The sequence below is a fragment of the Oncorhynchus mykiss genome, chromosome 13 (assembly GCF_057628025.1).
Source record: "Oncorhynchus mykiss isolate SJ-2025 chromosome 13, ASM5762802v1, whole genome shotgun sequence".
Lineage (NCBI taxonomy): Eukaryota > Metazoa > Chordata > Actinopteri > Salmoniformes > Salmonidae > Oncorhynchus > Oncorhynchus mykiss.
In genome coordinates this window covers 49272663-49380630 of record NC_143034.1, presented here as the reverse complement: position 1 = coordinate 49380630, position 107968 = coordinate 49272663, and the positions used below count along the sequence as shown (strand labels likewise).

General features: G+C 41.9%; 3 protein-coding genes and 1 long non-coding RNA gene across 8 annotated transcripts; 2 read left to right on the top strand and 2 right to left on the bottom strand.

Moving 5' to 3' along the window:
• Window positions 1–15231: 15231 nt before the first annotated feature.
• On the bottom strand, window positions 15232–71340 carry LOC110486337 (uncharacterized). Of its 2 annotated transcripts, XR_002468060.3 has the most exons (5): window positions 71126–71340; window positions 48062–48110; window positions 46366–46499; window positions 16989–17139; window positions 15232–15534 (listed from the first exon to the last, which is right to left on the bottom strand). It is a non-coding gene; the product is annotated as an uncharacterized LOC110486337 (long non-coding RNA). The 2 variants fall into 2 exon arrangements; XR_002468059.3 differs by lacking the exons at window positions 46366–46499; window positions 48062–48110.
• A 1821-nt stretch (window positions 71341–73161) lies between these two features.
• Window positions 73162–76138, top strand: igfals (insulin like growth factor binding protein, acid labile subunit). The gene is made up of 2 exons (XM_021557854.3): window positions 73162–73639; window positions 73989–76138. The coding sequence occupies exon 2, from the start codon at window positions 73994–73996 to the stop codon at window positions 75791–75793; it is 1800 nt and encodes a 599-aa protein (XP_021413529.2). The 5' UTR covers window positions 73162–73639; window positions 73989–73993; the 3' UTR covers window positions 75794–76138.
• Window positions 76139–76290: 152 nt separating this feature from the next.
• Window positions 76291–89434, top strand: LOC110486334 (dynein axonemal assembly factor 8). Its single transcript, XM_021557846.3, has 30 exons — window positions 76291–76869; window positions 77048–77152; window positions 77233–77679; window positions 77806–77908; window positions 79580–79739; window positions 79823–80065; window positions 80214–80495; window positions 80761–80902; window positions 81049–81243; window positions 81362–81514; window positions 81673–81867; window positions 81967–82080; window positions 82203–82347; window positions 82464–82758; window positions 83128–83207; window positions 83353–83507; window positions 83641–83767; window positions 85890–86021; window positions 86111–86275; window positions 86454–86756; window positions 86856–86912; window positions 86993–87031; window positions 87215–87384; window positions 87495–87690; window positions 87861–87955; window positions 88078–88192; window positions 88408–88619; window positions 88719–88804; window positions 88920–88989; window positions 89173–89434. Exons 1-30 carry the CDS (start codon window positions 76753–76755, stop codon window positions 89251–89253), a joined length of 4779 nt encoding a protein of 1592 aa, XP_021413521.2. The 5' UTR covers window positions 76291–76752; the 3' UTR covers window positions 89254–89434.
• A 113-nt stretch (window positions 89435–89547) lies between these two features.
• LOC110486335 (putative E3 ubiquitin-protein ligase UNKL) lies at window positions 89548–106828 on the bottom strand. Of its 4 annotated transcripts, XM_090196418.1 has the most exons (17): window positions 106695–106828; window positions 105601–105662; window positions 103337–103546; window positions 100379–100555; window positions 99303–99436; window positions 98495–98630; window positions 98280–98397; window positions 98068–98152; window positions 97812–97972; window positions 97199–97387; window positions 96582–96635; window positions 95737–95914; window positions 95539–95628; window positions 95217–95438; window positions 94859–95052; window positions 94483–94740; window positions 89548–94310 (listed from the first exon to the last, which is right to left on the bottom strand). In XM_090196418.1, the coding sequence occupies exons 5-17, from the start codon at window positions 99340–99342 to the stop codon at window positions 94155–94157; spliced, it is 1881 nt and encodes a 626-aa protein (XP_090052544.1). In that variant the 5' UTR covers window positions 99343–99436; window positions 100379–100555; window positions 103337–103546; window positions 105601–105662; window positions 106695–106828; the 3' UTR covers window positions 89548–94154. The 4 variants fall into 4 exon arrangements, with proteins under 4 accessions (XP_090052544.1, XP_090052545.1, XP_021413526.1 ...); XM_090196419.1 differs by lacking the exon at window positions 97199–97387 and having other exon boundaries at window positions 106695–106759; XM_021557851.3 differs by lacking the exons at window positions 105601–105662; window positions 106695–106828 and adding an exon at window positions 104373–104917.
• Window positions 106829–107968: the final 1140 nt, after the last annotated feature.

The following is a 107968-nucleotide window of genomic DNA, read 5'->3' as shown; positions in this document are numbered from 1 at the left end:
TAGAGGAATGCATGTCCAGATATGTAAACAGTATTGACAAGGGCTGGTCACTTCAGCATCTCATTCATCAGATGTAATATACATCTTCCACTCTATCAAAGACAGGCAACGAGTGCTGCAACATTATTTAGGAAAATCACAGGTTTTACTAACATCCAGAAAGAAGAAATAGTTAAAGTTCCCCCCAAAAAGTGGTAAAACGACATAATTCGAGATCCATTCCATTTTTTTGCTCAGTTAAAGATTGGACAATAGCAATGATGCCGGCAAGGTAGGCAGTACAAATAGAATGACTCGCTCTATCTTCCATTGAACATATACATATGGTAATGTGCTTTTGGGGGAACGGGATAAAGCCATCACTGACAGTAGGAGACCGTATCAGGATGTTGAATACGAAGAACATAATAGGCTTTCTGCCTGAAATAAGCACTTTCTGTCTAGGTACAGAACAAAGTGAGGCTCAGAAATTACTGTTGCAGAAAAAGGAAGAGAAACAGCTATTTCGCTGGTCAAGGCTCCTAAATTAACTTTCACAAAAGCCTTTCAATCTGTAATGCTCTTTGCTGTAGCCTAACATGCTGTACAAGTAACCAACATGTCCTTGGCTATTTTATCAGTAGTCTCTGCAGTAGTCAGATGTTCTTGGGGAATATCATTCAGCAATTAGCACAGCATTTTCAATATATATGGATGTATTACACATCTTTCCCTTCAAGTGAATGGGAAATTCAGCTATACAGCTTGTACCATTATAGCTAAGTTTTTCGCTTTGCACAGTACCAGTCAAAAGTTTGGACACACCTACTCATTCCAGGATTTTTCTTTATTTGGACTATTTTCTACATTGTAGAATAATAGTGACGACATCAAAACTAGGAAACAACACATCTGGAATCACATAGTAACCAAAAAAGTGTTACACAAATCAGAGTATGTTCTACATTTGAGATTCTTCAAAGTAGCCACCCTTCGCCATGATGACAGCTTTGCACACTCTTGGAATTCTCTTAACCAGCTTCACCTGGAATGCTTTTCTTGAAGGAGTCCCAACATATGCTGAGCAATTGTTGGCTACTTTTCCTTCACGCTGTGGTAGCCATGCTGGTTAAGTGTGCCTTCAATTCTAAATAAATCACAGACTGTCACCAGTAAAGCAGCCCCACACCATCACACCTTCTCCTCCATGCTTCACGGTGGGAACCACCACACATGAGGAGATTATCCATTCACCTACTTTATGTCTCACAAAGGCATGGCGGTTTGGAACCAAAAATCTCAAATTTGGACTCATCAGACCAAAGGACAGATTTCCACCAGTCTAATGTCCATTGCTTGTGTTTCTTGGCCATGCAAGTCTCTTCTTCTTATTGGTGTCCTTTAGTTGTGGTTTCTTTGCATAAATTTGACTGATTCAGGCCTGATTCAAGCAGTCTCCTCTGAGCAGTTGATGTTGAGATGTGTCTGTTACTTGAACTCTGTGAAGCATTTATTTGGGCTGCAATCTGAGGTGCAGTTTAGTCTAATGAACTTATCCTCTATAGCAGAGGTAACTCTGAGTCTTCCTTTCCTGTGGCTGTCCTCATGAGAGCCCGTTTCATCATAGCACTTCATGGTTTTTGTGACTGCACTTTAAGAAAATGTCAAAGGAGAGTGATGGAGTGCTGCATCAGATGACCTGGCCTCCACAATCACCCGACTTCAATCCAATTGAGATGGTTTGGGATTAGTTGGGACCGCAAAGTGAAAGAAAAGCAGTAAACAAGTGCTCAGCACATGTGGGGACTCCTTGAAGACTGTTAGAAAAGCATTCCAGGTGAAGCTGGTTGAGAGAATGCAAAGAGTGTGCAAAGCTGTCATCAAGGCAAATGGTGGCCTTAAAAATAAAGAAAAACCCTTGAATGAGAAGGTGTGTCCAAACCTTTGACTGGTACTGTATGTTGGTCTTCAAAACATTAATTTGGTCAAATCCACCTTCCTGCCCTCTGTGCCCTACTACAGCAACAGAAGGCAATTGAAAAATGGAGGTGTACAAGACAAGACAGGAGCTATGAAAGCACAAGTCCCCCTCACATTTCCCACGTCCCAACCATGTAAAACATACACCATTTGGTTTTACTCTCGCTTAAAGAAACACATACACACACGTTTACATATGCGAGCACGCACGCACGCACGCACACACAAACACACTAACATTTCACACTAACACACTAAAGCATGAACTCTGTGCTGGCATACAGCTGGGACCTCCAGACCATAAGCTCTGTGATGGAGCCAGGCAGATGTGTCAGCAAAATACATTAGCTCTCAACTCAAAATCCAAACCATATTTTTTTAAGCAGTTTCCCCTTGCCTGATTAAAATGGCCCCCCATTTCAAGATGACCCAAAAACTACAAAAATATACACATAAAATTGATGTTCAAATATATTTTGCCATCGGCCTAGCTACTTGGTATTCCACTCATGGTTGTATGCAGAGATGACTAATTATCTTCAGCATAAGGTATTTTTAAGGATTACTTGTCATCTTTCTGATTTTCCCCTTGTCAGAGCATCCTCACTGTGTTGCAGGGGTTTGAATGGCACATCAGTAGCGCCGCTGACAGCCGGGAAATAATGTACTTTGTTTACCATCCTGTTCTGCATTAACTACAGACGTTTATTTTGTAATTTTTTTAAACTGGGTTAAATATTTTCATTTAACCTTTATTTAACTAGGCAAGTCGGTTAAAGAACAAATTCTTATTTCCAATGACGGCCTACTTTAGCACTTGATGGTTCAATAGTTCATTATCATAATTTCCCTTATATTCTGTGTTCGGTTGATGTCAAAGCAAAATGGTGCTTATTCTGATTATTGTAATATCCTCGTTTGTCTGTTTCATTGCAATTATGAACTGATCATATTAGTGTGATTTATCATAAAGTACTGTATGTACAGGTTAACCTAGGGTGGTCTTTACCAAATAGACAGCAGCTGTACATAAACACAACACTGGAGAAACTAATGAGCATATAACAACTAACTTTCTGGAATTTCCACAGAGTTTACTCATGATTATGGACATACTTTGTGCCTTCATTTAAACCTCTAGCTTTAAAAAGCTATTGCAGTTATTGTAATGTCCCTGAAAAGGACAGGAGAGATTATTGTTAATTGGCAAATCATGTTTTTTTCCCCCACTGGGGTGGTTCCCTCTGGAAATTAAATCAGCTCAATAACCTAATTCTGTCATACTTTAGTAAATGACCATGCCCTCACTGTGTATGATAAATCATATCGCTGACAGAATGGCATATTCAGAATAAGCATCATTAATGCATTTTTGAATAAATCACACATATTATGGTATTTGCAGTCAAGTCCTGTAGGTTGCTAAGCGCCAGATTTCTCAAGTGTACTGTCTCTGGATGATTTTTCTGCTTGGCATTTGATTGATGAACGACCAAAAAAACGAGTGCATCTGGGCTGATATCGCTGCTGTCGTAGAATTACATTTGTAGACTCCAGGCTGGAGAGTAGCGATGAACATTTTTCCACTGTCTCACAGGCCTGTCTTGAGAATCCACAGGAGACTGTAGGCTGCATCAGATGAGACCACTTCGTGTCAAGTTCATGTCACTTCCCACTGGGCGTCTTCATGACACCCTTTTGTTTTTACTGTGGTCCACAGATAGCATCGCTAGCTCCTATCTCTCTAGCCTGGGTAGTTATAGAGGAGTACCTGGCCTCAGCCTGCACCAGAGACCCATTATCCCTGTGTCACATGAAGAGGTGGAATTGATCAAGCTCTAGTGAGAATAAAATGTAAATGAGACAACGGATTGAGAGGAGTCTGTGTTTCTCTAGTGGAGGACTCTGGGTTTCTCTAGTGGAGGAGTCTGGGTTTCTCTGCTGGAGGAGTCTGGGTTTCTCTGCTGGAGGAGTCTGGGTTTCTCTAGTGGAGGAGTCTGGGCTACTCTGCTAGAGGAGTCTGGGCTACTCTGCTGGAGGAGTCTGGGCTACTCTGCTGGAGGAGTCTGGGTTACTTTGCTGGAGGAGTCTGGGTTACTTTGCTGGAGGAGTCTGGGTTACTCTGCTGGAGGAGTCTGGGCTACTCTGCTGGGGGACTCTGGGCTACTCTACTGGTTTCTTTTTATAGAATATTTTACTATGAAACTATTGCATTCCTGACCTTATCTGGCACAGACATATTATGGGGGGTTGAAGATTAATACATCCTCATATTTTAGTTTAATGTGGGATACAAGTTGTTCAGTGATGCCAGTGTTTGGCTGATGCAGTAGTGCTGGAACTTCGCAATGAGTTTCACACCCTAAACCCATTGCTTTATCCATGTCCCTCAGAGATGGGTATGGTAGGCCTACATACTTATACAGTGCCTTGCGAAAGTATTCGGCCCCCTTGAACTTTGCGACCTTTTGCCACATTTCAGGCTTCAAACATAAAGATATAAAACTGTATTTTTTTGTGAAGAATCAACAACAAGTGGGACACAATCATGAAGTGGAACGACATTTATTGGATATTTCAAACTTTTTTAACAAATCAAAAACTGAAAAATTGTCCGTGCAAAATTATTCAGCCCCTTTACTTTCAGTGCAGCAAACTCTCTCCAGAAGTTCAGTGAGGATCTCTGAATGATCCAATGTTGACCTAAATGACTAATGATGATAAATACAATCCACCTGTGTGTAATCAAGTCTCCGTATAAATGCACCTGCACTGTGATAGTCTCAGAGGTCCATTAAAAGTGCAGAGAGCATCATGAAGAACAAGGAACACACCAGGCAGGTCCGAGATACTGTTGTGAAGAGGTTTAAAGCCGGATTTGGATACAAAAAGATTTCCCAAGCTTTAAACATCCCAAGGAGCACTGTGCAAGCGATAATATTGAAATGGAAGGAGTATCAGACCACTGCAAATCTACCAAGACCTGGCCGTCCCTCTAAACTTTCAGCTCATACAAGGAGAAGACTGATCAGAGATGCAGCCAAGAGGCCCATGATCACTCTGGATGAACTGCAGAGATCTACAGCTGAGGTGGGAGACTCTGTCCATAGGACAACAATCAGTCGTATATTGCACAAATCTGGCCTTTATGGAAGAGTGGCAAGAAGAAAGCCATTTCTTAAAGATATCCATAAAAAGTGTTGTTTAAGGTTTGCCACAAGCCACCTGGGAGACACACCAAACATGTGGAAGAAGGTGCTCTGGTCAGATGAAACCAAAATTGAACTTTTTGTCAACAATACAAAACATTATGTTTGGCGTAAAAGCACCACAGCTGAACACACCATCCCCATTGTCAAACATGGTGGTGGCAGCATCATGGTTTGGGCCTGCTTTTCTTCAGCAGGGACAGGGAAGATGGTTAAAATTGATGGGAAGATGGATGGAGCCAAATACAGGACCATTCTGGAAGAAAACCTGATGGAGTCTGCAAAAGACCTGAGACTGGGACGGAGATTTGTCTTCCAACAAGACAATGATCCAAAACATAAAGCAAAATCTACAATGGAATGGTTCAAAAATAAACATATCCAGGTGTTAGAATGGCCAAGTTAAAGTCCAGACCTGAATCCAATCGAGAATCTGTGGAAAGAACTGAAAACTGCTGTTCACAAATGCTCTCCATCCAACCTCACTGAGCTCGAGCTGTTTTGCAAGGAGGAATGGGAAAAAAATTCAGTCTCTCGATATGCAGAACTGATAGAGACATACCCCAAGCGACTTACAGCTGTAATCGCAGCAAAAGGTGGCGCTACAAAGTATTAACTTAAGGGGGCTGAATAATTTTGCACGCCCAATTTTTCAGTTTTTGATATGTTAAAAAAGTTTGAAATATCCAATAAATATCGTTCCACTTCATGATTGTGTCCCACTTTTTGTTGATTCTTCACAAAAAAATACAGTTTTATATCTTTATGTTTGAAGCCTGAAATGTGGCAAAAGGTCGCAAAGTTCAAGGGGGCCGAATACTTTCGCAAGGCTCTGTATGAGTGACACAGAGGGACACTGAGAGACAGAGATGAGCTATGGGATGGGTGGGTCTTTGGCTGGGTCCCAAGTGGCCACTCATCGGCTCTGCCATGGTGCACTCAGGGGATGGACGTTCTGCTCCATTTAGCACATATGCTGAGGATCCACTCTCCTGTAATTGGCATCCCTGACTGACATCTATCATCCCATCTAAAGCTCCCACACTTTCTGCTGCCTACAGCCCTCAAGGACCTTAAGCCCAAAGATGTACTCAAACAGGAACAACGGTTGCCAATGCAACTGTTAAGTTGCATTGGCAACTTAAAATCTCACTATGTAAGATTTGGTTTGTGGAACCAATGCAAAGATTTGTAAATACACAACTGTAGACTGAGTCACATGGGCATGCATATGGATGAATTACCAACGTGTTTTCTGTATGTTAAAACGTGGTGTAAAGTGGCGATGACAGGTGAAATGGTTTAGGCCAGTGGTTCCCAAACTTTTTTTAGTCCTGTACCCCTTCAAACATTCAACCTCCCGCTGTGTATCCCCTCTAGCACCAGGGTCAGCACACTCTCAAATTTTGATTTTTTTTTGCCATCATTGTAAGCCTGCATAAGAACATAAGAATGAGTATGAGTTTTTGTCACAAACCAGCTCGTGGGAAGTGACAAAGCGCTCTTATAGGACCAGGGCACAAATAATAATATAATAATAATCAATAAGCTCTTTAGCTCTTTATTTAGCCATCTTACATATAAAACCTTATTTGTTCATCAAAGATGGTGAATAACTCACCACAGGTTAATGAGAAGGGTGTGCTTGAAAGGATGCACCAACAATGTTGGGTTGTATTGGAGAGTCTCAGTCTTAAACCATTTTCCACACAGTCTGTGCCTGTATTTAGTTTTCATGCTAGTGAGGGCCGAGAATCCACTCTCACATAGGTACGTGGTTGCAAAGGGCATCAGTGTCTTAACAGCAAGAAACTCCCCTCTCTCCACTGGGATTCTCTGCCTCTAACCCTATTAGAGGGGCTGAGTCACTGGCTTACTGGTGCTCTTCCATACAGTCCCTAGTAGGGGTGCGTCACTTGAGTGGGTTGAGTCACTGACGTGATCTTCCTGTCTGGGTTGGCGCCCCCCCTTGGGTTGTGCCGTGGCGGAGATCTTTGTGGGCTATACTCGGCCTCGTCTCAGGATGGTAAGTTGGTGGTTGAAGATATCCCTCTAGTGGTGTGGGGGCTGTGCTTTGGCAAAGTGGGTGGAGTTATATCCTGCCTGTTTGGCCCTGTCCGAGGGTATCATCGGATGGTGCCACAGTGTCTCCTGACCCCTCCTGTCTCAGCCTCCAGTATTTATGCTGCAGTAGTTTATTTGTCGGGGAGCTAGGGTCAGTCTGTTATATCTGGAGTACTTCTCCTGTCTTATCCGGTGTCCTGTGTGAATTTAAGTATGCCCTCTCTAATTCTCTCTTTCTTTCTCTCTCTCGGAGGACCTGAGCCCTAAGACCAAGCCTCAGGACTACCTGGCATGATGACTCCTTGCTGTCCCCAGTCCACCTGGCTGTGCTGCTGCTCCAGTTTCAACTGTTCTGCCTGCGGCTATGGAACCCTGACCTGTTCACCGGACGTGCTACCTGTCCCAGACCTGCTGTTTTCAACTCTCTAGAGACAGCAGGAGCGGTAGAGATACTCTTAATGATCGGCTATGAAAAACCAACTGACATTTACTCCTGAGGTGCTGACTTGCTGCACCCTCGACAACCACTGTGATTGTTATTATTTGACCATGCTGGTCATTTATGTACATTTGAACATCTTGGCCATGTTCTGTTATAATCTCCACCCGGCACAGCCAGAAGAGGACTGGCCACCCCTCATAGCCTGGTTCCTCTCTAGGTTTCTTCCTAGGTTTTGGCCTTTCTAGGGAGTTTTTCCTAGCCACCGTGCTTCTACACCTGCATTGCTTGCTGTTTGGGGTTTTAGGCTGTGTTTCTGTACAGCACTTTGAGATATCAGCTGATGTAAGAAGGGCTATATAAATACATTTGATTTGAGAGTCCCTGTAATTTTAGATTCAGATCATTCAGGCGAGAAAAAACATCACCCAGATAGGCCAGTCGTGTGAGAAACTCATCATCAGGCAAGCGGTCAGACAAGTGAAAATGATGGTCAGTAAAGAAAACATCTCTCAATTTGAAAAAAGTGTCAATACATTGCCCCTTGATAACCAGCGCACTTCTGTATGCTGTAAAAGTGTTACATGGTCGCTGCCCATATCATTGCATAATGCAGAATATACACAAGAGTTCAGGGGCCTTGTTTTAACAAAGTTAACCATGTTCAATGTAGTGTCCAAAATGTCTTTCAAGCTGTCAGGCGTTCCCTTGGCAGCGAGATCCTCTCGGTGGATGCTGCAGTGTACCCAAGTGGTGTCGGGAGCAACTGCTTGCACGCGCGTAACCGCTCCACTATGTCATCCTGTCATGGCTTTTGAGCCATCAGTACAGATACCAACACATCTTGACCACCAAAGTCCATTTGATGTCACAAAGCTGTCCAATACTTTAAAAATATCCTCTCATGTTATCCTGGTTTCATGTTGTCCTGGTTAGGCAAGTCAGTTAAGAACAAATTCTTATTTACAATGACGGCCTACCAGAAGGCAAAAGGCCTCCTGCGGGGACAGGGGGCTGGGATAAAAATGTTTACATAAAATACAAATATAGGACAAAACACACATGACAAGACACCTAAGACAACAACATAGCATGGCAGCAACACATGAAAACACAGCATGGTAGAAACACATGACAACAACATGGTAGCAGCACAACATAGCAGCAGCACAACATGGTACAAACATTATTGGGCACAGACAACAGCACAAAGAGAAAGAAGGTAGAGGCAACAATACATCAGGTGAAGCAGCCACAACTGTCAGTAAGAGTGTCCATGATTGAGTCTTTGAATGAAGAGATGGAGATAAAACGGTCCGGTTTGAGTGTTTGTTGCAGCTCGTTCCAGTCGCTAGCTGCAGCGAACTGAAAAGAGGAGCAACCCAGGGAAGTGTGTACTTTTGGGACCTTTAACAGAATGTGACTGGCAAAACGGGTGTTGTATGTGGAGGATGAGGGCTGCAGTAGGTATCTCAGATAGGGGGGAGTGAGGCCTAAGAGGGTTTTATGAATAAGCATCATCAACCAGTGGGTCTTGCGACAGGTATACAAAGATGACTAGTTTCCTTTAAAAGAAGCATTGGTGGCAAATCTGATGGCCGAATGGTAAAGATCTAAAATTATATAGAAATCTATAGATGGGTAGCATGGGTAGGATGGTAATCTGAATCAGGTTTAGTTTGGCAGCTGTGGTGAAAGAAGAGTGAATACGATAGAGGAAACCAAGTCTAGATTTAACCTTAGCCTGCAGCTCTGATAAGTGCTGAGAGAAGGACAGTGTACCGTCTAGCCTTACTCCCAAGTAATTGTATGAGGTACTCCTCAAGTTCTAAACCCTCAGAGGTACAGTAGTAATCACATCGGTGGGGTGAGGGGCATTCTTCTTACCAAACCACATAACCTTTATTTTGGATGTGTTCAGAACAAGGTTAAGGGCAGAGAAAGTTTGTTGGGCACTAAGAAAGCTTTATTGTAGAGCGTTTAACACAAAATCCGGGGAAGGGCCAGTTGAGTATAAGACTGTATCATCTGCATGTAAATGGATGAGAGAGCTTCCTACTGCTTGAGCTATGGGGTTGATGTAAATTGAGAAGAGCGTGGGGCCTAGGATCGAGCCTTAGGGTACTCCCTTGGTGACAGGCAGTGGCTGAGACAGCAGATGCTCTGACTTTATACACTGCACTCTTTGAGAGAGGTAGTTAGCAAAACAGGCCAAAGACCCCTCAGAGACACCAATACTCCTTTGCTGGCCCACAAGAATGTAATGGTCTACCGTATCAAAAGCTTTGACCAAGTCAATAACAATAGCAGCACAACATTGCTTAGAATCAAGGGTAATGGGAACATAATTTAGAATCTTTAAGGTTGCAGTGACACATCCATAACCTGAGGAAACCAGATTGCATACCCGAGAGAATACTATAGACATCAAGAAATCCAGTCAGTTGATTATTGACAAGTTTTTCCAACACTTTTGATGAACAGGGCAAAATAGAAATTGGCCTACAACAGTTAGGATCAGCTTGATCTCCCCTTTAAATAAAGGACGCACCGTGGCTGCCTTCCAAGCAATGGGAACCTCCCCAGAGAGGAGAGACAGGTTAAAAAGGTCAGATATAGGCTTGGCGATGATAGGGGCAGAAACCTTTAAGAAGAAAGGGTTTAAACCATCTGGTGGTCAAGTTCAAGGAGCTCCATTAGCACCTCGGACTCAGAAACTTTGTAGTGTGGAAGGGGGAAAAAAGGGAGGAGCATCAGGGATAGTCACATTAGAAGGGGTGGGATATAAGGAAATGTTGGACAGCAAAGAGGCATGGCAGAGTCAAATAGGAATCTGACTTAATGAAGTGGTGATTGAAGAGCTCAGCCATGTGCTCCTTGTCAGTAACAACCACATCATCAACATTAAAGGACATGGGGAGTTGTTTTTTATATTTTTTATTTAATTTCCTCTTTATTTAACCAGGTAGGCCAGTTGAGAACAAGTTCTCATTTACAACTGCGACCTGGCCAAGATAAAGCAAAGCAGTGCGACAAACAACAACACAGAGTTTCACATGGAATATACAAATGTACAGTCTATAACACAATAGAAAAAATCTACATATAGTGTGTGCAAATGAGATACGATTAGGGAGGTGAAGGCAATAAATAGTCTGTAGTGGCGAAGTAATTACAATTTAGCAATTAACACTGGAGTGAAAGATGTGCAGAAGATGAATGTACAAGTAGAGATACTGGGGTGCAAAGGAGCAAAAACAATATATAACAATATGGGGATGAGGTAGTTGGATGGGCTATTTACAGATGGGTTATGTACAGGTGCAATGATCTGTGAGCTGCTCTGACAGCAGATGCTTAAAGTTAGTGAGGGAGATATGAGTCTCTAGCTTCAGTGATTTTTGCAATTCGTTCCAGTCATCGGCAGCAGAAAACTGGAAGGAATGGCAGCCAAAGGAGGAATTGGCTTTGGGGGTGACCAGTGAGATATACCTGCTGGAGCGCATACTACGGGTGGGTGCTGCTATGGTGACCAGTGAGCTGAGATAAGGCGGAGCTTTACCTAGCAAAGACTTATAGATGACCTGGAGCCAGTGGGTTTGGCGATGAATATGTAGTGAGGGCCAGCCAATGAGAGCATACAGGTTGCCGTGGTGGGTAGTATATGGGGCTTTGGTGACAGAACAGATGGCACTGTGATAGACTGCATCCAATTTGCTGGGTAGAGTGTTGGAGACTATTTTGTAAATGACATCGCCAAAGTCGTGGATCGGTAGGATAGTCAGTTTTACGAGGGTATGTTTGGCAGCATGAGTGAAGGAGGCTTTGTTGCGAAATAGGAAGCCGATTCTAGATTTAATTTTGGATTGGAGATGCTTCGTTTGAATCTGGAAGGAGAGTTTACAGTCTTATCAGACACCTAGGTATTTGTTGATGTCCACATATTCTAAGTCAGAACCGTGATGCTGGACATGCGGGCAGCGATCGGTTGAAGAGCATGCATTTAGTTTTACTTGCATTTAAGAGCAGTTGGAGGCCATGGAAGGAGAGTTGTATGGCATTGAAGCTCGTCTGGAGGTTAGTTAACACAGTGTCTACAGAAAGGCCAGAAGTATACAGAATGCTGTCGTCTGCGTAGAGGTGGATCAGAAAATCACCAGCAGCAAGAGCGACATCATTGATGTATACAGAGAAAAGAGTCGGCACGAGAATTGAACCCTGTGGCACCACCATAGAGACTGCCAGAGGTCCGGACAACAGGCCCTCCGATTTGACACACTGAACTCTGTCTGAGAAGTAGTTGGTGAACCAGGCGAGGCAGTCATTTGAGAAACCAAGGCTATTGAGTCTGCCGAAAATAATGTGGTGATTGACAGAGTCGAAAGCCTTGGCCAGGTCGATGAATACGGCTGCACAGTACTGTCTTTTATCAATGGCGGTTATGATATCGTTTAGGAAATGGGCAGCTGTGAAGAGGAGGGTTTATTCTCCAGGTCTTTAACCATTTTCCAGAACTTCTTGGGGATAGACTCACAGAGAGAGAACTGCTCCTTAAAGTAACTAACTTTGGCCTTATGGATAGCATGAGTGCACTTATTTCTAATTTGCCTGAACGAGAGCCAGTCAGACTGAGTATGCGTGTGCAGAGCAAATTGCCAAATGGAATTCTTGAGGTGGAGTAACTCTGCCAGATCACGGTCGAACCAGGGGCTGAACCTGTTTTTAATTCTCATTTTCTTTATGGGGCGTTAACAATACCACTGAAAATAAGGTAATTACAGAAAATACCAGACTGATAGATATCAGGATTATTTGTGAGGATAACATCAAGGAGAGTAGCCTTTTCTGGGTGTTTGGAGTCATGCCTTGTGGGATTGGTAATAATCTGAGAAAGATTTAGGGAGTCCCATTGCTTTAGGACTTGGTCAGGTGGTTTAAGCATGTCCCAGTTTAGGTCACCTAGCAGGACAAATTCAGACTTAGTGTCAGGGGCCAGGAGAGAGCTTACGGCAGGTAGGGTACAGGCTGGTGTTGATGGTGGGCGATAACACCCAGCAACAGTCAACAAAGAGTTATTTGAAATGTAATGCGTAAAACCAGCAAAACAAATTGTTTGGGGTCAGACTTGGTGGAGACAACCGAGCACTGAAGGTGTTCCTTGGTAAAGATTTCCACTCCACCCCCTTTGGAAGATACTATACGTCTTACTGAAAAAGGTTATAACCAGAAAGGTTAACATCAGTGTTCAAAACACTCTTTCTTAACAACGTCTCTTAACAATTAATGACCAACATCTGGATTGGAGCAGTGAACCCACACTTTAAATTGATCAATTGTAGGTAATATGTTTTTAGTGTTAACTTGCAGAAAACCCAGGCTTTTACGAGAGCAGAAATCATTGAAGCACATATCAGAGCACAAATCAGAATTGGGGCTAGCAACAGTAGATGGGCCACGGTGTACATACACATTAATATGTATTAATTGAACTGCACACATACATTTGGAATTTACTTATAGGCCAAGATCTTCGATGTGTCAATCAGTTGATTAATAGATATAGGGCTAATTAATAGGCAAAACAACACCTGCTAAATGAGAGAACTGCTTATTCAAATTTTAAAAAGTGCTAAAAGCCTTTTGTGTTTGAAATGATTAGGAGCGTCAGTCATTGATACTGTGTCAGGAAGTGGTCTGGTTCTCTGTCACCGGATGCGCGTATCACTCTCCAGAACTTGTCACACTAATTACAGCTGTGAAGAAGGGAGAACCTTTTAATGACGTTGATTTCCCAAGAGGGGGCTCATGAGGAAATCACTTGCACTGTAATGCAAAACTCTTACTGGATACATGACCTAGGTCTGAGAACTGTTATAGAGGCACACTTTGACAAGATGGCGTATAGGGAGTGATACAGCATCTGGGTTATGATTCCTCCTAGATCAGAAATGAATCTGTATACATTGCACACTTCTCTGCCAGGAAATCTACATAAGAAAACTGTCCTATGTGTTGCATTTGTCACAAAAATTTCAACTGAACCAGCTTATAAATTATCTAAGGACATTTGCGCTCCTTTTGACACTTCTGAGGTCCACATCTCACATCCCATCTCTACCGCGCGAGCGTAGATGAGGACCACTTTATGTCCAGCTTGGCATATTGAGTGAGTCGTGACCTTCTGTCAGGTGAAACCCTTTCTTTATCCCCACTCCCAGTCCACAAACCATCATCCATCCACAATGTCTTCTCTTAGAGGATTTCACAGGTACAGACTAGTGTAGCTACTCTTATGTTTGGCTGGCCCAATATCTGTGGGGGAGGCCAAAATAAAGTAGAAATCAGATGGAGACTGAAGAGTTAGAGGGGGTTATAATCCCACAGAGGAGGTGGACATGGCAGACTGATTCTAGATACAGGTCCCATCCCATCGCCAAAACCCAGCTCCTTGGAAGGATTAGTCTGTTAAGGCTCCCAGAATGTTCCTTTAATGGAACTAGAGAGGTTAGATTACACTGATATCAATCTCCACAGCCTGCCAAGTCCCTGGTACCTCTGCCTCTGGTCTACAGTGGGGGGGGGGGGGGGGGGTTCTTCCTATCTATACGTATCAGAACACTTTAAAGTGGTGGTATGGTGTTGAGCTGAGTCCCACGTTCTTGATTGAGTTCTGCACTGTGTGTCTAATCATCAATCACTCTGGCCAATGCAGTCAGATCACGTAGCACAGTGAAGTGCACAGGTTATTTGTTTGTAGTATTCCCCAATACAGATCCGGGAGGGGGATGAAACTGTCAAGTTTTTCCACACTTTTTAAGTCTGAACATCTTAAGAATCGAACTACAGACAGCTTCACACTCTGTAGGGCCCTGCAAGACTAGCAGTGAAGTGCGATGCCAGGTATAGTTTCAAGGTGGCTGCTGTCCAGGGTCCTGAAATCGTGCAGAGCGGTTGACCAAGGGATTTCCATGGGGTGTTTGTTCAGTAGTGGTAATTTTGAGGCTTAGGAATTTTCAGTTTTATGTCCGTACTGCATTAAACATTAATGTAAGAGGAATGCATGGTCAATTTTCTCTTGCATCTCAGTCTGATATAACAATTTATTCAAACTGATCAACTGTTTGTTATTTCTATTCTACATTCACATGCTGTATTCATATAACTTCATAAAAGCATTGTTGGTAAGATTCAGAGAAATAAATAAAACGTGTTTTTCACAGTAGAAACTTTCCAACGACAGGTTGTCTTTGATTAGATTTAAGTCCTTCTGACAGGAAGAATATGCATTTGTGAAAGCAGTGGTTACGAAAGAGGCAAACACCCCGTCACGTGCTGCTGCCTATTAAAGAAACAGCAGAAATGTTGCATCGTGAATGCCTTGGAGAGGAGGGGAGAAGGGAAAATGGCACCACTCTGCCAGGAGAAAACTGTGCAGGGGAGTTTATGGATTTAGGGTTGCCGTGGTAACACCAGCATCAGCACTGAATGCAGTTAAGATGTTCTTAAAGATAGATTTTTAAAGAAGTGCATATTAAAAGAGGAAGCGCACGAGAGGTTAGATTTAATTCACTATGTTTATTTGATCATAAAAAAAAAAACGATTGATTTAAGTACTTGGGGCAAATATGTCGTTTTTGGTAGAATATTCATTCTAGGTTATCACAATATACCATAGCCTACCCATTGTATATCCCCAACAATGTCTATGCTTATACAACAAACTAATACAAAATTCATGCATACAAAATAGCAAATGCAAGACAAGTCCTTGACTCCTCAGTATTCTTCACAAACATGTTAAATGTGGTTGGCTGTCACCCCTACATAAACAAAGGGCTTGGCGTTTCAGTCGGGAAGCCGAGCCTGCAGGAAAAAAAATCACACAGTTACGCTGTAGCCAGTCAAGTGGATGGCTGTCAAATGTATGCAATGGAAGAGGGAGCAATTGACATTCGGTTAGCAAGACACAGACAGGGCCAAATCGGTGGCTGCAAAGCAGGCTCTGAATGCACCAAATACCCATGCCAGTGGACAAGAGACACAGCCCAGCACAGTGTGTCCAGCCCAGCACAACAGCAAGCCATAGCAAGACACAGCAGCCTGGACCAAAATCTGTGGAGGTCTGAACACATACAGGCACATAGGGATTACTGCTGATGCAGAGCTCTTTAGAGAGAGAGAGAGAGAGAGAGAGAGAGAGAGAGAGAGAACCCTCCTATCGTCTCACACAGACAAAGGCTGGGGAAATCAAAGAGGCTTGAGGCAGAGAAAAGAGGGTCTCGCTCTGGCTTTTGGATATGTAGATGGTTTGAGTGGTTTACGATCTGTGCGACTGCGATGATCTTCACAGCGGTATAATCAATGTAAAGTCGCTTTCTCAAAGGGGTCAAATCCCCACAGGTGTAGTCAGACAATCACCAGACTAGTTCTGCTTCTGCTCTGTGAGAGTGGTTAGCACAAGTCCTTGTTATGGAATAAACAGTACTGATAAACCCTGAATATTATATTTACAAACATGCCTTGGTTTTGGTATCAATACCATTAAACTATATAGTGTGGGATGCACAGACAGCTGCTGTGTAAGCTTGTTAGCTACTCTGTGAGCTCAACCATATCTATTTGGTCTGGTATCAATGATATTTGGACTATTTCAGCGGGATTTGTTTCTTTGTGTCATGAAAGACCTTCACAGTCATGGAACACAGAAAGGTCATTGTTCTGCAGAGTGACTGAAGACGGTAGCTCTGTCTGTGCCATTTTCTCTTTACCCATGTGGCTTCTTGAAAATGCCCTTCACTGTCCAGTACAGTTCATTTCTCCCCCTCTGTAGCTCTCCCATTATGGGAACAGTGGCTTCACAATACGTCAAGGCATTTCATTTCCCGACCAATCTACCAGCCACACATTATGTTCCCATCTCCCCATGCAGATTTTTATTCTGTCCAGATTTCTCCATTTGTAATATGTTTTGACTTCATGTTTCATTCTAGCCCACGTTTTCTGAGTATGGAGAAACCAAATGACACATTTCTGGAAGAGAGGGAAATAAATGTTAAGAGTTCCACAGGGACTCCCCTCCCCTAACTTGAAGGTTCTCTGGTTGCCGGAAAAGTTACATCAAGGAATATTTTTTTGTATGCCTCTTTCTCAATCCGAGGGTATAAGTGAAAAAAAGAATGACAGGGAGGGAAAGATTGAGAAAGAGAGAAGGAGGGAGGGAGAGATAGAGTGAGGAGGAGGGGGGGGGGGTGTAATGGATTCAATGTCACTGTCTAAAAGTTTCCTGCTGTTCAGCATGCTGTATGAGGTGGTCTTACTCTTTAGGTCATATCTCCTCACAGCGTGACGGCGGATGGCTCCCTCTCAGCGGCTGCTGGCACAGGCAGCCTGGTTTGTAGCGCACGTAGCACTCACAGAACAGTGGCAAAGAAAGCCAACCTGGACCAGTCCCGCCAATCTTCATATGCCCTTGAAAGAATGAGACTCATTTGAAATACCTCTCTTGGTTTATGAGCTTTCTTTCCTTCTGTGACTTAATTTAAATAAAATGTAGTGTCGTTGGGATACGAAGGCTGATTATTTAATTTGCCTGTTGTTAGTTTGAATATTATTTATGTGGTATCTGATGAGTGACCTATAATTGTGAATCAAAAATCTGGCATCGAATGAAGCCTTATGGTAAACATCACAAAGCACTAGTTTGAATGCATCTGGTATGTACGTATCTAGGCCAGCAGCCTAGCCTACTGTACCAATGATATTTCCTGACTTTCTCCTCCTATGGGACTTTAGTTCCCACCACCAGCAGCCATCAGCAGACGTGATTAAGTTTCCAATTAGGTTGTATGCCTGACTGTCTGACTTCAGCACAGCTACAATGGAACAGGTCCCTCAGTCCATCAGAGGCTGCAGGCTGAGGACATACAGACGCCATGCTGGGAACCTGAACAGTGAGGAATCTTGACAAAGAGGAAGGATCAGTATGACTGTTAAGTTACCTGATTGGACCATTTCCACAGAGGAGTCGCTCTCTAGGGCTGTTCAACTGGTAAGACATCCATTCTGACCAGCTGCAGTTAGGCTGTGCTAAACTGTGATATGTGTGTGTGTGTACATTCAAGTGTGCATATGCTGATGGAGATATGATCGAATATTTCTGGTTTCATTACATAATGGTGATGGTGGGAAAATAATATGTATTTTATTACATTTTTATATGAAAATATGAATAATAATCTTGCCCCTCTGCAGCAGACATGGCAATATGTATGGAACATCGAATCGCAATAGAAATCACAGCATTGAATCCCAATACACATCAATAAAATCGCAGTATCGAATCACAATACATATAGAATATAGAGAATCATAATACACATCGTATCGGCACCGAGGCTAAGTATCGTGACGAAATCGTATCGTGAGATCACTGGCAATTCCCAGCCCTATTACATAACATAGACTAGAATATATTCACAAAAGTGAATATTAATAATACATAATACAGTACAAAGGCTCAAGCTATTACAGTAATGTGCGGATATTGAAATACTGTAATTGTCAAAGTTACAGAGGTAATTTCAATCAAAGATGGCTGTGAGATAGAAAAAGCAATTTTCTCCACCAAGCCTCTTTCATGATGGCACGGAATACTTTGTGCAATGATCAGGGTAAGATTGAGAAATGTGAAACAGGTGTTTGAAGCAGACTCTGTGAACTGTGTTAGGCATATGGTGTCCACACGCTAATCAAGGAACGTGACAGTACAAGGGGAGGTGGCCAGCTGGTGAAATACGACATGAACTCGGGGTTAATGAGTCTCTAACTTATATCAAAGTAGACTGGAAAGTCACCTTCCATGGCAACAACAGGAACCTGCTGGAATGACAACCAGGCTGACATAAAACATCATCATTCTAATTAATGTGGCTTAGAGAGCAGCTGAGACCCTTCACTGACATGAGGATTTTCTCAGAATGCGACAAAGAGATCCAGAATGCTAATATCAACAATGGCAAACAGGAGCTAGGCCTATTTTACAGATAAGGAAGCAATGCTGTGTTAATGCCCTTTCAAAGGCAGTTGACATGATAAATACGAGTAAATTGTGAGACCTTTTCATCGTGTTTTAGGCCATTTCAAAGGGATGGAGAGGACAAATAAAGTGGATTTACAATATGCCTAATAGAATTGCAGGATTTCTATAAGATGGTAAAGCGATTGCATCTGACATTGACAAAAACAGGCCTCCTTTGTCCAGTGCCAAAGTAATCAGTGCAAAAGTAATCCCCCTCTCCCCCAAGTCAACAGCAACATGTAAATAACCAGTGAAGATTAGATTGTGAGGCGTGGAATAACATGATGCATCTTTTAATTATGACTGATTCCTACTTCTAAGCACTACAGCCGTCTGTAGATTAGAACCACCACCAGACAGCATCACCCTGTCTATGTTCCAACGCCTCTCAATTCATTTTTTGTATACAGTAATTGGCTTTTGTTTCTGTTCTATTGAGTCCGTTAGAAAAGCATGATCAGCATTGCCAACAGATTTATTTATCTTGTCTTAAAAATTTGGGAAATATGAATTTCTAATCCTGGTTGTTTAAACCACAGCCCGTCCCAGAGGGCAAAACATCTCTCCTTCCAAATTAAACCAATATAAATATAATGAGACTTCTCAGCAAATATATTGCTGGCTTAAGAGCTGTACAACATCTATTTATCCTGCTTTATTACGGTCATTTCCATGTTCATGTCTAGGGGGGTGCCTGCAGAATGACTGGACATAATGATTCAAGAGGGAGACAGACCGGTCTTTCTCTCTGTGCCCAAGCCTTCACACATGGTGTGGAAATCCTTCTTTCACAGTTTATTTCACTCCCTCTCCACCAGTGGCCCCTCACCTTTGCCAGACTCTTAGAGAGGACCAGCATGTGAATGGGGCTTCTCAACAATCAGCCCTCTTCCTGGATCAGGGACACACACACACTTGCACACACACACACACACACACACACACACACTCCACACCAAAGTCTCATCACTAGACGCTGACCTATATTAGACAAGTAAATATAGGTTTTTTTAGAACAGAGCTCCACAGGCTCACCTCTGGCCCAGTAAAACACTACCAAACTATAGCATTCAGAAGGACATCAATATGGGAAGACATTAGTCTGACATCTACAGAAACATAATATCAGCTGGGTAACCGTGTGATTCATTAAAGGGGAACTCCACTGAGACATGGTGCTTTCCCACTGCCATCACAACCAATGTATTCCCTCCTATAGAAAGTGAAATGACTCGAGGACTGTGAGTAGGAAGTAGGACTAATTGGATGATTTGTAAGCCTAATTACTGTCAGTACAGTGTGTTTGCACTGTGAAGTTGCCCATACATTATGTGTGGTGAAGACTCAAGAGGTGTCATTATATTTAACATGGCCAGAGGCTGGAGGGAGAGAGAGAGAGAAGGGGGGAGGGCATAACGAGTGCTCTTACAATCCTTCAGTGCCAGTAAAGTGATCTCTCTCATGACACTAGTTGTTTCCAGCTGTATAATGTGAATAGGTTAATGTACCTAATGATCATAGACATTCTAAGAGCATCAAAATACATCTTCAAATGTATCATGTAAAATCCCAGAGAAGCCAAAGAGAAAGCCAGTAGTTTCCAGCTGCTGTTTATCAGTGGTTCCGTAAATGGGCTGTGAGAGGAGGTTACCAGGCAGGCCTGCTGCACAATGAGTCCCTGTCAGCAGCAACCCAAGTCTCACCACAGTGAGCTACAGTAAACCACCCTCATTAGAGTTCCAATGAGAGACAGAGCACAGGGTCGACCCAAAGCTGCGGGCGAATTCTGCCCAGAGAAATCAGATGTAATGAAAGGGGCCTGCAACTCTCCAGGGGACACGCAGAGCTGTTGCCCACTGTTTGAAATGCAGAGAGAGAGAGCGGGAGGGAGACAGAGAGAGACAACTACTGTAGGGCCCATGCAGCCTGATCTAACGTGATGATGAGGAGGACAATGAGTATTGTGGCAGCAGAAGTACTGTGGGCCCATTTCATAATTCATACCTCCATTTCTACTGAGTGTGTGTGAGTGGTGTGTGAGTGAGCCAGCGAAAAAAATCACTAAGCAAGTCCTCCAAACTTCTACTGCCTGCATCTACACTAGTAATGATTTCTCCTGGATTTTCTCAGAGTCTGACTAGGGCAGACCTAAATCTGGGATCTAGTAATGAGGCGAGGTTCTCTATAAACGACTACTGTGCACTTCATTTGTCCATCTCACAATGCAAACATTGTTTGTTTTGGCTTTAACAAGTCTTTCCTCTGTCGTGTGCTGCAACAAACGGGCCCAGCCAGAGGGAACAGAAACAGCGTGTGTTTGCCATGTGGGTTGAAGGAACTGATGCGTGCAACTGTTCACTAAGGGACCTCCTCAAACGTCTCCTTTGGTTGGAGAGCTGGAGAACACATTTAATCATATCCCCTTGAAGTGTCACAGATCTAAAATTAGAGTTTGTAAGGACAGGCTGGATCCAATGTTCCATTTCATCCCAGCAAGGGTCCACTTTGTGAGGCTTCACTTCCTCCTTCCTGCTGCATCCTGGTACTTCAGATGAAGGAAGAGGCACCTGCCTGAGCTCACTTACCTCCATATGGGCCTGAATCTATTTTCCCTGTTACTCACTTATGTAATGGAAATGTGTTTCTTGCATATCCCAACTCCCCCTGAGACACCTGCAGGGAGTGGGGTCACAGCCAGGGTCACCATTCTAGACCTTACAGTGAAATGCTTACTTACAAGCCCTTAACCAACAATGCAGTTTAAGAAAAATACCCCCCAAAAATAAGAAAAAGTAACAAATAATGAAACAGCAGCAGTAAAATAACGATAGCGAGACTATATACAGGGGGGAACCGGTACAGAGTCAATGTGCGGGGGCACCGGTTAGGTGAGGTAATTGAGGTAATATGTACATGTGGGTAGAGTTATTAATGTGACTTATGCATAGATAAAAACAGAGAGTAGCAGCAGTGTAATAGAGGGGGCGGGGGGCAATGCAAATAATCTGGGTAGCCCTTTGATTATATGCTCAGAAGTCTTATGGCTTGGGCGTAGAAGCTGTTGTGAAGGTTCTTGGACCTACAGTGCCTTGCGAAAGTATTCGGCCCCCTTGAACTTTGCGACCTTTTGCCACATTTCAGGCTTCAAACATAAAGATATAAAACTGTATTTTTTTGTGAAGAATCAACAACAGGTGGGACACAATCATGAAGTGGAACGACATTTATTGGATATTTCAAACTTTTTTAACAAATCAAAAACTGAAAAATTGGGCGTGCAAAATTATTCAGCCCCTTTACTTTCAGTGCAGCAAACTCTCTCCAGAAGTTCAGTGAGGATCTCTGAATGATCCAATGTTGACCTAAATGACTAATGATGATAAATACAATCCACCTGTGTGTAATCAAGTCTCCGTATAAATGCACCTGCACTGTGATAGTCTCAGAGGTCCGTTAAAAGCGCAGAGAGCATCATGAAGAACAAGGAACACACCAGGCAGGTCCGAGATACTGTTGTGAAGAAGTTTAAAGCCGGATTTGGATACAAAAAGATTTCCCAAGCTTTAAACATCCCAAGGAGCACTGTGCAAGCGATAATATTGAAATGGAAGGAGTATCAGACCACTGCAAATCTACCAAGACCTGGCCGTCCCTCAAAACTTTCAGCTCATACAAGGAGAAGACTGATCAGAGATGCAGCCAAGAGGCCCATGATCACTCTGGATGAACTGCAGAGATCTACAGCTGAGGTGGGAGACTCTGTCCATAGGACAACAATCAGTCGTATATTGCACAAATCTGGCCTTTATGGAAGAGTGGCAAGAAGAAAGCCATTTCTTAAAGATATCCATAAAAAAGTGTCGTTTAAAGTTTGCCACAAGCCACCTGGGAGACACACCAAACATGTGGAAGAAGGTGCTCTGGTCAGATGAAACCAAAATTGAACTTTTTGGCAACAATGCAAAACGTTATGTTTGGCGTAAAAGCAATACAGCTGAACACACCATCCCCATTGTCAAACATGGTGGTGGCAGCATCATGGTTTGGGGCTGCTTTTCTTCAGCAGGGACAGGGAAGATGGTTAAAATTGATGGGAAGATGGATGGAGCCAAATACAGGACCATTCTGGAAGAAGACCTGATGGAGTCTGCAAAAGTCCTGAGACTGGGACGGAGATTTGTCTTCCAACAAGACAATGATCCAAAACATAAAGCAAAATCTACAATGGAATGGTTCAAAAATAAACATATCCAGGTGTTAGAATGGCCAAGTCAAAGTCCAGACCTAAATCGAATCGAGAATCTGTGGAAAGAACTGAAAACTGCTGTTCACAAATGCTCTCCATCCAACCTCACTGAGCTCGAGCTGTTTTGCAAGGAGGAATGGGAAAAGATTTCAGTCTCTCGATGTGCAAAACTGATAGATACCCCAAGCGACTTACAGCTGTAATCGCAGCAAAAGGTGGCGCTACAAAGTATTAACTTAAGGGGGCTGAATAATTTTGCACGTCCAATTTTTCAGTTTTTGATTTGTTAAAAAAGTTTGAAATATCCAATAAATGTCATTCCACTTCATGATTGTGTCCCACTTGTTGTTGATTCTTCACAAAAAAATACAGTTTTATATCTTTATGTTTGAAGCCTGAAATGTGGCAAAAGGTCGCAAAGTTCAAGGGGGCCGAATACTTTCGCAAGGCACTGTAGATATCCCAATCAGTGTCACAGTTAACCTACACGTTGGTGGTGGTATTGGCAAACTATATGTTGAATTACTAATAAACAAAGAAGATTGCTTAAAACATTGTATTTCATGCTATACCATGACTCAAACTGGAAAAATAAAAAAAAAGGTTGACAGTTACCATGTGCAGTTTCTCCAATCTGTCTTTACAGTGCATTGCGAAAGTATTCGGCCACCTTGAACTTTGCGACCTTTTGCCACATTTCAGGCTTCAAACATAAAGATATAAAACTGTATTTTTTTGTGAAGAATCAACAACAAGTGGGACACAATCATGAAGTGGAATGACATTTATTGGATATTTCAAACTTTTTTAACAAATCAAAAACTGAAAAATTGGGCGTGCAAAATTATTCAGCCCCTTTACTTTCAGTGCAGCAAACTCTCTCCAGTTCAAATTGATGGGAAGATGGATGGAGCCAAATACAGGACCATTCTGGAAGAAAACCTGATGGAGTCTGCAAAAGACCCGAGACTGGGACGGAGATTTGTCTTCCAACAAGACAATGATCCAAAACATAAAGCAACATCTACAATGGAATGGTTCAAAAATAAACATATCCAGGTGTTAGAATGGCCAAGTCAAAGTCCAGACCTGAATCGAATCGAGAATCTGTGGAAAGAACTGAAAACTGCTGTTCTCAAATGCTCTCCATCCAACCTCACTGAGCTCGAGCTGTTTTGCAAGGAGGAATGGGAAAAAATTTCAGTCTCTCGATGTGCAAAACTGATAGAGACATACCCCAAGCGACTTACAGCTGTAATCGCATCATAAGGTGGCGCTACAAAGTATTAACTTAAGGGGGCTGAATAATTTTGCACGCCCAATTTTTCAGTTTTTGATTTGTTAAAAAAGTTTGAAATATCCAATAAATGTCATTCCACTTCATGATTGTGTCCCACTTGTTGTTGATTCTTCACAAAAAAATACAGTTTTATATCTTTATGTTTGAAGCCTGAAATGTGGCAAAAGGTCGCAAAGTTCAAGGGGGCCGAATACTTTCGCAATGCACTGTACCTGTACATTGATATGCTGGTCAAAATTATCTTTCCTCCAAGAGCTAGAGTGGGTGTTCTTGGGAGTACCTCCGAATTGTTGATCTGTTCCAAGCATTGCACTTATTCTCCCTCCCAGACTTACCATGTGATGAAGGACTTGTTTCTCAGCTCATTGTCTGCTGGCAGCTCACAAGGAGAGCAGTGGTAAAGAGCAAACAGATTAGAAATACAGAAAAGGTAAGAAAGTTTTCTGAAGAGTTGAGAGAAAAAAGGGGTATTGTAAAGGGAAGAGCACAAGTATCCAGGGATTTGCTAAGGATTACCACAATATATTTGTGAAAGACGTGCATTTTTTTGGGCTCAGCACAAAATGAAAAGGAATGCAGTCTCTGGATTAAGGATAATCTTCATGTTTTCTATTCTAATCCCTATTATCTGTCTGTTAGAGCACACATACTGCACCAGCATGTAGCCTACTGTTCTAACATCCGATTGTCCTCAAAGAAAGAATCATTACACATGGCTTAATATATTCATCTCAGAGAGAGAGAGATCCTCCTCCCAATTGTGCTTTGGTCTTTCTCACCAATATTTGCCCTTACTTTTTTAATCCATAGGCTAGGCAGAGAAGCGAGCGGAACAAAATGATTGTTTCATTTGAAGAGATAAGTGTCTCCTCCTTCTTCATCTCTCTCCCTCTTCCCTCTCTCTCTCGCTCCTATCATCACCGCTCCACTACTGCTGGAGAAATATCGTAGCAGAGGAAACTGAAATAATTGGATCAGAACTCCGGATGGAACACAAGGTATACGTGCAGTATCACTTCACGTACCATAGACACTGTTTAGAAGCAGTGTTGTAGTTGTGCATTCATCCCTCATTATAACTCCAGCTCTGCATATACAGTATATTGACTGTTAAGAAATCCTTTTGTCATGGCCTCAAAGCAGATTTACACAGTTGCCACAGCCATTAAATTTGTCATGGCACATGCAGATCTCCCATGAAAAACTGGTCTGACAAGCCACTTGAGACGTTTCTACGCAGTATATTACACTGGTTATTGAGATACATTTTGAGAACTAATGATAGACCTATTCTAATTCCAATGCTATTCCTCAAACATACAGTTATACATATTGTGTAGAAATGACAATGGCAATTGTCTATTGGAAATGGCACCTGACTGCATTCTTCACCAAGGTGGCTGATGCAGCTCACATGGAGAGTGACAGAGGGTGACACTCAGTTACTCCACTTGAGTCGATCAGACGTGACTCTGAGGGCTTTGATCTCCAATCCACCAGAGAGGCACAAGGATTCACAGCCCTCTCCCCATGACACCTCCATAATCTCCAGGCCTACAGCCAGACCCGCCAAGCTGTCTCAATCACCAGCCGTGTCCCCTATGCCTGCCCACTGAACACTGCACTCCACCCTACTGCTAAGTGAAATAACAAGAAAAATGAAGTTGTCCAATACTGGATATCTTATTATAGTATTATAATGGTGTGTGTTCTCGTTATTTTAATCCATTTAGAGTGTTCTTACATGTTGAGAAAAACATTTGATTAAAAGAAAGCACATTGGTAAAAACCAAAAGGACAAAAAAAACTAAGTGAGAGAGAGAGAGAGAGAAACTAGAGTGAGTGGCAGGCTATCCAGGCATTTCCTCTGAAACCTACAATTATGAGCATGGCTCAATAGTAGTCAGAAACAAATATCCAACTGTGCCTGGCATTCTAGAAATGGAACACCTAGAAAACCATGTATAATTCAGAGGGTACCGTGGTTAAATATTCACCAGAGGTAGAACTGGGTCAAAGACATAGAAACCCCCCAAAATATATACTCTTGTATGAATCAAAATGAGTCTGATGTGACTGCGAGACGTCCCATAAAAATTCTCTCCTCTTCTTTCAACTTTGCATAGAGCCTGGTGTTCTGATATAGAGCCATTATTGTATTACAAGAATATTACTTTAAGTCCTGTCTTTGGTCATGTAGTAAGTCCATGCATTTGTTCCTCTGCATATGCTTCATGGCACACAGTCAAAAATACCCCCAAAAAGATGAGTTGAAGCGGAGCTAGAATGTGGTCTCCCTCCAGCGATATCTCATCTGGTATGGAGCGAGCATAGGTAGTAGTCATTTCCACAGTGCCAGCAGCTAGGTCTGGTGTAATAGGGTTGCCTTTAAACTCTGTGTGAGATTGAATTACCTTCCTTTACCTTCCTCATTGCTAGTAACAAGTCTATTTCACAGGCTGCAGCCCAGGCTCTGCTACTGCCAAGCTTATTAACCTCTCTGGTATAGCGGAGCAATCTAATCCCCACTATAACCAGACTGCACACATGCAGGAGCATATAGCCAGACACCATACACACACACCCACACAACAAGTGATACCGTATACTGTACTGTTAAGTAGAATAAAATATTACAAGCCAATAGCATTATGTGATGGCCCATGTGTCTCTTTGTGGCCCACAACACAAGAGGATTGGGAAAAGCATTTACTTATCAACAGTTATGTCATCTGTTTGGTGCCCATATGTTGGATATAGAACACATTGTGTATGCAATGTACTGTGCGGCACAACATGCAGGAAAAGCTGCATTATTCATTGTGTGCATAATGTTCCAAAGGTGTGGATTGGGACGGCAGAGCTGGGATGAAAGACCCAGGGGAAGCCGCCATGTTTAATGTCTGTGGCTAAAGCACAGAAGACTGCTCACTCACAGTGGAATATATCTGCTTGTACATTACAGCCTAAAACCTCTCATTTCTGCTCTTCTGTTGTAGGCAAACATTAGAAGATGACTGGTAAATGTCAGGATTTATCTTTTTCACAGGGCCACTGCTTTGTACTCTGAAAAAGAAAGCATGTTTTGGAATGGCACAGGCCCAGGCGGGAGCCCGGCAGAGCGGTCCGTTTTCAGCTCCCAGTTCCAAGTACAAGATGAGAGGGTAAATCGATTAAACGCCTTTAACAGGATAACTTTGGATTAGCATGTAAAAGAGTTGCGATTAATGCATAGTGAAGTTATAGGATGAATAGAGGTAAAACTCAAGAGTAGAGTCCTATCTGTCCATACAGATAGCCCTGAGAGGAGAGAAATAAGCCTGGGACACCAAACAAGAGCACTGGGTAAGGGTACACTGTTAGCACCTTTTTTTCTATCCAGAAACTAAAAAGTGTCTTTGGCTGTGTCCATAGGAGTTCCATTTGAAGTACCCTTTTTGGTTCCATGTAAAGCCCTTTTCTGATTGATGCTCTAACTTTGTCAAAGCCCAGTTTGTGCATGTGCCAATAACTTTGTACAGGAAAATAAAACTATGAACAAAGTTGTCTGTTCATCCCTGAGGCAGAACATAATTTTTTTAGGCTTCTACTCACATTTATTCTATGTCTCATACTCCCCTGGAGTACATTACAGCCTAAACCCCTGGAGTACATTACCCCTGGAGTACATTACAGCCTAAACCCATGGAGTACATTACCCCTGGAGTACATTACAGCCTAAACCCATGGAGTACATTACCCCTGGAGTACATTACAGCCTAAACCCCTGGAGTACATTACAGCCTAAACCCCTGGAGTACATTACCTCTGGAGTACATTACCCCTGGAGTACATTACAGCCTAAACCCCTGGAGTACATTACCCCTGGAGTACATTACAGCCTAAACCCATGGAGTACATTACCCCTGGCGTACAATACCTCTGGAATACATTACCCCTGGAGTACATTACCCCTGGAGTAGATTACATCCTAAACCCCTGGAGTAAATTATCCCTGGCGTACATTATCCCTGGAGTACATTACATCCTAAACCCCTGGAGTAAATTATCCCTGGCGTACATTAACCCTGGCGTACATTACCCTTGGAGTACATTACCCCTGGAGTACATTACCCCTGGAGTATGAGAAGTCTTGAGCAGAACAAGCTCTGGGCAATAGAGTAATAACAAACCCACTTCCATCACCTCGCTTACGACACACGTTTAGATTTTTTTCACTGCTAAAATGCACTTAAAATCAAATTAGTTATTTTCTCATGAATGTATGGTTGGGGGAGGGAGGGGTGAGAGAAAGAGAAGCATTTCTCGCTTTTCAACTTTTGTAGGTCAGCAATATGAATCATGAAAAGTTATTACAAATAATTTGTGTGGAACAAAGGAAATGTGAATCATTTTCAATTCACTCGTAGCCTCGGTAATATACTTTGCTCTATCTGAAATTCCATTTCTGTTGGAGAATTTAGCCCTCAAAATTGAAGAGGAAAAATGTAACTATTGTGTACGTTGGTTGTTCTTCACTCTGCTGGAAATCCTTGTAGACTGAATTATGAATACATGCATTATAATGACAACAGTTGAGATATCTACAAGGAGGAATAAGAGAAACAAATAATCTAAGCCCGCTGAAGATGATAGCTCTGCTGAGGACCGAAAATAATATCTACTGTAAATGAAATGCTGGATCAATGCTGCATTGCAAAACTAAACCCCCCTGCAGCTACTGAACTAGATAGGCCTGTCATTTTTCATCAGACAGATAGAGAGCTCACTGTGCCCTCTGGATGAAATGGACAGGGGATAGGACTGTCTTTTTTCATCAGACAGATAGAGAGCTCACTGTGCCCTCTGGATGAAATAGACAGGGGATAGGACTGTCTTTTTTCATCAGACAGATAGAGAGCTCACGGGGGCCTCTGGATGAAATAGACAGGGGATAGGACTGTCTTTTTTCATCAGACAGATAGAGAGCTCACGGGGGCCTCTGGATGAAATAGACAGGGGATATGACTGTCTTTTTTCATCAGACAGATAGAGAGCTCACGGGGGCCTCTGGATGAAATAGACAGGGGATAGGACTGTCTTTTTTCATCAGACAGATAGAGAGCTCACGGTGCCCTCTGGATGAAATAGACAGGGGATAGGACTGTCTTTTTTCATCAGACAGATAGAGAGCTCACGGTGCCCTCTGGATGAAATGGATAGGGGATAGGACTGACCTGGATAAAGTTGAGCAGGAAACTGACAGACTTCAAATTTGTCCTGGATTCCAGGAGAATCCAGCCGTGGGTGACTGTGCTAATTAGACTGCAATGTGAAAAGTACTACAGTAATGTAGTGATCAGTATCAATCACATAATGAATTCTATAAGCAACAGTATTATTCACTTTGGTGGGAGAAGGAGGACTAATTTCCATACATGAGTGCTACTTTCAATTACTGACTGGTACTTTCAATTACTTGGTTCAAAATAACATTTTGAACCAAGCCCTCTAACTCAATACTAGTCTCTAGTGACTGACGAAAACATTTGGTTCAGGTTGCCGAGATTAACCAAATAATAACCTAATTGTTATGATTTGACTGTCACTGCATTAACACAGTTCTTTCATCAGATTTTAAAAGACAAATTCCTGTCATCATACTGTGAAGACAGACACCATGCTGTCATCGACCAGTAATGTCATCCTGTTGGTGCTCTCCCAGGCCCACAATGACTGGTATCAGGGCAGGGCAGAGTGATCAACTGCTGCCATAGTAAAGATACCTTAATAGAATACTACTCAAGTTAAAGACACCCAGTAAAATACTACTTGAGTAAAAGTCTGAAAGTATAATGGTTTTAAATATACTTAAGTATCAAAAGTAAAAGTATGAATCATTTCAAATTCTGTGTATAAAGCAAACCAGACGGCATCATTTTCTTGTTTTACATTTTTTTAACTTAAGGATAGCCAGGGGCATGCTCCATGTGTTTAGTGAGTCTGCCAGTAGGGATGACCAGGGATGATCTCTTGATAAGTGTGTGAATTAGGCAATTTTCCTGTCCTGCTAATCATTCAAAATGTGACGAGCACTTTTGGGTGTCAGGGAAAATGTATGGAATAAAATGTACATAATTTTCTTTAGGAATGTAGTGAAGTAAAAAGTAAAACTTGTCAAACATATTAATAGTAAAGTACAGATACCCCAAATAACTACTTAACTAGTACTTTACACCACTGTACTGCAGTCTCACACACCAGAACCCCCCCCCCAATTATCCTCAATACAGACAGTCTTATCCTAGATTATTTTTACAGAAACCCTGGCATTTAATCAAGGATCTGTGTTCACAATGGTTTAACCCCCATTACTGTAATTTCACACAAAGAATATTTAAAACGGCCAAACATGACTATGCAATCTAATTATCCAGCAGTGGAGTTCGTTAGTCTTGGTACGTTTGGTTTTATCTCATTTTGCAAATCTGTTTAGAGAGGTCCCTGAACACCTGTTTCAAGCCGTAAATAGAGTATCCCATGCATTTTTTAAAAGACAAGGTCTAACATAAGGTGTGAGTGATGAGGACAGTTTGGATCCTCTCAGTAGACTTGTTTTTTTTCTTTCATGTCATGTTCCCAACGCCTGCTTCTGTCCAAACCAGAGAAACTGGCCCAGAACTCACATCACAGGTGGACTGACCAGGGAGGGAAGTGTAGAGAGAACTTTATAGGGCTCCATAACTAATCTGCTGTCTGGAGGATGACATTTCAGGACATTTTGTGCACAGAGGCCCTCAGACCTGTGGTGGAGAAAAGTTAAAAGCCCAAAGTGCCACATATTCAACCTCCTGCCTGCAAAGACCTGTACTACAGTAGAGAGATGTAAAGCTCAGTGCTACGATAAATATTTGATTCACAATCAGGATCTGTCAAGCCCAACTTTTTAAACAATCATGAATCGGGTCCTTGGTGTGCAATTACGGCAGCTGTGGAATGTCAATGAGGTGAAGGAGGGCAGGAATCAATGTGTTCCTGCCTAGGACACAGACAAACAGAGACAGACAAGCAGACAGACAGACATTTCAGCTAGCCATGGAACCGCTGGGACACTATGTGATTGATATGAGTGGTGATATGATAAACCACACCCCCTTGTTGAAAAGCAAATGGCATGAAAAGGTTTTAACCACAAAATAAAAACCCAATGACAGTGAGATCACCGGGCTACGCACAGGACAGAGACAAATAATGGATCTAAAATTAAGGATGTAACAAGATAAACATCTAGCCTAATTAATGTTTTAAGGTTGCCAATCTGTTGTACTTTATCTAAATCAAAAAAAAAATGTAAACCATTATTTCAACAAGGAACACAGACTGAGACAAAGGTCTCTTTTACAGCTGGGCCCTACGTATACATGTTTACACATACAGTTTAGGTACAATGATTAAAAAAAACTACACAAGACAAACAAAATGATCAGAGATAACACAAAAAAATACAGCAACAGATTCCATTTACACATAGGTTATTCCCCTATTCGTATCTTACTAAAATACCAACTACTGGCCATCAAGTTTGGTATTTACAACAATAACATTTATTTACAATAACAACAAAAATGGTAACACACTCAAGGCAGTGGCATATTATGGATATTCGGCTTGAGGGTGTTTAGTATTTTTACAGAAACCCATGGATTAGCCATGACAATTTTTATAATATAGCATGGCATTTTTTTCCCTAATGACTTATTAATCGTGCCAATTTATTCAATTTCTATATGGCATTTTTGAAGAGGCGACTCCAGAATGCTGGCCTTCTAGGCAGAGTTCCTCTATTAAGTGTCTGTGTTATTTTACCCATCTTAATCTTTTATTTTTATTGGTCAGTCTGAGATATGGCTTTTTCTTTGCAACTCTGCCTAGAAGGCCAGTATCCTGGAATCGACTCTTCACTGTTGACGTTGAGACAATTTTTTTGCGGGTACTATTTAATGAAGCTGCCAATTGAGGATTTGTGAGGCGTCTGTTTCTCAAACTAGACACTAATGTACTTGTCCTCTTGCTCAGTAATGCACCGGGGCCTCCCACTCCTCTTTCTATTCTGGTTAGGTCTAGTTTGTGCTGCTCTGTGAAGGGAGTAGTACACAGCGTTGTACGAGATCTTCAGTTTCTTGGCAATTTCTCGCATGGAATAGCCTTCATTTCTCAGAACAAGAATAGACTGACGAGTTTCAGAAGAAAGTTTCTGGCCATTTTGAGCCTGTAATCAAACCCACAAATGCTGATGCAACTAGTCTAAAGAAGGCCAGTTTTATTGCTCCTTTAATTAGAACAACAGTTTTCAGCTGTGCTAACATAATTGCAAAAGGGTTTTCTAATGATCAATTAGCCTTTTTAAAATGATAAACTTGGATTAGCTAACACAACGTGCCATTGGAACACAGGAGTGATGGTTGCTGATAATAGGCCTCTGTACGCCTATGTAGATATTCCATTTTTTTTTTTATCAGACGTTTCCAGCTACAATAGTCATTTACAACATTAACAATGTCTACACTGTATTTCTGATCAATTTGATGTTATTTTAAATGGTCAAAAAATACTTTTCTTTCAAAAACCACGACATTTCTAAGTGACCCCAAACTTTTAAACGGTAGTGTAAGTATTTACATCCCTTTGCTATGACACTCCAAATTGAGCTCAGGTGCATTCAATTTTCTTTGATCATCCTTGAGATGTCACTACAACTTGATTGGAGTCCGTCTGTGGCCAATAAAATTTGGACATGATTTAGAAAAAAACACACCTGTCTATATAAGGGTCCACAGTTGACAGTACACGTCAGAGCAGAAACTATACCATGAAGTACAAGGAACTGTCCGTAGAGTATTGAAAGTTTCTAAAAGCACAGTGTTCTCATCATTGGGAAATTGAAAAAATATGGAACTCCCTAGGCTCTCTGCCTAGAGCTGACCATCTGACCAAACTGAGCAACCTGGCAAGAAGGACCTTGTTCAGAGAGGTGACCAAAAACCCAATGACTACTCTGACAGAATTACAGAGTTCCTTGGCTGAGATGGAAGAACCTGCCAGAAGGCACATGAAAGACAACAAATGTACTCGTTGGTCTGAATGCAAAGTGCTACAGTATGTCTTGAGAAAACCACGAATTAAACCAAATGCAGGCAAATCCTTCATGAGAATCTGTTTCAAGTGCAAATGACCTTAGACTGGGGCGAAGATTTACGTTCCAACAGGACAATGACCCCAAGCATACAGCCAAAGCAACGCTGGAATTGCTTCAGACAAATAATGTGAAAGTCCTTGAGTGGCCCCAGCTAAAGCCCAGACTTGAATCCCATTGAAAATCTGTGGAAAGACTTGAAGATTGCTGTTGACCGCCGCTTCCGATCTAACTTAAGAGCTTGAGAGAATCTGCAAATAAGAATGGAGAAAATCCAGATGAGCAAAGCTGATGCAGACATACCCAAGGCGCCTCAAATCTGTAATCGCCGCCAAAGGTGCTTCTACATAGTATTCACACCTGTCAATACTTTCAATACATTTTCAAAGAAATCAAAACATGTTTCCTCTTTGTCATTATGGGGTATTGTGTGTAGATAGATGAGAAAAAACACCTATTTAACCCATGTTGAATTCAGGCGGTAACACAACAAAATGTGGAATTAGTCAAGGGTTATGAATACTTTCTGAAGGCGCTGTATATGAAGAGACTCTAGTATTATGTAACCCTGGAGAGGAGTAGAGAAGACAGAACAAACACAGGAAACAGCATTACACTTCACCTGAGAGAGACAGAGAGAAAGTCAGATACATCTCCATAACATGGCAATCACAACCCTCAGAAAAAAAATCAAAAAATGGATACGACCAGAATTAAAGGCGACATGACAGTTAGTCTCAAAGGACTGAGCGATTAGCAACAAAAGCCCCGTTGTTGACAGCCAGACTCACACAGACAGAGCGAGTCCTCCTCGTTTAAGCTCACAGACACTTTCCTCTCTGCTCAGTGCTCGTGTCTCCATCTCCCTCAGGGCTTTTGTGTTTGAAGCCATTTTGCATTGTCAAAGTCATTACCTTCTGCAACTTCTGCGCCCTGTACTTTATGACTAGGCTCCAGGCTCATCTAGGTGGTTCTAAAATAACCCCAAATCAAACTAATCCCAATTGATGGGTAAAACAAGTCCTTTTACAAATGTAACCTTGTTTCTTTGAAGGAATGGAAGAGACTGGTAATAGCCTACCTTTATGCCAAAACAATGAAAGTACACTTATGCCATGTAATCCACAGCTTGTTCAACAGGAAGGCCCTCTAGTCATTCAATATAATGTAGTGGGGATCTACTGTTCACAAACAAAGACACATTTGGAATGAAAGACGAAAGTGTTGGACTGTGTTGCACAGCTACATCATGTGGGAATCAGAGAGCTGAGTCATGAGCTAGTTTGCAACATAACACCCTGCCCGAATCTGTGAAGCCCAGTGCTTTATATAGGACACAGCTCGCACACAACGCCCACCGCAATCCTACATGCTCCATGGTTTCTCCTGAGCTCAGCCCGCCAGGTGACATCTTAGTTTTTCTGTTAACATAGAGGGATTTCCTACTGAATCAAATTTACCAGCTAATTTGTCTTACAATAACATGGAACCTGAAAAAAAACAAAAAAACATCTATACAACAGTTTAGCCTAATGCAGCCCTAGAGTATGCATGGACATTTTATGGTAAATAGGTTTGCTTAATTTAGCTCTCCAGGTTTCTATGGAAATAGCAACTAGGTTAATAAGTGTACCCTATTTTGTAGGGTCAAGGTGAAGCGTCATTCAGGTTTACCGTCAGAGGAACAGAGCAGGCCTTTTAGAATAGGCTGACATTCCATAACCAACCTGCTCAGGATAACCCTCTGTTGAAGCTGTGCAGCGGGTAAATTCCACATGAAAGAGTGCAGGGGGTAATTTTCACATGAAAGAGAATGAAAAAGTGGACGGGTTACAACATCAAATCAAAGGTCAATCAAAAGGATGCCTGCCAGCGGCTGAATAGCTCTTGACAGGCCCAACTGACAGCAGCTTGGAATCATGGGATACCATAACAACTGGTCAGCATACAAAGAGAGAACACATTGGAACTACTGTCCTGTTTTTGAGAATTCAGAACTCAGAATTGTGGCAGTCAGGACTGAAGTCAGGTGGTAGCTACCACTCATGGGCTATTTAGGACATGCATAAACATGGTAACTCGTACACACAGACACCATATCACTTTCATGCTCGAAAAAACTGTCTTTGAAGGTTGAGGCGTTATACAGCTTTCTCCTCCTGCATTTCAATATCACTGATAGTCGAAAGAGCCCGGGGCAAATTACATTAGTCTTGAAAGGAGAAAGGATGAAGTGTGGGGAAGTCATTAAATATTCAGGCCAGGCCAATAGGCAGGAGAAGATCAGAACCTGCTGCACACCTCTGTACCCAGTCTTTTCTTGGTATTGGTACGACCGTGAAAATATGACCCTGTTGTTTCTTAACCACATGAGACCCCTGATGTGAAACCAGTTGAACTGAGCACGGAGAAGAGCATGAAAGGAGAGAATCAATCTAGCTATTCAAAAGGAGACACCAGGGCATTCATATTGTTCAGGTCCACATTGTGAAGTTGAAGCTTTTTAAAAAAAACTGTTTTTTTTTCACTACTCCCTAGCTCAGACAAAAAGGACGCAGGTGCTCAGGTGCGAAAAGAAGCCTCCTCCCAGCTACCTGAAACGCTGCTCCAAAAATACAGCCACTTCCTTCGGGGAGTCATTTTATTTTAAACTCAGTTTTTTACTGCCCGTCTTCTCCTGACAAGTTAAAAAAAGACAGGCGCACCGGGAAAAAGCCACAGTGAAGAACTGTTGCTTGTTAATAAAACGAGACGCAAGTGTGTCAAAGGCACGAAAGAAAATGACATAGTTCATAGCACAGCTATTTCTGGAGCAACATAAACGTGGTGCAGAAATGCTGCTGACAGCCATTGTAACATAAAAACAGAGGAGCCATATGTGCCCAGCTATAACAGGTATTTTTCTAGACCCCAGTGTCATCCTTAATTGTTGTGAACTGTGTGAATGTATAGCTATCTACACAATAAGAAACATCATACTGCTGTTGGAATACTGGTCGGGCCATGAACTGTATCAATAAGAAAACATCATACTGCGTCATACTGCTATTGGAATACTGGTCGGGCCATGAACTGTATCAATAAGAAAACATCATACTGCGTCATACTGCTATTGGAATACTGGTCGGGCCATGTACTGTATCAATAAGAAACATCCTACTGCTATTGGAATATTGGTCGGGTCGTGTACTGTATGCCTATGCTATTTCAACACCTTACTTTGAGCTCTCAAAGCTCATAGGCCTAATGCTAATTTTGACATCCATGAAAATCCATCTTTGCAACCAAAGATGTACACATGAGTAGTCATCATAAACATAAGAGTTACTCTGATGAATTTAATGTGTTTTGATGATTTGCAAAAAAAATTCCAAAGGAGTGTCATGTAAACATGACAAAACTGAACAACTTAATCAGATACGTTGATGTAAAAATACAAAAATGCAATATTATCCAGGAATTAGAAGGACCTGCCAATAGTTGACTTGTGAAGCTCAAGCAGCAGATAAAACACACACCACAGTTGTTTTTCAGATGTCATGTGAAGCAAATGTGCAAGAGAAGGCCCCCTGCTACACTCTTAGATCCCTGTGCTGTCCCATCTCCCACTGTGTGTCAAATAGCACTGTGTGAGTCTCTGTGACACCAGGCCTGACACTAGGCCTGACACCAGGCCTCCCGGGGTGCTTTTGGGCAGGAATCAGAGGGCATGGAGCCTTTGAGGGGCTCCGGCTGGCTGGGCCGGCCGTTGTGCAGCCCATCGGCAGTCGTGCAGAGCTGGGCCCCTTTATCTTTTTATTTGAGCTCCTGCTGTGCACCTGAAGGGAGGTCAGATCAAAAACCCAAAAGTGTGGAGCCAAGCTTCTTTGCTGCACAGCTATACACTGCTTTAATACCCTCAGCCAATGGCAGCATAGACATTCACACATCATACAGGCTTGGACTTAAATAAAACCCTGGGAAACATTGAACAAATTATAATACGAAGAGCTGTGAGCAGGTAGCAATTCAATCATGGAAGGAGCACAGAAGTATTCTTCCATTGTAATCCCATTGCTGAGACACATTTGTTGCTCAGGGGTCTCTAAGGTGTATGGACTAACAGACATGATCAGAATAAAATAATGTAGCTGCTACAAATGCATAATCCAGAAAATGCATTTATTAAGAATCGTTGCAATAAAGAGGGTATGCAAGAGAGATTAGATTATATGATCATGTGCAATGTTCTATTCTCTCAAAAACAACAAAAATATACACCCAGTATGACACTGGTGACAGTGTCAGTCTCAGTCTCGCGTCTCAGGTTGCTTGGCAAATGCTGTAGCCTGTAATGTAAGGTGTCTTTCACACATCCTACATGTTGTGAGGCAGTGTGGAGAGACAGACTGTAAGAAACCCCTGAACTAGCACTCAGTGCTTCTACACCTGCATTGCTTGCTGTTTGGGGTTTTAGGCTGGGTTTCTGTACAGCACTTTGAGATATCAGCTGATGTACGAAGGGATATATAAATACATTTGATTTGATGTGTTAGTGAATCAGTTTCCATTTGATCTCCAGGTTACACCTTCAGAGCGCTCCTCCTCTTGCCTGGCAACTTAAACTCCTTTCTCCGGCCAAATACTATGCCATTCCCAAGGACTTTAGTTTCTGCTCCGCAATGGGTCTGAGTCTGGATCCGAGTCCCTCCCTGACGATTTCTAGAACGCAAACACATTCTAACCATTCTGATTGGTCCCAGAAACCAAAGGGTTAGGTCAGACATCAACACAAACGACTTCAGCAATGGTAGTGTCAGACTGAAGTATGTAGCGAACATAGAGCTGCGGAAGAATTCAGTTTGAGTCGTCAGGCAACTACTCCACATCAGACAACGCAATCATCTTTCTTATTTCCTGTCCCTGAGCCCAAACACAAGTCCAAAACAACCAAAAGCCACTCTTTGAGGAGTCACATTAGTGCTTCTGAAAGTCCAGGAAATCTTCATTTAATGCTCTTACACGTTGCTCTAGGCACGCTCAAAAACATAGAAAGTACTCACTAACTCCTTTGCAAAAAGCCCTATGGCTGAAATGCCTACTGGTACATTTAAGAATGCACTTTTAAGTGAAGGGGGGGGGGGGGGGACTCAAACTGCATGCGTGTTTTGAACAGCCTAAGGTGAACAAAATACTGTATCACAATGTCTCGTAATTATTCCAGTTTTCAAAGTGAGAAACAAATAGGTTTCCGTCAGCAGAACAGCAGCAGTGAAGCCTTGGACTAGTTAGCCTGGCTGGGTCTTGATCAAAGAGCCAGATGAAAAGGGTAGAGGGGGTGAACGCGGGTTCCCCAGAGTTCTGTAACCATCTGAAAGCACATTAAAGTCCTATTCATTGATAATGAGCAGACAGAACCCAGAGAATCCCTCTGTGGAAACGTGATACCAGCCTGACCTGTGATCTTTCTCGCTCTCGCAGATAATGCACCTATTCTGTTGAGATGCACAACTAAAGGTTACAGCACACAGTTGAACCCACCCACCCACACAAGCAGACACACGCACAATTAAAAGTACCCTGTAAAAAGTAGTTTTGACAGTTGCTTGTCTTGGATGATGGGGTAATGGCTTTATGCCTAAACAGAGAGAAGTTTACCACGTGTCCATAAGAAGATTAGGTTATTTCTGGGGGACAGACGGCTGATTCCAAGACTGAATCCCACAGCATCTGTTCTGTTTCCGCTCAGAATCACTGCAGTACAACTTATTTAGTTACAATGCCAGTGCATTCGTCATCATTTAGGTTTTTAGGCACTCTTACCATTTTGAGTTTAATGATCTCTTAAAACGTAGACCTACCCTGCTAGGAAAAAGTAACATTTCTTTAGTCTCTCCAACAAAGATGAACGGAGAGCTGTAAAATCTCAAAGGACAGGTAGGTAGGTGTGTTGAGTCATTAGGCATTAGGCAGCCTAATTTAGGCTTAATATTTTGTACATCCTATAACAGAGCGAGACAGCCAGGTGCCTCTTAGGACGCTCTGTTGACAGTCTTTCTTATTTTCCATTTTGCTTGTCAAGTTGGGCAGAGTCTAAACTCATGCTGTTTATAACAAATTCGACCCTCTTAAGAACTTCACTTAGTCAATGCGTTCACAGCTCAATGCGTTCACAGCTCTGAAGTTCTTACCTCGACCACTTTCACACACCTACCTTGAGCAAAAATCCTTACATGCATTTTCCCACACTCAACTGGGCAGGGAAAGTTCTGAGATTGGTATTTGTTTACATCTAGGGACAAAATCAAAGAAAACACTAATATAGAACTTTATGATTAAAGTAGAAACAATCGTCTCTTTTTGGTAACAACAAACACAGAAGCAGAGCACACACGGTCTTCCAGGTCATCCACTGGCAACGTACACCAACCATCTTTGTTTTCCTAATTGAAATCATACAATCAATCCATGCCATCTGAATGTACTGTGCAGACTCTACATGGCAAGCTTCTAGCTCTATCATGGATCTCATGGCCCACGTTGCGTTCTGTGTTTATTTTAACCCCGTTCCTCGCAGTTTATCCCTCAGCAGATGGGCGCTAGGCTGAGGAGGAGATTTGCGCCCACACTGACTCATCACACCTGTCGCCCGGCGAGGCGCCTGCCTGATACACACAGATGACACCATACGTTGTACCATGGGCGTCTCCCCTCAGAGCTGGGAGAAGGACTCTCCTGGCTCCACGCCCATAATAACATACAGAACTAGGCCTATTCATAGGTTGCACCGCCATCACTCGGAGGCGTCATGCCATTGTTATTAACGTTCTCAAGATGCCCTAAAGTCATGATAAGACCAGTCATTCTGGACGGAAGCTAAATACTGTTTAGTCTAAATTACACTATAGTTCTGGGAAATACGATGACATTGATAAAGTAGCTAACCCTAACCCTATAAATGTTTAGTTGGAAACAACTTTGCCAACATTATCATGTCGTCAAATTTACTTTAGACAGATGGTAATGTTGTCATTAGCTAGCAAAGCTAACGGTAGCTAGCTAAAATCCAGTGTCCTCCCCTGAAACTTAGCTAATTAGCTAACATTATACTGCATCTAAAGTCAATCTGGCGACATAAGAATGATGACAAAAGGTTTTCCTTCTAATTATTTGCCTCCTTTTGAAGGGCATTGTATTTCCAAGCCACTGTAATGCACTTTTGATAAAATCTTCATCAGCGCTCATTGACGATGCATTGAGCAGAATGCTCAGTTGGGCATCAGTCCAAAATGAACGTTCAAAACAAAATAGTGACGAAGCATGCAACCCATGAATAGTATCTATGTGACCAGACCTCCCTCTTGTCCCAGAACTTTCTGGAACTCCGACCTCAAAAGACACAACCCAGGATCAAGGGCTCACACACCACTATCGTTTGCTGGCCGAGAGTAGTTAACACATCTGAACGTAATTTGCGAACCAAGTGTGCACGGATTTTATATGTAGAATCGCATCAGAAATGTCGGCAGTCAGACATCTACAGTGGGTGGTCCTTAAGACTTATTATGGGCAGGTAGCCAACATCCGGTGAAATTGCAGAGCGCAAAATTCAAACTACATTATTATAAATATTTAACTTTCATAATACATCAAAATAAAGCTTAACTTCTTGTTAATCCAGCCGCTGTGTCAGATTTCAAAAAGGCTTTATGGCGAAAGCACACCATGCAATTATCTGAGGACAGTGCCCCGCATACAAACACATGAAAAACATATTTCAACCAGGCAGGTGCAACATGAAAGTCAGAAATAGCGATATAAAAAATGCCTTACCTTTGATGATCTTCTTCTGTTGGCACTCCAAAAAGGTCCCAGTTACATCAAATGGTCCTTTTGTTCGATAATGTCCTTCTTTATATCCATAAAAACTCAGTTTAGCTGATGCGCTTCAATCAATAATCCACCCAGTTTCCCCTCTATCAAAATACATACAAAATGAATCCCAAACGTTACTAATAAACTTTTCCAAACACGTCAAACAACGTTTATAATCAAACATTAGGTACCCTAGTATGTAAATAAACAATCAAATTTAAAACGGAGAATCGTTATTGTCTTTACCGGAGAAAAATACCAAAGAACGTGCTCAGAACGTGCTCTCTTCCATGCGCTTGGAAACACTACAGCCAAAATGGGAGCCACCTAGAAAAACGACAATTTCTGGCTCATTTTTCCAAAAACCAGCCTGAAACTCTAAAGACCGTTGACATCTAGTGGAAGCCCTAGGAACTGCAATCTGGCAGGACTTGGCATTATAATAAAAGTGATAGCCATTGAAAATAGTGGTAGGCTGAATTTATTTGGGGGGGGATGGTTTGTCCTCGGGGTTTTGCCTGCCATATCAGTTCTGTTATACTCACAGACATACTTGTAACTGTTTTAGAAACTTTAGAGTGTTTTCTATCCAAATCGGCCAATTATATGCATATCCTAGCTTCTGGGCCTGAGTAACAGGCAGTTTACTTTGGGCATGCTTTTCATCCAGACGTCAAAATACTGCCCCCTACCCAAGAGAGGTTAAAGCATGGGGGGCTGAACGATCGGCAGAAGAACACTAGATCCACATTCGGTGCGATGTGTGCAAGCCTTAAGATAATTGTGAGATTCTGGGATCCAAACTGACATATTTAATGTTGTCTAAAATACTAGATATCATCAAAGACCACTCTTCTCAGTGTCCATGTCATATATAACCCTTTGATCTTACAGTTGTAGGATCTTAATTTGAGCCAGTTTGCTACAGCAGGAAAATAATCCTGCAGCATCAGGAAATGTGGACATTTGTTTAGGGTTTGATACACTTTTGTAAGGGAAACTAAGTCTGAAATGTCAAAGGGGATATTACAAACTTCAGACGCCTTTTTAAACTTCAAATACACTACTGCATTGCAGCAAAGTTATCCTGCAACAGGCTGATCAAATTGAAATCCTACATCTGTATAAAGTTCAAAGCCAGCCGGCAAATATGTTCCTAGAAATGCTCTCTACACCATTTGAAAGCCCCGAGCCTGCAATGTTGATCAAGGTAGTGAGAGTTGGGGACCGTATGAAACTGTCTGACTGAATCTGTTCCCCACAGCATACGAACCAGTCATAACCACTGACTCTTGTGTAACATCACAATATCTACCCATCAGGGATATCCACCAGTAGGTAATGGAAAGATGGTGACCCTGACAAGTGGTCTCCTTAGGTGTGTGATTGGCTAATATCCCCTGATAAGCACTTGTAGCCACTGGGGGCTCAGTGGGTGCAAGTGGCTAAAGTGCTGCCGCCTGGCTGCCGATCCCCAGGTAAACTCTCTCTCTGCTCATTAAATGGAACAAATAATGAGACTCACAGCTAGACAGTGACAGAGTAGCAGCTATTGCCTGCCATTCTCAATTTCTCTCTATTTCTTGCCTCCTAGTGCCACAGAATGAGCCTGATGAACAATCCTTGCCTTCAGCCTGGCAAGTAGTCTAAACAAGGCCCCCAACCTGCATTTGACACTGACTGCAAATTGTGTATGTGTTTTTGTGTGTGTGTCTCAGCAGAGAGAGATACACAACACAGAGAGAAAATATTTCTTCACTCTACAATTATACAGTATCGATGTTGAATCATTTCCCCACCTGTTCCTCTCAATCACTTATTTGATGATTGTTGGATTAAGTTCAATCGTGAGTCACAGTGATTACGTACTTCAATTCACAAGTGTTTTCATACACTGGCGCTGTGGTTGACTACAATAAGACAAATGTCACGAGCAACCTTTTGAGTCAAGGGATGTATTCATGACCTATAATCTCCCCCAAAGTAGGAGAACACAGCTTCCTGACAATGCCATCATGGTAACCAACATGTGTTATCATCTAGCTCGACTGATGGGGCTTTCTGATTATCAGTAGCAAACTCACAGTGAGTGGACATCTGCTGTTGCCGGCTGCTCAGTGGGTGACATATCACGTCTCCTGCTCCTCCTACACACGCCCTCCTTAATGGCACTACGACAACATCTGCTTACCTCACACTCACACACTGACGCATACACTGAGACAACATTGAGACAACACTGCCATCCTGCCCCCAGGTAAACCACAGGCACTATATCCCCATAAGAGGGACCATGTTGGGGAGGAGAGATCCAACTTCTAGCTAGCCTACTAGTTCAACAAAATGGGTTGTTTATAACCACAGCGCTGGACCCAATTGTCAGGGCACCAGATTTGCTAACTTAGGCAAAGAGATGGAATCCATTTGGAGAGTTGTACTAATGATTAAAATGAAAAGCTTTAAGGAATGGTGGAAATCTGCTATTAGCTGGACTGTATGGAGTCACTCCTCTGATACTGTGACGCTGGTGGTAAGGGATGAGAAGAGTTGGATGGATGAAACGAGAACATTTGGGCCTAGATATGTTTTTTATTTTTCTGTGTGCTTTCCTGATTTACAACATCAGCAGTGGAAACAGCATTGTCAAATATATCTACGGTTTAAATGAGCATTTTAGACAAATTTACAAAATAAAATGCAGGCAGCTGTTTCCTCTAATGAATAATTAGAATAATTTATTTGATCGTGTTAAAGTCAAAGACTGCTTTCATGTTTAGGGCTCATATTGTTCTCTCCTCTAATGTTCCAGACAATAACCAGATTCCCTGAGATGCTCCAAAGTACCTACTGACTGTCTGGATAGAAATAGATCAGGTTACAACATCTGAAAATCAAGAGTTAAACTCTAGGTTAAGTGCCAACGCAGTCGAGTAATACTGTAATAATAACCTGTTAATAGATTTAACATTCACAAAATAATAACTAAAACAATACATGTACAGTACCAGTCAAAAGTTTGGACAAACCTACTCATTCAAGGGGTTTTTATTTTTACTGTTACATTGTAGAATAATAGTGAAGACATCAAAACTATGAAATAACACATATGGAATCATGTAGTAACCAAAAAAAGTGTTAAACAGATTATTCAAAGTAGCCACCCTTTGCCTTGATAACAGCTTTGCACACTTTTGGCATTCTCTCAACTAGCTTCATGAGGTAGTTCATTTGTGGAATTTATTTCCTTCTTAATGCATTTGAGATCTTACAAAAGATAGCCCTATTTGGTAAAATATCAAGTCCATATTATGGCAAGAACAGCTCTAATGAATGTCCATCATTACTTTAAGACATGAAAGTCAGTCAATGTGGAACATTTCAAGAACTTCAAAAGTTTCTTCAAGTGCGGTTGCAAAAACCATCAAGCGCTATGATAAAACTGGCTCTCATGAGGACCTCCACATGAAAGGAAGACCTAGAGTTACCTCTGCTGCAGAGGATAAGTTCATTAGACCTCAGAAATTGCAGCCCAAATCAATGCTTCACAGAGTTAAAGTAACAGACACATCAACTGTTCAGAGGAGACTGTGTGAATCAGGCCTTAAATGGTAGAATTAGTGCAAAGAAATCCCTACTAAAGACACCAATAAGAAGAAGAGACTTGCTTGGGCCAAGAAACACGAGCAATGGACATTAGACTGGTGGAAATCTGTCCTTTGGTCTGATGAGTCCAGATGTGAGATTTTTGGTTCCAACCGCTATGTCTTTGTGAGACGCAGAGTAGGTGAACGGATGATATCCACATGTGTGGTTCCCACCGTGAAGCATTAAGGAGGTGTGATGGTGTGGGGGTGCTTTGCTGGTGAAACTGTCTGTGATTTATTTAGAATTCAAGGCACACTTAACCAGCATGGCTACCACAGCATTCTGCAGCAATACGCCATCTCATCTGGTTTGTGCTTAGTGGGACTAACATTTGTTTTTCAACAGGACAATGACCCATCACACCTCCAGGCTGTGTAAGGAATATTTTACTAAGAAGGAGAGTGATGGAGTGCTGCATCAGATTTTTAAAATGTATTTGACCTTTACCTTTATTTGACCTGGCCTCCACAATCACCCGACCTCAACCCAATTGAAATGGTTTGGGATGAGTTGGACCGCAGAGTGAAGGAAAAGCAGCCTTTGAAGAATCTAAAATATATTTTGATCTGTTTAACACTTTTTTGGTTACTACATGATTCCATATGTGTTATTTCATAGTTTTGATGTCTTCACTAGTATTCTACAATATAGAAAATAGTAAAAATAAAGAAAAACCCTTGAATGAGTAGGTGTCCAAACTTTTGACTGGTACTGTATATGTACTGTTGTCCCATTATACCAGGCCATTACAGTTGTAATATGGAACATAACATTAACGCCCTGCAGGGTGAATAACATCTTGGGGAAAAGGGATCTCTTAGAGGTCAAATCACAGGTGTCAACACCTCAGGCAACATGTCACCAGGGACGGCTAGATAAGATGTTGGTTGAGGGCAAGGTGAATATATAAATGGTTAATTTGAAATTCTAACAGGATACAAATGTAACTAAAATCAACCTGCAAGGAATTACTTACAGCCCACTGCAATCTCACCTCACCACCACTCTCATTCAGCAGACATTAAATTGCAGGCACACTCACTCCATTTGTGCCACCACCAGCAAGTTGCCAAATATAACGAGCACCATCTCAACCCTGATTACTGCAACACTCTCAACCCCCGCTGAGTCCTGCTAACTGTATCTCCAGGAACGTCTGCTTCTATTACATATTCAGACGGTGACCTCTACACACATGCACGCTTTCTGACTTGACAGGCGAAGGATGCCGTCTGAAGATAAGTGTACGCAACAATCACCTTGATGATTCTTCACGGGACTAGACGATGAAGAAAACCCCGAGAGAGGAAGGAGAAGGGGAGGAAACAAACCCAGAAATAAAAGAAACATCATTAGCCCTGGAAATGATAAGGTGGGAAGAAGTGTTTACAGGGATTTACCTGGGCGGGAGGCACTTGGCTCAGCTTCCTTCACAAATCATCTGGAATAGATCAGCTTGGGGGAATTATCAATATGGTACAAGATACAGGGATTTCCAATCTGTATGAAGGTTTTGAGGTGTTTGGCTCTTTCCCTAAACACATGTGGGAGGAAACAGGAAATGAGAACAAACTCTCTGTATTTACCCTTTCATCAAACACATGCACATTGTAATAACCAAGAAAATGGAGAAAATCACTTGATTTGTGATTTGTACAGACCGAGGAAGGGGAGAAAAGCACATCATAGTCTACATTGGAAATATACCCATCATACATACATACACTGGTGCTCTCTTCTAACTTAAGAGTCCCTGATGAATATTCTGAAGCCACTACCTGCTAGTTCCGATTGTGATCTGATTGGCCATTGATGTATGCCGACCATGAATATTTATAGAATAGACACAATAAAGGATGAAGTATTCAGCCAAGCTCCTTTGTACTAAGAGACAGGAAATAATTGCAAAGAAAGTAAGATCAATCAGACTTCATATTGTCTATAGACGTAAAACACAGACAAAAGTACAAAAGGCAAGAATTGTCTAAGAGTGACTTGATGCAGAACCAGTGGATAAAGATGCAGCAGACATGGAAGTGAGAGTTAAGCTTTGATGTGAATCTTTTACTCTTTAGTGAAGTTCTGAAAGCGCACCAATTTAAACATCTACAAATATGTGCAATTCCAACTTGGCACATTTCCCCCAAACATATTTCCCAGCAATTCGTCTTCAACAAACTCTTAAAACCCCAAAAATACACTTTTTCTATCAGCCTCGTCTCCTCACTCAAGAATTCATGAATATGTGATTCACCTCTGACAAGCTGCAACCACCGAGGTCAGATACCATGCAACAGCAGCGCAGCACTGAAGAATACACAAGACAGGTGCACGCCACCATTCAATATTCAGACTGGACTGTACTATAGTATGGCTCTTGTACCAGAGTCTACTACGAGGACCATCCCCAGCACATCTCATATCTGACACATTGAGAGTACATGAAAATACAGTTTTCAACACAGTCACCCATTGAGTCTATTTATGATGTGACTTTGAAACAAGACTATAGAAAAATGGAGAATTAATTATACGCATGAAGGGAGCTAATTAAATGGGGGACGAGAGAGCTAATCAATTTGTTACTCCTGCTCCCATCTGATTTATTGGCACGCTTTGTATCTACAGGAAGTGTTTAGGTCACAAGACACTGCTACTCTCTGTCTCTGAATGGAAAAGGCAGTGTTCATTCGCTCTCCATTCTATTCCGTCATAGTGCCTTATCTACTCGATTTATTTTCAACAAATTAGCCTTGCTGCAACGTGTACAACCACAAAGCGCAACAACATTGGTGATTTCCCTTGAAATGCAGTCTATTGTTTCCTTATGAAAGGATGTGATGTTAGGTATTGTGTAGCACGGGAGTAAGGAATCATGCTTACAATACTATTAATTAAAAATGAACTATTCTGTCATAAATGTTACTTTTGTGACCTTCTTTTACACACAACCCAAACTGTACAGTAATTTCAAAAAGTATACTGTCTAACTACTGACAGTCAGTAATGTTAAAAGGGTTGAAAGAGAAATATAGGTTACTTAACCGTCTATATCGTCAGTAGCTACTGTTCCTCACGCAGAGAAAAGGCACTTACATTTAGTTACAGGGGGTGGTGATGTTCCTCTTGTGCAGACACAGCTGAGCTAAATTTGGAAATAAAGAAAGCTGTAATTATTGTCAGTCTCTAATGTAGCTCCCCCTTAGCTAAACCTCCCGACCCACACAGCAGTAGGGAACACTCGTAAAAAGAAATATATTTAAAAAATAACAGTAGCTTTCCACTGGCTATGTTTCTTGCATTATACCTTACACTTCACACCCTGGCCTACATTAACAGATAAATTCACTTGAATATTTCATCATTATATACCACAATGCACAACACCAAAAACAAACCTGCCTACAAATGCAACTTAATGGCACGTACTGTAGATCTGATTTACCCTTTGAGAAAAAGTCTCTTCCTGGACGATGTACTTTTTCAGTTTAAAAACGAATCCAAGTTAACTACTCAACGAGACTAGAAAGAGGAGCCATTTTGCTCTCGGTGTTACTTTCGTTATTGTCAGGAATCTGTACACATACATGAATACACTTAGTGGCCAGTTTATTAGGAACAATGTGGCTTGCTATATAAAGCAGGCAGACAAAACTAGTGACCTAAGCGACTTTGAGCGTGGTATGGTCATCAGTGCCAGGCGCGCCGGTTCCAGTATTTCAGAAAAAGCCGGCCTCCTGGACTTTTCACGCACGACAGTGTCTAGGGTTTACCGAGACTGGTGCAACACACAAAAAACATCCAGTTAGCAGCAGTCCTGTGGGCGAAAACAGCTCGTTGATGAGAGAGGTCGAAGGAGAATATCAAGAACTGTGCAAACTAACAGACAGGCTGGCCACAAACAGGCAAATAACGTTGCAGTACAACAGGCATCTCGGGAAGGCACAACTTGTCAGTCCTTGTCACAGATGGGCTATTGCAGCAGACGACCACACCAGGTTCCACTCCGATCAGCTAAAAACAAGAAGAAGCAGCTCTAGTGGGCATGCAGTCACAAACACTGGACAATTGAGGAGTAGAAAAACCTTGCATGGTCCTTCGAATCCTGGTTCCCATTGTGACATGCTGATGGCAGAGTCAGGATTTGGCGTAAGCAGCATGAGTCTATGGCCCCATCCTGCCTGGTGTCAACGGTCCAGGCTGGTGGCGGTGGTGTAATGGTTTGGGGAATGTTTTCCTGGCACACGTTAGGTCCCTTAATACCAATTGAGCAATGTTTCCATGCCCCAAATAATTCAGGTTGTTCTGGAGGCAAATGAACTGAGAATATAGGGTAACCATTTTGCATAATTGACACCATATACCCATATCCAACACATTGACTAACAAAAGTTGGATTGCATCAACAGCTCATTTGCTGTAGTTTTAGTTTCTTGTCCCCTGCTACTTGTACTGTCAGACTCCCTCTTTGATCCGTCTCAGTGAAACTCTCTTTCCTTCCTGACTTTTGCTGAGGTGGGCTTCCTGGGAATGAAAACAGTCTTCTATGCAGAAACGGCTGCATGCAGGGTGACTGGCGTTATGATCGACATCATTAGGAGCACGGGGAGAGGGCTGTAGTGAAATTAGTGAGGACGGACGGGGTGGGTGATCCTGTAGGATGGTTTTAAACGGGCAAGCTGCATTCTAGAGTGTCACACTATTGTTGTGAGGGCCTTGAAGGGAGAAAACAACAATAGTACCACAGAGGGAGGGTTGTTTCTCTATTAATTGGCCGTGTGATGGGGCTGACATGTGACCATCATCACCGTGATAAGCTCATTATTACCTCATGCTTTAGTTTTGGGCACGCCAGCCAAATGACTGACACTGTAATCACATTAACATAATGACGACTAAAGGAGCTACTGTATAATGGTGAGGTAGGAGGAAAGGGACGAGGAGGATATGGTTGATTTTTGGATAAACATATCTGAGTGGATAGTGTGAATGAGTGACAAAGTGACACACTATTTACTTCTAAATAAATATTATCCATTACACAAGCCCTGTGACTTCTAGCATGATTAGGTCTTCTTTATAGGTTAAAGCTGCAATATGCAACTTTTTGGGCAACCCGACCAAAATCACATAGAAATGTGAGCTATAGAGCTGTCATTCTCATTGAAAACAAGTCTAAGAAACTGTAGATCTGTTCTATGTGTGCTATTTCTATGCTTCCATGCTTAAGTTCCATTTTTGTGTCTTTTACTTTTGGTTTTGTACACCAGCTTCAAACAGCTGAAAATACAAAATGTTTGGTTATGGAAAACATATTTCACAACGGTTTAGATGGTACAATCATTTTCTACACTATACTTTCTTGTTTTGTCACATAAACTGAAATTAGTCAAACTATTAGAATTTTTGCAACCAGGAAATGGAGCAGGTAGAAGATTGCGTCTTTCTATGTTTATAAGCTTTGGACTCAATATAAATGGTTTACGGAATCATAACAACGGTTTGTGTTTTATGTCATCCAGGAGGGGGTCGGCTCAGTAAAAACATAATGTAATATTATTCATCACCCTGGGCAACGAGCTGAAGGGGGGAGGGGGATAAACAGGAAAAGAAAGTAAATCATTTCCCAGCTCGCTATGGCATTAATTATCACCCTTCCAACTCATTCAAGTGCATCCCTCTCCATACACAGCAGTGGCCCTGAATATTCATACTGTTCAGAAAACAGCCTGGCTGATCGTTGTGTTGGGCTGCCAAAGACAACACGCCACATCAGGTCTGATGGTAGGATATTAGGATATAGTCCAGCCAGGGCAGGCACTGGGCCCTGCCACTTTCTGGGGGCCTACAGGCCTTTACGAATCCCACTACTGCCATCTCTTAACTTACACCCCAACTTGACTATGTTTCATCTGAGGGTCTGCCAATATGACATTACAAACAATATCCTTCCAGATAGATATAATGATGAAGGTTTCCATGATCACTGTACCTTCTTCCACTACACATTAATATGCCTGTCTGCCTGAAGCAACCCAATAGGGCTGCCAGGACAAGAGGAGCAATACAGTGAGTATGTAGGGAGAGCATATGTTCAGACAAGCCGAGCCACGGTACCACACGGCCCTGCCGTAGCCACAAGGGATGCAGGGATATTCATTATCATGGTTGGAGGTTTCGGAGTCGCTTGCTGGGATGCTAATAAGCCAAGAGATCAAAGAGAGGATGCTCAGTGAGAGCGGCTCCCGCAGAACTCTGTGGCCCATATAGCTGCTCTGTTCTGGGCTCCCACCTGCTGCTCTCCCCCTCTCCCTCCACCTGGTCCCCCCAGCCCAGCACACACACACACAGGCTACCAGCCAGGATAGAGACAGCCATGCCAGGGGCACCCATCAACAACCAATCCCTAATTCCCTGTGCTAACAGGGTAACCAGAGCTGGGAACACAACCCATTTCCAAATGAATAATAGCGCATTTGAGGTGGTTTCAGCTCTCATTTGAGGGATGAATATTGACCCATAAAGTACTCTGTTTAATACCCTGTAATGTGCTTTGTGTACCGTACCTTTATAATCTCATTGAGTCCATTTGTGAAGTTAGAACCACTTCAGTTTTTTTTTTTACACTTGTGTTCTGAAGAGCTGCAGTACTTGCCTAATGACAGGAAGAGGTCTACACATTCCCAGATAGCCTACAAACATAGTCTTATCCACCAAAGCTTTCATCAAGCACTTGCACCCTCTGGTGAGGGGATTAGACTTTTTCTGACAACAAAACAACATTTATATAAATAGAGGAGAAAGTGAACACAGACGCCTGGAAAGTGCCAGAATTCAACTGGAAATAAACTTTAATAATACATTGTAAGATGAAATTTGTTCAAAGTTTAATCTGGATCAAAACCACTGAGTTACTGCACTTAAGCGAGACAGAACCAATTTTCTGGGATGTGGGCCTTGGATAAGTCTTTGTCAGATCAATGCGCTGTTAAACAAATCAATGCTCTGCTGACTTGGACATGAAAGGTGTAAAATAAAAGCCTGTGTGTGTGTGTGTGTGTGTGTGTGTGTGTGTGCGTGTAAGTGTGTGTGTGTGTGTGTGTGCATATTGATGGGTCTTAAAGATAGAAAGGTGGTTCAGCTGGTTGCATTTCAATTGAACTTTGTTATCAGCAACATCAATGGCAACTTTCCCTTTCCCATGGTCATCCATCTGTCTCTTTGGAAATGATTTTGCATTTTCAAAACAGACTGTTAGCGAGACAAAAGACCGGCTCTAAAGAGAACTGACGTCAGCACTGAACATGATGAAAACAAATATTAGGCTAACTAGTGAGGGAGCGAGGAATGCAGAAAAATCTGTAGCAAGATTTAACTGATACAGCCCAAAAACTTGGCTGGAAACAGCACACCCCTTTGGAGGGCAGGGCTGATTGTGTATAGTCTAGTAGACATAAGTAAAGTCGGTCGAAGCAACGTTTCATTACTGAAGAATTGAGACTCAAAATGTCATACGCCAATTGTTTATTTTCTTTCTCTCTAGCAGGTCTGTCATCATAATGAGGGTCCGGGACAAGGGATGACCCTGGCTTTCCCCTAACATCCTCATTCAACTGCTGTACAGCACAGATTCTGTGCTGCCTGGTTCCACAGAACAGGCATTTGCATTAGGCCAATATCTGATTTATTCCTTGTCTGTGATTTGACCTATTCAGACATGACTCCCTAGTGTCCCTAGATCACTAACACATTAGTGAGTGTGTCTCTCTGTGACTCCTCAGAGGTCCCCTTCTCACTGACAGGACAAGCGTGTTAAGTGATTCGACAGCTCGGTGCATATGCATATCAGATGAACTTCAGTTCGCGGGGCTAAAAGGGGATAAAATGGTCTTACTGGTGAGCTGAACGAGTTTCCATTTCTCTGTGTAAGTCAGTCAATCTTTCATCGTTAGTGAATAATTGTTAGCGTTATTTGTTTGTTGTAATTCCTCATGTCCTGACTGAACTGGAAATGGTTTAGAGCAGTCCGACCCTTACTGGCCACAGGAACATGACACGTTTACTTGGTTGGCTGCCTCTCTTGGCTGGGTGCCAATCCTAGAGGACAGGACGCCACATGTAAAGTAAGTGTTTGTGACATGAATCAGATAACCCTGTCTCACAGACAACCTCGTCATTTTACAACTCAAGTCAGCCAGGGTTGCAAGCCAGAGGGATACTCACTCCAGGAATATATCTCCAACTGTCAGAACCTATTATCGGCATGTAAGAACAAGATCGATTCTGACGTAAGGCATGACACTGGCTTCAGCTGAAGGACAGGAGACAAGTGAATGCAAGGACTGGTATGAAATTACTGTGCGACGTGTGTCACACCAGATAGAGGGAAATTCACATTCACCCTATCTTTTTGAATGCATCCTGAATGGTAAGCATTCTTCCCCCACAGAGAATATTCCAAATGTCAACCATTTAAGCACGCACACTCATTTACCCATTAATTTAATAAACAACTGGCTTAATAATGGCCATACGTCTGGGTACACCCATCAGACACGCTTCACTTGGTAGATAAAGAAGGATGAGCGATTTCTGAAATTGCCCTACACACCTTGGGATGCTTCAAATAGGCCTACCCATAATGCAAATGTCCTTCCAGAACTCCTGGGAGACAACTCATCTGAATAAATGTATGACTGAACTGGAATTGATTCCTGTCCTATTTTATTCTGTTCTATTTCAATCTAAAAATAGGGTACTGCCATGTTTTATGAATCAGGTCCTCTCTCAGGTCTGATTTGAATAAGAATAGTCTTGCCTGTGTGGGTTGATTGGAAATCCAAGACGTGCAGGTCACTCGTAGTGATAACAGACTCAGAGAGCTGAAACGTGGAATTATTGAGCAAGACTGGTAAATATGAGAGGGCAACTTCAACCATAGGTATCTGAAAACTGCCTGTGACCAAATTCAATTTCATGAAGCACTTTTTCTAAATTGCCCTGCCCACCCGACATTTAAAATATATTTGAAGGGAAATTGTTCCCTGAACCCAGTGTAATTTCAAAGTCTAAAGTAATTTCCAAACCTTCTTATCTTTACCGGTAATTAATTTCCCTCTTTGAAGTGAAAAAAAAATAAATCAAATTTTCAGTGACTCACTTCTATAACAAAAATGTGTGAAGAGATTTACAAACTGAGACAAGCATCTAAAGTGCACAAAGAACATAGACACACATTGAACTTTCAAACGATAGCCTAGTACCATAACTATTATCAGAATAGCCTTTCGATTTTGGGGGGGAAAACATGTTCCATATATTTGATGACAGGAGAACAAATATCAGACACTAAAATAAACACTATATAGACGTAGGATCTTAGTTTGATCCAGTTCGCTACAGCAAAAAAATTAAAAATAGAAGTAAAATAATCCTCCTGGGGGAGCTGAGGAGTATTTTGTCTTCTCTGCTGACCAGTATTTTTCTCCGCTCATGAGTAATAAAGGCCTAGATCACACATTTTGTGGAAATGTTTCCACACATTGAAACCCCAGTAATCTCAGCTAAACATCGTCATAAGGTCCATGCTTGAGTGTTCATAAACAGATAGCAAATGGTAAAGCATCAAAAATCTATGCAAAGCCTTAGTCAGCTGTAATCATAAATCAGTATCGAGTTGACTTACAAATGTAGGGTATAGGCTAATCATTACTGACGTAAACCTTATATCACTTGTGGCCATAACAACATCTGCATAATGGATTATTATCTGCTAACAGCTGCCCACTGCACTGAAATAGTCCTTTACTGTAAAGTTGAATGAAACTACTGGCCCTGTTAGGTACCGAAGCCCCATCCTGCAAAGCAGATACTCCATTGGGGATAGAGCACAGCACAGTACATCACAGCCCTACCCAGACCAGCCTGAGGGTGGAACAGGGGGAAGAGAGCTACTCTCTCTATGTATTAGTCTCATCTCAAGAGTGTTGCACCAGAAAGTAGCACCACAGGAAACAGTGAACCAGTGTCTGTCAAGTCAGATGTGGAGAGCGTAACAAAAGTTCCACCACTGAAAGGACCATGATGAGGCTTGGAGCCTCTGGGCAGGCATAACTTTTTATCTTCCTGCTGTGTAAGCAAGCGCTGAAATAGTCTGATCAGAGTCTGTGCCTTCTTTGACAGATTTCTTTAAGGATGTACAGGTATTGACATAATTCCAAGGTACTTCCAGATCAGTAAGGGGGCTGCAAATAAGATAGGTGGTGCCCAAACTGCTTATTATTGATATTAACACATATTTTACTTTTTCTCCTGGTCAATTGCATTATATATATATATATATATATTTTGAAACATAACACAGAAGTAAGAATGATTTAATCAGGCGTTTCTACTTTCCAATGCTGCAAATGAAATCCATGTACTGCCCATCTCCTGGGGTCTGAGAGCAGGAAGAGATGTCAGGGATGCATCCTCTCCCACACAGCTAATTGGCCGATTCAAGGGCCCTAATTGGGTCATCAGCTGCGTTGATTTGCTGTGGTTACAACGATCCGAACGGCTGAGTTCCGGTGCCTTCCAGATGTCAAGACAAAGCCAACGCACATCTCTCATTTCCTGGAGCTCTCCTCACCAGGGCTGGAAGGGGGCTGAGAAGGGGTATTTATAGCTGGGTAACAGTGCTGCAGGGGCGACGGGAGGGAAGCGAGGGTGGTCTTTAACTGTCAACAGGACTGAGGTGGTACTGTATGCCAGGGTTTAGACCAGCTCTCCTTAACACGATATTGGAGTGAGAGTCACTTAGTTGGTATTCTAATCTAAAATACCTCCCAACAGTGGATGGCACTGTTAACCTGGTGGTGGTGTTGCATAAAAAAGAGAAAGAAATGGGTAAATGGGTTATGGGAGCATTCAAAGTCAACACAGACAGAAGGGAGAGGGCTCTCAGAGCAGGAGAAGTTTCCCCCCATGGTTTTACATTGGTTTTGCTGTCGGTATAAGACCCCTTGTGTCTCAGAGTCCTGTGTAGGCTGTAACTGTTTTCCATTTTATATTACTCCTTCTTTGAAGTTAATTACAGCAAAATTAACATAGGGGAGATTGGGGTAAATTTAGCCATTTTTTTTTTACATTTAGCATTTTCAGTCAAGGGAAATATAGTATTCTTTTTAACAAAGATACAGTGGGGCAAAAAAAGTATTTAGTCAGCCACCAATTGTGCAAGTTCTCCCACTTAAAAAGATGAGAGGCCTGTCATTTTCATCATAGGTCCACTTCAACTATGACAGACAAAATGAGAAAAAAAATCCAGAAAATCACATTGTAGGATTTTTAATTAATTTATTTGTCAATTATTGTGTAAATAAGTATTTGGTCACCTACAAACAAGCAAGATTTCTGGCTCTCACAGACCTGTAACTTCTTTAAGAGGCTCCTCTGTCGTCCACTCATTACCTGTATTAATGGCACCTGTTTGAACTTGTTATCAGTATAAAAAACACCTACCTGTCCACAACCTCAAACAGTCATACTCCAAATTCCACTATGGTCAAGACCAAAGAGCTGTCAAAGGACACCAGAAACAAAATTGTAGACCTGCACCAGGTTGGGAAGACTGAATCTGCAATAGGTAAGCAGCTTGGTTTGAAGAAATCAACTGTGGGAGCAATTATTAGGAAATGGAAGACATACAAGACCACTGATAATCTCCCTCGAGCTGGGGCTCCACGCAAGATCTCACCCCGTGGGGTCAAAATGATCACAAGAACGGTGAGCAAAAATCCCAGAACCACACGGGGGGACCTAGTGAATGACCTGCAGAGAGCTGGGACCAAAGTAACAAAGCCTACCAGTAACACACTACGCCGCCAGGGACTCAAATCCTGCAGTGCCAGACGTGTACCCCTGCTTAAGCCAGTACATGTCCAGGCCCGTCTGAAGTTTGCTAGAGAGCATTTGGATTATCCAGAAGAAGATTGGGAGAATGTCATATGGTCAGATGAAACCAAAATTGAACTTTTTGGTAAAAACTCAACTAGTTGTGTTTGGAGGATGAAGAATGATGAGTTGCATCCAAAGAACACCATACCTACTGTGAAGCATGGGGGTGGAATCATCATTCTTTGGGCTGTTTTTCTGCAAAGGGACTGATCCGTGTAAAGGAAAGAATGAATGGGGCCATGTATCGTGAGATTTTGAGTGAAAACCTCCTTCCATCAGCAAGGGCATTGAAGATGAAACGTGGCTGGGTCTTTCAGCATGACAATGATCCCAAACACACCGCCCGGGCAACGAAGGAGTGGCTTCGTAAGAAGCATTTCAAGGTCCTGGAGTGGCCTAGCCAGTCTCCAGATCTCAACCCCATAGAAAATCTTTGGAGGGAGTTGAAAGTCCGTGTTGCCCAGCAACAGCCACAAAACATCACTGCTCTAGAGGAGATCTGCATGGAGGAATGGGCCAAAATACCAGCAACAGTGTGTGAAAACCTTGTGAAGACTTACAGAAAACGTTCGACCTCTGTCATTGCCAACAAAGGGTATATAACAAAGTATTGAGATAAACTTTTGTTATTGACCAAATACTTATTTTCCACCATAATTTGCAAATAACTTCATTAAAAATCCTACAATGTGATTTTCTGGATTTTTTTTTCTCATTTTGTCTGTCATAGTTGAAGTGTACCTACGATGAAAATTACAGGCCTCTCATCTTTTTAAGTGGGAGAACTTGCACAATTGGTGGCTGACTAAATACTTTTTTGCCCCACTGTATCTACACGTTTCAGGATATTGTGTATCCCAGGAAATGATCAGAATTCATGTAAACATTACAGTTTAAAAACATAGCTTGTCCAAATAGTGGTCTCTTGGCAAAACTTACCCCACCTTGCATTATGTCTGAGAAGAAAACGTTTCAATTTAATCAACTTCCCATTGGCTCAACATCTTAAAATGATCTACTTTGGTTTGATACAAGCATCATGAAACCTCTAACACAATAAATTAATTTGGCTCGGGGGAAATCTAGCTTACCACTTTTTCCATATGGTTTCTTCCTTCACAGACTCTGAAATGAAATGATGACCTCATCCCAAATATTTGGTTAAATTATTCATTTTGTGTATGGTTTCTTAGACACAATGGTTGGTGGCTGCTCAACAAAGCAGCCGCAACAGACAAGCACTAAACTCAAGAGTGCAAAAGAAAGAACAAATAAAACATTTATCATATATAGGCCTCTTCCTTGTTGAATGCCATGACATGACTCTTCCAATTCTTCTGTGTCTTCCACAAAGGCTTCATTCTACTGGTGAAACTGCAATGTTTTCTTCACACTTTTATGACAGAGCAACGACAGAAGAAAACAATTCAACTAAATCCAACCACGGCAATAACAGTGGCAAGGAAAAAAAACAGGTAAGCTTTGTATCTTTGGGGGAGGGAATAAAATGGCGCTGGAAGAAATGGCAGCAGTTTTACGGGCGCCCAACCAATTGCGCTATTATGTGGGGGTTTTACGGCAAAAAAGAGCTTCTGGATATCAGGACAGCGACCATTCACCTCGGATTAAACAAAGAGCTTCTGGATATCAGGACAGTGATCACTCACCTCAGATAAGACAAAGAGCTTCTGGATATCAGGACAGCGACCACTCACCTCGGATTAGACAAAGACTTTTTCTTCAACAAGCAGGACGCACAGGACATTCTCCGAACACCCGACAAGGCCAACATCCCAGTTATTTGCAAGAGGAAGAGACGCAGGTACAGAGGACACAGAACAGAGCGGGGTGCCTCGTTAGGATCCGCAGAAGGCGAATGGGAAAGTTGCCGTTAGCGTCAATATTACTCGTCAACGTGCAATCATTGGACAATAAATTAGACGAAATACGATCACGAATATCCTACCAACGGGACATCAAAAACTGTAATATCTTATGTTTCACGGAATCGTGGCTGAATGATGACATGGAGATTCAGCTAGCGGGATATACGCTGCACCAGCAAGATAAAACAGCACACTCCGTTAAGACGAGGGGGGGCTGTCTGTGCATATTTGTAAACAACAGCTGGTGCACAAAATCTAAGGAAGTCTCTAGATTTTGCTCGCCTGAAGTAGAGTATAGTGTGATAAATTGCAGACCACACTACTTGCCTAGAGAGTTTTCAGCTATACTTTTTGTGGCTGTTTATTTACCACCAAAGACGGCACTCAGTCAGCTGTATAAGTAAATAAGGAAATAAGCAAACAGGAAACCGCTCACCCAGGGGCTGCGCTCCTAGTGGCAAAAATTAAAGCAGGAAGCACCAGTGACTCGGTCTATAAAAAAGTGGTCAGATGAAGCAGATGCTAAACTACATAACTGTTTTGCTATCACAGACTGGAATATGTTCCGGGATTCTTCCGATGGCATTGAGGAGTACACTACATCAGTCACTAGCTTTATCAAAAAGTGCATCAAGGACGTTGTCCCCACAGTGACTGTACATACATACCCCAAACAGAAGCCATGGATTACAGGCAACATTTGCACTGAGCTAAAGGGTAGAGCTTTCCACTTTCAAGGTGCGGGACTCTAATCCGGAAGCTTATAAGAAATCCTGCTATGCCCTCCGACGAACCATCAAACAGGCAAAGCGTCAATACAGGGCTAAGATTGAATCGTACTATACCAGCTCCGACGCTCGTCCTATGTGGAAGGGCTTGCAAACTATTACAGACTATAAAGGGAAGCACAGCCGCGAGCTGCCCAGTGACACGAGCCTACCAGACGAGCTAAATCACTTCTATGCTCGCTTCGAGGCAAGCAACACTGAGGCATGCATGAGAGAATCAGCTGTTCAGGGCAACTGTGTGATCACACTCTCCATAGCCAACGTTGAGTAAGACCTTTAAACAGGGCGTGTGCTCCGGGCATGTGCTGACCAACTGGCAGGTGTCTTCACTGACATTTTCAACATGTCCCTGATTGAGTTTGTAATACTAACATGTTTCAAGCAGACGACCATAGTCCCTGTGCCCAAGAACACGAAGGCAACCTGCCTAAATAACTACAGACCCGTAGCACTCACGTTCGTAGCCATGAAGTGTTTTGAAAGGCTGGTAAGGGCTCACATCAACACCATTATCTCAGAAACCCTAGCCCACTCCAATTTGCATAATGCACAAACAAATCCACAGATGATGCCATCTCTATTGCACTCCACATTGCCCTTTCCCACCTGGACAAAAGGAACAGCTATGTGAGAATGATATTCATTAATTAACTACAGCTCAGTATTTAACACCATAGGACCCTCAAAGCTCGTCACTAAGCTAAGGATCCTGGGACTAAACATCTCTGCCACTGATCCTCAACACTGGAGCCCCCTAGGGGTGCGTGCTCAGTTCCCTCCTGTACTCCCTATTCACTCACGACTGCATGGTCAGACACGACTCCAACACCATCATTAAGTTTGCAGACGACACAACAGTGGTAGGCCTGATCACCGACAATGACGAGACAGCATACAGGGAGGAGGTCAGAGACCTGGCCGGGTGGTGCCAGAATAACAACCCATCCCTCAACGTAACCAAGACTAAGGAGATGATTGTGGACTACAGGAAAAGGAGGGCCGAGCACGCCCCCATTCTCATCGACGGGGCTGTAGTGGAGCAGGTTGAGAGCTTCAAGTTCAAGTCCACATCACCAACAAACTAGAATGGTCCAAACACACCAAGACAGTCGTGAAGAAGGCACGACAAAGCGTATTCCCCCTCAGGAAACTAAAAACATTTGGCATGGGTCCTCAGATCCTGAAAAGGTTCTACAGCTGCAACATCGAGAGCATGGTTGCATCACTGCCTGGTACTGCAATTGCTCGGCCTCCGACCGTAAGGCACTACAGAGGGTAGTGCGTACGGCCCAGTACATCACTGGGGCTAAGCTGCCTGCCATCCAGGACCTCTACACTAGGAGGTGTCAGAGGAAGGCCCTAAATACCCCAGCCATAGACTGTTCTCTCTACTATCGCATGGCAAGTGGTACCAGAGTGCCAAGTCTAGGACAAAAAGGCTTCTCAACAGTTTTTACTCCCAATGCCATAAGTTTCTTGAACAGGAAATCAAATGGCTACCCGGACTATTTACATTGTGTGGCCCCCCCCAACACCTCCTTTACGCTGCTGCTACTCTCTGTTTATTATATATGCATAGTCACTTTAACTATACATTCATGTACATACTACCTCAATTGGCCCGACCAACCAGTGCCCCCGCACATTGGCTAACTGGGCTATTTGCATTGTGTCCCGCCCCCCGCCAAACCCTATTTTACGCTACTACTACTCTCTGTTTATCATATATGCATAGTCACTTTAACCATATCTACATGTACATACCACCTCAATCAGCCTGACTAACCGGTGCCTGTATGTAGCCTCGCTACTGTTATTTTTCACTGTCTTTTTACTGTTGTTTTATTTCTTTACTTACCTATCGTTCACCTAATACCTTTTTTGTACTGTTGGTTAGAGCTAAGTAAGCATTTCACTGTAAGATGTTGTATTCGCCGCATGTGACAAATAAACCTTGATTTGATTTGATTTCTATGTGGTGGGCATCCTTTAAGTCGCTGATGTGGAAGAGAGAGAAAGTATCCCTAGGGCTCTCTCCTAGCTGTGACTGTCCCCAGGGCTGGGCACAACTGCTGTGCTGTGTCCCCCATGCTCATAGCACATCATGCAACAAATGAGTCCAACAGGATGGTCTGACAGCATTTATGCCCCAAAGGGCCACTGCACCAAATAGAGGAGATGGGAAGCTATATAGTCTGTAGTGTTATTGCTCTGTCAGGCTGTTATCAGCCTATAAAACACTTAATTCCAAGGTTCTGTTAAACACATGCAGCTGTTAGGTTTTATGTGGATGCTTAGTGTTCACAAGGGACAGTGGTACAGCTCTGGAATCTGGTAATGGGGAAGGGTTGACTAGGGTTATCAAACTGAGTAAAAGCTGTAGACAACATGCTCTTATGGATCCCCCAAGCACTAGCTGCTTATCACATGGTGATTTAATGGCTGACAATAGGGGAAGTGGCTGTCATGGGTCCCACAGAAGAATCGTAGCTCATTACGAATGGTAATACACACAATCCAGGGTTTTATTAGACCTGGCAACAGCAACAGTGTCCATGGGGCTCTGTCTGCTCCATCGGTCTCTTAGAAACTCTGAGCTTTAAGGGGCCGCTGGTAGTTTGGAAATGTGAATGCCCCCTCCTTTTCAATATAGGCAGTATGTAAATTCATACTTATGTGTACTCATATGGCCTCATGAAAAACATACTGGGGAATCAATATTGCTGTGACAAATTAATCTCATCAAGAAGCAAAATACTGTAATAAAAAAGGATCTGAAAACAGAGACTGAAAGGGAAATGTAACACTCCATGTTGCAGTTCAATCTGTAACACCAGGGGCTTGTGTTTAGAACACTGAAGTCATATGTTGTAAGCAGAGGGTGGATGCCAATTAACCAAATGGTGGCTGGTTGTATCAATGAGGGTGCACCTCAAGCATGTCTACTTAATAAAGTGTGAATGAGTCTAAAATGGTAAAATGTCTGTCTATATGAAGTTTGGCAAATTCACTCTTCAGCATATTACATTTTCCTAATAATTATCTCCCATTGTCCCGTACAGCACACTAACCAGGTAAATAAGTGGGATGTATCAGGTCCACTGTAGCTCAGTTGGTAGAGCATGGCGAAGCATAGGGAAGTCAAGAACCAATATAGTCAGTCTTCAAAGGGGGAGACACTCTAGACCCAAACTGTTACAGACATATATCCATCCTGCCCTTCTAAAATCTTTGAAAACCAAGTAAATAAACACCTCACCGACCATTTCGAATCCCACCGTACCTTCTCCACTATGTAATCTGGTTTCCGAGCTGGTCATGGGTGCACCTCAGCCACGTTCAAGGACCTAAACGATATCATAACTGGCATCGACAAGAGACAGTACTGTGCAGCAGTCTTCATCAACCTGGCCAAGGCTTTCGACTCTGTCAATCACCACATTCTTATCGGCAGACTCAATGGCCTTGGCTTCTCAAATGACTGCCTCCCCTGGTTCACCAACTACTTCTCAGATAGAGTTCAGTGTGTTAAATTGGAGGGCATGTTGTCCGGACATCTGGCAGTCTCTATGGGGATGCCACATGGTTCAATTCTCGTGCCGACTCTTTTCTCTGTATACATCAATGATGTCGCTCTTGCTGCTGGTGATTCTCTGATCCACCTCTACGCAGACGACACCATTCTGCATACATCTGGCCCTTCTTTGGACACTGTGGTAACAAACCTCCAAACGAGCTTCAACGCCATACAACACTCCTTCCGTGACCTCTAACTGCTTTTAAATGCAAGTAAAACTAAGTGCATGCTCTTCAACCGATTGCTGCCCGCACCCTCCCGCCCGACTAGCATCACTACTCTGGATGGTTCTGACCTAGAATATGTGGACAACTACAAATACCTAGCTGTCTGGTAAGACTGTAAACTCTCCTTCCAGAGTCACATTAAGCATCTCCAATCCCAAATTAAATCTAGAATCAGCTTCCTATTCGCAACAAAGCCTCCTTCACTTATTCCGCCAAACATACCCTCGTAAAACTGACTATTCTACCGATCCTTGACTTCGGCGATGTCATTTACAAAATAGCCTCCAACACTGTACTCAGCAAACTGGATGTAGTCTATTACAATGCCATCCGTTTTATCACGAAAGCCCCGTATACTACCCACCACTGCGACCTGTATGCTCTCGTTGGCTGGCCCTCACTACATATTTGTCACCAAACCCAGTGGCTCCAGGTCATCTATAAGTTTTTGCTAGGTAAAGCCCCGCCTTAGCTCACTGGTCACCATAGCAACACCCACCCGTAGCACGCTCTCCAGCAGGTATATTGCACTGGTCATCCCCAAGGCCAACACTTCCTTTGGCCACCTTTCCTTCCAGTTCCCTGCTGCCAATGACTGGAACGAATTGCAAAAATCTCTGAAGCTGGAGTCTTATATCTCCCTCTCCAACTTTAAGCATCAGCTGTCTGAGCAGCTTACCGATCACTGTACCTGTAAATAGTACACCCAACTACCTAATGCCCCATATTATTACTTACCCTCTTGCTCTTTTGCACCCCAGTATCTCTACTTGCACATTATCATCTGCACATCTATCACTCCAGTATTAACGCTAAATTGTAATTATATTCACCTCTAGGGCCTTACCTCTACATCTGCACACACTGTACATAGATTTTTCTATTTTTCTTTTATTTTGTGTTATTGACTATGTTTGTTTATGTGTAACTCTGTGTTATTGTTTTTGTCGCACTGTTTGCTTTATCTTGGCCAGGTCGCAGCTGTAAATGAGAACTTGTTCTCAATTGGCCTACCTGGTTAAATAAAAGATTAAATCAAAATAATAAAAAATTGCAACGTCAGAATTTTGGGTTCGATTCCCGGGACCACCCATATGTCAAATGTATGCACACATGCTCACTTTGGATAAAAGTGCCTGCTAAATGACATATAATTGTATTATACAGTATATTACAAAAGTGAGTACACCCCTCACATTTTTGTAAATATTTGAGTATATATTTTCATGTGACAACACTGAAAAAATGACACTTTGCTACAATGTAAAGTAGTGAGTGTACAGCTTGTATAACAGTGTAAATTTGCTGTCCCCTCAAAATAACTCAACACACAGCCATTAATGTCTAAACTGCTGGCAACAAAAGTGAGTACACCCCTAAGTGAAAATGTCCAAATTGGGCCCAAAGTGTCAATATTTTGTGTGGCCACCATCATTTTCCAGCACTGCCTTAACCCTCTTGTGCATGGAGTTCACCAGAGCTTCACAGGTTGCCACTGGAGTCCTCTTCCACTCCTCCATGACGACATCACGGAGCTGGTGGATGTTAGAGACCTTGAACTCCTCCACCTTCCGTTTGAGGATGCCCCACAGATGCTCAATAGGGTTTAGGTCTGGAGACATGCTTGGCCAGTCCATCACCTTTACCCTCAGCTTCTTTAGCAAGGCAGTGGTCGTCTTGGAGGTGTGTTTGGGGTCGTTATGTTGGAATACTGCCCTGCGGCCCAGTCTCCGAAGGGAGGGGATCATGCTCTGCTTCAGTATGTCACAGTACATGTTGGCATTCATGGTTCCCTCAATGAACTGTAGCTCCCCAGTGCCGGCAGCACTCATGCAGCCCCAGACCATGATACCATGCTTGACTGCTTGACTGTAGGCAAGACACACTTGTCTTTGTACTCCTCACCTGGTTGCCCCCACACACGCTTGACACCATCTGAACCAAATAAGTTTATCTTGGTCTCATCAGACCACAGGACATGGTTCCAGTAATCCATGTCCTTAGTCTGCTTGTCTTCAGCACACTGTTTGCGGGCTTTCTTGTGCATCATCTTTAGAAGAGGCTTCCTTCTGGGACGACAGCCATGCAGACCAATTTGATGCAGTGTACAGCGTATGGTCTGAGCACTGACAGGCTGACCCCCACCCTTTCAACCTCTGCAGCAATGCTGGCAGCACTCATACGTCTATTTCGCAAAGACAACCTCTGGATATGATGCTGAGCACGTGCACTCAACTTCTTTGGTCGACCATGGTGAGGCCTGTTCTGAGTGGAACCTGTCCAGTTAAACCGCTGTGTGGTCTTGGCCACCGTGCTGCAGCTCAGTTTCAGGGTCTTGGCAATCTTCTTATAACCCAGGCCATCTTTATGTAGAGCAACAATTATTTTTTTCTGATACTCAGAGTTCTTTGCCATGAGGTGCCATGTTGAACTTCCAGTGACCAGTCAGTATGAGGGCGTGTGAGAGCGATGACACCAAATTTAACACACCTGCTCCCCATTCACACCTGAGACCTTGTAACGCTAACGGGTCACATGAAACCGGGGAGGAAAAATGGCTAATTGGGCCCCATTTGGACATTTTCACTTAGGGGTGTACTCACTTTTGTTGCCAGTGGTTTAGACATTAATGGCTGTGTGTTGAGTTATTTTGAGGGGACAGCAAATTTACACTGTTATACAAGCTGTACACTCACTACTTTACATTGTAGCAAAGTGTCATTTCTTCAGTGTTGTCACATGAAAAGATATACTCAAATATTTACAAAAATGTGAGGGGTGTACTCACTTTTGTGATATACTGTATATTAGTATACTATATAGTATTATTATATTAAATGGGAGATGGCTCTTGAGGACAATGCAACAAAAATGTGCTTTAATGTAAAAGGTTTTTCCATTAACTCTGCAGCACCATGACAGAGGTAAGATAAGAACACTGTTATTAGAGGCTAGATTCACACAAAACAAATCACTCTCTAATGGACTATTATCAAAGGCCAAATAGGGGTTACCTGTACGAGTGTGAAATGTGTTTTTTGCATATCCCAACTACCCCTGAGACAAATACCTTGCTTACCAACCCATGTACCATACCCAGCAGCGCAATAACATATGTCCATTTAACATAGAACACAGCTTGTCCACAATTACGTTATGGCCTATGAGCATAGGACACTATTGAATAAAATTACATAAATTGGTAAATAAATACATCTAATTGGTCTGCGTATCTAAGCATAACATTTTGTGTTTTATTCACCCAACAAGCAGAGAGCAACGAAGCCTCCTGTACTCAACAGACATTCTGGGTATTAAAGAGTGGAGGTACAGTGTGAGTAATCATGGGCATATCCTGACTAGTGGGTCTGGGGGTTTCCGATATGAGGCTTAAAGATCAACTCAGCTGCTAATGTGCTAATGAACATTTCAATCAGTATAGCCTACTTATAAAAACACATTTTAATACCAACCCTCAATGCTTTGTACAGCTACGTCTATCTCCCATCATGCATTGGTTGAGTTTGCATTGTGTGGACAGGTTTAGGGTGAATGAATGCCTAGGAAACCGATAGAGGGTTTGAAACGTTATATGAAAGGCAGATTTCTTTTTTTCTCTAAAAATCAGACAGACCACACACCAATCAGCATCAATGTAAAAAGATCACACCTCAGATTTGGGTTCTTTGTTGCTCTGACTCATGCCTCTATCAACGCTTGACTGATTGCCTAATGGTCAGAGGCATAGGTTACAGCATGTGACAAGGGCTAAAAATCATCCAGGGATATGAAAGGATATGTGAGAAATGTATTAGCTAAGGCTTACATGGATTCAAAGTGGGCTACATTTGACCAATTAAATTCCCAAATGAATTGGGTTCCTAATTGAATAGGGTTGTGTGGATCCCCTTTTTAATCTGACCAGCAATCAGCTTGGCGTGGTAACAACAAAAATAAATCATGAACGAGAGCATACATAGTCACAATCCTTCTCATCGCGCTATGATCAACCTCCCAAGCCGAGCATGAGGCTGAATGGCATGATTGCAGTCACGAATGTTTCAAATGGCTTTGGCTCACACAGCTGGACATTTCAGAGCTCTTGAATTGATAAGTCTGTCAGGCGTTTTCATACCGCAAACCGGGAATCAATTTGAATGTGTATCACGAAGGAAGGCCTCTGCTCTTATTAATTGTGAAATATTGCCTCCATCCAGTTAGATGGAATGAATTAGTGCAAATCAATGTTCCCTTTAAACTGCGCGTGTGCGAGACCGCGCACCTCCTCCAAGACTGCTGTGCAGAAGAAATGCCAGGCCGCACCCAGAGACGCAAGAGATTGAACTTCACTGAGTTCGCCCCATTAGATTAGACTATATAGATCAACGTTTTTTTCTGTGATCGAATCAACATTATATCAGCAAAACAAAACAAATCTAACTTTGCAATATTTAGTCTTTAGTCTTTGATTTTGTTGTAGGCAGAGCCAGAGCGCAAAGGAGTAGAATGCTATTGGCGGGGGTAGCCCACGAGCGGCCTTTCAATCACCCGCAATTGAATGCCCTTTTCAGATCAGAGCGAAGAGCCGCGCATGTGCACGTGTGTTGATATTCTTTGCTAGTTAGCGAGTTATTAGCCTAGTTATAGATAAGTATAGGTAAGCCTTGGGGAGTTACTGGTTCCTACAAGAGCACAAAATATGTTGGCTACATTTCAAGTAGTCTTTGAAAAGTCAGTCAGGCAAAAAGCTTACGTCTTAATTAAAGGGGCAGTGATGTATTTTGACGCAGGCTTGAATTTGCAAATAAGCCAATAGGCAAAGGTAGCCTACATTGTCTAATTCTCTGTATGGTAATAATAATTACTGTTATTTTGTAAAGTGGTTTCTTGCATCATACAATGCAATTTACAGTCACCTATTTGTCCCACGGTGTTACAGAACAGACCCTAGTAAAAAATCAATGTCAAGCCCTTCATAATGTAAACACGTTATTAATAGTGTCATAAAATGTAGGCCTGCATTGAACACCAAATATAGGCTAATGTAGGCTATATCATAGAAATCAAAAGCTATTTTCATGTAAAAATGTTATGTGATTTGCTCCATTAGTTTTGTTGGTAGGCCTACATTACGCTCAAATAGCCACAATAGCCTATTGGCTACTGTCTAAAACTGTAAGGGTACAGCCTCAGTGTTCACTGAACATCAGTGCCGGAATTTGCATAAAATTCTCACAAGGTTCAAGTTTCCGGCTCACAAGACTCAGTGCCCTAAAACATTAGAGGGAACATTGGTGCCAATAAGTCCATTTGTTTTAGATTGAGGCCTGCAGGCTTCCTCTAATGCCTATAGGCCTAGTGGGATGTACCCAACAGACGGCGTGTGATATGGACTCATCTCAACAGCAGACCAGTGGGTCAAAGTAATGTTTACTGATTCAAGCGTTTAAAATCATACAGGTTAGTTCATTCCTACAAAGTATTTTCTGTGCTACAGCTTCATTATGCTTTACCTTTGATTCAGATGGGGATCATGGCCCTTTCTGACAGTTTCTCTCCCTTTTGAGACGGGTTGGGGCATCATTTTCAATTTTACAGGAACATCCTTTTCAAGTGAATAATCCTACATCTTCAGGGAAGATTAGACTTATCTTGAGGGCAGAAGAATCTTGTCCTTGGAGAGTAATAAATAATCTCTCGAGGGGATTATTTCATGTTCTGAGTCGATTAAAATGCTTTTTTTGTAACACGATAATACAATTAATCCCTGAAATAATGAAAAAGTTCCATGGTTATTTCATATTACCTTGAGGTAAACTCATCTTAGCCTATGTCTCCCACGGCTCCACACAAAGCCGCTAGTTTAATTTTTATTCAGTACTGTTCTATCACTGTGAAATAGAAATAAGATTGTTCCACTTCACCTGTGTAGTTGTAGGCTACAATCTACTGCAAACCAACTTTTTACGACACATTCTTTGACTCTAGCCCCTCTACATACATAGCCTGTATAAAGAGAAAGGAAATTACTTTAAACTTCTATGCCCCCTCTCACTTGTCAGTGGATTGGGTTTGATGTCATCTCTTGCAATAATCATGCAAAAGTACCTGGCGGAATGGTAATGTTCTTTTATGAAATTATACCTATTATCTGCTCCCTACATCTGGAGAATCCAATATGCCAGCAGCATATGTTATCCCAGGGAAGTCAACATGCTAGATTTCATACAATATGTCTGTCGCATGTGATCTTAAGGGACTTGTGCCATTAGGTTCCCCTCGACAGCCCTGCGCTATACACAAACCTCACATATAATGCATTTAGTTAGCCTACAATCTGTATAATAAGCCAGCTGTAAAAAATACATCTGTGCAACTGGCAAAAATATTATTTTCTCTATTATCTTAAAATATAACATAGCTTTGCTCCATAACCAGCATTCAAAACAGTGTCAGCCTGCACGATTACACAACAGTTAGCCTAACGGAGGTAGGCAGTATTCTCTACTGTTGGGATAGAATTTGGAAGGCAGTAGAGTGCACTTGCCCTTCTAGGCATTCATTCTCTGACAGACAGTCATGAGCAGCAGAAGGAATAACAAAAATATAAGGAAGATGCGGTATTGTAGCTATCAGCACGGATCCTCCAACACACACTGACATGGTGCCCTTCAGGTCTGTTCACCACTGCTGAGGAAGTTCTCAACTTTTCCACTGCTAGTTATGTGACTGAGGAGTTTATCTATTCCTCCTGTATATAAACACTGACTCCCAGCAGAGCGCGAGACATTGCTCTACATTTACTGCCACTGCAGCTGGGGCTCTGTCACTCACCATGAAGCCTCCTGTTCTCCCGGTGCTGACAGACCTGGGAAGGGAACCTTTCTGCTGGTTGAGTGCAGGGGAGTGAGCCAATTAGAGGTGTTTGTCTGGGGAGCAGGAATTGTTAAAGACGCACTATGGGAGATTTCCCTCCGGTACAGGGATTTACACACCTTCATGAGACCCATTCCTTCATTTCTTAAAAATAGGAAAAGTAAATAAGATGGTATATCTTTTTGCGACGGCTCATTAATCATTCTAACAGCATAAAACTCAACAATGTTCTTCCATATTATTTTAATTTGACACCATGCTGTAGCAAACAAGGGCCTCCTCTGCTAGAGCAGAAATGGAAGTTATGAATCAAACTTGAATGAAACATTGCCATGACAGAGTGTACGTGGTAAGGTGGCTATCTTGTTGGACTGATTCAAAGTAAAACAATATCTCAAAACATGTAAACACCTGCAAACAGATTGGGATAACTTGATTGTATGCTGAATGGTCTTTTCTTTCAGAGAAAGTGAGCTTTCGGATTCCTTCGAAGTGTCTCATATGCCTAGGTAACAGAGCAGCAGTGTTCTCTAGTGGTGAAAGAAGTGAATAGCACCACCAATTATAAACATTAAACACACTGCTTAAATATTAGGGATGCTTTATCTTTCTAACAACCTTCAGGCAAGTCTCATGTTGTTCACTATCATGGAACAATCACATTGTGAAAGGAGAAACTTGTTGAGCTAAACAGAGAACTAAGCCTAAGGTGACAGTTCTGTGTCAAAATGATGACTTTTCGTCTTAAAACCCTGATATACCTACTTAAGGTTTAGGATATAATTTAGCGACAAAAATGTGTTCAGTGTGACAAAACAATGTAATTTAATGCCTGCCAGTATTAGAGTAGGCATTACACAACATACCCATGTATTTTCTTAACTGCCAGTCTGTCAAAGTCCAGGATTGTCCAGCCAATGGTCATGTTTTCTGTTAGATTTTATTGAATTTGGACGTCCTTAGGCACACGTCCGGTTCTGGGTAGTCCAGTAAGTTCACGAAACCAAGCTACAGAGAAAGAGAATAAAGTGAAAGTCAACCCACGTTTAACATCACAGTCTGTTTGCCGGTCAATGTGTGTGCTGTGAGATAAGAAACAGCTACATTTCCCTTTACCTGGGATAATGATTAGCTACAGTGCACTGATATCAAGACGAAATTCGGACAAAAAAAACATCTCACAACTCTTAATACTGAGCTTTTACGCACATTGCAAGTACAAACCTGAATCTCTTTTTGTAATACAGTTGAAGTCAGAAGTTTACATACACTTACACAGGTTGGAGTCATTAAAACTCGTTTGTCAACCACTCCACAAATTTCTTGTTAACAAACTGTAGTTTTGGCAAGTCGGTTAGGACATCTACTTTGTGCATGACACAAGTAATTTTTCCAACAATTGTTTCCAGACAGATTATTTCACTTATAGTTCACTGTATCACAATTCCAGTGGGTCAGAAGTTAAAATACACTAAGTTGACTGTGCCTTTAAACAGCTTGGAAAATTCCAGAAAATGATGTAATGGCTTTAGAAGCTTCTGATAGGCTAATTTACATAATTTGAGTCAATTGGAGGTGTACCTGTGGATGTATTTCAAGGCCTACCTTCAAACTCTTTGCTTGACATCATGGGAAAATCAAGAGAAGTTAGCCAAAAACTCAGAAAAAGAATTGCAGACCTCCACAAGTCTGGTTCATTCTTTGGAGCAATTTCCAAACGCCTGAAGGTACCACGCTCATCTGTACCAACAATAGTACGCAAGTATAAACATCATGGGACAACGCAGCCGTCATACTGTTCAGGAAGGAGACATATTCTGTCTCCTAGAGATGAGCGTACTTTGGTGCGAAAAGTGAAAATCATCCCAGAACAACAGCAAATGACCTTGTGAAGATGCTGGAGGAAACAGGTACAAAAATATCTATATTCACAGTAAAACTAGTTCTATATTGACATAACCTGAAATGCAGCTCAGCAAGGAAGAAGCCACTGCTCCAAAACTGCCATAAAAAAAATAGACTACGGTTTGAAACTGCACATAGGGACAAAGATCGTACTTTTTGTAGAAATGTCCTCTGGTCTGATGAAACAAAAATTAAAACTGTTTGGCCATAATGACCATCATTATGTTTGGAAGAAAAAGGGGGAGGCTTGCAAGCCGAAGAACTCCATCCCAACCGTGAAGCACGGGGGTGGCGGTATCATGTTGTGCTTTGCTGCAGGGGGACCTGGTGCACTTCGCAGAATAGATGGCATCATGAGGATGGAAAATTGGATGGATATACTGAAGCAACATCTCAAGACATCAGTTAAAGCTTGGTCGCAAATTGCTCTTCCAAATGAACAATGACCCCAAGCATACTTACAAAGTTGTGACGAAATGGTTTAAGGACAACAAAGTCAAGGTATTGGAGTGGCCATCACAAAGCCCTGACCTCAATCCTATAGAAAATGTGTGGGCAGAACTGAAAAAGCGTGTGAAAAAATGTTTGACCCAAGTTAAACAATTTAAAGGCAATGCTACCAAATACTAATTGAGTGTATGTAAACTTCTGATCCACTGGGAATGTGATGAAAGAAATAAAACCTGAAATAAATCATTCTCTCTACTATTATTCTGACATTTCACATTCTTAAAATAAAGTGGTGATCCTAACAGACCTAAGACAGGGAACTTTTACTATGATTAAATGTCAGGAATTGTGAAACTGAGTTTAAATGTATTTGGCTAAGGTGTATGTAAACTTCCGACTTCAACTGTACATTTCAAAATGCCATTGCTACTTTTCAGCCAGCACAGGTTTATTGCACCAGGTTTGTCTTGTCTCTCCGCCATGTTGTCTGTATCAGTCATAATCTACAGTAAATGTACTCAGAGACAGGACCCTGGCTTTAGTAAACAGCAAAAGGCTACTTGGAAGTCAGACCCCCAGACCATATGTACAGTAGACATTCATATAATATTAATTTTTGCAGTATTAATGATGTTATGTAGTATGACAAATCTGAGTTTAAAACTAAGAACCAATAGAGAGATAAGCGGTAACTGAGGTCATGGGGAAAAAAATGCATTTTGTTAATTAAATTCTTGAACATCAAATAGTTAAGAATGTTCACTGAAAATGTACTTATAAAGATACTGATATGTTTGTATATGTATAAAAAATATATTTGAGAGAGATAGGACCATAGTCTCATTGAAAGACTGATGCTGATGCTGGTCATAGGGTATGAACAGGTTAATTCTGAGAGTTCAGTGGGTCTGACTTTTTCTAGAAAGACTAGGCAGGTTTTCCATTCCAAACACAAATACACACGTCCTTCGTTTGGTGGGTGGCTGTCTGTCGGTCTACCTCAGTCAAAATCGCTGAAATATAAGGTAAGGTCAACTATTCTGATTCATTGAACTTTCATCTTTTAAAATTACACATAATAGAAATGAATGTACACTTATAGTAGCTTTGCATATTTTAGTCATGAATGTTTGCAGTAAAAAAACATTTTTTTTTACAAATTTGGAAATAGGCCTAGGCATTGCCTATACTATTGATCTTAAATTGGTTCATGTAAAATCTGAGTAATCTGAGTACATATGTTAATTTATTGGCTTTCAGGGAGGACTTCAAATGTGAGAAAATACATGTTTTTACAAAGAGAATAAGCATATTAAGTAGTTTTAGATAAGGAACACCAACATTGAGCTTACTTCCTTTGTTCTCTACCCCCAGCTGTTATGCACACCATTGTGCTACTGGTGTTGTGGGTACTGGGGACATCACTGGTGTTGCCAGACCCTGACACAGGGGGAGAGAAACCTACTGAGCCCATTCCTTGTTCCAAGGGCTGCACCTGTCTGCATGACGACTACAGTCTAGAGCTCAATGTCTACTGCAGCGCACGCAACTACACCCAGGCCCCCTCCGACGTGCCTGTCTCCACTCGCTCCCTCTGGCTGGATGGAAACCTGTTCACCACTCTGCCTGCCACCGCCTTCAAGGATCTCAGCAACTTGGATTTTCTGAATCTACAGAGCGGTCAGCTGGTGTCACTTGACTCCCAGGTGTTCAGAGGGCTTAAGTCGCTAGCTCACATCCACCTGGAGCGCAACCGAATCCGTTCATTGCCGGGCACTATCTTCCAGAACACGCCTAACCTCGCCTCGCTTAGTCTCCATAACAATCAACTGTCCCGCATTGAGGAGAAGTTGTTTGCTGGCCTCCCACATATGTGGCTTCTCAACTTGGGGTGGAACTCATTAGCAGTGTTGCCTGAGACTGGGTTCCATGACCTGCATGGCCTGAGGGAGCTGGTTCTTGCTGGGAATAGGCTGGCTTACTTACAGCCACAACTCTTCCAAGGTCTTACCGAGCTGAAGGAGTTGGACCTCACCGGAAATTACCTGAAGGTCATTAAGGCTAATGTGTTCATGAAGCTCCCCAAACTGCAAAAGCTTTACCTGGCTCAGAATCAGATAGTGACGGTGGTACCCAGAGCCTTTGTGGGTATGAAGTCCCTCAGATGGCTGGATCTCACAAACAATAAACTGTCAGCGCTCCACGATGAGACTTTCCTTGGTCTTCACAGCCTCCATGTGCTGCGGCTCTCCAACAACTCCATCAGTGGACTAAGGCCCAGGACTTTCCGTGACTTGCAGTACCTTGAAGAACTGCGTCTGAGCTACAACCGGATTCATGCCTTGGGGGACAGGATCTTTGAGGGGCTTGGGCACCTGGAGGTTCTAGAGCTGGAGCACAACCAGGTGCAGGAGGCCCGGATGGGCACCTTCATGGGCCTCTCTCACCTGGCTGTCATTAACCTGTCTGGCAGCTGTTTCCGCAGTCTTCCAGACCAAGTGTTCAAAGGTCTCGCTAAGCTCCACAGTCTTCACCTGGATAAGGGCTGTCTGACCAGGGTCACGACCCAAGCTTTCATTGGACTATCGGGTCTGCGACGACTCTTTCTTCAAAACAACAACATCTCTGTGGTGGAGCGCCAGAGCTTCGTGGAACTCTTGGGCCTACAACAACTAGACCTGAGATTCAACAAGCTCGAGGTCCTAACCTCCCACACCTTCTACGGCCTGAAGAACCTGGACTATCTGCTGCTGTCCAGCAACCTGTTCCGTCAACTTCCCTCTGAGGCCCTCATGCCCTTGAAGCATCTCTCGTGGTTGGACCTCTCAGCTAACAGGCTGGAGATCCTGCACAATGGTACCATGCAGCTGCTGCCCAGGCTACGCTATCTAAACCTGAAAGATAACGCTCTTAGCAGCATTCCACCAGATATCCCAGACACCCTACACCAACTGTGGCTGACAGGGAACCGTTGGAAGTGTGACTGCAGTGTCCTTCCCCTTAGAGACTACAGCTTGAGGAGACCACAGACGGTGCCCCGGCAAGTGGAAACCCTGGCTGAGGGAGAGGAACCCCACACTGTTGTCACCATCTACAACAATATAACATGCAACAGCCCTCCAAGCTTGGTTGGCCATGACCTGAGGGATATCAGCAACGAACATTTCAACAACTGCTGAAGGGGTCAAAGACGCCAGACATTTGGAAGACAATAATTTCAAAATAATTGTTATTAGCCTACAATTTTCCCTGTACATTCAATGATTTAGCCTATATTAATTATTTCTCAAAATATGTAATGTAACAAAATATTTTTGCTACTGTGGTAATTAGGCCCTACATGTTGCAAGTATGTAGCTTTTGCGTCATACACTTTTAGTTAGTTTCATATTTCATGAAATGTTCATTAACATTGCAAGTAAGCCTAATAGAATACACAGTGTACAGTACTTTTAGCTTTTAGGACATGTTTCAAAGCAGTCCACTTTTGAATGGGTGACTATTAAACTCCTCCTTTGAATAAACACAAGTCATGTTTGTTTTTGTCCTCTGAATAAATATTTAAGAGACAGATTTGCTCAACAAGGAATTGGTCACACAACCAAATATAGATATAGGCCCTAGGTAAACAATAGCAGCCTTTACCAATTAAAGGTGCAGAGGCCCAGCTATTGAGGGGCCAGATGGACCATGTGTGTACACAAGGCAAACACTTCCTTCTGTATCATAAGAAGGTACTACAGAACTCTAAGCAGAGGGAGAAGTAAACCTTCAGGGCCTACATATAACGACACTATAACGTTTTCATTTTGAAGAAGTGGGCAGGAGCAATTTTACAGCAGCACATTTCCAATACAGCTTTGACAGCAGGATTCATAGACCGCAGAACTTGAACTACATTACTTAACTCGCAGTCGCATCACAGATGTTGACATGTTCATGTTGACCATCTTTCCCCAGGCCACATCTCTTCTGCACTGCAACACGTGCTCCTCCATAATTGATATGCGCTCCTCACTCTCTTAGTTCAGTTGTTATGGTAACCAACAGTTTGCTAGTTGTTGTTAGCAGCTATTTAACTTGAGCTAACTTAGTGGAGCTGACTGCTACTGCTTTCACATAAGAGTGGTCTATCTTGATGATTATAGATACATTAGTTTATGTCAATATGGACACAGATCCTTCAACGCGTTGGAATGCTCTTTTTGACAGCTTCAAACCCCATATTCCGTCCATTGATTCGGATTCTTCATCGGTGAGTTTGATTACTGCACTTAGCTAACGTTAGCTAGCTAGCCCTATGAAAAACCCTTAATTTGTATGAGTTTTGCTACTTACTTGCTGTTCCACAAGAGTTTGAATTGTGTTTGCCACAGTAAATCTAGATAAATGTATCAAACGTTAGCTGACATTTGTCTAATCTTACTCTCCAGTCTGAAAATGAAGAAGACATTTCCATCTTTCGGCGACCAGTAGCCCTTCTTCCTAAACACACAGAGTGCCTAGAGTGTCTGTCATTGGAGGACTCTGAAATAGAGGTAACGTGAAATAGCTAGGAGCAAGTTTACGCCAATTGGTGACGAGTCCTTGACAAGGTTACTGTGTGTATCCCAAACAGGAGCTTCTAATATCTATGGCACAGCCACAACTGTGTTTGACAGAGGAGACCATTTGCCCTCATAGAGAGCCTACAACTGAACCCCATGGAGTTTATCAAGCTACTGATTTAGCCCAGCAGGGCACACACCAGGAGCTCAGTCCCATAGGTAATACGGTAAATGAGATATGCAGCCATGACTCTATTAGAAATGCAGCTTGGGCAGGAGGCCATCCACGCAGCAACGTTCCTGTGGAGATGAAAGGGGACACCTCAGCGCACCACAGCCATGGCACACTAAACAGACAAAAAACAACTGAGTCCACATCGCCACAGACTTCACACAACACAGCTTGTGAAGAAAACACATTGGAGTCACTCAATGCTTTGAGAAAGACACCGAGAACTGAACCAAATGGCTCTATGAAAAAGCCACTACAAAATAGTCAAACTGTTTTGTCTTTTGAGGTGAGTTTAAGTTTCCTGTTATAAATTGAGAAGGTACTACATAATAACTAATGTATTTGTTGACCATTAGATAAATACTGATGAAGTGTTATGTCCTACAAATCAGTACCTTTGTGTTTTTACCAGCCACTGGAGCACTGGGATCTGGACCAGATTCTTCTGACTCTTCAAACAGACAGACTCTTTTTAGGAGGCAGTGTGTCTGACGAACCTATGGAAATACAACCAGGTAGACAATAGGGTAACTCTAAGGTATCACTGACACAGTTGAAGTTGGAAGTTTACATGCACTTAGGTAGGAGTCATTAAAACTAATTTGTCAACCACTCCACACATTTCTTGTTAACAAACTATAGTTTTGGCAAGTCGGTTAGGACATCTATATTGTGCACGACACAAGTAATTTTTACAACAATTGTTTACAGACAGATTATTTCACTTATAATTCATTGTATCACAATTCCAGTGGGTCAGAAGTTAAAATACACTAAGTTGACTGTGCATTTAAACAGCTTGGAAAATTCCAGAAAATGATGTCATGGCTTTAGAAGCTTCTGATTGGCTAATTTACATCATTTGAGTCAATTGGAGGTGTACCTGTGGATGTATTTCAAGGCCAACCTTGAAAAGTCTGGTTCATCCTTTGGAGCAATTTCCAAATGCAAAGGTACCACGTTCATCTGTACCAACAATAGTACACAAGTATAAACACCATGGGACCACGCAGCCGTCATACCGCTCAGGAAGGAGACGCATTCTGTCTCCTAGAAATGAACATACTTTGGTGCGAAAAGTGCAAATCAATCCCAGGACAACAGCAAAGGACATTGTGAAGATGCTGGAGGAAACAGGTACAAAAGTATCTATATCCACAGTAAAACGAGTCCTATATCGACATAACCTGAAAGGCCGCTCAGCAAAGAAGAAGACACTGCTCCCAAACCGCCATAAAAAAAGGTTTGCAACTGAACATGGGGACAAAGATCGTACTTTTTGAGGAATGTCCGCTGGTCTGATGAAACAAAAATAGAACTGTTTGGCCATAATGACCATCGTTATGTTTGGAGGAAAAAGTGGGAGGCTTGCAAGCCAAAGAACACCATCCCAACCGTGAAGCACCATGTTGTGGGGGTGCTTTGCTACAGGAGGGCCTGTTGCACTTCACAAAATAGATGGCATCATGAGGATGGAAAATGATGTGGATATATTGAAGCAACATCTCAAGACAAGTTAAAGCTTGCTCGCAAATGGGTCTTCCAAATGGACAATGACGCCAAGCATACTTACAAAGTTGTGGCAAAATGGCTTAAGGACAACAAAGTCAAGGTATTGGAGTGGCCATCACAAAGCCCTAACCTCACTCCTATAGAACATTTGTGGGCAGAACTGAAAAAGTGTGTGTGAGCAAGGAGGCCTACAAACCTGACTCAGTTACACCAGCTCTGTCAGGAGGAAGGGGCCAAAATTCACCCAACTTATTGTGGGAAGCTTATGGAAGGCTACCCAAAACGTTTGATCCAAGTTAAACAATTTAAAGTGAATGCTACCAAGTACTAATTGAGTGTATGTTAACTTCTGACCCACTGGGTATGTGATGAAAGAAATAAAAGCTGAAATAAATCACTCTCTACTATTATTCTGACATTTCACATTTTTAAATAAAGTGGTGATCCTAACTGATCTAAGACAGGGAACTTTTACTAGGATTAAATGTCAGGAATTGGGAAAAACTGAATTTAAATGTATTTGGCTAAGGTGTATGTAAACGTCCGACTTCAACTGTATAGCTACTGCTGAACAACTAGTAGATGTAGAGTAACCAGTGTGCACCTAGCATGTCATTCACATTCAATGCTATTATCATAATGATGTAATCAATTCATTCTCAATTTGGTCACAGATGGAGACAATGTAAGGTCACAGGATACTATATTGGAGAGGCTGTCTGCTTTCTGTAGGACACAGTCATGTGGAGATGCTGAAGAGAAAAGAGAAACTGCGCCAGATAAAACCTCTGGTGTGCCTCAGAAAGCACCTGTCCAACATCCTACCAATTTCAGGTAAAATATATGATCATGTTGTGTGGGTTTCACATGATTATGAATAATGTAATTAATTAACATGAACATTTTGTTTACTGCAGACAAAATGGTGGATGGAGAAAGTCTTTCAAAAGGATGGCATTTGAGTTGCAGCCAAGCCGCCAGGAAGCGCCCACCGTTTATATTGATTTACGTAACCCTGAGCCTCCCACGAACACAACCAGACCATGTAACAGCGCTTCATCACAATCCATGAAGCTGACCAACCCCAACCTACATGACGAAAACCAATCTGATAAGAAAACAGACAATAATATACGGTCTGGTTTACTGAATGGAAAAGAGTAAATATTGCCTTGAATAACTGACCCATTGTAAAGCTCTAAACATTATTACATAGGTTTGTAAATATACAGTACTATAATGGCTCTGTATCTGTGAATTACAGTTTTACTCCTTCCTGAGTCAATGTTTATTTTTTTCTTCTCCCAGGGAAGTAACTGGAAAGAGCCTGTTACTCAGAATGTTACGCGAGGCGAACAGAAACAGGAGAGAGCCGGACAGGAAAGATCCAGTTCCAGCAGATTCTACATGCAGAACCCCCAGAAGAGTGTCCTTGAAGGACAAGCTGCCTGAGGCTAACAGTGAGATAACATCTCTGCTTCCAGAGGTGGACAACCAAATCACAATGAAGCGTGACCAAAACAGGCCGCCAGTTGAGAGAACACCTGCTTTTCAGCAGAGTGCTACTACCGGGCAGCCAAAGAAACAAAGGTAGATACGATATTCATTTTAGGAGACTTTGTCTCAGATACTGTATCTTGAATCTTAGTCACAGTGGCTCACACAGGAGGTTGGTGGCACCTTCATTTGGGAGGACGGGCTCATGCTAAACACTGGAGTGGAATAGTATCAAATAAGGTACATCAAACACATGGTTTGATGCCATTCCATTCGCTCCGTTCCAGCCATTATTATGAGCCGTCCTCCCCTCAGCAGCCTCCACTGGTGGCTGAACACCTGTTTTGTGACCTGTCAGTGACCGAGAGCAGAGAGAGCAACAGAAACAGAGAGCACAGCGCCAGCAACAGCTCGAGAAACAGCTGGAAAGCTTTAGACCAACAAGGTCTGCTGGAGACAGGGAGCCTGCCGCTGAGAAGACTGATGTTCTTTATGACACTGTAAGTTCATCTGGAACAGAGACTCAGTGCTCACTATTCAATAGCTCTCCACTCAGTCTTCTTTGTCATTGTCATTCCCTCAGTGCCATTTGATAAATTGAGCGTTACCCCTACATATATCATATTTTTCGTTCTTTTTTTCCCAGGAGGCCTCTCACCTACAATCAGTTAATACTCTGCCTGCTGATATGGAGGATAAGGAGTGCTTGCTGCTGACTGTATGCCTCTCCAGTCCCGGCCTGGTAGCCAGCAGCAGTCCTCATTGGAAAGCACCAACAGTGGAGTCAGCCACAACCAAATCCACTATATACAATGCTCTGGTTGCTTGGTTTCTGTCTTTGGTGAATATTTATTTGACTAGTCCTTGACAACGTCATTCAACTGAGATCATCTGATTATTTTTACTCTGTTTGAGATGGAGTCCATGTCTTACTGAGGCCTCTAACTTGTGTGTTGTAGGTTGGAGCACCAGACCCTCAAGGGGGTGATGACAGGGCTGCTGTACCTTTCTGGGTGGCCGGCCTACAGCAGCTGTGGACAGAGGATGGACTGGCTCTACACATCTGTGCTGTGTCCCACGGAGAGAGCCTACAACTTGTCCGAAAACCCCGGGTGAGAGGAATGAACATAGAGATCCTTTTAAATTACTTATTATTATTAGTAGTAGTAGTATTCTAATTCCCAATTCTATGTGAATGCACCCAAACATTTCCTCTGTTCCTACACCACCTTTTCTGCAGTTAAGTGATTTTCCTTTTTCTTCTTTATAGAAATGGGGTGTGGATAAGGGTCATAGTGTGTTCCAGCAGCGTGTCTGCAGGTTCCTCTCTCAGACCTCCCTCAGAGCCATCACCCATTGGCTGCCGCAGCTCAGGAGCCTATTAGACCAAGAGGCCTATCCCCCAACCGTCCACATACCTGCCTCCTGCCTGGACAGTTTTATCTCTGTCAACTCAGACAAAATGGTAGGTAGTAGGTACAGGTGAATGCTTAGAATCTGAGATTGACTTGATGATGTGGATGTGTTCCCTGTAATGTGCTGTATAATTTGCCCTGTGTCTCAGGCTGTGAAGAGGACCTTCGGTCTGAACCCAGGCTTCTACTGGCAGACTGTGGAGACTCAGGAGCTCAGCTGTCAGAGGCCTGAGACCATGTGCACTCAGCAGCTACACACAGAGGTAAGAACGTCTAGTCTCAGCTGTTCCAAAACTCCTTGGTATCGTCTAACCTCAGGGTTAATACCCCATGGTCATGGGATGAGGAAATCAACCATACAGTTTTTTTCTTCTTCTCCTCACAGATAGCTGTTGCTCTGGGATACACGTCTTTGTTCCTGCATCCCTTGGTGGTTCACCACACCCTCCAGCTTCTCCACAGCTCAGGCCTGGATGTGTGTGGCCTCCGCCTCCTTTACCCTCCTCCTGACCTTCTGACCAACAGCGCCGGTAAAACGTCTATCAACTAATATTCTATTCTGTTATATTCTTATCTAGTCTGCAGATCTTCAGTGGCCTAGACTGGAATGATTCAGTAAGTTATAGTAAGTATGTCTCCGATTCAGGCAGGGTATCCTACGGGCAGGGAGATGATGGGGCCGATGAGCCCGTCCTTGCCCTGGCTGTCCGAGGGCCTCACGCCCGCACCGTGTGGCAGGATGTAACAGGCCCTTCAGACCCCCTGTTGGCTAGGAAGACAGACCCGGCATCCATCAACGCCCTGCACTACAGCAGCAAGAACTTGCCCCTCCTCTACTCCCCTCGCCTGGCCAGCAGTGTGCACAGGGAACTGGTCACGTGGTTCGCAGGGAGAGTTCCAGGGAATAATTCCCAGAACCCTGACCAGGCTCCAACTGACAGGTGTGTTTGTAGTCCAGAGCCATCCTGATGTCTCACAACCATCACTCAAACATTACAAGTAGAAAAACAAACATATTACTACTACTAATAACAATTTATTGAACTTTTATAGTGCTATAACCTCACATAAAGAATCTCAAAGCGTTGTGAAGCAACAACAACAAAAAAACAAGCAATTTGAAAAACAACAACATCGTTAATCATCATGAGTAGATGGAAGGTCAAGAGGCTGAAGGTTTACTCAGTAAACATTGATTGATACATTCGTTTTCATCTTCTTGGGTAATATATATATATATATAACATACACAACACAAACAGTAGTCAAAGTATTTCACAAAAAACATGATTTTCTTCCAACACTCTCAGCTCTGCCCCTGGTGATGGAGAGGGAAGCAGCCCCTTGTATTTAACCAGGTCCTCTACCACCCTGTGTGCTACTGTTAAAGGTAACTCAGAAACAAGTACACACTTGAGGTCAACAATGTTAGAGTTATGGCTTAATGCTTTACTCTAGTCTCGATCCCAAGTACAGTAGTTGGAAGTTTCAAAATGTCTTACTGTGGATCTGACTCTTCCCTTCCCACCTCATAGTGGACGTGTTCTTGATAGTGTCCCCAGCGGTGGCGCCGTGCTGCTACAGCCGGGTTCTGTCTGTGTGTGAGGGCAGAGGGTTCAGTCTGAGGGGGGTCCAGAGGCTGCAGCTCCCCACCAAACGAACCCAGGCACTGGGACTCACCAGACAGCAGGTAACAACCCCACCTCCACCACACTGTCTCCAGATCAGTCACACCACACTGAAATGACAGCAAAGTGCCTGAGAGAAGCTGGTGAGATCAATGTTGACTATGCCCTTAAAAACTTGTCTTTCTCTTTGACAAGGTGGCAGTGTTCTGCAGTCCGCCCACTGTTACTGTGGATGAGAAGAAAGTTGAGCTGTCTTCCCACTGCCTGGTCTTACTTCTGAGGAGAGAGAGTGGCCTGCGTCACTGTGCCAGCCTGCCTGCAGGTATAGCACTTAACCCTGTAATACCTAATATCTCTCCTTCTATCACCTCAAAAGTACACTGAGTGTACAAAACATTAGGAACACCTTCCTAGTATTGAGTTGCACGCCCTTTTGCCCTCAGAACAGCCTTAATTCGTTGGCGCATGGACTACAAGGTATTGAAAGTGTTCCACAGGGATGCTGGCCGATGTTTACCCCAATGCTTCCCACAGTTGTGTCAAGTTGGCTGGACGTCCTTTGGGTGGTGGACCATTGATACACACGGGAAACTGTTGAGCTTGAAAAACGCAGCAGCATTGCAGTTCTTGACACTTCTAGCTTGACACTTCACTTGCAGTTCTAGCAATTACTACCATCCCCCGTTCAAAGGAACTTAAATATTTTGTCTTACCCATTCACCCTCTGAATGGTACACATACACCTTCGACCTGGCCAAGGCTTTCGACTCTGTCAATCACCATATTCTTATCGGCAGACTAAGTAGCCTCGGTTTTTCTAATGACTGCCTTGCCTGGTTCACCAACTACTTTGCAGACAGAGTTCAGTGTGTCAAATCGGAGGGCATGTTGTCCGGTCCTCTGGCAGTCTCAATGGGGGTGCCACAGGGTTCAATTCTCGAACCGACTCTTTTCTCTGTATATATCAATGATGTTGCTCTTGCTGCGGGCGATTCCCTGATCCACCTCTACGCAGACGACACCATTCTGTATACTTCCGGCCCTTCCTTGGGCACTGTGCTATCTAACCTCCAAACGAGCTTCAACGCCATACAACACTCCTTCCGTGGCCTCCAACTGCTCTTAAACGCTAGTAAAACCAAATGCATGCTTTTCAACCGTTCGCTGCCTGCACCCGCACGCCCGACTATCATCACCACCCTGGATGGTTCCGACCTAGAATATGTGGACATCTATAAGTACCTAGGTGTCTGGCTAGACTGTAAACTCTCCTTCCAGACTCATATCAAACATCTCCAATCTAAAATCAAATCTAGAGTCGGCTTTCTATTCCGCAACAAAGCCTCCTTCACTCACGCCGCCAAACTTACCCTAGTAAAACTGACTATCCTACCGATCCTTGACTTTGGCGATGTCATCTACAAAATAGCTTCCAATACTCTACTCAGGAAACTGGATGTAGTTTATCACAGTGCCATCCGTTTTGTTACTACAGCACCTTATACCACCCACCACTGTGACCTGTATGCTCTAGTCGGCTGGCCCTCGCTACATATTCGTCGCCAGACCCACTGGCTCCAGGTCATCTACAAGTCCATGCTAGGTAAAGCTCCGCCTTTTCTCAGTTCACTGGTCACGATGGCAACACCCACCCGTAGCACGCGCTCCAGCAGGTGTAGCTCACTGATCATCCCTAAAGCCAACACCTCATTTGGCCGCCTTTCGTTCCAGTTCTCTGCTGCCTGTGACTGGAACGAATTGCAAAAATCGCTGAAGTTGGAGACTTTTATCTCCCTCACCAACTTCAAACATCTGCTATCTGAGCAGCTAACCGATCGCTGCAGCTGTACATAGTCTATCGGTAAATAGCCCACCCAATTTACCTACCTCATCCCCATACTGTTTATATTTATTTACTTTTCTGCTCTTTTGCACACCAGTATCTCCACCTGTACATGACCATCTGATCATTTATCACTCCAGTGTTAATCTGCAAAATTGTAATTGTTCTCCTACCTCCTCTTGCCTTTTGCACACAATGTATATAGACTCTCTTTTTTTTCTACTGTGTTATTGACTTGTTAATGTGTAACATTGTGTTGTCTGTTCACACTGCTATGCTTTACCTTGGCCAGGTCGCAGTTGTAAATGAGAACTTGTTCTCAACTAGCCTACCTGGTTAAATAAAGGTGGAAAAAAAAAATACACCTTCATCTACACTGATTGAAGTAGATTCAACAGGTGACATCAATAAGAGATCATAGCTTTCACCTGGATTCACCTGGTCACAGTCTATGTCATGGAAAGAGCAGGTGTTCGTAATGTTTTGTACAGTCAGTGTATAAAGAACATGTATCCCATTTGATGCTGATAGGTACTGTAGAGGCATTTGAGCTCGTGACATCAATGTTCAGTTTATTGACACTGATTCCTCTTTTTCTCAGCCCTTATGAAAGAGTTCGAGAAGCAGAGGTTGTTGGGATGTATCCACATCAGACTGTCAGATGAAGGAAAGCTGGACCCGAGCAGCTGCTTTCACATGTTGCCCTACAGAGAGAGCCTGCTCCATAGCTTTGGTAAGGGAAGAGTTAACACAGTCTGTCAATGATGACCCCCTCCCTGGCTTCCTGGTTTAATTGAGTTTATGTTCATGCTTGGTTCTCAGGTGGGCGAATGTGGGCCGTACCCAACCCCTGCAATGTGGTGCTGTCCAATCACAGGTGTCCATCCAACCCAGAGCTGGAGCAGGTGGTGGTGCTTACGCTGTCTGGAAGGGACATCAGTCAGGGCCTGAGCCTGCTACACAGGCTCTGGACAGGGGACACAACAGGTACTTTACCCCACATTAACCATTCCCACAACACAGCCTATGTAATGAAATATATTTAAAATGCATAATGTTATTCATAATACCGATATTGTACTTGCAATTCAGCTGTAGCACTGAACTCCTCACCTACCTAACCTTGCCCTACGTTTCTCTCCTATCTACCCTGTTTCTCCGTCAGGCGATGTCGTGGAGGATGGATTCGAGCTGCTGGCCCTGAAATGGCTGCCTACATTGTCCCGGCAGCAGGCGCGGGAGGTGAGCCCCTATGAGGTAGGAGACCGGCTGTGGCAGAGCAGCCTGGTGGGCCTGGCCTCCTCCCCTGCCCTGGTGTGTGCTCTGAGGAGGGTGGACGCCTTCGCCACGCTACGGCGGCTCCTGCCACGGGACTACCCCGGGAACCTGAACATACTGTTGTCTCCCACTCCTGAACTGGCCTTCAGACAAGCGTCCCTCTTCTTCTCCCTGGGAGACATGATCCCTGGTAAAAACTAGTCAGTGCAAGCTAGGTACTATTTCACTGTACCCTATATCTGGGGCAATCATGTCAAGGATAGCTATGTGGATTTTCTCTCATCTTCAGATCACAGTGTGCGCCCATTACTGAAGTTCCTACCCCCACCTCGCATTAATGTAGCTGGTATGTGTCACCGGGTCATCAGCACATTCAATCGACTCTCTCACCCGCCTCCCTTCTGACTTGTTTAATATTTCTTACAGGTTCCCAGTGTGAGTCATTGTTTAACTGCATGGTGCAGGGTGAGTTTGGAAACGGGTTTATTTGGATGAACTTTGACCTTTTAAATAGCATGATGTAATGTAGGATGTTTTATTAAACATTGGTTACTTGCAAAGTCGATTACTTCAACAATGGTTACAAATATGTACAAAAGTTGAAAATGTGTAAACACCCTGTTTGCCACTCTTGTCTGTTTCCATCAGGTCCCCAGCCGCTGGTCACACTGTGTCTGTTCAAGCCTGGAGTGTGGGGCCATGCTCTGGGGAAAATCCTCAGCAAAGTCCAGCGGAGTGGCTTCACTGTGGTGGGCCTGCATGTGCTGGTTCTGGACAATAGCACAGCTGTGTCACTGGCGTCTGCTGCAGAGCATCAGGCAACTCACATATTCCTACCTACCTAAACCAGGCCAGTGGACAGATTGTTATATTGTTTTTAATGCATTGGCTCCTCTTGTGTTTTTTTCCTCTTGTGTTTTCCCCTTAGGACCCCTCTGCTGTAGAAGCCCATGTCCAGTACTTGAGCTCTGGGCCTTCCCTGGCTCTGTGCCTACAGAGGGAGAATGCTGTGAAGAGGCTACTGGACGTGCTGGGACCTGAGGACCCTGCCCAGGCCCGCGCTCAGGACCAATTCCTCTGGAGGGCCGATTACAGTTCGGACCAGCTACACAGCGGCATCTATGGTCAGTCAGTGGCCTTCGCCCCTGCACCATACTGGGCCACCTTCCAGGCCCTGCCAGACAACATAGATCAATCAGTTACAGAGTGGCTGAGACTGGCTTTGGAACAAGGCTTTAATGTTTCAGATGTAATGTTAGTAGCTCATGATGAATGATATAATACTATGTTGTAGGATCGAGGAGCTATCAGAGAGCTGTTCAGGATGTGAAGAGGCTGTTCCCTCAGGGCCTATGCTGCACAGAGACCAACACCATGAGACAGGAGCAGGTACATCACACAGTGCTACAATAGACATGATTTACTATTCCAAGATGTATAGCCGTCTCATATGCCCTGTGTTTAAATAAGGAACACATTTTGTGTCTGTCACTCACTGTTCTGTATCACAGATACCCAGTGTACACTCAGACCATTTGGCTTGTCTGGCTCGTGAACAGAGCCACACTCTTGCTGCTGCGAACAAGCCATCTTTATCACACCTTATGGCGTCTGGACTGAATGGAGGTGAGGTCTAGTTTTGAATGTTTTAGCCTAGCTGTGTCTTTGTTGTTGAATTTCTTATTTACTACTTGTATGTGGATACAAAACAGGTCCCTTAATCATTGACTTTTTATTGGGACGTTGCCTATGATTGGTCTGGGGCAATTGTTGTGTTTAGTTGATGCGGTATCAACAGCAGTTGAACTTTGTAAACGTGGCTGTTTGTGTGTGGGTGGCAGCAGGGCTCTTGGTCCGCAGTGCTCTCTGCCAAACCACCTGCCTGCTGCTGCCCACCAGTGTACTGGGCCCAGCCCCCATCCACCTGGACCTGCTTGAGCAGCTGCTGAGGACAGGCTGCCACCTGGTGGCCGGGAGGATGACTGTCCTGGACGAGACCCAGCGATGTCACATAGCTGAGACACTGGTGCTACCCTCTGAGAGGGATGGGAAGGTGAGGAGTAGGTATCTGCCATGTAGGAGTTGCGCAATAGCAGCATGCAGTGGTCACTCACTGTAACACTCTGCCTGTGGCATTGACTCTCCTCTCTAGATTTGTTCTCTACCCGAGGGCCCTTGTCTTATCGTTGTTCTACAGAAGGATAACGCTGTGACCTGCTTTGACTCCATGCTTGAAAGGTAAGGAAATGGGCTACTCAAAAACATGTACCAGTTAGTGTTTTGCATTTTCTTCTTTGCATCATAATGGAATGCATAGCATATTAATCTATGGTTTATTTATTTTTTACTATAGTATTTACAGAGAGAGGTCTAACCTTGCCAAAGTGGGGAAAATGCTGATATATCCCAGCACTGAAAAAAAAGTAAGCTTGTTCTAACTGCGGAAACATTGTGTTGTAGTACCAAATAATGGCAAAATGGACCCTTATGTTTAGTTAACAGGATCAACTGACCTCAATAAAACAGATTGTGAGTGAATGTCTATGAAGAAATCACCATTGATAACAAGCATGTCTGAGAACATCTCTTGTCTGTTTTGGCTCTAGGCATTGCAGCTTCTGTGCTATCTATTTGATGTCCTGTCTCCTGATAGTCATCATGCCATTGTACCACAGCAATCTGAGTGAACCTTAATGCTATAGAGCATTACCAAGAGGGCCAACCTATTTTCTGGAATTCTGTACCAATACTGTATAAAGAAAATATTGATTTAATTGGTAGTGGTAAGAAACCTTATATAACCCCCACCTAAAAAGTAAAAATGATGGTATTTTCATGTTAAGAAAATAAATGCTGGTTCATGTTTCAGTTATTGCAAGACTACATTTGTCAAGGGGAATTCGTCGTTGGGAGTTTAGTGATCTAGAAGTACATACCTTCATTACTACCTTGTTTTAAATCCATGAAACAAATACAACACATTTAAGATCAAAAATGGTTTTAATTCCCAAGATACAAATTGTGAATTCTGTAAACCATTGCATAATGTTGCAGTACAATTGAACAAGTTAATGATACTCTGCAAGCAAAAGATTCAATACCTCCTACTTAATTGAGTAAAATGCCAAATCCAGCCTTTCTTTGATGCCATAAAGAGGATGAACTTTAACACAGGGGAACTCCCATTGATAATTTCTATGGGGTAGTTGAATACTAATTCAATATACAATGTCCTATTTGTCCATACTTTATTGTAACAAAGGGACATGTTTCTCATTCGTAATACAAATGTCTACTTCCATCGACATCAGCGCAAATACATCTACGAACTACAGTTCACAATTTAAGAACCTTTTATCCTACAGTCCACCAAAACCCTGAGAAAATAAAATGTATTCCCCCCCTCCCCTTAATCATTACACTGATAAATACAGAGACCGGAAAACGGCATGTGTTTAAGTCTTACATTTATTTCATTGTATAGCAATTCACAAAACTAGATGCTACATCATAGCTAACGGATGAACTGCTCTCCATATTATTCCAGTGACCTATTAAATATCTAATTTAGAACGGTACATTCAATATTTCAGGGTTTCTATTTTAAATGAACATTTTGAAATTAACTATTGGGAACAATTAAATGTTTTTACAAAAATTCTATGCTGCAATATGCATTTTTCTCTCCATACTAAATTGGAACAGCATCATACATTTATGTATGTGCAAGATTGCATAAAATCTTCAGGTTCCATGATCACAATATTTAATAAAACAAAGAAACAAACACTTTACAAGAATGCAAAATAGATTATGCTAATCCACTGCAGAGCATTGTTACATCTCAATTACATTTAATTTACAAAACAGAGTCGTACTTGGTGCTTTTCTTTAACAGTAATTGTCTGTTTTTTCTTGTGCCAATAAAGTTGAGTCCAGTATTTATTGGTGGTAGGTATTGTGGCATGTTATGAAGAGTGATATGGCAAATACAGACTGAGATGAAGAAGCAGTATTCATCATTCTAAGGTTGCCCTAAGCCTCCCTCACGAAACATGCAGTCTGGTTCAAAACGGCCCTTCTCTGATCACTTACGAATGCTAGCTCTTCACATAGAATTAATCACTTTTCTGAGCGACAAAGCAAATTTTACCACTCAAGTGATATCGAAAAAGCTAATCATCTGAGTGGTATCCACCACAGATTTTAATTGGGGAGAGTATGGTACATACAATTATCTAAAGGCACTAGAATTTGGATTATTTTTCCGTTTTACTGTAATATAACAATTTACCCTCAATGAAGTCACCCCTCATTAAGAGCAATACTCTTTAAATGCCAGTTAAAATGTAACATAAGGCACCGATTTATAAAAAAAAAAAAAATTGGTCCATAGTAAAAAGAACATTAGTTTAATATGGCCATAACATTGAATGATTTAGAGCCATATTTATAAAATATGAGCTTAAGTTTTATTCAGTGTAAAAGGGAGATGTATACTTAGTATGCCACATTGAAGAAGGGTTAAGGACCAAGAACAAATTAGTGATAAGACTTGCTCCTTAAACTTACTCACGTCTGTATCTGCCATTGATGCTGGTTTAAATAAATCAAGTTGTCATTTCACCCGTCAATGACTCACTCATATCTAACCAATAAACAAATGATACACTATCGCCATCTTTCCAATGACTGCAGTAAATTGTGAATTAAAATGAAGAAAACACCAGTCAAGTGAAAATGAAAGAAAGCACATTACAGTCAAAGTGTACTCTATACTCCTGACAGCATACAAGTAGTTCACAACCATCAATATTTAAAACTGATTAAGAGATTTTAGCTGTAAAGTGAACAACATACTTCAAAATAGTACTCATCACAGGAAGTTGGTGGCACCTTAATTGGGGAGGACGGGCTCGTGGTATTGGCTGGAGCGGAATGGTATCAAATACCATTTGCACCGTTCCAGACATTATTATGAGCCGTCCTCCCCTCAGCAGCCTCCACTGGTACTCGTCTATATGGCCACTTAAGAATATTAACACGTCACTAACTTGTAGACAACTAGAATTGTGTATGCTGCTAACCACAGTCATTTGTTTTACAAAAAGAGGATGCCATTAGTTTCTGTAAATACACACCAATCTACATAAGGTGTTAGGTTTGGTTTGTTTCAAATCAGGTTTTTAACGATTTGCTTAGAATACTGAAATGAAGTTATAAAAATAAAAAAGGAAACAATAGCAATAAAGATCTTTGGTAAAACTACAAATGGGCTTCAAGTCCATTGCTATTGTCAGCAAAAGCAGTTGGCATAGTTCTCTGTCATTGAACCATTGAAGAGAATGTTATTCTAATTATACATTTCAATACATATTTTAAATGTAACTACAAGAACAAACTACAACACCACTTTGGTTCATTTGAGTCAAGTCCACATTAACTTAGTTGGCATCACAGGAAAAATAACCTGTGGTATATTATAAATTGGGGTGAGCATTTACTGTAGCTTTATTAGGATTCTCCAACAACGAATTTAAGAATTGAGACATTCTACAGCAGTACATTGATTGGCCTGTAACAATGTTTTCGAAGATTCACAAAAGTACCCGAACGTGTGACTGACTAAAAAAATAATTCACACAATTTAATCAAACGAGTCTTTGTTTAAGTGGTACTTTACTTGAACTATAACATTATAGAAGTTAAACTTGGTATACCAAATGTTAGACTCCATGACATAGGTCTCTGAATGTTAGGTAACAATTGTTATGATACCATTTTGATATATATTAAGTAAAACGTGTTACTGCTTAACGGGTGACAATTTAGGCTTCTGATGTCTGAAATCTGAACTGTGTATGCACAATAACATTCAAGAATGTAAATGCATTACAACTACATGTATACTTCTTTCTCTCAGCAGCGGCAAAGCTTGCAAAAGTGGAGTGATCGACTCTACAGTATGCTAGACTCACAATACAAATATATCTGGCAGTGATCTAGATTTGTAGCTGGTTAACGTATGACGCGTATAAGACATGCAATAAAATTGTTTCGCCTGCCATTTTAACATGATGGAACACAATACCTTTTATTTTAGGATAAACACACGTTTTGTTTTTCTGAGTTTCTGAATTACCATCCATGTAAATGTAAACAATTTTATTTCTCAATTTGTATAACTAAGTTACAAATCGTGTACCTGGGAATATGGTTTTCTACTGAACATACTAATTGCTGTAAATATTAAAAGGACCAAGATATAGAGTGAGGGAAAATACATTTTGAACACAGTAGAAGGTCATGTCAATTAGATTAACCTAGCTAAGCACATTACACTGTCGTATTTCAAAACACAACTTACAGGTTCAACACCATTGATGCATCTTACAAACACCAGTCTAAAATGTATAGCAGAGCCTGTTTTTATCTTGTTTACAAACAAGACCAGAGTTGTTTCCTTGCTTGCATACTCCCAACCACTAAATCAAAGATTTAAATCAAAGCACCATTGCCTGTTTAGACAAGGAAAATATATTGTAAGCGTGAAGTCAGGACACAGGCACTGACAAGATTTATATCTTCATACAACTATAATCTGAGGAAATAATTTGACATAGGATTGGACAATACACTATGGCATATACATATGATGCAGAAATGTGTGCAGAAGCTTTGACTACCTGTGTCTGCTTTTACAACAATCCTCTAAGCATCGATGCTCATGGTTATCATTTAAGGCAAGGCACTTGAGACTAAAATAGAGGCCAAGTATCAGATATGTTCTAGACATGTTTGAGAGCTAGTAGGAATCCGATCAAATTCACTGTGTCAGACTTATGTACATCAAGACATGCTCCTCTAACAACTACATAATGAACAATTCAGTAAATCATTAAAAGACAATTGATTTCCTAACTGCTTTAGCATAAATGTGCCTTACTGACATTACAGCTGCTGGTTATGCCTAAAATGCATTCAAATGTGTGTACTTATTTGATGGAAATGTGTAAATTAAAGAATGAAAAGTAGAAACTATAGTTTAGCACTTTTCTATGAAAACTAACAAGATATATAGAACTATACCATGATTTAACAATAGGAAACATGAAATATTCTAGTATGTTTCACAGTACACACAAAAGCTCGATACATTAGCATATTAAGAAAAATAATATGTAAATCTAAGAAACAAAAACAGCTCAAAGCTAATTTCTAAAATACCCTTTAACAAATTCCCAGGTCAACAAAGTGCTTTAAGAGAAATCAATCTTCACAAAGATGGTTGCAATACTAATAATAATAATAATAATAATGTTTGACTGATGTGTTTCCGTGATAAAGTCAAATTAGGCCTACTTGAACTATGGATGCCCAAACTTTTTGGAAAATGTAAGTGATCCATTACAATACAAAGTAACATACTACATTTAACACCATTTATGTAGTTCAAATTAAACTATTCATTGAATTACTATATGAATACTGAAACACAAAATGCTATTTAGAAAATGTAAGCATACTATATGTATTAGTAGTTCTTCAAAGGGCAAATTCCTTAAGTAGTACCTTGAATAATTGTACATCACCACTTCAATATTTTTGTCTTACAGTATGGACATTCTGATTTACTAGGTGCACAGTTCTTACAAAGTACATAATGTTGGCAAGGCTGCAGGACTATGCAACGATCATGCGTTTGGCAAACTATACATTTCTTTGACTGAAGCTGATATATTACCTGTGTTGGGAAGAGAAGAGGTTGTATCAGAAACTACTCGCAACAAAATAACAATACAATGATTCCAAGCAAGATCTTAAAAGAAATATGCTTCACTAGGCTAAATAGTCTGCCATAATGTATATCCTGATCACTATAAATAAGAATGTGTTTAGTATCTGGCCTTTCTTACCCCGTCTATAAGGTCTAGGTCAGTGCGCAGCTGGCTCTGGATGGAGTGGAGCTTTGGTAGAGGGAGCTGGTCCAGGTCTCCATAGCTTCTAAGCAGGGGTGTGCCAGGGGAGCGACACAGCACGTCAAAGTCCCCCTGGAGCTCCTTCAGCTTGCGCTCCGTGTCCTCTCGCTTCTGCTCTGCCAGCTGCCGCTCCACCTCGGCCGACTTTGCTTGTTCTTTTGCATCATGGGAATCTTTCTGCCAGGCCTCGCATGCCTGGAACAGACAGACATGTCAAATATATAAATTAGTTTAACATGGGTCAGGATGTATTGCTTACTGAGGCAGTGCCTTTAGTTCATGTCATAGTTCTTGCATGGGACTAGTGACTGACCTGCTTGACCTGGTGCCACGCGTCTTCCCATTGCTTGATCTTCCTATTTGCCTCATCCAGCTCCCTGAAGAGCCGGTTCAGGTCAGCGCTGCTGCTCACAGTGGTGGAGCCCAGGCTGCTGAACACTGGTGATGGGCTGGGAGAGAAGTTGCCACTCACAAAGTCCCATATGCTGCTAGCTCCCCCATTCAAACCTACAAGGTAGGATCAGGACAATTGTTTCATGTCAAAGCACAACAACAAAAAAAACGATAGTGATGTATTTATGAATGGTTGATGATGCCACAAAGGTAAACGAATAATGCTTACTCTTGCATGTTTGTCAAGATTGCTAGTACATATTCTATTGTTAACTTACCCAGAGAGTTCTGAGAGGAGGTAGGTGTTCCCAGAAGGCCATGCTCAGGTTTGGTTAGCAGGCCCTGAGGCTGAGTCTGCTGTGGAGCCATTCCTGACAACAGGCACTGAGAGAGGGAGCTCAGAGGGGATGCAGAGAGCGAGGAGTTGGAATTCAATGAAGAAGACCGTGCAAGGGAGCCAGGAATGTTAACCGGAGCGGATCCTCCCAGCATCCTTTGACCTAGAGGGCAACAGGAAGTGAAAATCAATTTCGCAATTTAAAAATGCAGAACAGACTGTTAAGTTAATTGTGTTCAATGTTTCAAACCAGGTTTGCTTACTTAAACCAAGACTGTTGTTTTCTTGCTCCTCAAACTCTTTATCAAGAGAAGCAACATTGATGTCACAAAAATTCAGGTCAAGAGCAGAACCTGAAAGAAAAGGCAAGTCTTTTTTTTATTTTTCTAGAACAATAAGTATTCCTTGTATGAAGAGGCACATTCACCCCTCAAACAAGTTTGTACAATAAGTACACTTACCTATAACTGACTCCACAGTATTGCTCCCAGGATAGAATGGGGTTGCTTTTGCATTCATTGTTGATAAGGTGGTGGGTGAGGAACTATCTGATCCAATACTGGAGGCCAGGCTAGATTCTATACTGGAGGTTATGCTGGATGCCAGAGGGTTCATCCCAGAGAATACACTATTGTGTGTCTGTAAAAGAGGCGTACATAGTAAGGCATTGTTTCATTAATAGTGTCAATTTGAGCAATAGTTAGCTTTACTACATTGGTGCTTGGTTAAGAAGTAAGACAAGCCACAGATACCGTGCCTGGACATATGCTTTAGATGGGAGACCATGAATAGGCTGTTTTTAAATCAAGTCGATTGGACGGATCCCAATGACTGAAATTATAACAGCAAAACCCTTTTGCCTCTACATGAATACCTTTAAATATAAATTGTTCTACATATCACTAGCAGTGTTTCCCCTATGATATTTTTCAGCAGAGGCGGCAAAATTGCAGTTTTAAATCTAAGTTCCTGCAATTCTACACATTTTGCCATGGCTTATGCTATCAGGGACTCAAACATTAACATATCAATGGGGGTCCCATGCCATTTTTGGAATTTTAGATTCTCCCTGACTGTATAGTTTTTTGGTGATTGGTAGTTCTCAAAGATGAATTTGTTTAAAATATATATATATATATAGCGCCATTATCTTTTCTACATACTTTATATCTGGTTTTAGTCATTTCAGTTTGCACTTAAAATTATTCTCTATAAAATCATGTTTTTTGGACCGGTGGTAAATTAATATTAGGGGGAACTAGCTTATAGGAATACAAAGGCAGTGGCAAACGCTTTAGTTATTCACCTGCTTGTCTTGGTCCATCATCTTTTGATCACTATGTCCCTTATAGTTCTTTATCTGAAAACAGACAGCACATTCACATGACCCAACACTTAAACCCAGCAATTGGCTGGGTCTTCGAAAGCCAACATGTTTCTTAAAAGTGAAGAAAATTCAGTTAATAAATCAGTCATCTGCAGCCCTATCAAAAGAGAGAAATTGCCTAATGTTATCACCACAATCCATTAAGACAGTCTAAGACTAAATAAGCAGACATTTATTTTATAACTAATAGATAACATGAACACAAGTTCCATATCCAAACAAAATGTCTAATCTACGTTCATAAAAATGTTAAGCACAACACTGAATTTGACCTGGAACGGGTAAACTATTATTTATTTTGCCTTGGTTGTTAATTTCAGTATTCACCAAGTCATCACACATTTAAAGAAAATGACATAACATAAAAAAAGTGACTGACAAATATTTTAATATGGAAATAAATCAAAATTCTGAATCAAAAGAATGGAAACTATGACCGACGTGTTTATAGCAGTGGGTCAGGCCCTACACTAAGCTGAGTACAGGGGTCTTCCCGTAAGGACGGGGAAAGAGAGAGAGCAGTCTTATTGTAGTACCTGATCCTCGCGTTCAAAGCCCGGCGCTTTGGGATAGTTAGACGTCAGAGATGACACACTTGACGTGGTGGACTCTGAACATAAGCTACCATTAGTTAAGCATTTGGACCTGCCGATGGGTCCGATTGGGGACAATGAACTGTTGCTTCCTGAGCTTGGCGTTACAGTCGGACTATTAGAATATGAAACCTGAGGGAGAGAAGTACACATGGACTTAATAGGGTTTTAGAGCCAGCCAAACAAGCCCAGCTTTCCTAACGAGGCCAGATGATAACTGAAGATGTTTAGATGGAATATTGGCTTCAGAGAGAGAAAATGACACTGAATTGTTAAGGTTTGGTTTCTGTTGAATCCTATATTAATTTGAATTACACTGTGTTTCTTGGTGCACTAGTACTACCAGAAACAAAATGATGTTACAAACTAGTTAAATAGAAGGCAAGAACAGAAAATTACAAGAATATACAACACAAAGGTGTGACATAAGGAAAGTTAACAGTTGAAATATCTATTCAGGGTCTAATCTATAGACAGCATGTTTTTCATACAAACAGATGCCTTTGTAAAAGACAGTGGAGAGAAGCATAGAGGGAGTAGTAATCAGATCACATACATTCCCCACTTGGCCGTTGTTGATGCTGCTGATGGAGTGTGCACTGCTACCCCACTCGCTGACCGGACAATCTGAATACTGCTGAGAGCCCAGCTTGGCCTGGGAACCCGACTGCATCGCTGTTAGCAACGAGTTCATGGTCTCTTCCGTGGAGGGAATTCCTGAAAAAGTACACAATCACAGACAGAAGGTTTTATCTTTGAAAGGTTGCCAACAAGCAAGACAGCGGTGACTTATTTTGAGGCGCTTCACTTACTTTCTACATGCGCAAACGCACAGAACGGCCCTCTAGGACAATAACCAGTTTGCCTCATGTCATTGCATTTGGTGGATTTGTAGATCTGAAGTGAGAAAGACAGGTTCTCTGCTCATAACTGTGTGGCATTTTCCCAAATTAAGGTTTGACAGATTCCCCATTGCAAGAGACAATGTGCTAAGCGTTTATAAAGTCTCCAATGTCCCACTTACCTCTGGGTGGAACTGCTGTTCAGTGCGTGAGTGACAGTATTGACAGCTGTCTCCGCTGTCACACTTCGATGGCTCTCCCCACTCATCCCCATGTTTCACATTGGGACACGGAGTTGACCTGACACATCATTTAAAAAGGGTTAACTACATATTACAGAAATATTACACAGCTGTCAAAAGGCATACTCTGTCGTTTGACAGTCCTAATCGCCTACCTGTATTTGAACTTGCGTGGATTTCGTCTTCTGTCTCTACTATTGTGGTAGTGAGGGCAGGCATAGCCCTGTCTGCATAGTCGTGGAGGCTTGGTGCACTGCTCTGTTTTGTAGTTCGCTAAAACAAAATTGGTGTCTGGAAGGAAAGCACACAATGAGTTTGTTGTATGCACACAAAATGATTATTGTGGATAGTCAGATTAATATAATCGTTTGACTTCAAACTTTTACATGCTTTTCAAGAACGAGTCCCCTAATAATCCTGTTTACATGGCCATCTGAAATCAGGCTACCTGACGGGACTTTGATGAATGCATAAAAAAGATATAATAATACGCTAATGAAAATAAACCACAGCGACCATGTTATTTTTGCGAAAACATTTGGAATCTTAGACAAAGTTCGTATGTGAAAACTATTTCTAATATGCATACTTCAGTTTTTCCAAACTCACTTCACTCGCACAAGAGGAAGCTCATGCACACCTCTGAACTCTGATGCCCTAATAATGAGAAAGATTGTCCTGAAAACCAGATGTTTTAATCGGCGTATGCTTACAACCATTATGATCTTACACCAATTAAGATAAGCAGAGTAAGGTGTTAATATGACTAATGCCATACTCTGCCTTCTGCCATAATCAGTTTTATATTGATTTATTAATGTGCATATAAACCCACTCATTGTAAGACATTCTGGTATTGACCAAATGCCAAAATATAACACAACAGGTCAAGGAAATCCAATCAATAGAAAAATGATGGCACTGGGTAACACCGACACCAGAATCAATGTGTCTGCTGCTCACCCTGCCACCGGGGGTCCTCTGTAAGAGTCTTCTCTATCATGGCTTGGCTGGCCAGTACACCAGGCTGTAGATCAGGGATACCTTCTCCAGATCCCAACTGGCCATTCTGGAGGGCTTCCTGTGCCTGGATCTCTCTGTGCACATGAAGAAGATCAGTGAGAGAGCTACTACACAAAACAAAGAAAAAGAGGAAGAGACAAAATGTAGAATATTCAGGCAATGCCTTGCTCTTACAGACTTGTTCTGCTCAGTTGCTAGGCAACGCTGATACCACATTTAATTGTTGTTTTTGTTGAATTATTTCAAGCTCCCATTCCTTAATGTGACGTCATTCATCGAACGTTCGACAGGGTATTGCTATTTTCTAGTGACAGGAATTTAAAATGTGAACACATGGTTCATAGTAAAGGGGCAAATGTATGTTATTGTTAAACTTAAGTCCATTGCTTGCATTACAGATATGGGCCTAGTTTTTGTATCCATCTCTGAGATATGTGGGGTTATTACTTCAAATATACCACTGAATCTTTCATCCCATTAAAGAAAACACCATCATTTAACACTTTCATTGTTTGCACAGTATTGGTACTCAACAAAACCAACATCAACCCTGGCAATAAGTACACTATGACTGATGTCTATGAAGAGAAAATTGTGCTTTCATCTGCTCTTAGCCCCAGCCAGTTCGAGAGGCATCAGGGAGACTAATTGAGCTAAGAAAATAGATTAACACGCTTCATTCTCCCACTTCCATGTATGGGCATGTACTGGAGTGGATACAGACTCACTTCTGCAGAGACAGCTAGGCCTAACATGTCGAATCAAAGTAACACTAACAATGGTAGAGAAGGGGTTGACAGCCAGCTTCAAAAATATGGTCTACGGGTAAATTTTAGAATTTCATTAAAACTATGATTTACGAATGGAATCAGTTAGTACATTTTGTTAGTGCATGGTCAGGCCTTGCAATATTTATCATTGTGTACTCAGCTAACTGGCTTAACAAGCCTATTCACATGTTCGTGAAGGTATGACACCTTGAGAACAGAGTGATTACTAAAGGCATGATAGGTCACCTGATATCGTAGACCGGGGGGCGGAGATCATGTGGGCCATGGGCAAAGGCGCAGTGTAGGCCGTTCTTCACGCAGTGCCCGCGGGCATCAGTTTCATGGATACAGGTACCAGTCTTGTAATAGCGAAGATGGTACTTCCGCTCTGTGTCACCAGTGGTCCGGTGCAAGTAAGGACAGCTAGACAGGAAAGGAAACGATGATTAGACAAATGCAGACTTCCTCATTAAAATGATCAGGATTTGATGTGACAGAGATACAATCTGCATAAAATTAGTCTATCCTATGTTTCTAGAATTCTATGCTGTGCTTATCCTAAGAAGTCAGTCCACAGATTTTAATTGAAAGGAAACAGACCGAGGCTAAAGGAATGAGTTACATCTGTCTTCCTCCCTGTATTAGTGGCAACCGTTCATCTTGATGCTTAATATGCACATCAGACCAACAAAAATGTAGCCAATGCCCACAGTGGGAGTCAGAGGAATGCAACGCCTTTTATAGATACAGCGCTCTCACAGGCTTTGATGTATGGTGAGGAATTTAACAGAAATAATAGCAACATCGCTATTAATGTGCTCAAATTCACATTGAAAATGCTAGATAACCAATCAATTTCTCAAATACAGCAAAAGCTTCTGACTCAGCAACAGTAACCATGGCAACGGATGTGATGTCACGAGAAGAGAGCAGCTCTGGTAGAATGAGGAATAGAGAGTGCAAGTGCTCGCTCTCAGGCAGAGTTCAAAAATTGTATAGAACTTTCAATATGACAGCTGGTTGAATTGAGGAACATTGTTTACTTACTGTAGTGAAATTCCAAACACACTGATATAGTAAACTGGAACTCAACCTCAATGATTAACCAACCCCTCTATAAAAAAGTATTCAGTATGCTACATATTTGCCACAAATACTATTAACATCGCATCTAGTCGCTACCTCTACATATCACTAAACTGTGGATCTGACCAAAGCACTTTAACCAGACATGTGCCATTGAGGATTGTCATTGAACTAGTGAGTGAGACGTTTCAAGTTACTCAATTTCTTTATGGTGCTCTGACACAAATAAGCCCAAATTATAGGAGTGGTTTGAATATCATGTTTCAGAGCTGTTCTTCTTAGTGTTGAACAGCATCTTTCTCAAGATATAATCTAGAACATCTATCCTGTCTTATTAAATAGGCTAGGTTATTAACTGTATAGCCAGCTTCCTTTCAGTGAACCTTTAATTATGTTAATTTTGTAGGGAGACTTGTAAAAATCCCCAACCAACACATACAATATTAACATTCCCATATTTTTACTTTAACTGATAGCGCTGCCAGTAAGTATACTAACAAGTACGTCTGTTCCAGTAGGCCAAGTATGGGCATTTTGTAGTATTACTCAGGACCGGTTAGTAGTCCTGGGAAATGCCTGGGACTTCACAATACTTAGGTGCCAATACGATATGCATTGCGATTGGCTCCCTATTGAAAGACACAATAGCTTGTTTTCTATGAAGGAAAAATACTGGCGTTTTGGTCAGGTATCCTCAACTAGAGCAGAAATAATATTATGATATTGTGAATACGATATATAGTCAAATAATATCCTGATATGTAAGTTCCCCCTTCACTACAGGGTAGCATTCTGTTTTTTTACAATAACCCTGTGACTTTGTTACACCTGGGAACTGAATAGTGTAGCTTTTATTTTAGGTAGATGCAGATGAACTGCTAATGTATGAATGTATTCATCCTTCCTTTGGTGTCTATCCACACCACCACAAGCCTTCTCATATGTAACCTCAAGTGACAACTGTATCCGCACAACGTGACTTGCTATATTATATTTTAGGCTACATCTATTTCCATTATCATGGTTGTGTCTTTACAAATGTGTAGGCTCATTTAGGCCTATTCTTTGTTATTTTCATTTTCAGTAGATTGATGTCACACCAGTAGTGAAAACTACAGTTCTAAGAATGAGCTGAAGTGGCATACCCCAAACATTCAAAATATGTTCCTCTGATTTTGTTACAAAAGTGAAAATAGCTGATGCTTTGAGGGTTGGGCCTAAAAATGCTCCAGTAGCCATTAAACAATAGAGCAAGAATATATAAAAGACTTACATACTCCATTTCTACCCCTCAGTACATCTCTATTAATTATCACAAAAGAGTAGTTATGCGCAAGCTGAGCAGATAATTGAATTAGGAAATCCCTCTTCTACTTAGGTTTCAATGAACATGATGATACAGAACAAGTGGTAAAAACCAGACACGTCCATGTATAACTACTTGTGACAACATTAAGGATACAAATACAAAGCAGGAACTCGTTCAAAGCGACCTCATTTTCAACGGACCCAGGAACAATAAACATTGGTTGCTCGACCAATGGGAGAGGGCTATGTGCAAAGGCGGTTCAATCACGAGCAAGAAAACAGGGGGTGTGTTCATCGTTTCCTTGTAAGCTGGAGGAAGAAGCTCAACCCCACTCTGCAGCTCAAAACAGACGTGTCCAGCGAGAATTACAAAAAAACATCCATGAAATGACAATGAATGTGGTTAAATCATCCAGTTGGTTCCGCATTATTGAGAACGGCTGTCGTCCCACTCCGGGGCCATACGAGGCCATGCGGATCGACATTAGCTCGAACAATAGACAAGTCAACAACACCATGTGCAAGCTAGGTCATCACCAAGCTCGTGGTGCGAGCTGAATTCTGTGCAATAAGGATATTTCACTTCAGGAATTCGCATGAATCTGACTTCCTACTGAAACAATGCAACATCCATAAAATATTAGCAACACCATTATAAGTGTGCTCACTAAATTGGCAACCTGCACACATTGAGTGAATTCTCAACCGGAATGAACAACAGCCACAAAACAATATTGATAAGCATGATACGGTATCAACAATCTAACCAGAACATAATAATTCACGGGAAAAATTAAGCTTCACACTTACTCTTCTCCATCTGGGCAAATGCCCGTAGTCTCGTCATATTTTGTGCAATAAACGTCAGGGCTGTAGTTAAAAGTTCCATCTCTTCTTCTAATCGGTCGTCTTCGCCTCTGGTTGAGGAAATGCCAATGAAAACATGTAAAGGGTCTATGTTGTGTGCACTTGTGCTGCAGGAAGAGAGGGCACTGTTCGGTCCTAAACTCCTTCAAATATCTGCAAAATGGAAAGACAAAGGCAGTGTTAATGACAGACACCACCAGACATCGTGTAAAAAAAAAGTATTGAGTCCAAAGCTCAGGGGAAATATCGCATTAACTTTGATAGAAATGTTACAGCTTCGCTATTTGAAATTTAAAGTAAACACTATCTATGCTAAAGGTAAGGAGATACACGTTTACACCATCTACAACTAATATTTGATTGACACTAGCTAGCTATGTAGCTGAATTTTACAATCAATCGAACTGCTAGAACTACTTGGTAGTGATAGCTAGTAGCTATCTACTTTGACCATTCACATACAATCCACGCAAGATGTTCGGCGTTGCACTCTATCAAACAACCAGAACGTACGTCAAAACACATGCGTATACAGGCAGCAAATAAGGCCGAGGTGGAAAGAGGAAAAGGATACCACTGCTGGCTGGCAAACCATTCAACTTCGCTAACGTTACCCAGTCCACGCTAGCACGCTGACTGGCTAGCTAACGTTAACCACCAACCAAGTTCCTGCGAATTCCGCTTTTTAATGTTACGCCTATTTTTTATGTGGAACATTTTCATGGTCACACAATACAATTATACACATGTATTTGTTAAAATTCAGTTACTGTATCAATTTGAATATGTAGCTAGCAAGTTAGCGCCAGGCTAACTGCGTGCATTGGGAAGAATTTACAAAAGGAAAAGCACCATGTTTTACTGCACTACGAGTGAAGGAATATCAAGCAGTCCAACTATAAAACAATATTCTGTACATAAAAGCAGCACGGTATTTTAACGAATATGTCTTTGTCCATTTAACGTTTGCTTTACTTACGTATAGTGGGTTGGTTTCTCGGTTTGAGGAGAAGCGTTCGCCGCCGTTTTCGAAACCGACGGCATTTTCAGTCAAAACAATGAAACGCGCCTGCGCGAACTGTCCCGTTTCGTTCCATTTGCGTACGAAGAGAGATTTTTCTTTATTCTGTAAATGTGTCTACCACGATCCGTGCGTATATTCAACATAACTCACAAATAAAACTTTGATGTGTGCATATATTAAAATAAAACTATAGTCCGGAAATATGTAAATCATATATTTCACAAATTAAACCATAATCCGTGAATATGTATAAATATTTCACAGATATTCACCATAAATCAAAAATAAATATGATTTGTAAATATATTCAATACAGTTTACAAATAAAACTACAATTTGAACAAATGTAGAAATATTTGCATGCAAATATTCAGAAATCCCTAACATTTACAACTTTGGAAAGTGTATTTGCCCATTCAAAAAGTGCTTGTGGATCTGTAATAAGAGCAATAGTACAAAGTTACATAACAAGCAAAGCGCACTGTACACATCCTCGAATCACATCAAAAATATGCTGAGCAAAATCATCAGCATCACCATGTTATGATGACCAAGGACAATGATACCAGTTCCTGTTTAGACAGACAGACTTGCCTGCCTCCCTCTCCCTGTATTCAAACGGCAATGGCATTAGGGGTAAAGGAGTGTTTGTACAGGTTGGTCTTGACAGCTGATTAAAATAATCAATTTGATCAATTGACCTGAATAAGCTGTGTATTCGTGCTAGGACAAAAAACAAAAAAAAAGTCCACCCCTTTGGGTCCCCAGGACTGTTTTTTGGGAAACTCTGCAGTGGGTCCTTGGGTGAGTCAGCTGTCAGATCAAGCAACTAAGGAAGGGCCTGAAATAAATGGGAGATTGACTAGTGGGGAGTTGCAGTAGGGTCCAAAAGCAGCCGGCTCAAGCGTTATTGTCAGGTTAATCATTTTTACAACTTTGCCTTTTATTGAACAGGCAACATTGCCCAGCCCCTTAACTCATTGATGCAACACAACACAGAGATGTATTGAACTGACAGTACTCGGACACAGAATGCATGTATTGACTAGAAAACAACATATTAATACATTTATCTAAGCATGCACAACAAATTACTTGGCTAGCTAGCAAGCCTACACGGAGCAGAAAACAGTAGCTGAATTTCTAACATTTCTAATCAGATAATGTTACAATTTCTTAATACCTCCACACCAGTCGGGAAAGAGTGATTTGTCCTGCCAAAGCATCAATTGCCCTGTTAAGTCCCTGAAAGACAACAGATTGGAAAATAGGATTTGCAACATTTCAATTTAGCTTGTTAGCCAGATCACAACTCAGATTTTTTTTTATTGAATTGTTCTTCAAAAATGACACATTCCTGAATTAACAATTAACTATTAAGCTGTGTTGTAAACTAATTAAGTAAAAATAATTTAAAGTACTACTTAAGTAGTGTTTTGGGGTATCTGTACTCGATAAGTTTTACTTCACTACATTCCTAAAGAAAATAATGTACTTTTTACTCCATACATTTTCCCTGCCACCCAAAAGTACTCGATACATTTTGAATGCTTAGCAGCACAGAACAATGGTCCAATTCACACACTTATCAAGAGAACATCCCTGGTCATATCTACTGCCTCTGATCTGATGGGCTCACTAAAAACACAAATGCTTAATTTGTAAATTAGTGTTGGAGTATACCTCTGGCGTATACAATAAAATGGTGCCGTTTATTGATAAAGGAATTTGAAATGATTTATACTTTTACTTTTGATACATAAGTATATTTTAGCAATTACATTTACTTTTGAATCTTAAGTATATGGACTAGTAACCGGAAGGTTGCAAGTTCAAATCCCCGAGCTGACAAGGTACAAATCTGTGGTTCTGCCCCTGAGCAGGCAGTTAACGCACTGTTCCTATGACGTCATTGAAAATAAGAATTTGTTCTTAACTGACTTGCCTAGTTAAATAAAGGTAAAATTAAAATAAAAAAATATATATTTAAAACCGAATACTTTTACTCAAGTAGTATTTTACTGGGTGACTTTTACTTGACTCATTTCTATTAAGGTATCTTTACTTTAAATTAAGTATGACAATTGGGTACTTTTTCAACCACTGCTAGTAAATTTAATTTAGGTGGTTTGTCTAAACAGGTGACGAGATCGCCTACTAGCTACCGGTACACACACTCGGTATTGCATGCACCAATGGTCAAATGTAATATTCATACGAAAGTCATTTGTTGAACATTTTAACATAATTTGTTGAATAAATAAACGTTGTACTCACATTTTATGAAGCTGTTCTTTCTTCTAGCTAAGGACAAGAAGTACACAGTCGTGATGTAATTTCGTCACGTGACATAAAGATTATCCCAATGAATGGAGATAGCCGACTCTCATCTGAAACTACATTTGTGGATTACAATACATGGACAGATGGGGGTAAAAATCAAAGAATTCTGTAAACACAGAATACAGATCCACAGGCACTTTTTAAACGTGCAAATGCACATTCCACAGTTTTAAATGTCAGGGATTTCTGAACATTTGCTCACAAATCCTTCTATATTTGTTCAAATTGTAGTTTTATGTGTGAGCTATTTTAAATATATTTACAGATCATATATTTATTTTTATAACTGTGTGATTTGAGCCCTGAATGCTGATTGGCTGACAGACGTGGTATATCAGACTGTATACCACGGGTATGACAAAACATTTATTTGTATTGCTCTTTACGTTGGTAACCAGTTTTTAATAGCAATAAGGCACCTCAGGGGTTTGTGGTATATGGTCAATATCCGCAATGTATCTTGCATAAGAACAGCCCTTAGCCATGGTATATTGGTCAATATTTGTGAAATATTTTTTTTACATATTTACAGGTCATGGTTTATTTGAGAGTTACACCATAAAACTTTCCCCTGTAAATCTACAGCATTATACTGCCACCAGAGTTGCAAGCTTAATACTGTAATTTTGTTTACAGCAGAGATGCTGTAATATATTTTACAGTACTATTTTCCTTATTGTAAAACATATTACAGCATCCCTGCTGTAAATTTAGAGGGATGCTGTAATGTTTTACAGTAAGGAAAATAGTACTGTGAAATATTTTGCATCATCTCTGCTGCAAAGCATAATTACAGTATTAAGCTTGCAATTCTGGTGCCAGGATACTGTTGTAAATGTACACTGAAATTCTCTCTGAAATCTAAATGTAAGAAAAACAATACATAAAATAAATTTATTCAAAGTGGTAACAACATTAAAAACGAATTAAACAACACAATTGACAATATAAGTAACAACAGTTAACCAAATAAGAACCTCATCGCAACACAAATTTAATGGGGAGAGAGCAACAAAGAGAGGGAGTTAAAATTGAGATTGATCATAGATCTAGGATCAGGGGCAACTCTATTTGGGTTAAGGGGGTTCAGAGGTAGGGAAACACAATGGGACAGTTTGGGCAGGAGAGCATCCAGGACAGAGAAGTCAGCGCAGTATCAGGTGCTCCTCATGGGGCTCACTAACAATCCTACTCAGTTCTGATTTGTC

Excerpts from the sequence above, each read along its gene's own strand:
- igfals (XM_021557854.3), top strand. The coding sequence starts at position 73,994 with ATGCACACCATTGTGCTACTGGTGTTGTGGGTACTGGGGACATCACTG.
- LOC110486334 (XM_021557846.3), top strand. The coding sequence starts at position 76,753 with ATGATTATAGATACATTAGTTTATGTCAATATGGACACAGATCCTTCA. Across the intron at positions 83,768-85,889 it reads CTGTGCCAGCCTGCCTGCAG|CCCTTATGAAAGAGTTCGAG; the intron begins GTATAGCACTTA and ends TCTTTTTCTCAG. Across the intron at positions 86,913-86,992 it reads ACCTCGCATTAATGTAGCTG|GTTCCCAGTGTGAGTCATTG; the intron begins GTATGTGTCACC and ends TATTTCTTACAG.
- LOC110486335 (XM_021557851.3), bottom strand. The coding sequence starts at position 104,437 with ATGCCGTCGGTTTCGAAAACGGCGGCGAACGCTTCTCCTCAAACCGAG. Across the intron at positions 100,556-103,336 it reads ATTTGCCCAGATGGAGAAGA|CTGTCCTTACTTGCACCGGA; the intron begins GTAAGTGTGAAG and ends TTTCCTGTCTAG. Across the intron at positions 95,439-95,538 it reads AAACAACAGTCTTGGTTTAA|GTCAAAGGATGCTGGGAGGA; the intron begins GTAAGCAAACCT and ends GTTGCCCTCTAG.